The 116,567-nt window shown below is 42.3% G+C and overlaps 6 protein-coding genes and 8 non-coding genes across 23 annotated transcripts; 6 read left to right on the top strand and 8 right to left on the bottom strand.

The window, feature by feature from the left end:
- Window positions 1-7,076: 7,076 nt before the first annotated feature.
- lfng (LFNG O-fucosylpeptide 3-beta-N-acetylglucosaminyltransferase) lies at window positions 7,077-14,893 on the bottom strand. Its single transcript, XM_053443251.1, has 8 exons — window positions 14,401-14,893; window positions 10,265-10,313; window positions 9,947-10,049; window positions 9,700-9,853; window positions 9,509-9,594; window positions 9,024-9,189; window positions 8,830-8,915; window positions 7,077-8,739 (listed from the first exon to the last, which is right to left on the bottom strand). Exons 1-8 carry the CDS (start codon window positions 14,755-14,757, stop codon window positions 8,673-8,675), a joined length of 1,068 nt encoding a protein of 355 aa, XP_053299226.1. The 5' UTR covers window positions 14,758-14,893; the 3' UTR covers window positions 7,077-8,672.
- A 3,361-nt stretch (window positions 14,894-18,254) lies between these two features.
- Window positions 18,255-18,326, bottom strand: trnac-gca (transfer RNA cysteine (anticodon GCA)). The gene has a single exon. It is a non-coding gene; the product is annotated as a tRNA-Cys (tRNA).
- A 4,380-nt stretch (window positions 18,327-22,706) lies between these two features.
- Window positions 22,707-22,778, top strand: trnac-gca (transfer RNA cysteine (anticodon GCA)). Its single transcript has one exon. It is a non-coding gene; the product is annotated as a tRNA-Cys (tRNA).
- Window positions 22,779-23,032: 254 nt separating this feature from the next.
- trnac-gca (transfer RNA cysteine (anticodon GCA)) lies at window positions 23,033-23,104 on the top strand. The gene has a single exon. It is a non-coding gene; the product is annotated as a tRNA-Cys (tRNA).
- A 3,832-nt stretch (window positions 23,105-26,936) lies between these two features.
- trnac-gca (transfer RNA cysteine (anticodon GCA)) lies at window positions 26,937-27,008 on the top strand. The gene has a single exon. It is a non-coding gene; the product is annotated as a tRNA-Cys (tRNA).
- A 4,704-nt stretch (window positions 27,009-31,712) lies between these two features.
- trnac-gca (transfer RNA cysteine (anticodon GCA)) lies at window positions 31,713-31,784 on the top strand. The gene has a single exon. It is a non-coding gene; the product is annotated as a tRNA-Cys (tRNA).
- Window positions 31,785-50,744: 18,960 nt separating this feature from the next.
- Window positions 50,745-53,275, bottom strand: rps11 (ribosomal protein S11). The gene is made up of 5 exons (XM_053442562.1): window positions 53,119-53,275; window positions 52,476-52,616; window positions 52,183-52,258; window positions 51,307-51,436; window positions 50,745-50,938 (listed from the first exon to the last, which is right to left on the bottom strand). The coding sequence occupies exons 1-5, from the start codon at window positions 53,131-53,133 to the stop codon at window positions 50,815-50,817; spliced, it is 486 nt and encodes a 161-aa protein (XP_053298537.1). The 5' UTR covers window positions 53,134-53,275; the 3' UTR covers window positions 50,745-50,814.
- Window positions 51,019-51,099, bottom strand: LOC128459334 (small nucleolar RNA SNORD35). The gene has a single exon (XR_008342128.1). It is a non-coding gene; the product is annotated as a small nucleolar RNA SNORD35 (small nucleolar RNA).
- On the bottom strand, window positions 51,907-51,989 carry LOC128459333 (small nucleolar RNA SNORD35). The gene has a single exon (XR_008342127.1). It is a non-coding gene; the product is annotated as a small nucleolar RNA SNORD35 (small nucleolar RNA).
- Window positions 52,327-52,409, bottom strand: LOC128459352 (small nucleolar RNA SNORD35). The gene has a single exon (XR_008342144.1). It is a non-coding gene; the product is annotated as a small nucleolar RNA SNORD35 (small nucleolar RNA).
- A 112-nt stretch (window positions 53,276-53,387) lies between the features above and the next one.
- On the top strand, window positions 53,388-57,123 carry LOC128457986 (apoptosis regulator BAX). The gene is made up of 6 exons (XM_053442561.1): window positions 53,388-53,590; window positions 54,619-54,667; window positions 54,763-54,921; window positions 55,036-55,171; window positions 55,292-55,396; window positions 55,504-57,123. The coding sequence occupies exons 1-6, from the start codon at window positions 53,560-53,562 to the stop codon at window positions 55,600-55,602; spliced, it is 579 nt and encodes a 192-aa protein (XP_053298536.1). The 5' UTR covers window positions 53,388-53,559; the 3' UTR covers window positions 55,603-57,123.
- Window positions 57,124-57,677: 554 nt separating this feature from the next.
- Window positions 57,678-73,225, bottom strand: map3k14a (mitogen-activated protein kinase kinase kinase 14a). 2 transcript variants are annotated; one of them, XM_053442560.1, is made up of 16 exons: window positions 73,058-73,225; window positions 64,258-64,527; window positions 64,098-64,170; window positions 63,779-64,001; window positions 63,162-63,548; window positions 62,934-63,068; window positions 62,722-62,851; window positions 61,790-61,918; window positions 60,167-60,271; window positions 59,909-60,066; window positions 59,650-59,800; window positions 58,968-59,285; window positions 58,776-58,885; window positions 58,417-58,555; window positions 58,216-58,316; window positions 57,678-58,118 (listed from the first exon to the last, which is right to left on the bottom strand). In XM_053442560.1, exons 2-16 carry the CDS (start codon window positions 64,511-64,513, stop codon window positions 57,957-57,959), a joined length of 2,577 nt encoding a protein of 858 aa, XP_053298535.1. In that variant the 5' UTR covers window positions 64,514-64,527; window positions 73,058-73,225; the 3' UTR covers window positions 57,678-57,956. The 2 variants fall into 2 exon arrangements, with proteins under 2 accessions (XP_053298535.1, XP_053298534.1); XM_053442559.1 differs by lacking the exon at window positions 73,058-73,225 and adding an exon at window positions 66,854-67,030.
- A 2,518-nt stretch (window positions 73,226-75,743) lies between these two features.
- Window positions 75,744-104,459, top strand: gpatch8 (G patch domain containing 8). Of its 9 annotated transcripts, none has more exons than XM_053442959.1 (11): window positions 75,985-76,044; window positions 81,871-81,948; window positions 83,927-83,989; window positions 86,184-86,202; window positions 89,296-89,368; window positions 95,591-95,632; window positions 97,954-98,021; window positions 98,520-98,606; window positions 98,757-98,900; window positions 99,021-99,151; window positions 99,406-104,459. In XM_053442959.1, the coding sequence occupies exons 7-11, from the start codon at window positions 97,995-97,997 to the stop codon at window positions 103,307-103,309; spliced, it is 4,293 nt and encodes a 1,430-aa protein (XP_053298934.1). In that variant the 5' UTR covers window positions 75,985-76,044; window positions 81,871-81,948; window positions 83,927-83,989; window positions 86,184-86,202; window positions 89,296-89,368; window positions 95,591-95,632; window positions 97,954-97,994; the 3' UTR covers window positions 103,310-104,459. The 9 variants fall into 9 exon arrangements, with proteins under 9 accessions (XP_053298930.1, XP_053298933.1, XP_053298931.1 ...); XM_053442960.1 differs by lacking the exon at window positions 83,927-83,989 and adding an exon at window positions 82,848-82,883 and having other exon boundaries at window positions 75,987-76,044; XM_053442958.1 differs by lacking the exon at window positions 83,927-83,989 and having other exon boundaries at window positions 75,981-76,044.
- A 696-nt stretch (window positions 104,460-105,155) lies between these two features.
- Window positions 105,156-110,931, bottom strand: gosr2 (golgi SNAP receptor complex member 2). Its single transcript, XM_053442964.1, has 6 exons — window positions 110,731-110,931; window positions 110,482-110,546; window positions 108,202-108,310; window positions 107,251-107,383; window positions 106,983-107,123; window positions 105,156-106,501 (listed from the first exon to the last, which is right to left on the bottom strand). The coding sequence occupies exons 1-6, from the start codon at window positions 110,757-110,759 to the stop codon at window positions 106,340-106,342; spliced, it is 639 nt and encodes a 212-aa protein (XP_053298939.1). The 5' UTR covers window positions 110,760-110,931; the 3' UTR covers window positions 105,156-106,339.
- Window positions 110,932-116,567: the final 5,636 nt, after the last annotated feature.

The raw sequence follows: 116,567 nt of genomic DNA, 5'->3' as shown, positions 1-116,567 counted from the left end.
CACTTTTACACCCTCAGATATTTGTTTTTTTTCCAGTTTCCGAGCTGCTCAGAAACTTGGTCGACTCTCTCACTCCAGTGCTCTGATTTCAGGAAATGTGACTGGAGGTTCAGTGCACGTCTGAAAGAAGCATAATAAACATCTGAAATGTGAGAAGGGCCCAAACTCAGCACTGCTTTGTTGTCGATTTCCTTTTCTTATGGGGACTTTGTATAATTTGAACAGCTGTCAAATTATACAAACTGGAGCAGCAACACAATTTCCCTCTGAAGCACTAAGTAGACGCTCTGCTACTTGCATCCCCTCCCTCATGTCCACTGTCACCCCCTTGTTTCTCTCATCGTGTGGCTGCAGGACGGATGAGGCAGTCTTCCTGCTTTCCGGAGGGGATCCGGCTTCTTTGTCGCTCTCCAGTTAAAGGGAGTCGAAGGAAACAGGGTCCCTGGTTTGTCTCTATTGTGGCTCCGAGGGAGGCAGCTGTGTGTCCTGGGAGCCAGCGCTTGCGTTATTCACACCTCACCTCCTCCTTTGTACACGTCACCCGGACCAGTCAGAGGGAGCACGTAGGCAGAGGAGGATTTAAGGAGCTGTCTGGTCCCCCCCCCCCCCCCCACACACACACACCCCTGCTCACTGAGATGCTTCGTGACTTTTCTAAAAGCACTTCCCCTTCCTCCCTGTTCTTTCAGCGTTGTCTAAAGTCGTCTGAGGGAAGAACCTTTTCACAATCCGGTGCTTCACTGCCATCTTTAAAATGAACCAACAATGCAGCTTCTACCACATGATCTCAGCTCCGAGCCAGGAGACGTGTGCCTCCTTATCACTGAGGTCACGTTAAATGATCCTCAGGCGGCCTCAAGGGAACAGAAGTTATGATTCATCCCTTTCTGACGTTGCTCAGCATCATTTGCATCCTGATTTGCATTTGCTCCCTGACTCAGTTATCGCAGCTGAAGTGTCAATTTTAGTCACAGTTATCTGACTGTTTAAATCACTGAAACCACTTTTCATGTCGTCAATCTAAACCGTCTTTGGCTTTTTCTTTGGCCTGTTTGACAGTTGGTGTCTCCTTGTCGGTGTAATAATAAGACAACTGACTCCTTTTTAAAAGTGTATTACACTGTTGAAATCTTTGTGTTCTTGGCTGCAGGTCATATTTCCGTGGTGCTTTGTTTTGAAAGGCAGTTTTACGTCGTTTGAACATTGACAGACTGAAATGATCAATAACGTTTTTTTCATTTTACGAGTTGGAGCATGAGGAACATTACACAACAGATTGTGGAGTTTCTATCGGTGAAATTATCTTCGAATGACTTGAATGTACAATTGGAAACAAATCTGTTTATGTATAATGCAAGTGTTGATATAAAAGAACAAATGTTGGACTCCTGACACCCCTGTTTATAATTTAAATGCAGAGTAAAATAATTAAATGGTTTATAGGTTTCAGCTCTAATTTTAAATTCATTCTGTTGATTTTAGAAACTCCTCCTGTGAGTGATCCATAATTGGATGCTTCTATATTAACAGATAATTTATGACAATTAATATAACACATCTTTAATTATCTAAATACAATATGTGTTTATAGGAATAATTGTGGCTGTAAGTTATTAAAAACCCCAAAATGCTCTTAAGACTGTTCTGTTCATTCATTGCAGATGTGAAACAGATGTGGATATTTGAATGAAAACTAATTTACAGTAATAAAACGAATGATGTAATAAAATTTGGATGATGAAATATTGGAATAATTGCATTAGTCAAAGACGAATTGATTGTCCTTAAGAAAAACAACCAGTGCATCTTTTAACGAAGGAGCAAAATGAAAAAACGTCGTCCTCCTCCAAACTCCTCAGGTCCACCACTGAAGTGCTGCTTACAACAAAGTTCAAGTCCTTTTCTTCAGAGGGGTTATGTGATACCTGGATTATGTTAAACTTCCACTTGGCGTGTTCTCAGAGCACACGTACAGGAGGATTAAGGCCTGTGCCAGTTGCTGTCAGATCTCTCTGCAGGCCAGCGGAGCCTGTCCCGCCGCCGCTAATCCTGCAGACAATGCGGCCTGTTAATTGGAGACTGACTGATATAGCAGAGGAGGGTCATGAAGACAATGTGCGAGTGGCCAGCGTCTCTGTAATCCCCTGCACTCCGAGGAATGTTCCTCTGTGGCAGCCGTCCACTCTGCACCACATCCGCTCCCAGTCTTCTTCTCCCACTCCTCTGCTCCCACTCCCCTGCTCCCTCTCCTCTGCTCCCTCTCCTCTGCTCCCAGTCCTCTGCTCCCACTCCTCTGCTCCCTCTCCCCTGCTCCCACTCCTCTGCTCCCTCTCTGGGGTGTGACGGTCGGACGTGCTGCTGTGTTGCTGAGACAAACACAAAAGAGTGATTTTACAAGTGTTGTGAAATGTCACATCTCCCACTCAGAGCTGTGATGGCAGGTGTGAGAACGCTCACCCCGGTGTTTGTGTTTTAATCAGCAGGGATCAAACCATCAACAGATTTACAAGTGTGTCCTGTCAGTCCAGCTTCAGACGGGGACGAGGCTTTAATCATGTTGTTGTTGAAAACCTCGATATCCCATGTTTGTGAGATGTTCTTTTACTAGATAAGAAATACAACAATCCACTTTTTATGCATTTAAATGGAAAGTATTGAGCTCCTGAAAGTTGTGAATGAAAAAAAAGTTCAAGAAGTTATTCACAATTTACGTTCAGGTCAGAAAAAAAATAAAACAACTAATTGTTTGCATCTTTGTGGTCGTTTTCTGTCTCTTTGGAAAATCACAATAATGTTTTTTGTCCTGTTTTGCAGCTCGTTGTTCTGATTTTGTGTCGGGGTTTGTTGTCATGCATCTCGTTGTGGTTGTTAAGCAGGACTGTGGCTCATTTTGTGCGTCTTTGTGGTCTTTTTATGCTTGTTTGTAATAATTTTGCATATCTTTGATGATGTTTTGTCACTCTCTGATTATTTAGCTTTTCCTTTTAGTCATTTCCGCATGTGACTCTGCGTGTCTTTGTCATCATTGTGTGTCTCTTTGTTGTCATGCATCTCTTTGTGGCCGTTGAGCAGGTCTGTGGCTCATGTTGTCATCGTTTTACGCCTCCTCTGGCATTTTAAGTAATTTTGCAGCTCTTTGTGATCTCTTTCCATCTTTTTTATGTCTTTCTTTGGTCATTTTCATTTCTCCTTTCAGTCACTTTCATATCTCTGTAGTTGTTCTGCATCTTTTTGTCACTTTGTTGTAATCTGGCGTCTCTTCATGGTTGTTCAATCGACTTCTCATACACAGGCTCTGGTCAGGTAAACCACTTCAGTAATCCACATACCATAAACACAAGTCTCATCTTTCGACTCCATTTTCCTGTGTTTACATAAACGACAGATGTTGCACTGACCACATGATACACAGATTATCCTGAAAATTTAAAGTTGAACTCCTGGAAGAGAAGCGGGTTCAGCGATCATACTTCTGACTGATGCCGGATCATTTCATGTGAGACAGACGAGACGCCTCATGTTCATGTGTTTTGTTTCTGCCTGGGGCGGAAAAAAAAAAAAGAGCAATCAGGCCGCATCTCTTGTCAACTATGACTCAAACTGAGACGGACTCAAGTCATGCCGGCGCTTCATGTTATGTAAACAGAGCACGATGACATTTTGGAAGCCGGATCTTTTATCAGTGGCAGATAATCATCCGCAGCCCCAGCCTGCAGTCATGTTTCACCGCGGTGGGGATGACAGGCAGGTGGTCGGGCGGCGGTGGACGGCTGCAGTTGGATGTTTGTTTTTCTTGTTATCTGTTGCCACATCACACTCACTGTGCTCTATATGCAAAACAGCTGAAATCACACGAGCGCTCAAACGTTAGAGTCACACACCTGAGTTACACTTCCAGTCACGATACGGACTTTTTAACACCCTGTGTAATGGCAGGGTGTTGTTCCCAGTGTGTGAGTGTATGTAAGTGTACAATTCAGCAAAGAATGGAGGAATTTCAACCAAACTGAGTGGGAAAGATACTTGAGAGGGTATCTCCAGATAAATAAATAGATATGATCTGAGAAACACTTTTTCCAAGGTATCTCTTCATATGATAGGAATAGAGAGAGAATCCACAGCTTATATTGATCAAACGATTAATCACCGTCATATTCATCATGGAGAAGTCACAATGAAGTCAGAAAATGAAAACATGCATATAAAAAAAAAAATAGACACAACTTAAAGCTTTTATAGATCCAAAATGAATGTATGATCTAACGGTGGGTATGACATGACATCACTCTGAAGTCAGAAAATGGCATCTTAGAGTGAGGTAATACATTCACGTTTGCAACAATTTAGAACACTTTATCTGCACGAGCCATATGTCATCATATGGTAGGTATTACTTTCTGTGCATGAATTGCATTGCCCCTGTGATATATATCATATCTTCTTGTGATGTTGACATGCTGCCAGTTTAACATAGCCCAACTGAAAACATTGAAAACAGGGTGGGGTAATTACCCTGGCAACGTTTCAATGCTTCATAAAACCCACTTCCCAGCACCATAAAAAACTTATTTTACACCAAAATGAGCAGGTGCTGTATATGCAGGTTAAAAAAAAAGGTAATTAACACCTTTCCCATTGCCAGTAGCAGTTTGTTCCCTGCTACTTTATGTCTGCAACGTTCCATCCCACCTTGGAGCTCGGAGATCGGCCCTCGGAATGAAGTCTCACCTGAATACCCGGGTTGATAGTGTTTGAGTTGCACAGGAACAATTTCTACGTTAGCCAGTTGTTTAGCCATTGTTAGCAAAAACTGTTCATACCAACACATTATACTAACACCGTAGTAAAATGTCCAGAGACAGTAGTTGGACAGTAATACATGAACGACACATTTATTGACAGAAGTGCTGATAAACAGTATAAACTACAGCTTTCACAGCTGTCCATCTTGGATTTCAAGTTCAGCGGTGGTGAGGTTCAGTAATTCTGAACTCTGAGGTACAATGGTGCCATGAGTGTCCTCCTTTCTGTCCAATCTGTCCCTCTGTGTGGCGCTGAAAACGTTTGGCCTCAGCTCGCGGCGCTAACTGAGCGGCTAATCCCGCACACTTAAAACCCGCTGTATTTATTATGCTGCATCTGCTGGTATGGGAACAAACAGGACTACAATAGCAAATGCTCGGGGAAGATAAACAGCGGAGAAAGCTCTCGCATGCAACAACTGCCATTCTTCCAGAGTTACTCACAGATGTGGCAAGCTGGTATGTTTGAAGGATCACCGATTCAGAGAGATTACAAACGAGCCGAGGGAAATGGTCCGGGAAACAAATGTAAAAGTCTTTTTTTACATTTGCAGATCCACACGTCTTTGTGAAGTAGAGTTGCTGTTCGGTGAACACAAACACTCTTTGGATGGGACAGGTTAAATAAAAGTGCTAGTTTTGAGAGTCTGAGCTTAGAACGATTAGGGGCAGATTAGACCAACACTCATCTGATTTTGTTATTTATGTAACAACTTTTCTCTTTTGTAGCAACAGATCAAACCGGTGCTGATCCGATTACTGTTTGCACATTCACAGCTTGCCAGTTTAATAATACGAGAGTTTTATGCTTAATCCTCGGGACCTCTTTTCCCATGGGTGCAGTGCCAGAGGAGGGATCTGTCTCTTCCTCTTGTTAGCGAGCCGGGAGAAGCCGATTTGACACTGAATGAAGCTACAAATCAAACTGTTTCTTATTTTACCCAACGGATGAATTGAAACCTCTGTGCAGATTCAGTGGAAACATTTTACGAGTCAATGTAGAGAAGAAAGCAGGCGCAGATGACTGATGTTGAACACAACGTTTAGACACATTAAACACTGCAGTTTTTCCCACTGTACATAACTGGAAGGCAAGGCTGTGATTATGGTTTGTGGTGAGGATGTCGCTCTGGGTGATTTGTCTCCCATGTGACGCTCTGGTGATGGATCTACAGGCCTGCCGGGGTTCAGCCAGTGTGTGCTGGAGGCTGGGAGCATAACTTTAACTGAGTCAGTAAGTACGTCATCTGTCTTTTTGTCAGAATGGAGTGAAATATCTCATGAGGCTTTTTTCTATTGTCGAAGTTGGGAAAACGTTGAATGGGACCATTCATCACGATCACTGGTGTAAGTATTCACATCGCTAACTTAAAGATAGCAACAGGAAACTGATGCATTAGCATTCAAGCAACATTTGGATGTTGTAGCTAGCTACCATGACACTGTTTCTAATTGGCAGCCCAACATTTTCTGATTTGTCTCACTGTGGTTTCATATTAAACCAAAAATATGTTTCACACTTTTCATAGTACTTGTAAGTAAGTACTGGTTTTGCACCCCCATTACCGCCAGACTGTGGGAAATGGTTCAAATTTACTAATATCATAAAAAAGTTGATTGCCTGAATATATATAACAATGCATTTTTTATTACATGCTCATAAAGGTTTTTTCAGATTCCAGTATTGATCAACCAGTAACAGACAATAAACTGTACATTACATAACCCTTACTCTTTAGAATAACAAAAGTAGAGTACTCTACTCTGTAACTATAATCTACATAATTAAATAGTTCATTATATTGTGGGGTGTGGTTTAAGATTGGTTTTAGGTATTGGCCTCTAACAAGTGGTTCCTCAGGTGTAAACGTTTTTTTACAAGAAAAAGCACAAAGTTCTGCTCCAATAATGTGCATTGACTTTAGTTCAGTTATTTGTGTGAAATATTTGATGATTCTGACTTCTTAGTGGTCAAGAAACTTGTTTGGTGTACTCTGTGGAATTTAACTGGAATTAACTAAATATAAACATCTGTAAAGAATTGAATTGCATTGAAATGTATGTATTCTTACAGATTGGATTAAGTTTTGTTTATGCAGCCTATATGAAATAGAAATCTTCAAAGTAAATTACCAAGTTTCCTTGCCATCAGTTTGTGCATTTGACAAAAGCTTATGTGTCATTTAAGTGTTCAACAAGTTAAGACGGATTGTTTTGAACATTACGTGTACAACGGTGAACTCGCAAATACAAACATGACCAAATACAAAAAGATTCTCAGTGGTTATGCTCTTTTATTCAAAGTTTCAGGTCCCACTGTGGGTCCCTTCAGGCAGCAGACGCCACCATCAAGCTCATAATTCCTGAGAAGCCGGTATTGGGAATAAACAATTTGAACCCCTCCAGATACTGGAGAATAAAAACCACAGTTGTTTAGTCACACAGTTCAAAGCTGTACAACAATCATGTCCAGGTCATTAACAGCATATGTAAACCGCAAAAGGGGGGAATTACATTCTAAACATTTATATTAACTACGCATTTAAACACATGGCACAGTACACAATACTGTAAACAAGATGTACAGCGAAACCCAATATGGGTGAGAGAATACACAGAGGGAATAAACGCCTCCATGTGGAAACACGGGTGTTGCTCCTGCTAAGTTTTCGCCTAACAGGCCTCAACAGTAACCAGCCAATATTATGTGTAAATAAAGAACATTCATGTTAATAATAATAATAATAATAATAATAACAGAGAGGCTCATCAGTCTTTTGTGCAAACTATTATAGACTGAGGCTGGGATTACACATGTGCTTATTACTTAGATGACATGGTTATTTTGGGTTCTCTGTCTTGAGCTTAAGCTTCTGCGCTGTTGAACCTCTGGAGTTGAACGTCTTCTCAGGAGCAAACACCAGTCATTTGAAATTCAGCTGTGCAATATTCAAACAAAGATCAACATCTTGTATCAAAAGCTGATTGTAACCCCCTCCCAATCAAAATCTCTTCCTCTCGTTATTCTTCCCTGATTGCAAGGAGTGTTATTAAATACATAAAAATCAAATAGAAGCTGAGATTTCGAGGGGGTTATTTTCTCTTTTCGTTCATTGGGACACAAATCTGAGGAATGTCAAGGATGTAACTTAGGTCGGTTCACCCGAAAAATATCAAAAACTTAAAAGTGCTTTGTCCTGATGAACCTCAGATTAGGTCACAAGCAAAGGATGCTTTTGGAAATCTGCCTATTGCCAGCTCAGGTTAGTGGGAGTAACAACACTGTAAACTTAAAAAGCACAGTAACATCTTCATAATAGAGCGTTTGTCCGGAGTCATCTGGATAAAAAGGTCGGAACCAAAATTCCTGGAAAAGCCAATCATATATATACATATTCATTTGTGTATATGTGTATATATATATACATACACACATATATATATATACACAAATACCATGGACCTAAATGGCATTTTTAAAAGCTTAAACAAAAGAAGAAATTCATGTAAAGCTGGCAAAAAGGCTCAAATATATGACAATACATTCTATGAGAATTGCAAACATTTACAAGCAACATATACATCACAAAGCTCAAATGATTGCCTGCAAAGTGTAGCGTTGAAAGCTACTTCCTGCCAGAAGCTGGAGCCCTCCACCCCCCAGCATCATGGGGAGCAGGGGGGAGTTCCTGGATCCGGACAGGAAGGAATAGTCCCGATGCGGGCCGCACAGCAGCCCAGTTAAACTATTAAAGACCGCGCACCACTGCAGTAACAGCAGCCGCGCGGTCAAATACCAAACACTGGTCCCCTCGAGCCTTTCAGATACCGAGGCACGAGGGAGACGAGGATGAGAAAGGAGCGGTCGCCCTAATAGGCAACCTGAGGAGGACACCACGGGGTGTCTGGGTACAGGAGACAGTGCACAGACCTGAACCTGGACGAAACAGAAAAGGTGAGAGTTAGACAAGTGAAGAGGGGTCGATGGAATCTGAGTCACGTCATTAAATACAGACAGATCTCTCACCTCGATGGATCCTCCTCCACAGAAAACGCCCCTTTCAAATTGATAATATTGCTCTTGTTTTCAAACATCCCATAACTGAGGGTGATCTGGAGGAAAAGTTATTAGAGAACCGTGAGTGACACACAAAAAAGAAACCACCTTCTGGAGCTCTAAGAATCCTGTTTGATATTAAATGATAATCTTGAGTTTCTCACCTGTTTGTGAATCTCAGATCGCGACACCAGTTGCAGGTTCTCCAGGTGGGAGTGGAACAGGTTGCTGCGGGTCAGCGGAACCCCGAGAACCGACTCGATGATGTAGCCAACGGTGCAGTCGTCGGGCAGACGGATTTTCTCCGCTGTGTTCATGAAGTGCCCGCCACTGAAGAGACATGAAGATATAGAGATACCTGGTCAGTGCTGGTGCCACACACCCACTGGAGGTCGTTGTAATCCAATATTTCAAAATGTAATTATTATGTTGTCCTCCAACTTAAGTGAAAGACAGCAACATAGTTTTGTAATGATTTTAAAGGAATGTGGAATGTTTCCCCCCCTTGTCAATAAACACTTAACACAATATTAATCAATATTCGGTGGATGTCTGACTGACATTTTTCCTCCTAAGACTTATTCACAAATGTATGGTCTCTGCAGTAAAGGGACAAGACGCAGTGTTTGTAAATGTATCTGAATCCTACCTGGCCCATGGGCTCATCTTCAGCGCCAGACCCCGGCTCACGCAGAAACCGGCTCCTCCAGTCGCAAACCAGAAGTTGACTGGTTTCTTTAAGAGGAGACAGAAGAGATTATTTAATTTTCAGTATTCTCGGGCCAGTGTTTTGACCTTGAAATATCATGTTCATGGAACAAATAGTTTGTGGATGCATACCATCTTGTTGTCGCCAAGCCTCTCTGTAGCCTCGATGGGCCGGTCCAGACTGGGTTTGCCAATGTACATGTCCTGGGTGTGGGGGTACTGGGACAGCTGCTTCACAAGAGTCCGAACATTCACGTAGTTGTCATCATCGACATGACAGAACCATCTAAGAAGCAGAAACAGAGGAATATTTAGATCCAGAGATTCATGCGTCGTCAACATTTATGAGATATAAACGTGGCGTGTACGTGTTACTTACTTCTTCCCGGACTCTATGAACTTATCATATTCCACCGCCATCTTGCAAGACAGGGCTTGTCGGCTGTGAGCGGCGGAGCAGTTGGTGTTGACTGCATGACTCCCTGTGGCAACAGAGAAAAAAAACATATGAGTGGACAACATCAATGGAGGCTCTATGTATTTGAATGCCATCTTCCCCAGAAGCACAAAGGTCAAAGCCAAATTGTTATGCCCTTTAGAATTTTTTTTATTCCTCATAAATCCACAGTTGATCCCTTATCCAATAAAACAATGTGCATATCTGTTCCCCAGATGAAATCCCCCACATGAAACTCACCCATTTTCTTTTTTAGCTCCTCGTCTTCTCCGTCTGTGAAGATGTACGTCTGTAAACCAAACAGAGGACATCACAGATTAGTGGACTTGCTCATTAAACCCACAACATCAGGACGGCTCGGGTTTGGTCGATCATGTGAGGCGGTCACGTGATCAGATTTAACAGTGTGCCCAAAGTCCCTCGTCCTCCTATGAAACCCGGGTGTGATTAGCATCAATCATCGTGTCCTTTATGCAGTGGAAAACACACCGGGTTAAACAACCCCCTGCTCTAATAAAGACCTTTTGTCCTGCGTTTCACTCTCTCCATGGCAACTATGCAGCCTCCTGAAGCATCCCAGACATAGAACAAAGGCGGAGGCAGACTGTCCGCCCCCACACACATCCCCATTCATGTATCCCATCCCCCGGCCGAGCCCCTGCACCCTGCTGGACGTGCTGCCCGAGCTCAAACGTGTTGAATGCGGCTAAAACTGTAGCACGTAAAAAAGTCAACACAATCAACACACATCTGATTAACCAGCACCACCGTCCTCTTTCTCCCCGCCGCTCTACGCCCGACAGACTCCACAGGTTAAAGGAATCAGACCGTGAACCTGCAGGCTCTTGTTAAATGTAGCAGTTAGTCATAAAAGGAGTTAACAACAAAGAGCACCTTTACAGGAACACGCTTTTAAAAAAGGCCAGGGGGGGGGAGATTAGAGTCCTCTTTGTGGCAGCTCACGCCGAGCAGGTGCGAGCCGGTGAATGGCGATGATGAAAAGGCCGCCGGTTTCTGTAACTGCCGGTGGCCTGTTTACTCTTCATCTGAGGTGTGGCAGCACCTGCCGCACATCACGCCGCCTTATCTACGCCACGTGTCTCTACATGCCAGGTCGTGCAGCCTGATGCCTCGACTGACAGAGGCCGTTTTTTATCAGTTTTAACTCACATTCCTGCAAGAATGCAAGCCGGCTGCCGAGCAACCGCGACCAACTGGGGCCGTCTATAAACAGGCCGCTGATTTCAGAATAAAACGACATCTTTCAGCACTATTTTTTCCTCTGAACGGAAAACACAGCTCAGAGCGTTTATGGATCAAACTCGGCACAGATGTTACCCAGGGCCGGAGCCTTGATCCTGTATTTGTTTAAGAAAGGATGGTGGTTTCACTGGTAACGGGATCAGAGGCTGGCGCTGTTTGCTTTAAAGGCCGCTGAATAGACGGCCTAATCACTGAGGCAGCTGCCAGGGCTGCCAGGGCACTGACAGAGAGGGAGGGAGGGAGGGGAGGGGTGGAGGGTGTGGGGAGGAATCCCACTGCTGATTAGTAAATCGAAAACCGTGTGTGGCCATTCACCCCCTTGTCACCCCCTCATCCTGCGTCCTCCCTCTCCCCCCCTCCCCTCCCCTCTGGGCCACATACGCGGCCTGAGCCCCTTGAATAGAACAATGCTGTGAGTTTTCATGCTGGGTAAAGTCTCCACTGGGTAAATTCTAAATATGTTTGCCGGCATTTGCATACAGCTGCAGGAGTTAACTAAAGAGAAAGTTCCCGGGGAAGGGTTTTCTCTGCTCTTTCTCTCTTTGTTTCTGAACTGAAACTCATAGGAACAGTTACTTTCATGGAATACTAATTCCAACATGAACAATAAAAAAAAGATTAAATAAAAAAAACGGGCCGTGTGAAGCAGAGATAAGAAGCGAGAGGTGAGAAGGGGGGTGAGGACAAGAGAGCAAAGAGAAAGGATGAGGTTGGGGTCCGGGGGGGGGGGGTTGGCTCCCGACCACAGGAAGGCCTGGCGCGGCCCTGTCTGAGCTGGACGTGGTGCCTGCCTGGCTGGCTGGCTGGCTGTCTCCAGCTCCACCGGAAGGAAGGGGATCACGGCTCCCCCGGCCACCACCTCCACCCTGACTCCATCCCGCTCCTGTCCCAGACATTAAAGCCCTTTCAGCACTTTTCCCCCCCTCAGCACTAATGATTTGGAAAACAATTCGCGGTGCGACGACAGAAGGAAGACAAATAATATGCAGAGTGGGGTTCTGCACATAAACTCGTCCTGTACTCGAACCAGGCTCTCAACTTGAATGACGCCCACCATCTTTCTGACCACTTCTGCTGTTCCACCTCAGTGTGCAGCCATTCAACTCACTCACATACAGCGTCGAGTGTGTCTCTTTTTTCTTCTAGATGCTAAAAGCGCTCATTGTTGCAGCGCTGGCTGATTACCATACTCTTAGGAGCAGGATGCAGGGAGCGTCGCCACGAAGATGTGGACACCAGCTGTCGAGACGTTTGCAAAAAAAAAATGAATGAAGGCTTTGACAAAAGTTGCTACTGAGCATTCTGCAGTTTTACAAATCAGTTCAGTATAGGGAGCTTAAGGGTCGGAACTTTGAGTTTTTGATTGCATGGCGGGGAAACTTTGTGATCCATTCTGTGCCCCCCCCCCCCTCAGTATGATTGTTCCCGGTGTGGAGAACGGGGAGCTGCTAGAAATCATGAAAGGGTGCTACATGTTTTATAAAAGGCCAAGTTGAGATTCCAAATTGATTTACAGAAACTTCTTGGGTTTGACCTTTCTGAGCCACAAAGGGAGCCATTTACCCAGATTCTTACTGATTGGTTTTACCCCCAAAAAAGTCCTGTTTGTGCTTTGAATGGGCTCAAACATCCAGAAGGCCACAGGCATTATTATGTCAGCAGAGGCATCACAGAGATAATCTGCCCTCCCCTTTCTTCATGAATACAGCTGCCGAGAGCAAAGAAGTCTTCTCTCTCATGTACTCGCTTCTGCATCTGTAATATTTCGGTCCCCTGTGCCACAAAAGTGGTCCAGACACGACAGATGTTCATCAGCTGAGCGTGAGAATCAAACCTGAACCCGGAGGATGGCCATATGCACACGGTGGGAAGCTCAGAGCATCATATGGCTGGCATTAAGGCCGCCCTTTGTTCCGTCTCTCTCGGCCACCTGGCACCCTTCTATCCGGGAACTCCCACCCAGCATTGTGGTGCTCGCCCTGTCCTTTTTGTCCGCCCAGTCGCCCACCAGCTGCCTGCCCTGTGAGCCCTGCTGTTAACTCTGTGCGATGGGTTAACAACAACATCCAGCACAGTAATTACAAGCATTTAGCACAATCACTTTGCAAATAGGTAGATGATAAGGGTCTGTTTATTATTTTGGGGGGGGGGTTATTGACTTGAATCAGATGCAGATATTTCTGTGTGATCTGACACAATTTCCCTGACATCACAAACACCTCAAGAGGAGAAATATCTCCCCAAACTTTCCCAGTGCTTGCAAGAAAAGGGAGGGTTTGCAAAAGATGTGTGTGACAGCGTCTGAGGCCAATCAAAAAGACTTATGAATCTGACACCTCTGGGTGCAGGATAAAATCACTTTGACTGGCCCCTGTTATCTTCACGCTGCAGCCGTGCGTGCACCCCCTGCAGACGCTTGGTTCTCAGGGCCACACATTCATACCCGGCGTTCCACTTCCCAGCACCACCCTGCCTATAGATGCACCCCTTTTGTCCCCATGCGTCCCCTTCACGAAGCCCCCAGTTTGTTCCCATCCCTTCAGCGAGTGACCCAGACTCAGCTCTCCCACGTTCCCATGGAGAGAGGGGAGACAAGGGGCTGGGGGAAAAGCTTTTCTTCCCCCCTTCAGAAAGACGCTTTGTTAGATCCTGGAAGGGGGACAGCGCTGGACTCGGTGCTGTGAGGCATCCATTGCACCGGGGGCATTCACAGGGACACCCACAGAAGAGGAGGGATAATAGGGAGTGGGGAGCAGAGGGGGGCTGAGAGAGGGAGAAGAGGGAGTCCTGAAACTGCTCCCTGCGTTCTCAGGGACATCACTCAGAGGAGAATAAAAAGTGACAGAGCCGGGGAGGACATTCAGCACGGTTAACGGGGGCTGGGAGGTTATTCCAGTGAGTCATCTGGTGACATGTTTGGAACAATACTGCAGTGAATGCGGCCAGCAGGCATCCCCTCCATGTGTGCACTGGGTCATTGTTCAGCGGTGCAGCCCAGAAACAATGACACAAACAGATTGCGCCCCTTTAAATTTGCATGCACAGTGCAGGAGTGGATGAAAGCGTGCGGATTGATTCATGGACAACATTAAAAGTTTACATGCGCCCTTTACCTGTTGCTTGTTCCTGGAGATCCACGTGTCCAGCAGCAGGCTCAGTCTGGAGCGGTGGAACTTCTTGGTGGTCTTCACCGCGATGAACACGTCGTCGGCGGTGATGTCCTCGGCAGGTGGCGGAGGCGCGGACCCGGCGGAGCGCGCGGGCCTCACCGCCTCCCGCCGGCCGCGCGTCAGTTTGGTGAAGTACGCGGAGAAGCCGGTCTTCCCCTGCGCGCTCGCGGGCTCCTCCACGCGCGTCACCTCGTCCACCTGGACGCGGCGCAGCTGCACGGTGAGCACGAGCAGCAGCAGACCCAGGGATGCTGCGCTGGCCGCGGTGATCGCTGCCTTCTTCGCATTGTTCTTCAGCATGATGAGAGCCAATTAAACAATTAAAAACACAACTCGAGACTATGACGCGGCGCGGGTCTCCGATACAAAGTCCATATGGTGGGTTTAAACCTAAGAAAACACAGGAGCAGAGATGTAAGGTCCGGCTGGCTGCATAGCTGGGGAAGAATAAGAGAATCGATAGGAGGAGAAATATATAAGCTCTTGTGCCGGCCACGCCCCCCGGAGGAGAGGGGCTCAGTGAATGCAGCGTGCCATTCAGTGACGATACAATGGGGCGTGGCTATCTCTCTCTCTATTTGAGTTTGTGTGTGTGTTGGACCCACGTTTATTGTGCTGTTACTAGGGTTAGAATTAGGTCAGGGTTAGGGTTGGGTTGGGGTTAGGTTTAGCTTTGGGTAAGGTAAGGCATAGGGTTAGGGTTCGACATATAGTTTGGATGATTAATGTTAGGGTAAAGCTGTGTGTGTGTTGCTGTGTGTGGTCCAGGTATAAGTGATGTTGCGGGGACCTAAAAATCTGTTTACACATTCAAACGATAGGGACTTGTCTTCCTTATGGGGACAAAAAGCAAGTCCCCATAACATAGAGGTAAGGTTGAATTTGGGGCAAGTAGAATAGAAAAAGTCTTCATGAAATCAATGAGAATCTATGTTATGTCCTCTTTACTCATGGAAACATGACTGTTTGTGTGTATGTGTCATAGAATACTATAGGGGACACATCATATTTTGCATACAATATAAAGGAAAAGATTGAGTTTAGGGTCAGTAGGGTTAAGTATGGGTTTTGCCAGTAGGGGTTATTGTGAGGGTATCTCAAGGAAATGGATGTAGGTCTGTGTGTGTGTGTGTGTGTGTGTGTGTGTGTGTGTGTGTGTGTGTGTGTGTGTGTGTGTGTGTGTGTGTGTGTGTGTGTGTGTGTGTGTGTGTCTGTGTGTGTGTGTGTGTGTGTGTGTGTGAGAGAGAGAGTGAGAGAGAGAGAGATAATACAAGTAAAAGATTGACCCAAAGACAACACAGCTGCAGGTGGTCACATGAAAAGGTGTGTTTCAAACTGCACCTGGAGAAAAACTCACACAACACTCAACACGTATTTTCCAAATAAGACTCACTTCTCTCCTCTCCTTTTTCAAGGTGACGTTCTGTTAAACTCAGCCGGGTGTGAGCTGGGTGTTCACCAGAGGAACGGCCCCTATTGTTCTTCGCTGACCTTGTGAGGACTCTGAACAGTTGGCCATTCCTGAACACTTGTTATTCAAATTCTGGCTCTGGCAACCGAGTGCCGTCTGGCGCTGGCCCGACCGAAAGACGCGAGTTCCATTTAGACCAACGCGCAGCTGCTGGAGCCTCAGAAACACCCACCGACTGCCAGCAATCACCATACTGAGACCGGTTACAGTCTAGCAAATGTCAAGTTCTGCTTTGGTGCAAGCACATGACCTCTCTGTACACACATAAGGTTTTCCTGAATGCAAATCCCAAAATTCTGCGTTGTACTTAAAGTTGTCTGCAGGAACAGCTCAGTCACACCCTTGGCTGTACTACATTTCCTCAGTTAAATCCTCTGGCTTTGCTCGCGGCACCACAAAAGGGCCTTTCCAACGCATTTGCATGGGAAAAACGTATTTTCCACTGCAGGTGTTTTATTCATTTTAATTCTGGGACAAACAGAACATGAGTTACCTCTTTTCTTTGTGGCTTCTGACAAGGCCTTTTGTTCACCTTTTAAAAGTGAGGACAGAAAGGCATTTTAAAAGGCGAGTTTCAGAAACCAGGCAGAGGGGGTGTTCTCTGTGTCCTTCATTCCTTCTCGATTAACCGCCTCTTTTTGCCGGGCTTAGATTCATTACAGACTGCTGTAAACCTTTTCTTTCATACAATCTGCTTAGAAACCCGGATGATGGAAAGTTGAATGTTGCCATGTTTTATTATTTCAACCTAAAAAAGTTGATCTGAATGAATTAACCATTGAACGTTTACTCAACAAGATTGGCTTATTAACAGACATCCCAGCATGCAAAGGTAAAATGTCCCACAGCACGTATGTAATATGAGAAAGGTAAGAGGTCACGACCCCCCAATGACAATATGAAATATCAAAGTCTTTGTGGTTGTTATGCATCTCATTAAGATAATTTTTTTGTGGATAGCCATTTTTCAGACGTGACTTTTTGCCTTTCAAAAACAGGAAAATCTCTGGAGCAACTGACTCAGAGATTTACGTTTTCACCTACAGCCCCTCTGGAAAATTCCAAGAAGATCTCCAGAGTTCAGTGCATGTCTGAAAGCCGTGGCTGCTGTGAATAAGAGCTGTAAAAAAGTCCATAAGGAAATAAGGAAATGAGCTGCCTCTTTCTACTGGGCTGGCAGGCAATTTGTAGGCCTTTGGACTCATAAAAACAATATGAGTCATTAAAATGGCCGCTGAAAAAGAGAAGGGCTCCGTTTGTATTGGCTCTAACCTCCCTTTCCGTTCACACTTTATTTCATCTTTGTGCTTCCTCTCAAAGAAAAATACAAAACATGTTTCGCCCCCTTTGAAATCAACCCAGAAACTCCGCTCTATCTGACATTACCACCGAATACCAGAGATTAAATCCAGTTTTTCCAGACAAGCCCACTTCCTCACCATAGTGCCCACAAACCCACAAGTAACCGCCACAGTGTGTTTGATTCCCTCCCCCCCCCCCCCCCCAAACCGTATCAGCGCCATGGGGGATCTGAGCGACCACAGAAGCCTCAGCGGGATGGTAAAATTACAGGCCTGCTATTTATAGTTTGTGGTTTTACAACAATGATTCAATATGAAGCACATATAACAGAGCAGGTAAAGAATCCCAGTTACTCTATCCACATGTATCTAAGACATAAAGCCATGTCCATCATCTCTGTGACTATCCCTCAACTGTCCAAAATGTCTCATTACAGCACGGAGCATCTCCTTTATGTTCCCCGTGTGCACACAATAAAAAACTGAAAACACATGTGCACGCTGAGCTCGGGAACATGTCGTCTATAAACTTGATATTCTACATGATGCATGTAGAGGGGACATGGAAGACATTAGCTCAAAGCCACATCATTCCACTCAACTCATCGTGTTTCCATTTGTTTGATTCTTCAGTTTGTTTGATATTCCTCTGGACGGTTCCCTGGATGGTTCTGATTCTCAAAGCTTTGAAGCGTTCACGTGATGATCTAAGTTGCTGATCTGAAACCGTTTTGAGATCTGCTGCACACTAAAACATCAGGAACAACGTTAATATTGATTTAAATCCACACGGTAAATGTATATATACTGGACTCTCCTAAGCTTTATGGCGAGTTTACTCTCTTTACACTGCATTTATTTGACACTGTCTTTCACTAGTACAGTATCTATCTATCACAAACACTAGTATCTATCTATCACAAACACTGGTAGCACATGGTTGGTTCTGTGTCTCGTCCAGGGACACTTCAACCTGTTGAAACTACCAGTTTAGTCATTGACCTGTTCAACCTCTCTAAAAGGGAAGGGGGCATCCGGATTTGAACCAGAGACCTCTTGATCTGCAGTCAAATGTTCTACCACTGAGCTATACCCCCTACACAGAAACCTCAATGAAGCATCAACTAGATTGTAACAGATCGGGCAAGGATTTATTTGGGATCAGCTCCTTTTTACACGTCATTTAAATATAAATTTACATGATAATGAAAACATTAACCATGATGACGATTAGTATTGACAATAGCCCGACCAATTTATCAGTTGGTCTTTAAAAATTAGAAAATGGCAGCCTTTCACCGATTCATTGGTATTAGCGTAGAAGTTTGCCGATATTAAAACATTTATTTGACAAAGTAAGCAATAGAGCAAATAGGTGCATTTGTGTTAATACATAAAAATATGTTTATTTTCTTTGTATTTGGTTGTTTCCATGTTTTCTTTTAATGCTTAATAACGCTTATGGTTAACCTGAAAAATATCAAGCTTCAATTAAAGTTGAAAGATTTGATACCAACTTTTTTGCTGATTGTTTTCTTTCAACATATAAATTACCTGATATATCTGAAATGTTTTTGTACATATTATTTGTATCTATTATCTGCAACCATAGATCCACATTAGTCATGCTCTGGAATTAACAACTACTTTTATAATATGAACAAGAGCTGGATATTAAAAAGTGCATAGGCTCAATTTGGAACAACACTACACTGACTCTGAGAATCGGTGGGTGAGAGCCGGGCGGTGGGATCAGTCCTCGGTTGTGTTTATTTTTTCGATCGTAGACACACTAACTCTGTCGGGATTACAGGTCACACCAGAAGTGAGAGCCAGAGCTCGGCTTCAGTTTCCCTCCTCGTGCAACGTTAGAGGAAACTCTCCGAGGACCACGGCTGAGAATGCTACAGCTGCTCCAGAGATAAAACAAACACGACCCATTTTTATTGATCTCCAGGGAGTGTTCTCATAGGTCTGAATGGACGTCTTTCAGGTAAATGTAATATACAGATGTAATAGGGTATAAGACCAGATGTGTAGATACAGGTCATAGCATTTCTATAATGCAAGGGACAGATAACGATAATGCAAAAGGCTGCATAAATCATCTTTTGTCTCTCTGAAATATCAATATAAGTTACGTCCTACTATGAAGGAGGAGGTATTCATATCTGTAAATAAAAGTTGTTGTACTGCAACTAATAATTATTTCAGAATGACATTTGTTTAATAGGATGTAGCAATGATCAGTCAAATGTATCAACTAGAAAGTGTCATGATAATAGGAAAAATACTATAAATATGAATATAGTGTATTATACACAGTTTTAACAATTCTATTGTTGTATATATACAGTTTTTACTGTTTTTATTTGCTGTGGCGAGTTCTATTTGCCTTGTTTTTTTCCAGAGCAGTTCAATTTGTCCGGGCTTGCAGGGTCACGCCTTGGCATGCCCCAACATGTCGAACACAATCATCCCTTCTGTGAAACAAACCACTCAGAAATATCAATTGTTGTTACTGGAAACTGGACATTCACTTGAGACCCTTCAGGTTTATGCCTCTACTGAAGAGCTCAATAAACTCATGGGATAAACATTCAACTCAAGAGACCTTGAAAAGCTGTTGACATCTCAGAGTTATCTCCATATCATGATGTAAATGTTAGGAGGGAGGAAAGTGTTGGTTAGATGACAAAAGTGTGTAAAGGTCCCTTCTGTTGAGGTAAAAGGCCGTTTCCTCACTCATGGCTACCTTGCTGGGACGTCCAGTTCGAGGCCGAGCAGACAAGGAAAAAGACATTTAATGACCTTTAGTGTCCTTTCATCACAGTCTTTCTTTTTTAACTATGTCAGGTGGGTGACCCATCGCCGAGATGATTTGCATAATCTCAGCTGTTGGTTTGGATGTTTGCTTGTAGGCAGGATCACGCAAAAACTCCTGAACAGATTTCAATGAAACTTGTTTGAAAGATTGGATGTAGATTATTTTTGTCACTTTGTTTGCCTTGCTTGATAGTTTTTTGCATTTGCATTATTTTCTCAGCAAATAATCAATGTGTTTGATGAGAAAATAGCATATTTAGGAGGAATTAAACTATGACTGGAGCAAAATCTTAAATATGTTTTCATTTATTGTTTTGTCTGTAAGCATGGTTATGGAAACAATAATTGACGGATACCCACAAAACTTGGTAGAAGGATTTGAAAATTGAGATATATATATATATAGGGGGATGCTATGAGTGCAATTTTGTGCGACTCCCAATGACAATCTGGATCTAGTGGATTTAAATAGTGTATGGTAACAAATAAGGCTATCGTCAATGTGTAGATGAGAAACGTAATGAGGCCTTGGCTATTGGGCTTGGTTTAATTTAAGGTTCATTATTTGACATTTCACATAAAGAGGAGGTTGAAAGAGTTGTTTCACTTTTGATTGTTTTGGAGGACAAATTGCTCACTGTAAAGTTTATTTCCTACTTTCTTAACTAAATAAACAAAATCAGCGCTCTGAGGCGAGGGACATTTTCCGCTGCAGAGAAAGAAACGACACAGCAGATCCAATGAAAACAGGAAACTCACGGCCGGTGGTTGATGTCCTATTTTAACGTCCCCCCCCCCCCCCTCTGTTATAATTGTTCCCTTTCACTCTCCTCTTCATAACCAGGCAAACTCATGCTATTTGCATAACTGTTCAGACCTGCTCTTCACCCCCTGCCACTGGCCTACTTCCACTCTGTCAGCCTAATGCTTCCCAGCACTGTCTCTTTGTGCCGTGTCTCTCATTGTTGTGGGAACTTCAAATGACTGATACATTAAATTGGGAGGACTCCAGTCTAGTCTAGTCTGGTCTTTACAGCCTCACTACTGTGTCTCCAAACGGGAGAGAAATATACACTGAGTATTAAATGATGGGGGACAATGGCCCCGTTTCCTTATTTGTTGTCTCCTCTCTCCGCAGTGTCACAGGGACGGCTCTCTGTTGTGGAACATGAAGAGGTGCCGAGATATGATCCATGTGTGTATTATGGTGGAAGAATAGGACTGTGGGATCTGATACTGTGAAAATGACAGGGCGGCCTGATGTGTCAGACTCTCATGGGACGGCAGGCAGAGAGGAGCTGCAGCGAGCGAGGCTCTGGTGGGAAACTGCTGAGGTCACACTCAGGCAGTGCGATGTGGGTGTTACACAGAGGTGTAAAGTAACGAATTACATTTACTCACGTTACTGTAATTGAGTAGTTTTTTTGTGTACTTTGTAATTTTTTGAGTAGCTTTTGAAATGGGTAATTTTACTTTTACTTAAGTAGATTTTGACTGAAGTATTGTACTTCGCTACATTGGAAATGACATCCGTTACGGAGTAAAAAAACAAACAGTTCAAGGCGCAAGGCAATTCTCACTGCAGTGGTAGATGCTGCATAGAGTGGATGACGTTCCCTCACGTGCACGTTCAACATATGAAAACTGATCGTAAAGTTCACTGTAAAGTCACCCCCCAAGACTGCATTTATTTTCAAATAAACACAACAAAGATCGCAACGACATGGTGCAAGCATTCGATTTAGACAGCGTCTCTCCTCAGGAGAAGGAAAACATTCCGTAACGTATTAGCTAGACTTCAGATAATATGAACGTGTTCACCGTTCAAATTCATTATCTGTCATTAAGTTGCGTTCAGTTCAACGTTCTCATAAAAATGAACGTCTTCAATGAACGCGTTCTTTTGAACTCGTTCATGAACAATACTGCCTGAAACTCAACACTGGCCTACCTGCCCCTGCCGCCTGCCAGCTACTCTTCAGCTGTGCTGGATTGCTGTTCACTGCAAAGCGAGCCTGGATGAGCTCTACTCACCTTGAAAATCAGCTGCTGCTCAAACTCAACAAGAAGTTTGTAGACTAGTGCTCTAAAGGTGGGCCAAAGTTTAACCAAAATTTTAAATATACAGTGGGACAGTGGCATTTTAACTTTTTATTTTAACTATCATGTGGTTCATGTCTTGACATGTCCTCCCAAAAGTTCTTAAATGTTGTGTGGACATGTTAAATGTTTAATGTTTGACATGTTTAATGTCATTGCACTTGAAGTCTTGATTCTCCTTTAATTAAAAATAACTGTTTTTGGATTGGATTTATGACCCCTTGTCCTTTTTTGCACTGTATAGGAACAGCCCCCATCAAGTTGTTGGAAGTAACTAAGTAACTTTTACTAAAAGTACATTTTAAATGAACTACTTTTTACTTGAGTAGATTTTTAGATGGGTACTTTTACTTGAGTAAAATTTCATCAAAGTAAAGGTACTTTTACTTGAGTACAATATTTCCGAACTTTTTACACCTCTGGTGTTACAGAGTGTGACTTTTCTTTTTTTATCTAGAAGAATATCAGTGGAAGGCTTATCCTGCCTGTAATGGAAAAAAGACGTCATGGTTTATCAATTTTAAAGTTTTTGAAGGTTACTTTTGATGTATGGGGGTATAGCTCAGTGGTAGAGCATTTGACTGCAGATCAAGAGGTCTCTGGTTCAATTCCGGATGCCCCCTTAACTTAAGAAGCTGTTAAATATTTATACAGTCCCAATTTATAAAGATCTAAATGTAGCTATTTTAGTCATCACTATTATTCGATAAGGTCAAATTAGAATGTTTTTGACTTTCTTTCTCCGGACGTTTTCACTGATCAAGCGCAAAAATGGCTTGAGTTAAATTGAGGAATACGTACTAATGATCTGAAATACAGAAAGCTAAGCATCACCATGCATTGCAATAATGGTGAGGCTTCTCATTAGCTCATAAGAGGGGGTATAGCTCAGTGGTAGAGCATTTGACTGCAGATCAAGAGGTCTCCGGTTCAAATCCGGATGCCCCCTTTCCATCCTTTATGTACAGAGTCAACTTCATCATACACCTGATAAAAAAATGTAATTGGCAGCACTGTAATGAAGAATAAACACTGAAAACAACTGTTATGATATTTGTTCACATAACTAAAGGACATCAAAGTGCATGAAAATACATTATTACAGATGGAGATTAAAAGACATTTGCACTAAAAATGAATGAGAAACAAGAGAATCTAATGAAGAAACATTTCCGTGCAGTTCATTTGTGTGCAGTTCACCACACATATCCATGATTAGTGTTTCTATCCACTGTGAATTACAGTAGTTGCTGCTGAGTCATCCAGATATTTAGCCTTTGATAAATGGTCGAAAAATATAGATATAATAATGAATTAGAATAGCACTAAAAAAAACTTACAAAGTTAAAGAAAGTGATGAACAATTCCCCAGCCCATACCACATCCTTACTCCAAGATTCGTGGAGATTTGTCTGATAGTTTTTGGGTTATCTTGCTAACAAACCTACGAACTTACCAACACACAAAGAGTTCAATATTTACAGAAATTCCTTCCTAGATGGGAAGTTTACTAGCAAGACTCATTGAACAGTGGAGTAAAAGAAGAGCGGTGAAGTTCCCGATGATGCACAAAACCTCCATATAAAGGCAAACAGACGGAAACACTAGTTAAAGCTTTGAAATTAAAAACCCGCACCTTGGTTCTACAATTCTTGTCGAATAAAAGTTTATTATTAATCCAAAATGACTGAAACAAGCTGCGGCGGGAAAGACTTAAGTGAATCCTCTAAATGTTGATGTCATCCGCCATCTGGCAGAAATGAAACTACCACAAACATTCCTCGACACAAAAGGATAGAAAATATCTCAGATAATTTGGCCCCGAGCTTTGTCACAAATTCTACTCAATGCGTCCCCACAGTATACATGCAATACTACATCTCATATGTTACTATTTAAGATTTTAATGAATGTTTACTCTGCACCCAGAGGCTCATTACCAAGCAGAATGATTAATCGCCCCTGCCTCAGTTCAACAGTCTACAGCATTTCGACCTTTGTTGTTTTTACGACTCGTGAGGATCTTTTAGTTCTTGTTTTTGTAATGCGGAGCGGTACAGTTCAGTCATGGTTTATTGTTTACAAAGAGTTGGCTCGGCAGGGAGTCGGGGGATGCACAGCAACACGAGAGGCCAGACAAATTACGGAGCCATGACAATGGAAAGCAGATGTGACTGTGGCAGATGTTGTAGCTAACTTATTTTCTCCCAGCTGAAAACAGTCAGAGACAATAGTTAATCCTGACTAATTGTCAAAGACACTGGTTGAACATACAGTGGTTAATGTGTGGGTTATAAATAATTTTCCCCCATTTCCATGTAAATGTAATAGAGTTTTATTAGCCTCAAATTCAATGAGTGTTGTCCTTAAACCAATTACTTGACATATTGAGAGATTCACTCATTCACTTTCTTGCAACGTCAGACGAGAAAATCAGCAACTCTCTAATCTCCATATGAAGCTACCACTAACAATAGCTTAGGATGAGCTCTACAAACAGAGGCTAGGTGTTTCTCCCTGATTCCAGTCTTGGTGCTGTGTTAAGCTAACTAGCACTGCTAACATATAGACGCAGATGGCCAGAATGAATAAGTTCTTCCCCAAAATGTTGAACTAAATTGATTTAAAATCACAAACCTATCTTGCCTTAAATTTGCTCTGCCCCAATTCAGAGGTTACATCATTGGAGACCTATAGACCGTAAAGTCCAAACTTAAATGTTGGTTAAATCACGAGCTTGTCCCGCCCTTAACATTCGGTCATTAGCAACTGCACTTAAGATAGCTCGGCAGCTTACATAGTTAGCTTGTTAGCTTCGTCACCAGGATCCCCACTTGACCATTTGTCACATGGGAATGAAGCCATGCAATTGTAGGCTTTATTTATGGAAACCTTGGAAATGGTAGAGCATAGTCACACGTGACACCATCAGGCTTCAAAGGCTGTCTCCGATGGATGTGGCCCCTGAATTTTGGCACAGATGTTTGACATTTTTCTGTGATTTTCCCACATCTTAGAAGCTACTATTTATTTTCATGATCCGTTAAATCCATGATCCTTTAATTGCAATTAAAATCAGGGAAACATTAAATGATGTTAAATGATAGCAGGGGGACGCATATAGGACAAATTAACGGATAAGCCCAAGGGGTTACCACATGGCTTATACTCAACATACCACCTGTCAGAAAATCGTGCATCATTACAGAGTCCACAAACACAAACACACACAGTCACACACCTTCTCCCCAGACTGTCCAACCTGGCCAGCTGAGGGAATCCGCTCTGTGTGTTTCTGGGATTAATTTCTGGCAGCGGCCCTGGCCCAGCTCCAGCCGGGGGGAACAAGAGCAGCTTCCATCCCACAGAGCTGCAGTTTATCCCCTGTGGTGGGTCCAACCAGGCTGATCCTCTCATATTAAATGGATTAGCAGAGTCCTTATTCTACTGTCAGGAGCTTGTGAAAAGAATAGGGATTTTGCATGTTGGCATAGTCTTCTGACGACATTTCATAGTGTAAACTGGAAAATCATGTGTGCTCCTGCCTTGTTCACACCAGGACTTTGAAACTGGGCGAATCAAGGGTATATTTCTTCAAAGTATTTGTGAGCAGCGGTGCCAGAAACATGATTCTGTAGCTGCTCTCTGAGAGCATTAGCCCCTTTTAGCTCTTGTTGTGTCCGTGGGAAACTCTAGCATTAGCACTGGTTACAAGCCTTATGATTTCCCATGGGAAACATGCATGACAGGAGCAGGTTAGGTTGGGATCCAAACGTTGCATGGCATGATTAGGATGGAGGAGATCAGGTTGCAGATATCAAGAAAACTCACATGAAGAGTGTGAGGTTGCACACTGACCGCATGCCAGACTGCATTTATTCTCAGACACATCTAAATGGTGATTCCCTCTCCTTGTTTGATGTAAACCACGAGCATGAAAGTGATTATATAACTATTCCACTTCTGGAAGACTGCACTTGAAAGACAGTTAGTGTTAGATCTCATGCCCTGCCGGTCTTTGAACAGACGGATGGCAGGTGCTCCTCCCTGCCTGCACTCCTCTCTTAATCTCCTTCAGAAGGCAGACGACCCCTCATCCTCACAGGCTTCCATACAGGCGCCACGCTAATCACTACGTTTAATTGAAGGCCGTCTGTGGCCGAGCCCTCACACCACAGACAGATGTGCTGAGATCAGGCAAACAGCGTTGACCATGGATCAGCCCCCTGTCCCTGTTCCAGGACCATTGTGTCGTCTATTTCTGGCCACCAGACAAAGATTGCATCTCCGCGGTGATGATGCAGAGTCAGTCAGGAATATGTGTAGACATAAATCCATCTCGGCCTGTGATTAAGATCATTGTTATCTTATTTACTTTTTAGATTGCTAATGAGGAAACACAAGTCTCGCGTTGCAGTGTGGACAAGTAGAGCAGAGTCCTTATCTAAGGACGGATAAGTCCCAAGAAATCTTTAGGAATTTTCATGGTTTCAAATTTTGGAAACATAAGAAAAAAATCGAAATTAGCTATTTTAGTAATCATTTTCATTTGATAAGGTAAAATGAGAAAAAGTTTGTCTCATAGCTTTTACTTTCTCGCTCTGAATGTGGACATTTTAGTGCAAAGTTTTCACTAATCATTCCCAAAAATTACTTGAGTTACATTGAGGAATACGTACTAATGATCTGAAATAAAGAAAGTTAACAAGAAAACTAAATGATGTTAAATGATATGGCACCATGTATTGTCATATCCGTGAAGCTTCTCAAAACTTGTATGAGGGGGTATAGCTCAGTGGTAGAGCATTTGACTGCAGATCAAGAGGTCTCCGGTTCAAATCCGGATGCCCCCTTTATGAGTAACCAACATTTACAGAGTCAACTACAACAGAAATATAATAAACAGCACTGTTTTAAAATATACTCACTCAGTTCCTCAAAATAACTCTTATGAGATTAATTGACAACATACAAGATCAAAGTGGAATGGAATTACATCAGTAGAGATTGTTGTTAAAGACATTTCCACTAAAAACTATTTCCAGACGTCCAACCTGCGACAGATCAGTGGTGATTAAATTCTGTTAAATAAGTCAACAATAAACTATTACAGTCAAGCTCATTGAAAAGTTCAACACATAAACAGATCCATTTGTGCGATTTCTGTATATGTGCATGTACATTGATGTGAGTGTGTCTTTCTGGTTGGGCTCTGTATTTAGCTTATCTCTTTAAAAACACACAGACATATACACAGACACACACACACACTTGGTTTGAGTCAGTCAAAAGATGTTTCGGATAGTTGTGGTCATGTGATCTACAGTAAGGACCCCCTCCATCCCCATCGCCCCCCTCCCGGCTCAGCTGGACTCAGCCCTTCCACTGAGGCCTGCCTCAGTGAGGCCACACCCACTCACTGGCCCTTTCCCACAACCTCCAGGCACCTTGGAGGAAGTCATCCATGCATAACCCTGCTCCTTAATCAAAGGCTGAATGTGGAGTTTGTCCACTGCAAGTGCGGCATTAGCAAAGCACATGCTCTCCTTTCACAGAGAAACAATGCTGCCCATTGTGTCCGGCCACAAGTGTCTATTTTGATGTAAAAGGGATCTCACAAGCTGATGGACAATGAAGAGGGCATTCCAGGAATAACACATTGAGGACTGCACAGCACCGGAGGATTATTGGGCCCTGCAGCGTGTCAGCATCATTCCCGAGATCGACACACTCCATGTTTTACAGCGGCATTAAAAACAACAGACTCCACCACAGCTGATATGGTCGAAGTTAAGAAACCATCAGCTGCCTGAGCTGCAGAGTATTTCAGTGTCTGCTTTGACAGGCTGAGTTTTATCTCGGTTTCGAACTGATGTAACTGGGCCTCTTGGACATGTCAAAATAACAGCTTAGTGTGACAAATGGAGCAGACCTCCGGGTCCTTACTCTGATAACAGCATTAGTCGTCAGCAGGCTAGGGCCTGACACACAAAGCATCCGTGCAGGCAACATGCCACCAATTTACCTGAGTATAGAGATGAGTGTACAAGAATAAATTTAGACGCATCCTGAGCAGACAACATGAGACATTGTCTTCATTCTCCATCCCACCTCCTCTGACCCTTGCTCTGGTTTATAAATAGCAGTGACCCATCTCTAAATAGGACATTGTTTTGTCTATTGTCTTTCCATCCATGTGCTGTCCTGATCACTGATGCTGAAACACTGCGGTAAACATCCTCTGAGTGACCCTCCTCACCCTCCACTCCCATGGATGAAACGTAATCCTCCTTTACACTGTCCAGGCCTCGCTGTTTTAAACATCTGGCCGAAAATCTTCGCTTTCCCACATTAAATATTGGAACCAGAAGTCCAGAGTGGCTTTACCTCCACCAAGGAGGTTATGTTTATACCCCTCTCCGTTTGTTGCATTGTGAGAGGGTGTTTTTTCCAAATGTAATTAATGAATCTTGATGAAAATAAGTATTTTGGAAACCAATATGTATGAGTGTATAAAATTTTGGACAGCTTGATTGAATGGAAGGCCACTTTTGGCGGAGGTGTATGCACTAATGAGTAACATTCTTCTTTTTTTGGGGTTAGTTAGTTGGTTGGTTGGTTGGTTGGTTGCTTTGATGGTTGGTTGGTTAGTTAGTCAGTTTGCTTGTTGGTTGGTTACATTGTCACTTTCTTCAGTATTTCAAGAAAGGGCCCTTGGTGGAGGCATATGCTCAACTGGGTGCCAGTCTAGTTTTTAAATCCTTTTTTTTAGTTTGATGTTTGCTCCTACTGCTAATATTAACAGAAGAGAAAAGTGGATACATCCATTTTCTTTTTCCATGTTTAAGGAAAGAGCGGGAATCCAAATTTGCCTGGACATGGTTCATGGCTCAATTCAACATGATTAGGCTCAGCATCAGCCTGTTTAAGAGGAGCCCTTTAAAAGGATGTTTAGGGGCTTGGGGCAGGGGGTGTGCTGGAGTGTTGCCTCCCCATTCTTCCCATTATAAGGCTTTCTACTTTCTTTGGGACGCAGGCCATCTATCAGGAGCCCCTATAGGTCCTTTCAGAGCCAAATAAAAGGATCAGTGTGAGCAGACCTGTCTGTGGGTTGCTCAGACATGGGAGACAACAGATGTGTTAAACATAGCCAGCGTACTCACAAAAAACTCAGAGAGCCGGGGCTGCATGCTCTCTAATGGACAGGCAGCTTAATGTTAATTGCTGAATGGAGTCAGTCAAAGCTGCAGCGAGCTTTCACCGAGCACGTTCAAGGAATCCCACATCATAAAGGAGACCTCACTTCCCTCCACTTTTAAGAAAAGGAAGAGCGATGCAAAGAATGGCCATAAAATTGTTACAAGACCTTTTAAACAAACTGCACCTTCAAATCCCACAAAGACGCGTGGGTAACTTCATCCGGATGTAAAAGTACAACTGAGCTCTGTTTCCGAAAGGTTTGGATGATTGTGACCTCAAACGAGAGGTGGACATGATAGAATCAATACTACTGATACTAACTCTTGTTTTGAGTATTGCTACTGAATGTCCATAGGATCAATACCTAAAACATTGATCTAATTTACATCACTTAAACATACAAACTATCTTCCTATAGTTCATGCATTGGTTTTCCAATCACCTCAAGGGTTCACACAGCATTCAGATGATAAACATTTATTATGATTCATTCATAATATTAAGTAATAATAATAATATAGTTCAAGATTAAAACACTAAAGTAAATTACCGATATCTCAGATTTGTACTTAAGAATGCTATAGATGTTTTAGTTACTTTCTACCAATGGAATCAGCTTGTCGATGTTGCATTCAGCTCAAAAACCATGACACATTTTTTCTTCCCTACATTATATCACATTGATGTTAATAATAATGAAAACAGAAGATAGTTTCAAAATATATTTTTATTTGTTTCTTGAAAATTCCTGTATTTTGACAAAGGTTCTCTTATTTGTTGACAACAAAATAAACCATAGTGGCTGGCTTTAATACCAAACTGTGAAACCCTGTTGCTGGTTGGCTGCTGGGGCCCAGCTTACCTCATGAACTCCTGTGGGAATCAGGCTAATCCAGTGAGATCACAGCTTTTTTGCCCAAGCGCAGATATTGTTTCATTTACTGACTCTATTTTACACTGTATTCCATGTTCTTATATATTTAAGTGCATGGAGTGCAGCTTAATTAAAAGCAACCAGTACATATTACATAATCTGTAAGTTTCACCAGATTTAGAGAGGCTGAATTCAACTTCTGCTCCCCAGTATCCTCCAGTGACACTGAAGGAGGAGGAGCAAAGGTCCCTGCATCAAACCCCAGAGCCTAAACAATGGACGCTTGGCGTGGACAGCCCGAGGCGAGGCCATCTGCCGCTGAGAGAGTGGAGTCCCTTTGTCAGCTATTGTGGAATGTCGAAGCAGATTGATGAGGGCCGGGTGATTCCTTTAGGGCCCCGGCGAGGCAGCAGGCAGCACAGTGTGACGAATAGACACTACAGGGAACTCCTCCGTCTACTTCTGTCTCCACGTCCAGTAGTCACATGGTGCAGTAGCCAAACGCTAACCTGGGAAAATACTGGGAAACCGTTTTGGTAGACCGATTTTATGTTTGAAGTATTCAGATCCCTTGAGTTCTCAGCAGACATTTTAATTAATAAAGCCTTTTTTGAAAAATAGCTCAAAGCAGGATTGGAGGCATTATTCTCCTCTCCCCCTTGTCCTTCAGAGAAAGTATAAGAATGTGTTGTATGGGAGTCCAATGCAGGCTGGAGGCCACACTAGTGTGCCTCTGTTTGGACGATGACCTCTAACCTCTCAGCAGGTGTGTGTGGACGGCCTTTTGTCGAGGGGAGCCCGTCCAGAAGCTCTCTGGCTTTTGGAGTGGGTGGGTCAGGAGGAGGGTGGTGGTGCGGGGAGAAAGGGCAGATGTTGTATGTGAAATCCCCGGGGGAAAGTGTGCCGCCACAGAGGAAAGGGGTCAGAGCAAGAGGGCGGATCTCTGACACGACCAACACAACAGACAACTCTGGTTTCCATGGCAGCTTGCTGCATCACTAAGCCGTCTGTTCTCTGAGAAGAAGAAATAAATCTTCAGGCTCCGGGATCTCTGACAAAACCTGGCTTTATTCAGCTTCACTTGGCAACAACAAAATCTGGTTCTGAGTCAGGCATCAGATTTAATTTAGTAGGCTGTATTTGAATTCGTATCTTGGGAATCACTTGACTAAATTACTAGTATTTGTGTAATATATTATAATGTATGAGTCAAGAGCCCACACAAATACTTTAACTAATGACGCCTTATTCACTTCTGTACTAACACACATGCAGGATTTTAAATACCAAGCTTTACTTGTAATAGCTTATTTTGATATTGTTGCAGTGGTACTTTTATGTAAGTGAATGATCTCAATATTTCTCCCAACTCTGTGAAGCATAGAAATTAAACTGGAAAGTTAACAAGAAAAAATTATATGATGTTAAATGATATGGCACCATGTGTTGTCATGTACGTGAAGCTTCTTAAAAATGTATATGAGGGGGTATAGCTCAGTGGTAGAGCATTTGACTGCAGATCAAGAGGTCTCCGGTTCAAATCCGGATGCCCCCTTTATGAGTAACCAACATTTACAGAGTCAACTACAACAGAAATATAATAAACAGCACAGTTTTAAAATATACTCAGTTCCTCAAAATAACTGTTATGAGATTAATTGACAACATACAAGATCAAAGTGGAATGGAAATACATCACTACAGATTGTGGTTAAAGACATTTGCACTAAAAACTATTTCCAGACGTCCAACCTGCGACAGACCAGTGGTGGTTAAATAAGTCAACATAAACTATTGCAGTCAAAGCTCATTGAAAAGTTCAACACATAAACAGATCCATTTGTGCGATTTCTGTATATGTGCATGTACATTGATGTGAGTGTGTCTTTCGGGTTGGGCTCTGTATTTAGCTTATCTCTTTAAAAACACACAGACATATACACAGACACACACACACACACTTGGTTTGAGTCAGTTAACAGACCTTTTTTTCCAAGTTCAGTCTACTATCATATTTTGTTTGGATTTTGTGGCAATGTCCGATGCCACCGGGGCTTCCCACACACAGCCAGAGACTAAACTGTTGCTTTTCAGCATTTTATGAACACAAACAAACTCACAAAACTCTCTCAACCAAAACCAAACTAAAACCTTGGCTTCGCAGCTCGGTTCTGTCCGTGTGTCTCAATCCTTCTGTGTCTTTCCCCTTCGGCAGCTCTGCTTCTGCCTTTTGTCCCAGAGGACCGATCAGCTAACAGCCCTCAGCCGATCGATCGTGGAGGTGCTCTCCGAGCCACCTCTGTGTCCACAGATATAAAATACATGTGTGTTAAAGTACCTTGTGATGGATGAGGTACTGAGATACTTAAAGAACCAAGATTTACTCCATTACAAGTATCAGTCATGTATTAGCAGTATATATTTAAGTAAAAGTACTGCAGGAAAAGGGCCCCTGTGAGTGTAAATTTATTCTTTACTCACTTGAACAATTCTATTATTTTGTTGATATATTAATATATAAGTATCATTCAATGTTTGTAACTGGTTGAACATGAGTTTGTTTAACTGTTGATACTGTGGTTGCAAGTTTTATATTTTATAAACTTGTTACGCGTTTTTCATGTAAAATCTCAATCTGCAAAGTGGGTAGAAACTATAATAAAGCAATTGTGGTAAAAGTTTCTCAAGTACTGGCATAATGATGAATGTAGTTTCATTCCACAACTGACAGTTCCTTGTCTATTTTAAAGAGCAGTATTTCATTATTTTCATAATTCCTTCCTTCCTCGAATTGTTTTTCTGGTTTACATTTCTGCAGACAAACACAATCCTAAATCTTGACCGATACACAGCGACTATAATGAGACTCTTTAATGTTATGGGGCCGGTTTTGTCTGCGGAGCCTCGAAGCCACAGGGTGCAGCAGAAATAAAACAGAGATAAAAGGCACAGCTTGTTGTCCTGATTGTTTTTACTGTAGCTGGACTATGACTCATTTCCTTTGAGGCGACGGCTGCGGAGGAATGTGACTTTGATCAAACCCTGGTTTCATCAGGTTATCTCAGCCTCTGCAGTAAATAGGCTATAAACATTGACACCAGTCTGCAGGAAGACTCTGTGGTAAGTTGATCACATCCTTGTTGCATCATTATACGGTCGGACCCTGAATATCAAAGCTCACACTAGGAGAATTGTTTGTGATAAATATTCAAACTCTAAATGTTATAATTAATAAACGACAATGCAGCACACATTTCTTGATCCTCAGAAGTTGTAATCCATAAATAGCTTTAGGGAAACAACAGATATTGGGAAACATCCTGCAAAAGAACTTTTAAGCTGAATTTGCGAGCAGATAAATTGTCTCACACTCCTGGTGTTTTTTTTCTGCCCGACCTTGTCCGCAAAGCACCATTGTTCCTTTTGCCAGGGGTCTCTGTGCGTCCACAAAAGGGCCATCTGACAATGCTCACAGGCCAAGTACTCGCTTCTTATACGTGAGCCGTCAGTCCGGTGATGTATGGCATTTGTATAACATTACCCGGGGTCACAGCCCTATGGTCAAGAAGATCAGGAGGGAATGCAAGAAAGCGGGGGTCAGGGCCCTGGACAAATTGTGAACTTCAACACAGGTCAAAAGATACTTAGATATGCATCTTCAGCCATAACGTTTGAAAGGAACCCTTCACAGCTCCCGATCAAATCTCTATGGAGCCATTGTTGAAGAAACTGAAGGAGCAGCTCAAGAGAACAAAAAGAGTTTCACATCGTACCAGAGTAGACGATCCATCAAAGGATTCAAAAGGCCACGAGCATGTTTTCATGAATACAGGATGAATTTGTATAAAACTTTTTTTCTTTTTGTGCCTTGGAAACACTAGCTGGGTTTGAACATCTCATTCAAAATCTCTTTTGTCTGATTTCTGACACTTTGAAGGTTTACAACTGAGTGTGACACTATTAAAGACGTTCTGAACAGGTTACTAACACGTTTGGACTTTGAAGAGGTAAGGTTAAAATGTCATAATCATCATGCTGACATTTTGCAGATATGATAACATGCAATTTCTAGTATAAAATGGGCTTTTTGTGAAACTTAATTTTAATCTGATTTATTAAAGATTTATTAAAGACAATATATATAATTTAACTAATCTAATGACAGTCTACACATTGTTTTCTCCTGTTTATGATTTGGAACTATATAAGGTGGCATATCTCACATGCATGTGGTGTGAGTGATGAATAAGATTGATGTAGTAATATGATGTAAGATATGTCGTTTTTGTTGCTGGCACACAAAAGTTGTCCCCATGCTTTTGTTTTGGATTAAAGTCCAGGGGATAAGGGCAGTAACAATATAAACACCCAGGGGGAAAAAAGAATCATGGGCAACAGATGAATAAACAAAACCGGTAATTTATTAACAATGAACTGAAAACAACTTTTTAAAAAGGAAAGCGACACTGACTCGCAGCGAACTCAAAACCACAACTTAAAACAATCTAAATGGTCATGCTAACAAAACCAGCACACACAACTCAAGCAGAGGAGATCACCAAATCCAACACACACACATACAGCTTGAATGCTGCCACTTGGCCCACTGGGGCTCACTGAGGCCAACTGGATGCTTCTCTCGGCCTTTTAAACACCATGGCCTTGATTGGAGATTGAGCCCATCCTTGCACACTCACACACTGCATCTGCGGGGAAGAGGGTGGTACCTGAATGGACACCAGGAGAGATAGAGCAGAGAGAGAGCAGAGAGAGAGAGCACAGAGCACAGAGAAAACAGAACAAGGCACAAAACACAGCCCTACAGTAACTTTATTTTAAGGCTGAGGCTGAATTCCATTAGTTCTGCAGATACCGAGTCACCGAAGCTGGTACAAATCTTCCTGAAGTGATCCATGAATGTCTGTACACAATGTAATATCAATCCATTCAGTAGCTGTTGAGGTATTTTGGTTTGGGTGAGACCAACACTGCCGTCACTACAGCAATGTAATGATAAATGTAAAGGTAAAGTAAATGAGATGGAAACAGGTAGAAGAGCTTATCTGAGAATGAATGATTACAGTGCTCCACTTAAGCCCTGAACAAGTTTAACATCATCAATGAAAAGGAAATGGACTCAAAACAAACTTGACCGACGAAGCTTTCCAGTTTGTCTTTTCCATCCTGTCTTCTGCCAGAAAGGATACAGGTACCTCATGCTGTCACAGGCCAACACAAACATGGAAAGCGCATCACTGCCTGAGCAGAGGTGGAGGGAGTAGTCCTTTCCTCTCCGAGGATCTGCCTCTGATTTGCAGGAAAGGGTCATTTTCCTCTGACATCTCTTTGTCTCTGTAGTATTGACGGAAAAGCTCCTGATTTCCCAGGTCATCGCACCGCTGCGTCGCTGCTCGCTGCCAAAGTTTGCCTGACCTGCTCGACGTGACCTCTACGTGAACATAGTCACATCTCCAGGAAAAATCCTTGTGGCTTTGACTGTGTATTTTGATATCTGCACAGATATATTTAACATCTGAGAATGGTATTACCCTGGTCAGGCCATGAAAAACATTACATCAGCCAGCTTTAGCTTCTGCAAGCCAAATCCAGCAGCAGTCTGGAAATAACATAATAAAAGCCCTGCAAATAAATCGCAGAGGGACATCGTATATGGGAATAATGAACATCCTGCAGTTGAAGGCTCTTCAAAGTCTTCGAGGACCTTAAAGTTGCCAATTCAAGCTGCAATGTAGCATCTGGCATCCTTTGTAGATGTCAAATTACAGTTTAGAACAAAAAAAATGCTCTAATACTTTAAAGCTCTGTGAGCCTTTTAGAAGAATTTCATGACAAGTTCATTTTAAAACTCTTCTTGAAATCCTGCAGATAACTAAGCGTCAATTCATGCTCTCATGTTCATGATTGGATTGTGTTACTGTAAGAATCTCTTGTGGAACAGAGGTTTCAAAATGGTTCTTTTTCATGCTGATTCCCTGAACACTGGCCCTAATCAGGATCCTCTCTGTGTGTTGGCGGAGATTGGAATAACAGGACAAATACCGAGTAGGATGTGAGCCACCCAACTCTGACCTCCATCTGCAGAGCTTCCTCTCCAGCCTCCCTGGGTGGGACGCTCCCCAGGCCGCTAGAGCTCACACACACTGTATCTGCTGTTCCCCAATTGCCTCCAATTACGCAGCGCTACAGCTCAGGGTGCCGATGTTAGGGACGCTCATACTCGGGGGTTTATTGCAATTGGGCTGTTGCCACAGGAGATATTAATCTGCAGCCATGGAGCAGGAAATCAAAAGTAAGCTGTTGAACACACTGAATTATAGGGGAAACAGTTAATCCACTTCCTCCACAACAATAAAGTAACAGACATGTTTCTCAGAAAACATCTTAATGCTGAGATCTACAAGAGAGGAATATAATCCGAATACAAGACATTGTGGGAAAGGGAGCCATGTTTCGTTGTTTGCTTGATTTCAGGTTGAGAACGAAAATTTCCCAAGACAGTATGATATTTGAGTAAGTGTGTTGCCATGCGACTTTGGCACAGGGGTGTGTTGAGCTGTTAACAATGACTGGCCACTCAAATGTATGTGTTGCTGTAGAGCTTGACTTAGTCGTTACAGGTGCTTGGTGCCAACGAAAACAACCAACAGTTAATGCTCGGGGACAAACAACAAAGCCAACCTTTGTCCTAGTGTTGCATATCTAGCTGGCCATGAAACACTAAAGTGAAGTACGCAGGTAATAAACTCCACACATGAAGGTTCACCAACATTTTGTTGTTTGTTGTCAGACAGGACCTTTGCATTAATTTGATTGGTTAGCGTTGCGCTTGTGTATTTGTCTGAACTTTGATCTGATTGGTTGGTGCCTGCGCTACTTGAACATTTTTGTTTTCCTCAACTTCTACTCCATGCAGAACAAGCAAATCACTGAAACAGCACCCCCATGCAGTACAGCAACATATTAAAAAGATAGTTCACCCAAGGATAATAATTCACTCATTTATATTCACCACTATGCCGATGGAGGGATAAACAGCATCGCAGCCAAATCCAATACAACTGAAGTAAATGGCGACCACGTCTTTATAACTGCAGCCGTTGCGAGTTCTCGCAATACTCACAAATTATCATGAGGACTGCAGAAGTAACAAGAATGAGGATAACAGCGGATATTTTAGATAAAATATCTTGAACTCCTCCATCGGCAGGGATGTTACCATCCTAATAATCTTAGTTTAGTGTAGAGCTAACATTAGCTAACATTTGCTTATTAGCATATGTGCAGCAGAAGTTCAGGGGTTGCCAACGTTGTTAGTACGATACCTCATCTGTGAACTAAGAGTATTTAATCAACGTTTTGCACTAATCCTTCAAATAAATGTGGAGGTATTTCACTGAGTAAGAAAAGATATTGAACTGTTGGTCGTTCTAGAGGAAAAGGATTATTAATCCTCCATGGGTTTTGAATATCTGCACCAGATTTCATGGCGGTCCATCTGGTAGTTGTTGAGTGGACCACAGTGGTTGACTGACCAACTGACAAACCGGCACTGTCTTGTCGGTAACACAATCTTTTTGTTATTCAAAGAATGAAGCTGGAAATCCTGAACACACTCTCAGGAACCTTGCAACATAAAAACTCGCCTTCACCTAGAGCCTCATGAGAACCGGGAGACAAGGGCCATCACCATGTGGCTTGAATTTGCTCGGTTGAACCGTTTGCCCGCCGGGTGAAACACTTCCAGCCTTTTGTGGGGAACGGGGTTGAGACTGATGCATCGCTCAATCCCCTCAGGAAGTGTGTGCACCAGTGCAAGCAGAGGAAGTTTACTCTGCTGCTCAACAGATCACTGTTTATGTTGGGGCCACTCGGTGAGGACGCAGAGCAGCTTTGATTTTTTTCTTTATTCTTTTTTTTCTGTCCGTGTCATTAAATGAGTCACGTTTTTCCACATGATAAGTGAAAAGCAAACAAATCGATGGTGTTGTTGCTGATGGAGCGCAGGATGTTGCTCTTGGATAAACCGCTAAGAGAGGTTTGATGGAGTCTAATCCTCCTCTGTTACTTCAGCACTGCCACTATACCGGTTGATGCAATTTGTTGTCATTGCTGCAGTGACACGCTGAGTCTGGACATGTTGGTCAGCTTATTTAACAAGGGGACTGTCACTGAATTTCCAGTGTGCATGCTAAACCATTAGCAAACAGGCTGCATGCTATTTGGGATTAGAGAGAGGGAGCAGAACAGCTTGAACTAGTTTTTGTCACAGTTCATTCAGTTTGTCGTTGAGTCTGTTGCTGCTTTGCCATCTCTGATCGCTTCAGACCCTGTTACGACCACCTGCTCGCCAATAGTCCCGGCCCTTCCCGCCTTTCTGACTCCCCCCATGCTGTACCCCATTCCCTCATTAGTTCCCTAGTATGGTATGTACTGGTCCAACAGATTCTCTATTGTGTCATCCAAGCTGTAGCAGTCCAGCTTTTTTTGCACTTTTGGTTTGTGTGTTGTTGGACTTCTTTTTGACTTGCGTCCCTGCCTACATCTTTACTGATCACCACCTGCTTGTTGCCTCTCAGTCATTGCCTGCTCTCACCTCCACAACCTTTTAATGAAGGTGAACTGTGTGAACTTTGTTTGGTGTCTGTGAGTCGTGCATTTCATTTCACTTTTGTCAGGTGGAGGCTCAGGAAGTTAAAGGAGTGTTGTACATTTGTTTGTTTGTTGGTCGGTTGGTCGGTTTGTTGATTGGTTTGTCAGCAGGATTACACAAAACCTTCTTGACATCTTTTAACACAACTTGGGACAAGAAAGAATCCTCAATTATTTTTATCTGGACAAAGATATGAGTGTGTTCGTATTCGTGACACTTGATTGAAGGTAAGGCTTCAAGTGTTGGGGCCTTGGTGGAGGTATAAACTCTACTGAGGGGTTGTTCTGTTGGTTTCATTTCCATTTGTCTGTCTCTCAGCAGGTTTATTGTCAGGAGGAAGAACTTATAACATTGTGGGTCCATTTTTTCAAATGTCGCAAGATAGGATGTTAGCCTTGGTGATTTCGAGCTTTGTGAGCTGTGTCAACCGACATAAGCCGTTTTCAGACATGACCTGTGGGTAAAATCTGTCACGTGGGTAAAATCTGTCACGTGGGGATTTGAGTTCTCCTGAATTTCTATGGACGTTGTACCAGGAGGCCAGGCGGAGAAAACCTCTCACTCTGACATTTACGTTCACACATTCACACGTTCCTCCGGAGAAAACTCCAGACTATCTATCGAGATCAGTGCCCGTCTGAAAGCAGCTTTAAATTCAGTGTTTTCTTTCGCTGAGAGACAATAAACTTTGTCAGTCCCTGCTTGGTGTACGGCAGATAAAAAGGAGAAAATAACTCTATGTCGCACCGGAAGATTAATCATCAGTTTAGTACAAACTTTCCCTGTAAACACACCAATTAGTCGGCTTTCTCCTCTAGCAAAGTCTGTTTTCATATACGTTGCAAAATGCCATTTTGTCCCTAGAGGCATAACATTACAAAGAGTTTCCTCTCTTTGAATTGTGGTGGTCTGACAGATGCAATCTATCTTGAGATAAGAAATATTTTGTGTTTGTATTAGTGGAAGACAAATGTCGGATTTGTTTTTTCTGCGGGGGAATGCATGGGATTCGCTGTTATTGCCGTCGTGTTTTACACACCGCAGTGCAACAGAAGATGCTCCGGCAGCAGGCACACCATGGCACAGGGTTATCGGCCGAGTCATTTTAACTTTCTGCTGCAGTCAACCCCTGCTCTGTTTCTCAGGGAGGGCGTCTCACTCCACAGTTTGTTTTGCCTGCAGAAAAAGTCTTGTCCACCGGGGCCATAAATTCCACCGAGGACAGAGAGGTGATGATCTCTGCATGTTTTTGAACAGAAACTTTATTTATCCTTTTTCACACAAAGACACCATTGACCGATTGGATCTTCAAGTCACCTTATGTGAACTGGATAACGCTTCAATACAGAAAAGTCCATGCTATCCACAGATTAGTGAACTGAAATATGATCTCACTTCCATTGAGAATGTCACAAAGCATAAAATCCAGCTTTGTATGATGTCTGTCAGACTCTGACTTCAGACAGGAACTCTGCAAAATGTCTGAAATAATGTATACTTTTATATAAATTGCACATGCGCTACAGAACGCAGCAGGAGACTGTTCAGGTCAGACGAATTCACAACAATAGAAAAATGCCTGAAACATTCCAGGGGGGGACGCCTGTTTAGAATATGGAGGGTTAGGGTTGTATTTGTGTCCAGCACATCGACACCTGGCGTGTGCCTTCATTCCCAATGCCACTCAAATCTCATTGTCTGTCCAATTTAACATCTTTGTTGACGTCTTCTACATGATCTCGGCTCTTTTTTATCCTGGGATATTTGTATTACTTTAGTTTTCTTCTCAGTATTGTTTTCCATCGTGTGTTAGAAAAGTCCGCAGAACACCCAATCACTCGTTTTGAATTTTTCAGACATTTTCCTGCCGTTTCCTCACATGAACTCAATCTGACATTTTTCAGGGAGGCTGCTGCCGAAAGTGTCAGGAGGAACTGACTTTGACATTTGCTCTCTCTCAGGAGAGAGCTCAGTTCATGTCTGAAAGTAGTTTAAATGTCATACTTTAACATTACATATAACATAGATCTGTTTAACATTACATATAACATAGATCTGTTGCTCTGCCAGAATAGAAAGTCACAAGATATCTTCCAGTTTCATACATTGAAACCGAAAGTTTTCCATGTTGTTAAGCCATGTTGGATTTAAGGGGGTTTCACTTCACCAGGGCTCATATCCTCCTTAAAGCTGCCTGAAGTGGAAGACATGACTGTGAAATGACCTTTAATGACACCGTATCTATAGGAGACCTCATGTGAAAACACACACACTTCTCTGTTGGCTCCTCTCTGCATTGTCCGGGACCTAAAGAACTCAGCCTGACTCTTGGTTACATATTGATCGTGCGACAACAAAGGTGACACAGTGTGAGTTGCTCACACAGTAATTGGGTGTGCTCTCTCCATTTGATCTCTTTTGTTCTATCCTCTAGCCGCAGTTTTCTGAGGAAACCAGATACTTTTTATTCCTGTTCGTATAGAAACTGGTGATGAAAAACCTCATTGTGAAACTCCCCTCACTTCCTTCCCTTCATGGGTGCACCACACAACCACAGGAGCAGTTGAAATGCAGGATCATTACACTAGAATGTCAGGAGAGTAAAGCTACGTGTGACATTCATAACCGTATCCTATTTTCTACCATCACATTCTAACCTTAAATTGAACAAACCCTGGAGAACATTTCGCTAACAACAACCATTGTACACAAGTTCAGTTGTGTGTTCATGAAAAAGCTTTTCTCAGCTGGTTAAAATAGGTTTCATATCTTCACTGCACTGAAAGACTGTTAACAAAGTTTGACAAAATCTCAGTGTGGACCTCAGACTCACAAGCTTTAGTCGGGGGTTTGACAGATGTGAGTATTTTAGTCGCAGTGGGGATAATTACATTACATTACATTACATATCATTCAGCTGACGCTTTAATCCAAGTGCATTCAACCATGAGGGTACAAACCCAGGACAGCAAGAATCATGTGCATTAGCTTCAACTGCAAAGTGCTACATGTAAGTAGAATACATAAGTGCAACTAACAGAGTTGACGATTGTTGTTAGACCATCATCTTCTTAATATTTACAGTCACTGAGCTGTTATTGCAAATTTAGGGTCCACTGTCTTTGGAGCCGTTTCTCTTTCTTGTGAGTTCCCCAATTTTGTGGAAGTGCAACATCTAATCTTTCTAACTAATGACAGGTCTAATGATACAACACATCCGATGTGTTTAGGTCAAAATCATCCTGTTGCCTTAAATACTCAGTAGCACAGCAAAACAGTTTGAGCTCCACACAAAGTTCCACTGAGTTGCATAAAGAGTGAAACTCCTGTTGACATGGAGTATATATATTATATAAGTATATATATTTCTGAAACAACAGGTTTTTCAGACACTTTCTCGTCCAGTGTGTGATGCTGCTTTATGCTCAAAAGGCAAAATAAAGCAATGTGAGTCCAATAATGATCCAGCAAAGCTCAGTGAGAACTGGGCCCCTGTGCCAGTATCTGACTGAGACGGTGGGAACCGAGGTCACGCCATAGCTGCGTGGTGATTTCTCAGTGAGAATTTTAAACGGTGGAGAGCGAGAATAAAGGCAGCAGCGACAACAACAACAAGATTCTCCACAACACTGTGGTTTGGTTAAGTGCGTTGCGAGACTCGAAGATTTCAAAACGCAACCAACTGTGGTTAACCGAAGGCCATAAATTTATGGACTGGCCGTTTATGAACTCGCAGTGTAAGAGGGGAAATGTTCTCCCATTGTGATGCAGAATGGCGAGACAGGAGAACATGAAAAAACTAATTAAAGGTCATTGTTTATAGAAGACATTTGAGCCGGATTTAATGATACACAGCTTTTCCTCCTCACTAAGAAAAATATCCCCTCTGAAGTAAAGGATCTAATACACAAAAGTACAAAGGGCAATTAGGGATCAACCATATCTCATTTATAATAAAATATAAAAATAACACGAAGAAATCTGTGCCGTAGACAAGGCAGTAGCTGTCCACAGGTCTCGATAAGAAACCAGATCCACCAGGGGAGTCAAGATGGAGAGATCGATTACTCTGAGGTTTCCCATGATCCCGAGTCTCTCCAGGGAGGACGAGCCTCTGCTCCGGCGCTGCCTGGGTCTCTCCACTGCCATTATCACCGATGGGAGCCGCAATAGGTCAGAGAGATGAGATAACATTGTGAGCGTCGGAGCAGCAGGTGAGAGGCTCAACAGGGCGCGATTAGATATCCGGGTCCCAGGGTGTAGCATTGCCTGGGGCCTCAGGGGCCTCGGCCCCGCCATCTGCCAGGGTGAATTCCTCCCTGCTGCAGGGGAAGCACTCTGTGGCTGCACAAAACTGTTGCTGTGGGGCGTTGCTTTGAGTTTCTCCTGTTACCTTTTTGTACAGAGAGAAGTGTTACACTTTACAGTTCTTTTGTTACAACCTCAAACATGAGCTGGAAGAATGCAAGAAGCTGCTGCAAGCAAAGGACAGAAACCTCCGGTATTTGAGGAGTAATTCTCTGTTGTCGTTTTTTTTCCTTCATTAACCAAAAACTGGCATGCGTTGTAAATTGGGCATATACATGTAGTCCATCTGCAGACCCTGGACACCTGGCATCAAACACGAGGCAGCAGTGGTAGTACTTGTTAGATATGCAGTCCAGATCTTCTCTGGACTGCAGGTTTCGGGGCTCCAGTGTGAGGCCATCACTCAGCGAGAGCACACCCCGGGGAACCTCCGATGACAGCCGTGCTGGATGGTTCACACATGACCCGGGAGCGTTTCTGCACGCAACACCCTGTCCCGTGACCCGCCGGCACCAGCCCTCACTTTGATCTGACGACTTGCTGTAAAATTGGAGAAGCCCGCCGCAATCGCACATGCCAGACACGCAGTCTGCCTTGAAACACAGGGCACGGACGTGGGCCGAACATGAGCATATTGAATTAGGAGCTGTCGAGCAAATCTCGGATGCGGTTGCATGGCTCTTAAATTACCAGACAGGGCCAGGTGAGCGACGATCAATCAAGGTTATGTATTTGATCCCGATGGAGCTCCGCAGGGAGTCCGCCGGCCCGACTGAAACCTTACCCATCAGATCATTTTCGCTCACATGTGAATAACAAGCAGCAGCGTAAATGAGCAGTGTTTACACAAAGCCAAGGCAGACGCATTCTTCAGAGACACGACTCAGACGTCTCGATGAGATAGGAGAAGTGAAGCGAGCCACATCTGTTAGATCACTTCAAATCAGTTAAGAGGCTCAGGGTGCTGTAGGAGATATCAGACACTGATAACCGTGACCGGAACCTCTAACCTGAAGGTAGTAGATCTCGACATGCTCATTATCCAACCTACCTACTTTCACTGACACAAAACCCCAGTAAACACCATCCCAGCACAGCTTTTATACGGCAAAATGCAGTTTGTGGCCCATACGCCATTTTTATTGTTGAATACGATTCATATTTTTAGCAACAAGATGCTGTCAGACACAGGATGTGTGTTTGCTATCAGAACACTGGCGTCTCTGTGCAGATCTGGAGATGCTGATGATATATCCAGATGTGGAGGGGGACCCCGGGCTGACCCTGTGCAAAGCCCACCATGCTCTGGGCACCCCAGTGGTGAGCTGCTGGACCCTGATGGGTTTATATACTGCAGCAACAAGTATGTAAAGGAATACAATAGCTTTACTCCAAAACAGTAACAGATTCACATTTATTGGTTCTGCAGTCATAGTTTACCTTTGTCCACCACTTCTAACATTCAATAAATTGCACATAAAATTCTACTGAATCAGCAGCTCTATAGAGCCGCTTAATTTGGGGTTAGGATTTGTAAGGATATGCATTAAATAAGAGCTACCATATCTAATTTTCCATTATCAAGGATTAGTTGTGTAGTAAATACATAACTAACAGTATGAGCACATAAGAATACAATTTGATGTACTTGTACTTGAGTATTTCCATTAAGTGTTAGATTACAAAATGTTACCTTTTTGTAGCCCTTTGTATTATATATTCTAATTATTAATACAATATTTAATCAACAGAGGATTTAGAGATTGAAGGTGTGTAACATTCAAGTGACATTGGATTAAATTAAATTATATTTTTATGTGTTAAATACAACAACAGAGAAAGCAAATAACATAAAAGTATGAATGATCAAAATGATAAAAGTATAATTTCACCACCTTCAGGCAATTATTTAATGAGCTCGCTTAATTACAGAAACTGACACAAAGAGAAAGTAACATGTAGAATTTTAAAGCAGATGAATACAAAAGCCCCGTTCTGTGTCAAGCTCAGACTGACGTGAGGCTGCTGTTCTGCCCGTTGACAGAACAGACCGGAGGAGGAAGGGATGAGGGTCTTTATCTGTTACAGCCCAGACTCCATCACATAAAATGGTCTCCATCTGTTCTGGCCATCAGGTCTGAGCCACTGCTGCTGTTTCGGCTGCAAAATAGTCCGGGTGCTGTTGACAACCTCCGAACAGACCCTGAACAAGAGAGGACCCCCCCTTCCCAGTCCCCCTGCCCCGTCCCCCTGCCCAAACCTCCTGCCGGGCCACCAGAAGGCCTCTGTTTTCATAGTGGCCATTACCCACATTGGGCCGGCCCCCTGAGCTAACATCCCTGCCATTAGATACACAAGTAAGCACGACTGCCAGTGCGCTCCATGACACTGGGTAAACATGTTGGCAAACTGGGGGAATGTGAAGTGAGGCAGTTCAAAAGAGTGTGTGTCTGCATGTGTGTGCGTGTGTGTGTCTGCCGCCTCACAGTAGATCATTCTTGTCAATGTTTAACGACTGTTGTCGAACAGAAAAACATGTAAGGATTAAAACTCCTGCAAAACATGGTGCCTGCCTCTGGATTCATTCTTTTTTGAGGAAGCTGTTAAGCCCTATGAGGAAAATTGTGATTATGAATATGGGCTAAACGTATACAATTTGATTGGTTGGTTGATTTCTTGGTTGAATACATCTGCTCTGGTGGACACACAGAGGGTTATCTGCTCTGACCCTGGGTCACCCGGCCTCTGAAGGCTGTGGCACTAAATCTCAATCTTGACAAGTTCACCCTCACCTTTTGGCAACGCCTCCAAATGGAAAACTGGAAGCACAACACGGGACAAGACTGGATTCTCCATCACTGAAAATCACATCACCAGCTGGAACACCACATGCATTAGTCTCTCATTATGTGAGGAGGGGAAACGTTCTGTTTTGAAACGCTTTCACCTTCATTGATTTGTTTTCAGATTCAACGAAAAACGTGGGGAAAAATACAAGACGTGTTCCACCATCCTGTGTTTATCCGCTGGTTCTGAAGTCCAAAATACATCGAAGAAAATCTTATAAAACACAACAGCAAATTAAAAAAGCTTGCCAACAAATAAGCAAACACAGCGGTATTAACTTCTCATGGAAAAATTAGGGGCCTGCTATTGACGAGGCTTGTTGCTGATCGGACAGATCCGTGTTTTTTAACAGAAAGAAAATTCTGGCAAAAGCAAATTTCACAAATTGTTGTTTTGCTGTTCCCCCCCAGGGATTTCAAATATATGTAATTATCATGTAACATATGTTATATGCACTTGAACCAAGAATCTTTTCCAAGTTCGAGACATAGGAAAGTCAAAAGGATAAAAAATAGAATGACGACCAAATAAAGTGATTTATGAAAGAAGGTGGATAACAAGACCACTGTATCACAAAAGTCCAACTTTTCTTTTATTGCTCGTTTCTGACTCTGAGCTTCTGTCCCACGTTGAATTTGTATCTTTGGGATCGTGAGTTTCTGACTAATGGACATTTAAAAACACACACAGCTCAGCTTTAGCAGTCGCCTGTGACAGCACATATCCATCACAGTTTAACATTGTCAGCCCGGGTTTATTATGCTCGCTCGGATCCTTTCAGGGATCAGACCTCTGCCCCCAGACAAACACTCTGTGGGTGCATGTACGTACTCATGTGGGCTCGTCAGCCTGCTGGGCCCTCGTGCTCCCTGGGGTGTCTGCTCATGAGAGGGCCTGTTATTCAGAGAACGTCCCGGGGCCCTCCCACCCTCCTGGAGTGTCTGTGCCTGTGGAGGAGCTGGGAAACCCCCCATCACAAGGGAGGACAATTTGTGGTTTGCAGCTGAGATGTTGCTGTTTAGGTAAATATTGTAGCGTGGGTGGAGAGGCTGGGACTTTTGTCAGCACAAGGAAAACAAAAGTGATAACAGTCATTGAGGGAAATGTTTGTTTTCTCCAAAGCAAACCCCCTCGGATTGACGAATGCTTTCTCTGCTAATCATGGGACCGCTCTCACACGGCTCAGCTCACATTCAGCACTTTCTCCTCGTTTACGTCATCGCCATATGGTCCACATTCACTGCAGCGTTGGGAAAGACACATGTACGGCATCATTATGTTAATACTGATGCTTCTGCTGTGGCACAAAGCAGACAGAAGGGATGAGTGCAGGGTGGAGGAAGGGGGGGCTGCTCACTGATTCCCGTACAGAAAATCTGTCACGTTCTCAGAAACAAGGACACATGCAAATGACTCAGCTGATGCAGATGAATACACTGTGATCTGTGTCTCGTTGCGTTAACAAGTGTTTATCCTGATCTCAGACCCTGTCGAGCATCATCTGTACAAAGGAAGGAGGTCATGTTAAAGCTGCAGCGTCATTCAGGGATGCTGAGGCCATCGGATAACTGCGACTGGTCAACTTAAACACAATGTGGATTAATCGAAGGGGACCTTTGAAAATAAACAAACCACAAACGTAAAGCACCGTATTGCTGTGATAATTGTTCTTCCCACAAGACACCAACTGTGATGTAGGTCGTTTAAGCGACCTCAGTCAAAAATGAGGACATTCACAAGAGATGATTCGTACATTGCCTCTGGATAATGCAGATCCTTCGAGGGTCTACAGTATATCTATATATATAACTGCAGATAATACCGTTAATTCCAGGGGGTGCACACACATCATGGTTTAGCCAAAAGCCTGCTTATGTATATTTAATTAACCCATTCAATTAATTTCACAGAAAACACGTTCACATTCAATCATTTAACTACATATTCTGAACAATTATGAATCAAAACATTGTAAGTTAATTAGACGCATAATTACTTGGGGAAATTGTGTAATTTTTTGTTTTGGGTTGATTGCGTTCTATACCATTGTGAAAACATAGAATTCTAGTTTGAAGACAAAAACTGAAAATGAATAAATAGCCAAAGTGGCTCCTTTATGAATTCAGCAATCTGTTGGGTTGTACATCAATATAAAATTGGTATATGTTGCCCTCTGCTGGCCACATTGGTCAATAACATGTTGAAAACGTATGAGCCAATGGGGGCGCTGCACTTTGCAGAAATATTTATTCCTTATTAAAATCTTAATAAATATCAAGGTTTACCAGTACACACTTTGACAAATAAAATATTTTACTTAAACAGTGTACTCTGATATTGGTGCATCCTATCTAATATATATAAATACAATATATGTCCTATACAGTAATGTGCATGAAAGAACGCAAAAGAACGCGTTCATTGAACACGTTCACTTTTATGAGAACGATGAACTGAACGCACCTCAATAACAAATAATGAATTTGAACGGTGAACACGTTCATATTTCAGCGTCCTCGCTTATAGACGACAGGAAACTTCTCTCTTTATGTGTAACTTTATTAAAGTACAGCGAACACGACACAGTACTTGTTCGTAACTCCGACACTCCTGTCATCCACTACTGTGTTCTTCACTCCCCTTCCTCATTCACCCTTGACATGCCAACTCATCAGCCAATGAGAGCCTGTCATGCCAGGTAACTCTCCAGCCATTGGTCTAGAACTGTCACTTGCCCCACCCCGACTGGTTCACTGACCCTCTGGAAATCCCAATACTTATTGACATGGTGTAGTTAGCTGAACATAAGTCATAACAAACACATAGCAGTCAAACAGAACATAAACCTAACTACCAGTCCGTTACAATATTATCTGAGGTCTAGCTAAAACGTTACGGAATGTCTTCCTTCTCCTGAGGAGAGACGCTGTCTAAATCGAATGCTTGCACAATGTAGTTGCTCAGTGCCCGTGAAATGTCCACGATGTAGCCTAACCTGAACCAAGTAACTCGACTTCGCACTACGTTACCCACGATTCATCGCACACACACGTGCACACCAAACAAGCAACGTATTCCAAGTGTTTTCTTCTCTGGCCAGTGTCTCGGCTCCGAGCCGTAGTCTGGAGCTCGGCTCACGGGTTATCTTGGCTCGCTGTCCAGACCGCTCCGTGAAGAAGGAGGAGGAGTGATGATTTGGGGAGCCTCGTCATCTGCTGGTGTTGGTCCACTGTGTTTAATCAAGTCCAAAGTCAACGCAGCCATCTACCAGGATATTTCAGAGCACTTCATTCTACCTTCCTCTGTAAAGGTTTATGGAGATGCTGATTTCATTTTCCAGCAGGACTTGGCACCGGCCCACACTGCCAAAAGTACCAATACCTGGTTTAATGACCATGGTATCACTGTGCTTGATTGGCCAGCAAACTCGCCGGACCTGAACACCATGGAGAATCTATGGGTTATTGTCATGAGGAAGATGAGAGACACCAGAATCAACCTGGGCTTCCATGACACCTCAGCAGTGCCACTGGCTGATCGCCTCCATGCCACCCTGCATTGATGCAGGGATTCATGCAAGAGGGGCCCGACCAAGTATTGTGTATATATATATATATATATATATATACATATATATATATATATATATATACATATATATATATATATATATATATAAATGTTTTATTTGTCTGGTGTAATATTCTAATTTTCTGAGATACTGAATTTGGGGTTTCCATTAGCTGTAAGCCATAATCGTCAAATTAAAAGAAATAAACGCTTGAAATATTTCAGTGTGTGTAATGAATCTATATAATGAATTTCACTTTTTGAATTCTAATATCGAAATGAATGAACTTTTCCATGATATTCTAATTTATTGAGATGCACCTGTATGTGCACCTGGTTCCTCCATAATATTCCCACACGCCACCTGTTATTCTTTATATATTCTTTTTAAAATGTTAAATGTTTATCACAATGAATTGAATGAGCAGTTCTTAATCACTTGTGAATTGCACATATTTTCAACCAAGTACTTCCTCACTGGTGTTTGTTTTGACTTTAATCATAGATAATATATTTTCTATTTCTTTCTGATTCGTACCCACAGACGCACACAGGGTCTGTTTTTCTTCACTATGTAAACTAACAAACACTATGCTCTGTATTTGTGGCAAAAGAGGCTCATTTTCAGCCCATTATAAATATCACCTGGCTCTTGTCAGAATATACACAAATGACTGTTTTATAGAAACCATTAAAACACATCCACTCTATTGTTCTTGGATATTGTTAAGCCACCAAGAGATAAATTTCTTCTGAGTAAATAAAAACTAAACATTTCTACTTTAACACATGTAGATAGCCTGTAAGTATACTCATCCTGTAGTACTGAATTCAAGCAACAGAATTTTGAATAAAGTCCCTCAAGTGCCCACTACAATAAAAGTTCTCATTCACTCCAACCTAAGAGCAGATTTGAGGATTTCCTTTATCGTCTAGGATTAAATTGATGAGGCCCTTTATAATTCTTACTACACATGAACCTGTAATCTACATTGTAACATCACATCTGTTTCTTAAGCACCAGCCAAACACTGAATAAAAACGGGAGGTCAGAGTATGTCAATATATTATTTAGTTGAACATTTAAAAAAAACAGAAATAAACAGTAATGACAGGCCATTTAAACAAGGTTCTTTATTTGACAATGAGACAAGTTAGCCAACAGCAGCTTTCCTGTTCATAGTCACGCCTAAAACTTCTGGAACTGCTTCTTGGCTCCAGCAGCCTTGGTCACTTTGAGGACGTTGAATCTCACGGTCTTGCTGAGTGGTCGGCACTCTCCGACGGTGACGTTGTCTCCGACTGAGACGTCTCTGCAGAAACGAAAAACAATCCAGACATTAACAGGCAGTTGAGGTTTATCTGTCCAGAGTCGAGCAGAATAAGATTTAGCTAAGCTGCATCAGTGTTTGCCAAAGGCAAGTATCATCAGAGCGTGAGCTTAGAAGACCATCGTGAGAAAACATCATTTGCAGCTAAATTGTATCATTGAACGAACTGACTACATTGATTTACTTCTGAGCTGCAGGAAATATAAACAGCTCTTCAAGGAGTAAGTCAACTTTACACCTTTCGATAAAGTTATACAAAATTAAGTCAGATAAAAATTTGGCTGAGGGAAATCATTACTATACCATTTCAATAACGATCTGTAATTGATCACATGTGAGAGGTGGCATACCTGAAGCAAGGTGACAGATGGACAGAGAGGTTCTTGTGCCTCTTCTCAAATCGGTTGTACTTGCGGATGTAATGCAGGTAGTCTCGTCTGATAACAATGGTCCTCTGCATCTTCATTTTGGTCACTACACCTTTGAAAAGAGGCATTAGAGTTGTGTTTAACAGCCTCCCCCAAGACAGATCAAACAAAAGTAGTAATGGGAAACGACTCATACCTCTATTATTAAAGGTTCAGTGTGTCATATTTACTGACATCTAGTGGTGAAGTTGCATGTTGCAGCTCAAAACCTCTCTTCACCCTTCAAAACATGAAGAGAAGCTGTGGTAGGTTGTCATAAACTCAAAAAGGTGTTTAGTTTGTCTAGTATGGGCTTCTGTAAAAAACAAGGCAGCCTCCGTAGAGAAGACAGACCCCTGTTGTAATTTTAGATTTAAATATAAAAAGGGCCCAGTCGAGAGTTAAGAAAACAACCATTTGTACAATTTAAATGAAACACTAGTGAAAACATCGCTATGGTTTATTTCATATTAAATTTCTGCCAATAGATACCCTTTCACTTAAATCTTACACACTGAACCTTTAGCTTCAGTATACTGTCACTAGAATACATCAGTGTTGCCATAAGGCGATATCGTCACAACCCAGAGGGCTTGGAAGACCATCGTGAGAAAACATCATTTGTAGGACAGTGATACAAATACCTATAATTAGCAGTTTATATTAAGTTAGCCAGCTGGTTCTGGCTTGGATTGCTTCACTGATCAAAAATCGTCAAAAAAATAACCACTTTTATATTCTCATACCAGACGATACTATAGCAAACCAAACCAGGACCATTAGGCCAGTGTTGAAGATTGTGATGAGTATTGAACTGACCAGAGAGGATACGACCACGGATGGAGACATTTCCAGTGAAGGGGCATTTCTTGTCAATGTAAGTGCCATCAATAGCCTAAAGAAAACAAAGAGAATTAGAATGATCACTCTGAATATTTCAAGAAATTAAAAATAAAGTCTTAACCAAGTGCATCAGTTTTGCCATAAGGCGATGTCGTCAACACCCAGAGGGCTTGGAAGACCATCGTGAGAAAACATCACTTGCAGCAAACATTAAACAACTTAACTGCAGTATAATGCTATGAGGAACGTTCTGGACAACGATGCGGTACCTCTCTTGGGGTCTTGAAGCCCAGTCCGACGCTCTTGTGGTAGCGAGGGAGCTTCTCCTTGGCCTCCTTGCCACCATCTGCGACCAGAACACGCTTCTTGTTCTGGAAGATGGTGGGCTGCTTCTGATAAGCTTTCTCGGTCTGCGGAGAAACACAAATCAAGGTTAGTCGGATCCAGAAACACCAAGGAAATCTCAACTCTTGCTCCCCGGCTCCTCATGCACAGAGCGGCTCGTTTCACAAACCATCGGCCTGCCTCGTTAACTCATTAAAAACTCACTTCCTCTTACGAAGGATTACATTTGCCGATTTGACACATTGTCAGGTAAACGACGAGTTAACAATCAGGCAAAAGTCGTTGCCACCAGAGTATAAAATACACAAAGCTGGAGTCAACTGGAAGGGTTAACAGGAGCGGGCTAGGCTAGTGAAGCTAACACCCCAAGCTAGCTCATCGTTACACGCGGGTATGCAGCTCGGCACCAACAAATATCGTCTATTCAAGCTTAAATGTGGTTAAAATTTACAGAAGGTCGTGTTTAAACACCTAAAAAATACATGTTCTTAAGATAGCCTGAGTTTTAACTTGATTAAAACGTGTTTATTTCGATTAAAAGCCAGCATGCCGCTTTCCCGGACCTACTTGTACATCCGCCATCTTTGCCTGCCGAGTTGTAAAGAGGCCTTTGCATGCGCGCGACGGGCGGAAGACCACGAGGCACGGGAAGTGACGTCAAACGGCGAGGATATAAAAATGATCCAGACAATTTATAAAATTGCTCCACAAACTTATTTAACTGGTCCACGTCAGATTTATATTAGATAAAAAAGTTTTTTAAATTATTTGTCTTTTATTTGTAAGTCTCCGAACTCCCTCGACTACACTGAGCAGATCTACAAAAAAACGGCGACAGGGAACTTCCCCGCCCTTGTTGTGGATGCAGCGCTGCGGACACACACGTCAATCCCATCAGCCTCGGTGGAGACTCGTAGATCTAACAAACAAACAAAAATAAAACGTTGTCACGTGACTGTACGGAAGCAGAGGGACGAACTCCAATACAAGATCTAAACAGACGACAAGATGGCATCTCATCCAGGAGGAGACGACCATGGTACGAGCCAACATCGGCAACGTTTTAACATTAAAAGTGACTGTGACAGCGTCGCCGATAGTTCGCTGCACGGAGACAATGTGGCGGCCGGTCGAGTTACTCGTGTTCTGTGGCCGTAGCTTGTTTGCTTGCTAGCGCTTACATCAGCTGAACTCAGGTTAGCTCGAGGTTAGCTAACACGACAACGCCGCGTTAGCTTGATTAGCCACAACAGTGAGTTAGCAGATATGTGTGAAGGAAAGTGAAACATAGACATCAACAGGCTTCTCGTCTGCTTAGGACATGTCGGCGTGTCTCGGGCTCGGCACATCGCGAACGTCATGGCCACGGTTCAGTCTAACTTGGGCCAATTAACAGAAGCTAATTCATTTAGCCAAGAAGCAGCACTGTGGGTATTTGCTGCGCATGTTTGCATACAGTTATATTGCATACAAACAAAAAGTAGCGCTATATATGAATGGTTAAATGGTGAACACGATTTCCTTATATTTATAATTATTGTTTTAACGTGGCTGATCATTAAGTGAACTCACAAACCACACTGATCATAAACATGCAGTTCTCTAATTCCTCACATTGATCATGTCTTGAAAGAAGGTAACATTTGGTGTTGATGATTTTGTATCGCTCCAGTTTGACATATGATGTTCGAAAGATACTTTTCCTAAGCTTTTTAATACCCGTTTTCATTTAGCTTATTTACAATGTTTAAAAGCGTTACTGTTCCATGATTTCTTCTATTTCCTTTATTCTGTATTTAGTTATTGATGGATACTTTTTCCTCTTTTGATTATGTCAAGGCAAGGGTTGTAACTTTTGTTCTTTCTCTCCTTAATTTGTTTCCTGTTGGTTGTTTCTTTTGTTACTGTTGTGTTCCATATCACTGTTGGAGTTTGCGCCCACTGTTGCGATGACACATCTCAACAGGTTTATTCTATAACTATAAATTAATATCTCTCTATCGCTGTTTAGTATGCAGTGATGTGACTGTGGTTGTATGACTTAACACTGACCTTTCGTTTTCACAGGAATTGCCAAAGATCGAACTCTGGAAGTGGGAACTGAATTGCTCAAGGAGTAAGTATATCCTGCACATCCTACCTTCTATTTACTAACCGAGGCAAAAGGTCAAATCATACATATGCGTGTGTATCTGTCTTCCCCTTATCTAGTTTCATTTACCAGCGGGTTCAGAGACAGAGAGACGGCCAGACTTCAGTGACCAGGGCACAGCTGGGTGGAGGAGAGCTGTGTGACCCCAGACACAAGAAGCTCGCCATGTGTCTGCAGCAGATCGGAGACGAGCTGGATGGAAATGTAGAGCTCAACAAGTAGGCTCCCTGTCTGTGCATCTGTTCAGGAATAAAATATTATGAATTGCAATGTTTTACCATTTACAACTGCATAATTAACCTGTCCTAATGGCTTAATGTTGTCTTTTCTAGTATGATAAATAGCTCTGCACTCAGTCCCACCAAAGAAATATTTCTGAAAGTTGCCATCGAGATCTTTTCGGATGGAAAATTCAACTGGGGCAGGGTGGTCGCACTCTTCTACTTTGCCTGTCGACTTGTCATGAAAGTAAGTGCGGTAGCTGAGTTGTGTCTCACTTTATTTATGAAAACAAAATAAATTGAGACGCATCTGTTATATGAAAACATGATTGAATAACAAAGCCTTTTCCCTTCACACCTGTGTCAGGCTGTTGTGAACCAAGTTCCAGATGTCATTAGAACCATCATCAGCTGGACCACGGATTACCTCCGTGAAAATGTGATCAACTGGATCAGGGAGCAAGGTGGCTGGGTAAGCAGCTCCAACTCATCATTGATTGGTATTTGATCTATTGCGCTTGATTCCTCATGAGACATTTGTTAATATTCATGGGTGTTAATAATCTTTTCTTTTTTCAGGAAGGTATTGGTTCCCACTTTGGCACTCCTACATGGCAGACGGTGGGAGTTTTCTTGGCTGGGGTTCTCGCCACTGCTCTGGTCCTTCGAAAGATGTGAGGTGTATATGGAGAGCAGACGGGAGAAAGACAGGGGGGACTACGACTTTGGGAAATGTGGACAGGAACAAAAACACAAAAGAACATTGGAATGACCACAGAAGGAAATGTTGGCAGAGCTGTACAGGAATAACCTGTTGGACACGGAGAACCATCTCTGCCGCCCTTTCATGTCTAAGGATGTCTTTGAGTTTGACTTAAAGCAGTCTCTTACCCATGATTCCTATGCCACTGAGGAAGTGAGCTCGGCATAATCACATGCACAAAATGTGGTGGGTGGAGAGTTTGTCAGACCTAAACAGGGAATGCGATTTTAGGTAATTTATTTTTTATTTGGTACATAGATGAAAAGTCACTGCATTCTGTGTCCTGACCGAACAGTTATATGGTCTGAAATTTTCTCAATAATCAAAGGATTTTCCTTTCTCCATTATTTTTCATGGTTTTATTTTTGTTCCGTTCAACTTGCTTTTCTGATAATCCAGCTCTCTCCATCCATCTCATTCCTCATAGTGTCTGTAGCTTCTGAGTCCTGCCAATCTTCTCATGTATTTTTGAGTGTTTACTGGTGTAAATCTGTAGTGATCTGCTGGCAATGAAAGTGTTAGATGGCGGTCGCATTCCAATCAAGACAATGAGATATTTTTGCAAACAACCATCAGATACCTCCCCCATTGATAATTGTTAATTATATATAGCAACACCAAATTGCAAAATATGTTATATAATCCCAACTATGCTTGATTTTTTTTCCCCCTCAAGATCAATGAATTTTCCTCAGATATTGGTGAATAATCCTGGATTCGCCCCGTTGTCTGGATCCTCGCTAAAATGTAATCAGTTCTTTCTTTGCCAATGTCTCACCCTTCCATCAGGTTCAGTGGAAACCTGTTCAATAGTTTTTGAATAATCCTGCAGACAGGAGTTAAAACATAACCTCCTTGGAGGAGGAGACAATTGGGTTGAAACAACCTTGAATAGTTTCCCCCATTTCTACCAGTGAAGGCACAGCCTAGCCTTATTTCAGTGAATAAGAAAAGTACCACAACAAAAGGGATATTACATTGTGACAATTCAATTCCTACTGTGTTACCTATTGTCTAAGGCCATTTCAACCAGTGTTGTGATGACTGTCTCCCAGTAAGATGAAATTCTATATCCATGCCTCATGAACGGATGTTTCATGAACTCAATGGAAGACGTTGCACTGCAGCCACAGAAAGCACTGGATCGCTCATAGATACTTACCTCACTTTATACATATTCAGAGTACTGTATTGTTATCTGAGTTCTTAGATCTCCAATCTTCTCGACATAGCAACAGGCTTTTTATACATTATTCTTGTTTGTCAGTGCCTTGGTGTTTTCTTTTTTTTCTAATCTCTGGAATCAATTTTGATAATCTCAAATTTTCACGTTTTTCTATCACGTTTGTAAACGCTGAAATTAGTTTAAAGTCTCCCTGATAATCTTTTTGCAGTGACGTATGTTACAATACTGAAAATAAATCTTTTAACTCTTACTGTCGATGATGATCAAGAGGCTCACAGCAGCACCACGAAAAAAAAATCTCACATTTATATACTTTAACGATGTCTGGGCATAAACATGAACTTACCTCGAGGAAGGATTTTAGAAGATCGGTCATTATTATTTATATGAAAAGTTTACTCCTGGGAATGTTAATTAGTGCATCTTCTGTGATATTTTGTGAGATGTTCTGGCCTATAGATAGCATGGGAGGAAAGTATTTGTGGAGCACGGAGATAGGGTGATGTGGAATGTTTTCTGAGAAATTACACAGAAAAAGCTCATAAGATTTAGTTCTGCACTTGTAGGTTTGGCTCGATAATTGTGGTAGAAGACCAGATTCAACCCATGGTAGTGATCACTCATTGTAAATTTCATGGAAATCCAGTTTTTACAATAATTTCCAAGAAACATTCTAAGCCTCTTAAAACAGGGAGCAAATTGCAAAGGTCACAATGTTATTGCTGGTTTTACCAAATGAATCCCAGATATAGTCATTAGAATACAACAGGAAATGTCACATGAATGAGTTAGATCAATAATGTATCATAGGTCAATGTACTGTTTATTGACTCCATGTAAACGTGTTATAGAAACAAGCAACATGTAAACATCACAGTATTCTCAGCGCTTCGATACAGAAAAGACAAAAAGCTACAACGCACATTATGGCTTCGAATCATGAGGCAGTTCAGTCGGATTTTTGTTCACACGGACGTTATGTCCTTGTACCACAAGACTAAAAAAGGGCACATGTTAAAAGTAATTCAACACAAGGCGATGTGACTGAGATATGATGACACTGTGGCCGATCGGGGGAGGGAGTTATCTAGACTCCAGCACTCCGTCTCTGATCCTCCACGTCCAGATGGTGCTGAAGTCAGGAGCGGGAACGCAGCAGAGCTCCAGACCGGACTCATGCACCTCCTCGTCGTGAGCGACCTGCTGCCCCTCCTGGGTCTCCAGAGTGAAAACTCTCGCAGAGATCTAAAACAGAAAAACAAGGATTCCAACATGTGTAACTTTTTCCTTGACAAAGACTGAAACGGACCGACATACAGAGGGTTATGTTCTTAGTCCTCACCTGATCACTAATTCCTGTGGCGATGTGGCCCACCTTCACCCGGCGTGTCTCTCTGATCCGGATGCTTCTCTTGTTGAAGTCTCTAATGCAGACGTCCACCCCTGAGCCATTCACAAAGCAGAGAGACACATGATGTAAGGGGACAATTATATCACATTTTACAAATAAAACAAGAGAATTGCTCATGTTTTAGGATCTCGCCTTCAAAGCAACAGGGTGGTGGCAGGTGGGTGTTGCCCAGCAAATCCAAACTGAAGACCTGCACATCTGGCTGACTGTTATAGGAGAAGACACCAGAGCTGAAGTCGTCTCCCGGGCTCAGGGACCAGCGGCCAGAGTCCTGGGATACGTTAAAAAAAGAGGAGCACAAGCCAAAAGTTCAGTCTGTGTTAATACTGTCACCAAATGGATGAACACTTAAGAAAGTCTTTGTTAACATGGCCCCAAACTTTAGAGTAATTATACGTTAATTTACACATAATTTAGTTGTTATGTGTAGCAAGATAATGACAACTCAGATAATCATCTGCAAACTGTTCACTATATGCTGGTTGCGTTACCTTTTTGTCCCAAGGTTCCCAGTTTGAATAAGCGTCACTGCTTAGACAAGACAAGAGCTGCACCTGCATCTCGGCAGACTGAGGCTGGGACAGACTGCTCAGGTAGAAATCTAAAGAGAAAACCATGAGCAGGGTTTCAAATAAACACAAGACTAGTGGGCAAGAGACGCAGCCAACCGAAAGGAACCTCACCTCGCTCCAGTTTACGAAGCTCGAGTTCAGACACTGTGGTTAACTTGTTGCTCCTCTTGTGGTTCGGCTCGTAGATCAGTGATCGTGGAGAGCATTGCAAGCCTGGCTTTAACTCATCTTCATCAGCCTCCTCTTCTTCCTCATCAAGTTCCTTCATCTTCCTCCCTGTTGTGACTACGTTCTGGACAGTCTCTCGATGTTCCTCCACCTCGTCATGGTCAACATTTATACTAACGAGTGGCAGGGAGACAGGGGGTTTGTTGTCGATGTACAGGGGCTCGGTGTAGGGTCCATTCACTGGGCTGGTGAGTCCTCCAACTGCAGTCACAAAAACACATCACATTAACTCATTAACTTACTGACGCGTTCAACGACATCATTATTATAGAAAGCCCAGAAACCAATATATTCAGAATGTATTGTTTTCTCTTTGTTGTCCTTCTGAAACCAAACCTTTACTGTAGGTTTATTTGTCACTTGCTAAGTGACTTGATAAGAACAGGTATGGGTACAATACCAAGGCTTTCATTCGACAAGCATATAATGCACAGGTTATATTAATTTAATCCCAAATCATTGTTTTCTCAATCGATTAAAAGATATGATATTATTGCCTTGTTATCCTTCTGCAACTAAACCTTTAGTCTAGGATTATGCACCATTGGAGTTCAAGTGTCATTACCTTCTTTCAGAGCTCTGTCAGTTTTCTCTCTCAGGTCAAAGGCTGACGCCCTCTTTACCGGATCCTTCTGGAGTCCCGCCTTCAGAACGTCAGCCGTGAGAGGGCTACAGTCGGGTGGGATCTCTCTCAGAGGCGGTGGCTCATTAGCAATCTGTAACGTCATAAAACAGTGGCCCGGGTCAAAGGTTTGATGGGAATAGAGGCGACTAATATAAGAAACACCTGGGATGAAGCAGCTGCGTGTGGCTGTGAAAGCTACCTTCAGAAACAGTACACAGGTGTAGTATCTTGTCCAGGGTTGACACCCGTTGAGCATGTGCAGTAACACACAGCAGCTGCTCCACACATCTGCTTTGGCTCCGCGGGGTTCCACTTTAACAATCTCAGGGGCCATGTGGGTCACGGTGCCCTTCAGATCTGCATCGAATTACATTGGGGGAAAACAGTGGATTAAGACGCCGAAGTGGATACATTACACACCTGCTTGACTGAATGGCTGAAGTTCCGAGGTATTTACCTTTCGACCCACAGAGGCTCTGTCCCTGACTGTCGATTCTCTCCGCGTGTCCGAAGTCGCACAGGAAGGTCTCGGTACCATCGTCCGACAGCAGCACGTTGTCAGCTGTGGCGAGACAATGATCCGCTGCATTAATCTGCTTGGAGCACGCAGGTTGTTTTCAAATGTGCTCTTTAAATAAACCGACTTGAAATGACTGGACTGATCTCGACACCGCTCGGCGCTTGCAGTGGCACTTTTTTCCATAACTTGTGCAGTTGACAGCACGGACGACATAATTAGAAACAGTGCAGCTGCGCAAACATGAAACAGCCCACAGACAAAGGAGCGAAGTGGAGGGGAAATATGAAGTCACCGGAGTACAGCTGCTGGAGAAAACCCTAATGTGGAATGAATGTGGAAACTAATAAACAGGCAGCAGATAAAAGCCATTTCTTGTCACTGCCTTGTTTTTCCTGTGGCCTTACAGACACCAGGGGGCGCCTGAGCTGCAACAGCACAATGATGTTTTTTAACCTTCCGCTCAGGCTTTTCTCTGTGTATCCTCTTACACAGTTTCCTTTTTTAGTTTCTCTTTCCTTCTTTTTTTATTTCAATCATTCATTTTTCATCCCCTGTCCTCTTTTGCCCGTCGTTCTCTCTTTCTAACTTCTTCCGGCGCCTTGTCTCACGCCCCCACCTCCCCTGTTTCGTTTCTCCTTTTTTTTTTCTTGCTCTCCTGATTCTGTGCACATGCGCCATTTCTAAAGAGCAGTGAGTCACACTGTGGGAAATTCCCAGCTCGACATTTTTTTTCTCTCTCTCTGTGGTTGTCTGGTTTCACAACACAGGTGCCGAAGATCAAATCTAGACTGTGGGACACTTGTGTTCCACACAACAGCTGCATAAAGACACAAAATCCTCTTGATGAGAACTAATAAGGCATCTGACTTAGTCTCTCTGCGTGTTTCCATCTTTTACTGGGAACCGCAAGAACTTTGTTTTTCTCAGTTTGTGTTTGTGTTACTACTAAGATGGAAAATGTTTATGTGAGGATATCTGTTTCTTTGTTTAATCATTGTTGTTACTTTAGTGGTAATGTCTTAAAGGACATGGGGATGTTATTATGGAGACAATAAAGAGATACAGATTTAGTTTCCCCACGTTTTAAGGGAAAATGTAGATGTATAACATAAACCTTCAAAAGATCTAATCATAATTTCCCAGTCAAGGGGGTTATGTTTTCTCCTCTGTCTGTTTGTTTGTTTGTAATGAGGATAACACAAAAACAAGTGAACAGTTTTCCACACATGGATGTGGAAAGTGAGGCAACCCATTAAAATTTGGTTGTGGATGCAGATTAGGTCCAGGATTTTTTTTCTTTAACATTGTGAGTTAAAGAGATAAAGTGTATTTCAACATTTCACTGATTTCCAGGGGAAGACTTCATGGAAAAATCGGGCACATTTAGGGAAATGATGAATGTGTTAAGTTTGATTCAGCTTAATTCAATTTAAGGGGACTGTTGGGCCCTGGCGGAGGTAAGCGCTCTACTGAGTGCCATTCTAGTTTCACTATGGCATCACTATTTATGTTTGTCAGATGATATGTGAACATTTGTACGCATTTGTACACACAACATACCTTTAATGTCGAGGTGCACCACTTTTTTCTTCACCAAGTACTCCAGTGCTGTTAAGACTTGTGAGTGGTAGTGGAGACTTAAATCCTCTGGCAGCCGGCCACGCTCTGCGATCAGCTGGCCCAGAGAGCCTGGAGCCACAGATAAGGTCAGAGCAAGAGAAAGGCGAGATGTTGTTAATATTTCCCAATACACAGCATCCGATTCAACTCATCCTCCTGCTATCATGACCCATGGAGAAGAGTTTCAGCCAGAGACTGACTTTGATGACAAAGGGGGAAAAAAGTATGAGGTTGTTTATCAAGCAGGAATCTCCCGTTACAGACGTTTGGTGTGATTTGGCTTCAAGGAGGCTCAACATTTCAAGCCTCCCAGAACCACCCACTTCCTTGACATCAATCTCATCCGTATTTCTTAGACACTTGGACTCCTCACGCTGCACCTGGTGCACATGCTTTTACGCTTAACTTTTTTCTATACTCAAAACACAGCAGTTAGGGTTCTTACAAGAACAGCCTGTGGTTTTTACCTTTACTATACCTAGTTTTAAGTCATTGAATGGCCTTGCACCACTTTACTTAGCTGGACTACTCATCCCTTATACCCCTGCTCATACACTTCGATCTGCTGACCAGCTGTTACTCTCAGTACCCAGGGCAAGAACTGTGACTGTGTCGTTAAAAATGTTTTACTTTCAATTACATGTTTTGTCTATTGTCTCCCAGATTAACATGTTTCAACTTACAACTTTTCTATGTATTTAGTTGTTTTTATTCCTGTGAAGGCTTTAACCTGGTTTTTGAAAATAACTATATAGATAAGGTTTATTATTATTATCACCACTATTAATTCTGATTCTTATATTTTCATTTCTATCTGAGGAGCAGCGGTAAGTCAGAATGTGTCTTGTCAATAAAAGGGAAGACATGTTTACCAGATTTGTGGTCCATGAAGAGGACAACATTCGTCCCCTCCCTGATCACTCCGAAGAGCTCCACCACACGAGGAGATCTGAGGGCACTCCACGCACCGACCTCCTCACTGCTGAACCTCTCCAAGGTGATCTGCGAGACACCGATGGAACAAACGATTAATCACTCACAGAAAATAGGAAAAAAATTAAAAGAAGATTATGCTCTGTTTTACCTTTTTCACAGCAAATCTGAAGCCTGTGTTGACGTCTTGAGCACCGTGAACTTCACCGTAGGAACCTTCCTTGATAAAATGTGTGAGGACAAACTCCCTCCCCTCCTTGTACTCGGAGTCAACAGGCTGAATTTTCTATCAGGGGAAGAGGAAAAACAAATCAGTTTGTTGAGCTACATTTTTAACAGACAGAAAACCGGATGTAAACTGAAGTAAAGCACAACGTACATCATTATAAAAGATTATTCCCTCGTTGCCGATGGAATCGGCTGCAGAGAACTCGTCTTCTCCTTCTCTTGCATCCCTCTCCACAGCTTTGAAAAAGGGCCCAGCATAGCATGGGTCCCCCTGACTGACGCTGCCCCTGAGGCCAGCGAGGGCCAGCGAGCAGTCTCCGCAGCTGCTGAGGGAGTCAGAGTCCTGCCCGAAGGAACGGAGACTGGAGAGGGAGCCGCACACCTGGGGCCTCCAGTTCAGAGGAGAGCAGCCGGAGTTGCCTGTGTTGTAAATCTTTCGGCTGTAGAGAGGAGGCCCTCTGTCCTGCTCCACTGAGCTTTCAACGCTGCTGCAGCAGGAGCCACTGAGGCTGCTTCTCCCTCCAAGAGACGACTCTTCCTACAGGAGACAAACAAAAACCATGATACTACATGTTCTTTATATTGTCATGTGAATTTGTTCAGTGATCCACCTCACAGGTAAGCTAATGTTTGTATGGGCATGTCTGCAGGTCGAGCCTCAGACTGCCAAAGAATGTTTCCATTAATCCTAGAAGAGGATTCACAAGGAAACAACAAAAGTACGATACGCTTTCTCAACAAGATGTGAAGAGCCACCAAATTTCTCACCCGAATCTGGAACAGAGAACTTCCACTCTCCTGTTCGGGGACTCCAGAATGCGTTCGCTGTCTGCGTAGCTGCTTCTTGTTCTTCTCCGACTCTCTTTTCTTCACCTTACGCTTCTGTCTCTTCCTGGTCTTTTTCCTGGATTTGAATTGTTCTGAGGAGCTGCCCGGCTCCTGCACGGAGGCTGTTGTTGGGCATGCCACATTGTTATGGTCTGAGGAAAGACTGATGCAAACAAAAAAGGAAAAATATGAATCCTACACGCGGCATTGATTAATGACTTACTGAATAAGTGGCAGTGCTGTCAATGTCACGTCATACCTGAAGTAGCAGTTGGGGGAGGGAACAAAGCGTGTGCAAGATGGGATAAACTCCTGTGAGTCCTGGGTTTCACCTGAGGAGAGCGGAGAGCCGATGTTAAATCCTGTCCAGGCACAGTTATTTGATGTGTTGTATTAATTAAATAAACATATATATTTACATTCAGCCTGTGCAATGAAGGTTGAGGTCTTCAATGGCATTTCGCCCACTTGCTCTGCAGTTCCATGCATTAAGACTTTATTTAGTAAAGGGCTTAGATGTGGGGGGAAGTCCATTTTGCTGTCCTTCCCGTCCTCTTCCTCCTCCTCGGTCTCCTGGTCAGCAGCTGAGCATGATGGGTAAGACCCCTTCAGCTCGGCTTGGGGGGACCCGGAGAACGGCGCCGTCGAGTTGAAAATCCTCTGCCTCACCGCCATTTCATCGGCTGGATCTGGAAAGTGAAGCGATCAAACGCAACTTGTGAGTTAGGGCTTTCCCCACAATTTTTTTTTTTATTATTAACGGATATATAGAGACGTCAAACAATAAATAATTACTATAATAACTGATCGTATATCCTTAGAACCTTTGAGTGGTACTTTTATGAAACTTTGGTGTCATTTTTTCCATTAACACAAATATACTGCCTCTATTAGAATAAACATATTGTACACCTTTATGGGATTTAATTTGAGGTATTGGTACCCTAAAATGATATATCAGTGGATTAAATAAAAAAAACTGCTGCAATGTGTATTACCATGTCCGCTCTGCTGCCTCTCTCTGGAGATGCAGACAGAACAGGCTGTTTTCACCTGCCTCTTGAGGCCCTCCTCTGATTGGCTGACTGCGCTTTGAGTGACACATGACCAGGCCTATCGCCGGTCTCATTCTGGCGCATTGACGATCTCTCTGGTAAACCCAGCTGTTTGTACAAGTTTTGTAGGCAATGTAGGAGTAATGTCCAGAGTTACAGTACGGAGTTTCAATACGAAGTAACGTAGACGTTACCGACACGGCATGTCATAGGAAATAAAGTGTAACCGCTGGTCTTGAACAGTAACATTCTTAGCAGGAATGTGCACGGACACATTCTCTTCCTCGCATCCCTCCAGGCTGCATTGTTTCTTCAGTGCTGTTTGTTGTGGGAGCTAACAAGCTGCTAGCTTAGCAACATGTCTGCTTCGTGTCGACTTTGGTGTGGAGGGGTGGTGGTGGGTTCGGAGGCTGGACTAGTATTGGCTGGGTGGGGCTGAGAGACGAGTGCGACCTTGAATGACATCACACAGGGGAGGAAGCACGAAACAAGTCGTTTCGATAACATATTTCTTAAAATTGACGGAGCGAAAAAGTCTGCAGAGTGACTGTTTTCATACTTTGAGGGTCTCTACTGACCCCTTCAAGTAATTACAGATTGTTACACAATCTGGCCCCTTTAACTGAAGATATATTGTGTTTGATGAGACAAATGCCTGAGTTTGTTATCATTTAACAACAAGAAAATTACCAGAAAACCTGAAACCAGCATCTTTGTTATTTTATTGGATCTAATGCATTATTGAATGGATTGATCAACTAATGACTGCAGGCTCGAGTTTGTGATATTTTTCCATTTGTAATAAAAAGAAAGGGCATTTGTCTGCTCCAATAAGCACACTTCCAATAGATTTTTGCAATTACGTGTCTCTATCACATTTTCTCTGCCTGTTCTCAATAGAGAAACATAAATTAAATTACTTCTTCCTGTTAGTAGTATAGTAGAGCCTAGAAGAGAGACACTGAGTGACCTAAATATAAATATTTAGCTCCTTTTCAAGTTAAAAGCTCCACTAAATTAAATTTGTCTTCTTGCTTTTATAGGATTCTTAATTTAGTTCTTAGTGTGTCTTTTTTCATTTCGAAGAGGCACCACAAGGCTCAACACACAAGATCTTTACTCTTCTGGGAAGAACAGAAATATGCAACAATGACTTGTACTGTGGCTGCTGAGTACATATAAATCTGCTGGTTTACAGCTCTTTTTTTTAAATGAATACATTCAGCTGGACCCTGTCAGTGCAGGAGCATGATGATCACTTGATCTTGAACTGAAACTTTGAAAGTGTTGCAGTGAGCATATGAGACAGGAAACTCAAACCCTGGCCTTGTTTTGACAGTTGCAGCCCCAAATGTCGAAGGCACCTACTCTCTTTCAGAAGGAAGAAGTAAAAGGCTGCATGTTAGCCACGGCCGCACTGAATTTCCAATAGAAATCTGCATTATTACCTGCCTTTGAAGTTATAATCAACAAAGAATCAGTGTGAAATCAAGACACTCAGACACACTGATTTCATCTCAACACTGCTGTAAAGCATTAAATACTGTGCGAAAGGCACAAACGGAGAGCATTTGACTCTTTCTGCACATTAAAAAAAAAAAGTTCTTTACAGAGGTCATACGAGGATGAATCCTGACATCTTCCATAAAGCAATCGATTGGCTCCTTAAGCAAATGACCCTGGTTCTAACATCAGGCTGTGCTCAAATTTCATCTAACTCTGTCTAAGTTTCGTAACGTCATTAACTTGTGTGCCGACCTCATAATGCACTGCAAGATTATCTAGAGCCCAGCAATTTCAACTTCCTTCTGAAGACGCTGCACTGGTGCTGTGAAAGCACGGTTTGACACCACACCCCAGTGAAATTACGTGGAAAGGAAATAGAGAAGATCCTGTGCAATAAACACAAAAACAGCTCTGTGGATACGTGTGTGTGAGGCCGAGCTGCGTGTGGACGTACCGCCCGATGCCAGTCTGAGCCGCGATCCTCTCTCCTCTCTCTCTGAGTAACCTGTCATCTACATGAGCAAAACTAGGTGCTCTGTTTGTCTTCGTCGTCGTTCATGGTATGATTCCCAGCAAGAGGTTGGCTCTGTCCCTGTAACTCAGCTCTCTGTGCTGTGTGATGCTGGCTGACAGCCAACACAAGGGGGAGGAGCCGGCTGACAATGACTTATGGGAAATGCATCTCCACTTCCCCATATTCCCCCCCTCCCTCCGGTCCCTCCACCAGGGCAGGCTCACTAGCTCTTCCCTCAGAATAGATTAAAAGGATAGCATGTGGTGGTTGTTTTTGATGATTGCTGTGAACTGAGCAATGTGAAAAAACCTGAATGTCAGCTTTCGGCAGCCCGCGCCCATTAAGATAATGTTGATGTTCTTACGTTTAGAAGAACCGATGGACATGATCACTACAGCCTCGGCTCAAAGTCAAATTTAAGGTGGATAATTGATTATAAAGCTCTTGTTAAACCAAAACTCCTACATGATTTTCACACTATTCTGTGTATATTCTTACTAAAGACAGCAAGTAGGGATTTCCTGTGCACAACCCCACAACACTCAATGAAACATTAGGATTTTGGTGACCTTCTATAGGTTCTGACCATAGACTGTTTATAAAGATTGGACAATCCACTCCCTCATACTATCTAGAAAAGCTCAAATATCCCAGATATAAACGCTGTCATTTGGAGCCAGAGTTTGAACATACGCTCAACCAGTACTGAATCAGTCTCAACTGTCAATCAGGACATTTCACCCAGTTTTTGTAGCCTCAAATAACTAATTAAAACCAAACTTAACACTTTAGTTGGGATAACAACTACCTAGCTGGATAGAAACCATTTTTGAGCAAATATATTTGATGTGAACTTTAACTGTTTAACTTGGTCAGTGTCCCATTAAGGACCTCTACTGAAGCCAGCCACCAAGTTGTCCTTGTTTTCGTACGGTCTGTGGCTCTGACATGCTAAAGAGCGTGAAGGCTAATCACATGTCAGACAAATGCACAGCAGCCACTATGTCATGTTAACCAAAACTAACAACAACAATACAGAGTTTCCATGAAACCTCTAACTACCCACTTATATGTCCAAAAAAATGTGATATCTGATGTTATGACGTTCTTCTCATGGAAGATTTGCCACCATGAGACTTTGGTGAAAGTGTTTGAAGCTTTCTGAAACAGTCTCACTTGCTTTGATGTTCTGCAGCAAAACCTTAAACTGCTACAGAACAGGAACCTCTGAATGCCTCACGACAGGCTCTGCTATAAGCCATGACCGAGAAAGATGAAAAACAAGTTGCTCACTGCTTCCTTTGTGATAAGCAAAATGTTTATTGTCATAGCAACAATGTCAATGTTACACTGCAGACAATGTCACAGCCGGTTAGGATTTGATAATGCTTCTCTTATTAGGCACAGACTGATTCTAAAAGTTGACAGAGCTTTGAGGGGAAAAAAGTCTTGATCATATCGTGTCCAGCAGCAGCGATTTTGAATCAACATGAGAAGTAGAAATTAGCAGCAGTCAGCATGGCTGATCACAATGCATCAGCATTTTTAAAATAGTGATAAACACCTGAAAACATCTCTTGATAAATTGATTGATCAACTAGGATGATTTCCATGGCACATTGAAGTGTTTTTTTTAGGTTTAATCCTCTGAAATTTGTGTTTTTTTGGTTTTCTGCTATGACAGTATATTACATATCTTTGTGTTTTGGACTATTGGTAAATTACCAAAGATACTGGGAAAATGTGATGTGTTGTTTTTTTGCTCATCAATTGATTAAGTTGGAAAATAAAGGTTATATTCAAAAACTTTAAAAATTAGATGTAGTCCAAGTTTGATCTATAAAATATCAACAAATACATTCACTAAGGCCAGGATAATATCTACAAATTGCACATTTTCACCAACCAACAGCCCAAACCGACAAATGCTACGTTTACAGTTCATCCCTTGAGAAACTGTAACCAGGGAAAGTTTGACACACAGATAATAGAATAATCAAACTAGTATATCCTTTTCTGACGGTCGAGTACAAACCAATAGAACATGACCACCAACTACCGCCTTCAAATGTGAAACCAAGATGAACCAACACCGCTCTGACAGTGACAACAAAAACCAAACACCACGAGCTTCACAGAGATAAGGGATGAAAGTTATGACAGGGCTTTTGCATTGGTTTACATCAGCACAGCCAATAATTACCTGGCAACTGAGAGTAAACACCCAATAACATTGAGCCTCGAATACAATCAGGACTAATGAATAATGATCTAGTTTTCCTGAGAAGTTCTGAGTTTACCGCCCCATGCAGTCGGTGGCCATAATGAGCCAACTCCGGCTGTACACCCACACGGTTTAATAAAATTCCAAAGCCTTTAGTAAGAGAAGTGAAAAGGGACAGAACCTGAAGTTGACACACAAAAGCCGAGCATTCCTTGAGCAAAAACACCGGCTGCCTCTCAAGAAAATGTTCTAATATGCACCACACGAGACACGTCTAGTGAGTTTTGGAAACATGCACACTTCGCATGTACAGCTTCAAGTGCCCTTTGTGCTATTCAGTCATAACTGTCTGTTTGCATTAACTTCCCTTTTCCTCGTCAATGTTTACTACAATGGTCTTTTCTCCTTTTCACTTCTCTTTAGGCATTTCGTTATTTTATCTTCATTTGCATGCCTGCTTTTGGTGTTTCCTCATTTCAAATATGAGCTTTACGCTGGTGTTTCCTCATTTCCGGTTAATACTGTTTTACTCTCTGCATGTATTGAGGGGGGTGGAGGGGTAGGGATACTGTTTTTATTGCTTGTATTCTGTAAACTATTACATGTGTTTGTATTAAAGTGCTTTACAAATAAAGTCGGAAGGCTGCAATAAAGGACCTAAATCTCACCTCCTCCATGTTAGTGAGTGGGGCATGAGCAAGATGGTTGCGGTCAGTTTAGTTGGTTCTTATCACACCGATACATGTTCAGGAGCCCATGCTTCTGGCAAGACTGGTTTTAATTTGTTACTTGATGCTATAAAAAAAGGGTGAAACATCATCATTGACAGCTGAGCCTGACTCGTGATTGGTCGAGCCCTGTGTTTGCGGGACCTCATTACAGCGGCACCTTCCTTCAATCAGTACTGCGCAGACTCTGGCTCTGAATGTGCAAGATGGCAGCTTTCATATCCAAGCAGCGGGAGGCAGGGTTCCCACGCTTGCCTTGAAAAAAAATTCCATGCTACCTCCTGATTTTCCAGGTACCATATTAAGTAATGATCTATAGGCCCCTGAAGCTTTCCGCGCCCCCCTCCCCTCACAAACACAACCCCCTAGGACACCTGACTACTAACTTGATTTAAAAGATGTGCCAGTCAAGTCTACATTGTAAATGCTTAGAGATTATGTCTTATTGATATATCAATGCATGAAATAATGCAACAATCTGTAGATGACCAACAATTTATTGAACGGGAACTTTGAGACACATAAGCACTGGGATTGATATTTGTTCTCTCTTCCACTCCTCTCCTATCTTATCCTGTCCTCTTCTCTCCACACCTCCCCTCTCGTATCCGCTCCTGTCTTCTCTTCCTACTCTTCTCAACTCCTCTCCACTCTTCTCCCTTTTCCTCTGTCATCCTCTACTCTTGTATCCTCCTCTTTCATCTTCTCCCCTCTTCTCTTCCTCATCCTGAATCTACAGCATGTCATTGTCACAAACTCCTGTAATGCATCACACATTTGAGATTAAGAGTCTTACGTAGAAGAGGTAATATGCCTACCCTTACTCTGTAAAAGCTTTTGTAAATCAAACTAATGAACCTAAAAGGAAAAACATAAGGCTGGTTCCCCTGTGGTTCCTCAGTACAGCAACCTCAAAAATGTCTCACCCCAAATGTTCCTATTTCGTAGTATCATTTTTTTAAAGTAAAAACGAAAAATCACAAAATAGCTAAAAGTAGATATAAGAATGAATGTTACAAAATTGATCAAGACTAGACTGGTCATGTCAACTAGTATAGAAGTAATGTCACAGCCTAATGTGAAAATGTATTGGTAGTTAGCTAGCAACGCAAGCTAGCAAGATTGCACTGCATGTGCTTGCTAACCATCATTAATGAATCCAAATTCAAAACAAACTCCCCTAAATGTGGTGAATAACACGGTTTTAGGAAAAGTCAATGAGTGAAATACATATGGGGATCGAACATAGTTCTAGTATTTTAAAAGCAAGGTAAAAATTACGTCAACAATTCTACTGTAAGCTGAAGCTAGCAAGTTGCAGCTTGCTAGCTAGCAAGATTGCACAGGTTACTAACTAACGTTGATAAACCCAGGTTTATCACACAGTTGAAACACAGCTTCTTACATTTGAGGATAAACTTGCATAAGAAGTTTCACTGTAGATGTCAAGGCTCCCGTGTTGGCTGGGAAATGCATGTATTTGACCCTTCTATTGAGATCCAGATCGCGAGTAATGTTTCTCGGTTATTATTCCCGAAGTCCACCAATCCGAAACTATACTTTTAAAGTCCATATCACCAGGTTGCCTCATCAAATTCCAACATCCAATACACCAGATAGAATGCCAAGAGCATGTTCTACAACATGGGATCATCCATTTCTATCTACAGTAAGAGCTGTTCACATGTAAAGGGTTTTTATAAACTTATCTTAATTCTGTGCTCAATAGTTTCATTTTATTACTATTTTACACATCATCCAATACAATTTTCCAGGATAACTGTTTCAATTTCCATGTAAGTGTTCACTTTTGCTCAGTTTCCATGACTTTTCCAAACCTGGAAAATGAAAAAATAAATTCCATGTTTTCCATGGTTTCCAGGTACCGTGGGAACCCTGGGAGGAAGTAGAGATAAGCAGTCCATCTTTATTTACAGTCTTCGCATCAGTCTGGAAGGTGTGACAACCCGAAACTCTGGGATTCCTTTCAGCTTTTATTGCTTTTTGACAGTAAAGGGTGACGTAATGAATCCAGAAACCAATATGATAATGGTATGATGAAAATAAGGTTGCCGATGCCACCCCAAATTAACCATACATAATTTGTAGAATTTGTATAAACATGCATTTCCACCTTCATTTTTAACACATTCACACACACACACACACACACACACACACACACACACACACACACACACACACACACACACACACACACACACACACACAAGAGCATACGTAAACTTTTTGCAGCTGAAAAGGGAATAAGACGTCTGCACTAACAGGACACCACATGTTTCTCTATGAAGAATGGACCCAGGCCAGAGCTGCTTAGCTGTAAATGCAGACCAGGAGTTTGAGTCTGGGCCAACACAGGTCTGGTATGTGCTGTATGTGCCATGCAAAGAAGCAGCAGAAGTCGCTTTCAATGATAAACCTGTGGTAAACAATTACATCTGACCTGAGCTTATAATGGTTTAATGAAGGGGTTAATAACTGATGATAACGTGACATTAAGCAGACGATGACATAACAACTGCTCTTGTGGGAACGCCTGGGTCCAGTTAGTAACTTAAACTTGAATTTTTAATGAATCAAGACTTTTCCACTCGTTTTTTCTTATGTATTAAATGTGCATCCTGGTTGTTTGCACACTTGTGTTTATTTTAGATTATGATACGCCTGATACTTTGTCCTCAAGGTTAATGTAACTAGATCCTATCATAAGGATTCTTTGTAAGAACAAAAGCACGACTGAGGAAACTACAAGCAGGAAAACAACAGTTGTTTTAATCAGAGACATCTGGATTCAAGAGGCGTACGTGCAGTTTTGCAATGGTGACCTGTACATCCAGACCTATCCAGATTTACAGTAACAGCAGCCTGACTCTCAAAATCTCTCTACTGACGATTTTATTTGCAACAACCGCACAAATAAACCTGCTCTCTCCAGTCGCGTGTTAACTTCTTCTTGACTGTACTGTCAGAGAACTGAGGTCTGAACTTCCCCCCTCGACACTTTTCCGCCATTCCACGCAAAGCGTCGCCCGAGATGTTTCTGCTTCCTCGTTCACAAGTCAAAGATTTAAAAATAAGAAATAGATGTGTAGAGATAGAGTATGCGAGTCTTGAGTCAGATCGCTCGGTTCAACGACTTCATTTGATGTTTTATGCTTGTTTTGTACTCACCGAGCTTCCAGTTCTGAGAGAAGGCGTCGGCCGATGGCGATAATCAAGTCCCAGTCTAGCTGGCGAGAAGGGCTTCCGGTTGAATTTCAAAATAACGATATTGATCCCTTAATTACGCACGTATCGACTAAGATGAAATGATGAAAGGCATCAACATATTTTAACTGCTGCTCGGAGTCTAAGTGATGTTATCTAAATTTATTTTGGAAGTGGCTGTTGTGCTTTTATTTTGAGGCAGAATCCTCAGTACTTCCTGTAAGCGCCTATTTGTAATGTTTGTAACACTTCCTGGAGAAAGAAAGCAGGAAGTGGCGATTTATTTATTTAATTGTTTGTTTGTTTTTTATTACAGTATACGTTTTACAACAATATATGGCATACATGCTATATATGATAAATAAGGTGTATAAATAGTTTTAATAATAATAATATGATAAATAAAAATGTAATTAATAGAAATAAAAAAGCTGGTTACATTAAATCCCCTGGAAATTTAAAAAAACAACAAGTCCATAGTTGATGAAAAGAGCTTTCTTGATTAAAGGAGGCCGATAATTATGATTAACGATTAATTGATTGCCATCTTTCAATAATTAAAGCAAAAAGAAATGCCAGACATTTGCTGGTATTCAAATGTGAAAATGATTTTCTTCCATTTTCCCATGACAGTTTGCAATGGGTTTTAGACTGTAGGTCTGAAAAATTTAAACGATTGGTGAATGTTAAATTGGGATTCAGGGAATAGTGATTGGCATTTTTCACTGTTTTCTGAATTTCTATAGCTACACTGAGCAGTCAATTGATTATTAAAGAGGGTAATTACTTTATATATGGATGAGGAACATAATTTATGGTGGCTGTCTCAAAGTTATCCATAATGAAGGCCTATTCATCCGAGGTTTCAGGGTGTCAATTAATGAGACACATAAAAAACAAATGAAGTAGCTTGTTAAAATGCAACCTAACAAGGACCATAGCTAAATACAAACCCCAAAAAATTAGATATAGATATTAAAAATTGATGATAAACTTATCAAATAATGCATATTCCTGTTTCCAACAGTAAAAAAAGATTCCTTGAAGTTAGACTGTGCCAAAAGTTTTACCATTCTATGGAGCATACCCAATCTGAATAGGGTTACTTGTATTGACACAAAAGTGCCACAAGATGGAGTCATAAACTATGGACTTAAGGCAAAAACATTATTTCTTAGATTTTCATTTACTATCTTATCCATCTGATGTGCAATCTAATGTCATGATATAGATTACATTAATAAATATCTGTATTCAATTTTAATCATTCTAATCAGCATGGTTTCTCTCATATGCATCAATCTTGTAAATATCTACCCTAGCTTTGCACCTAGCAGTGGAACATTTTTTGGTAAAAGTACAATGTTTTTCATGATAAAATCAATTATTCAATGCTGAATATATGTCACAATTACAATTGTTTTAAACCGCTTGGTTTATTTACTTGATTAGAACTAAATGAACAGTGGTGAATTGTAGACTAAAGTAGATCCTTGTTTTTTTTTGTCAACATGGAAAAACGGTAAATCGCTTGCAGCTTTATCCAGAGACCTGCTGGAAGTTCTGTGTCTGTGACATGTGCCAAAAAGGATATTGATGATCTGGTAATATCCTCTTTTTCAAAAACAAGAAACATCCCTGGATATCTTCTTGTTGTGACACTTGTGTGAAGAAAGGCCAAAAGATTCTGGAGGCAAACCATGGATATATATTTTTTGAACAGAACAAGCAGCTGGGGAGATTTAATGGCAAAACGTATTAAAGGCATTTGATGGGAACAAAAAATATGAAAGCAAAAAAAAATGTAAGTCTGGAAATTGGATGAACCCTTAAACAAATCTATCATCCTAACAGAGATCACAATAATGCATTATGTTACAAGGTAAGAAAACGGACAGGTGCCCTGCTAATCATAAGAGTGATACCTTTTTAAGAGTTAGGGTATATTTTTTTAGGAGGTGTGAAAATGTTATGGATAGATTGTCACGTTAGTATTCTACATCAGGACTGTTACTTATACATCTATAACTGATTCTGATTCGGAAAGGGAGTCATTAGCTTGTAGTTATATCATCACTTACTAATAGTGTGATCCTTCAGGCAGACCAAAAGGTAAAATGTGGCTCATGTTTTGAGGTACATTACAACCCATTTAGAAAATATCAGTACAGGTTTGTTGTTAAAGGGAGAACACAAACCAAAATGTAAATGTTCCTGACAGCAACCCAACATGTTAAATTTAATTGCTAACTTTAGTTGATGAATCAGAGTCAGAGTTGATTACCAATTATAGTTGATTCACTGTTTAAGTCATTTCTAAAGCCATATAAAGACATATTGATATTAGTATTGGAACATGAGCTTCAGGGAATAGCACTATCTTCATACATTATATATATTTAACTCCAAACAACTAGTCTTTACCAAACCTATAAATAACGAACAATGGGTTGATAATAGCATTATAGTTCTCCTATGATGAAAAAAAGCATTACAAACGTAAATAATAGCATCAAACTAGGAGGACAAATTTACGTAATAGTGCAGGAATAATACATTTGCTGACACGTTACTTAACTTTGGGCAGGTTTCTATATTAAATCTGTAATTTATCAAGGCACCTCTGCGGGCCCCTTTATTTCAGGGACCACAGGACACTTGCCTCTGGTAATGTCAACCACAGCCATGAACGCATTGATATGTCTGAGCTGAATTCCCACAGGTGACACCGTAACATTCTGCTGGAGACGGTTTAGAGAGAAGTCAGTTGAGTGAATCGGTTGTGAAGTGCGCAGCAGCATAATCTTCATCATCATCATCATCTTCATCACCACCACCGCCACAGAGCTGGTGTCTAGGACGCGGACGGGAGCAGGCAGCGGAGAAGCTGCTGCTGTGTTCAGAAAATGGCCGACAGATTTTCTAGGTTCAACGAACAGCGTGATTTCCAGGTAATGTGCGGTGCAACGTCGAGCATGTACATGGGTCCTCGGCGCGTGCGGGTGTTTCTTCACACGGACTCAGGCGTGACCTCAAACGCCGTCGTGCAATTCGGTGTGGATGTCGCTCGCTAGCACCTGCAAGCTAACGAAGCTAACGCAAGTGCGCTGCGCCTCTGCTGAATTTAACTGCCCTCACGTCTCCGCTGCGTGGTTCATTTCGCTCACACCGCGGGTTATTAACCATAACGCCAGTCCACGTTAACCCGCACATCCATGCGACAGTAAAATACACCCCCGAGACTAATTTGCTTGTTAGTGACCTTGGGAAGCCTGGTTATTTATCAACATATGCTAACGATGGATAGCTAGCTAGCAGGTAGCTAACTTGACTGCATGTTGGGTGATTGCAATGCTAGCCAGAAACGGCTGTATCATGTTGACAACTGGGGCACAGCCACTACGTCTAGTTAGCACGTTTAAATGGACCCAGTTAGCTTCTTGTTGTCATTTTATGTGGTGGTATGATATTATAGTACTTCTAATATCTGGGTTAATAGATATAAAGGACATTTGAGAAAATGTAATTCAGATATCCAAACATGTTCTACGTCACACAATGCCGTTTGTCTCTCTATTGGTGTCAAACTTGTTTGTCGTTTGCTCTCTCTGTTGTTTCGATTTTGAGTTAATAAGCCATCATTGTTTATTTTTTTATGATGCATGTGAAATGATAGGTTCGTAATTTTTAAGCCTCAAAACAATAGTCAGGTGCAGCATAATCCCTGAAAGGGTTTTTAGCTGCTCTGGTCTAAAGCTGTGATGGTCGATAAGTCGATTAAGCGATAATCAAACTGGAATATTTTGATCATGAAATGAAAATGTGCTTTTCTAAAAAAGTGTTTCACTGGATCAATTTAAGTGTTTGTCCTACATGATAACATCTCTGGATGTTGGACTGTTTGTCATACCAAACAGGACATTTGAAGATGTCAACCTAAACTGTAGGAAGGTTTTACTGCCATGACGCACCATGTCGCACCTTATGAATAACCATTGATCGTGATAATGATCGGCGGATTGATCGACAAAGAAAATGATCAATAATTGACACCCTCCTATTACCATTCCACCTGTCACGCTGGCTCTTTTGAATGTACCTTTAAGGGCATGAGAAAACAGAATCCACCATTGAAGCTCTGCAAAATGTAGTGCAGACTCAATGTGAAGCTGATATACGGCTTCAGCAGGTTGAGTTAATCAAATCAAGTGGATATCTTGCAAAGTAACGGTTGTTTCTCAGCCCTATTTGTTTCCCTGGACAGTGTTTCACTGTTGAGCTGCGGGGCACTGACAGTAACACAAAGAGGGGGATTTATTCTAAAAGGACGAACCCTGGAAGATATCCTCTTGAGTTTTTTTAGAGTTAAGCTGGTGCTGTATAGTTGCTACTCATTAACTTTAAATTATGTTTGATGATTTTTGTCCCCCTTCATTTTTAACAATAAAATATTGGCAAGGGCCGCTAGATGGCCACAATGAACAAGAAGGATGATATAAGTTACAAATGCCTTTTTCAGTACATATGTTCATCTTTATGTTGTTTTAGGACAGACTTGGATATTGACCATATGCCTTTAAAAGTACCATCCAGTGGAAACAAAGAAGGCTTCATGATGTAGGATGCTAACACGGTATACTTATTTTGCTAGCTCTTTCAATAAATATGTCACTACTGCAAATTCATTACACTATTTTTGGCAAAACACATTATTTACGGTTATATATTTACAATATGAGTGCCAGAGTTGAATTTAAAGATCCCGCTATGAGCTCTACCACTCTTATCTGTCAACTGAGACCACACCCAGTAAAAGCAAAAAACAACACTACTGGTTAGATGACAAAAGAACCACAAACCCTATTTGAAATTGGTTATTGGGTCATTATGTTTTAATCTGAATAATTTCTAAATCCTGCATATGATGTTTTGAAACAGCCATGCATTACCTGGCAACAGCAATATTTGTTTTATTCATCCGCCTAACAGGATTTGAATTTTTGGGATTTGAATTTGTTGGAGCTTCCCACGTTATTAGCTAACACTCCATCTGGCAGCACAAGTGAGTCACATTGAGTAACAGTTTTACCATCCATGTCTGTATTTTTGATTTATTGTCTTGCTCATTGACATTTCCGTAGAGTGGATTTAATGCCAATACACAAACTTGAACCCCAGGAACTTTAGTGGCCCTGAATGACTGCTTTTTCCCAGTGATCTGTGCAAAAATGTAGATATGTTGTATGAACAGTGACGTTCAGGCTGGGTCATACTAAGGGCTCAGATGACTTATTTGAATAAAAAACACAGATAGGAATGTCTGTCTCCTTCTGTTTTTCTGTTCCCCTATTTTGATAATGACACCAACTTCTATAATTTATGTCGCCACTTATAATATGGGAAGTGTTTCTGAACAAAGAAAGTGAAGCTCTGGTCGGGTTTGAACATTTGTTTGGTTTATAAAATCTTGGGTAGTCGTATGAGATATTTTGGTCACAGATAGCAGTGTAGTATAAAATTTGTACTGAAAATATATTACATTTCCTATATTTGTAGAACTATTACTGTAGCTGTTGGTAAAGATAGCTTATCAGACATGCTGTGAAACTGATGACAAGTTTAGAAATGGGTATAAGGAGCGGTTTGTGTAGTTGTTTTTTCCTCTACGCCCACTGTGTTGATATCCAGTTAGAACTCGGTATTCTGCTGTTTTGTCAGAGAGGGGAATTGCTGTGTGGTCTGAATGAGACTGTTGATGGCAGCTCCAGCACAGTGAAGCTCTGTGAGATCTGATGTGAAGGCATTCATATGCTCAGTATTCAGAAAGTTGCTCTCTTGACTCCATGGACTCAAGCTCGCTGCCAAGCAACAAGGCGTGGGAAACTCCCACAGATGGTCTACCTAATATCCATTGCACAACCAGTCCGACAACTCTGTTGATTTACATTGTTGTTGGAGCTTTAGCATGTGGCTAATCTCGAGCTGCAGACACACACGAGGCAATTTAGGAGCAACCGAACAGTTGGCCAGCAGTGACTCTCTCATTTCCTAATGTGGGGTGTAATGGAGCATCCACTTCCCTGCCGTAGCGTGAAAATCGACTGTGTTGATGCCCAGGAGAGGTCAGAGGGGAGATACTTTTTATGCAGCCTAGATGTGGTGTTTCTGCACCAGAGTCGGGGAGCTGAGGAGGCGAGTAGTAGGGCTGTGCTAAAAAAATCGATATGGCGATATATCGTGACGTCGTCATGCCGATGCACGCATCGATGCAGATGCTACTGTATCGATACGGCATCAAATGCTTTGACGGCCGTCTTGAAAACGAAACTTCACCTATGGTGCAGTGCACAATAATGCCAAAGGGGGCAGCATAGGCAAAAACAGCACACACCTCAACTCAAAACAAGCAAGGAAGAAACACCGGAAAAACTGGCGGAGTTATTGCACGTGAAATGCTTTGCTCGCAGTCTGAATTTGGCCGCTCAACGTGCGCTCGAGACGCCCACTCTTTCTTACTTATTCTCCACTGAGGTGTGGAAGAATGCCAAGGAGCTGTGGACCTTAACTGAAGCGGACCTGGCCTGTGCTGAAGATGAGGCTAAAGCCCTGAAGCCGCTAAAAGCTACAACACTCGTAATGTCCGAAGAACATTATAGCACCGCTGAATGCCCAGATGTGCAACTGCGCTCATGTTCAAGCAACAGACTCGGCACTTACGAGGGAAATTAAAAACACTGTATCCGGGGATCTTGGGAGGAGCTGCGTGAGCGACAGATCCTTTCTGTGCATTGGCTTTTTTTTTTTTTATTGGGATTAGAATGATAATTATTTTATTTTACTTTTAAGATATTTTAATGGCCAGAATTTTAAGTATTTTGAGTGGTGCGATCCCTAAGACTTTGCCCTTGCTGTTATATGGAATAATAAAGAACAACTGTTGTAGTCAATTATGTGCAGGACATGGTCATTATTCAAAAGCAACGTTTATCGTGATAGTATCGTATCGTGGCCTCTGTATCGTGATACGTATCGTATCGTATCGTGAGGTTGTAGGCAATACCCAGCCCTAGCGAGCAGCAGAGAGAATAAGAAGTCATGTGAGGGGGACTGGGCTGATAGCAGTGGTCTAAGCAGAAAGCCAGAAGGAGGACACATGGGAGGAGGGGAGCAGGGCGCCATCGATTTGTTCATAAATAAATTCTTTGTTCTACCCCAGAATCTTCTCCTCTTCTAATCCCTGGCTTTAGTCATACTGACGCAGGGTCCTGTTTCATTTGAATTAATGATGGCCAGTTTGGCATCAAATCACATCATTTTTGTGGGCTGATTTGAGCAGTTGCTTATCTCTGCAAAGCCAGTTTCCCAAGAGAATGTGGCGGGTAAAGCCTCCTGCATGGCCCAGCCCTTATACACATAGTCTTTTCTATCATTTTAAGCTGCATGTTCCCTCCCTTAAGAAAACATAAATACATCTCAATATGTCATAATGATTGTTACATTAAATTAAGCTGCCTGCACTTGTGTGATGGCCAGTTGCTACAAGCAGTAATTTAATAATAGTAATAAAACAGCACAGATGTTTTTTTTAACTTACATTTTTGTGCTTGTGTGAATGTCAGGAGAAAACAAGACTTGCATACATGACCTTCATGTCTCCTTCAGTGCATTAGAGAGGAAGCCATCTGTCTCAGAGCAGAAACAGCTCTATAAACACACTTCTTTTAGTCAGGGGAGCAAGCCCATTACTCACTCTATATCCCACCCAGGGCACAGATTTCACCATAAAGGCTCAGTTACTACAAGTAAAGTTGTGCTTCCGATTCAGACGCCATACAGCCCGGGGAAGTCTTCCTTCTCTGCTGTCACAGCTAGAATAAATTTGCCAAGAAATAAAGTAACTGAAAAACAAAACATGTCAAGTACATTTCCGGTTGTGTCTGTGAAGAAACCAAAACTCTCCAAGACTAAATTTTTATTTTATCAGGAAAACTGAATAAAAGGTAATAATAAGCAAGAAGGGGACACATGGTTCCAGTCAGAGTAATGTATAGGGATGGGCATTCGATTAAATTGTCTTAATCGATCGTCGGGAGAAGTAACGATCGATTTTCGATAAATCATTTGTTTTTTATATTAAAATTCGCACAAACGCTGTGAAAATAGAAAAAACACAGCGTGTTTCCTCAATGAGATCTTTATTACAAGATGGACAACTTTTGTGGCAGTTAAACTTGAAAATATGCGCTGCTGTACTCTTAAGCCCCGATGAGAGGGCAGCAGCTAGATGCTGGGAGCTAGCTGGATTTGACGGTTCTCGACGTCTCAGTCCGGTTGTTGTCACGTCCTCACTCCCGAAACCCCTCACCCAGGCCCGGGTCTGTCCGGGTTCCCTTCCCCGTGGACTGAGGGGCCGAGTGCGGATTAATTCTTAATGATCAATAATCGATCGTCGATTAATTATGCCCATCCCTAGTACTGTATATCTGTTGTATGTACCTTTTGGAGCTTAGCAGCTATGCTGGATTTTATTAGGATATTTCTCTACATATTTGGTATATGTTATGATATAATGTTCATTATATCTTCATATATATATATATATATATATATATATATATATATATATAGATAAAACTGATTGTCTTGCTTGAAAAATCATTGATAAGTGATGCATCAGTCATCCAAATAGGTCCAGATTTTGTGTTTGTTGACCTGCCATTCAAACCAGACTATCTCCCTGTTTTGATTCTAAAATAAGCTTGTGATGTGTCCCTCAGGGTGGAAATCACTTTGACCAGTATGAAGAGGGCCAGCTGGAGCTGGAGCAGGCATCCCTGGACAAGCCCATCGAATCGGTAAGGCTACATCCATCATCCTGAACCATTGGACCAGCTGTGAGAGTGGATATGATTGGTCCAGGGAGGAATAAAAACCACATCTTTTATTTTAGCCCATTCATTCTGTCCATGTAGATGCATCCAGTGTTTTCTTGAACACACTTACCATGTAACCTGTAGAATCACTTGTCTCATGTCTATTAATTCCCTTTTAAAAGTCCCTCCCAATTCCCATGTCCTCTGCCTACTCCATTTCCTGTGTGACAGTTAAAATGATTGTGTATATATGCTAGATCTTAACGTTTTTTTATGTAGAGTTTACAGATATAAATTTTGATATTTTTTTTTCTTTTTGTGTATTAGTCCCATTAGTCATTGTTAGTCATCTTAGCACTGAGATGAGATGACTCTGAAAGCATGACGTGGATAAAGCACTGTCATTAATGGCTGCCATCTAAATACTGGAGCTGGAACAAACTCAAAAAATCCATATTTGATAATGAACAGATTTTATTCTGAATTATTGATACAGCGGCTTTGAGTGAGGTTCAGCATAACAGCCCTCCAGTTTTGTCCTTTTATGGTATGATCCATTACTGCTCTAACTTTTCAACTAAAGATTCATTCCTAGAAATGCATCATAAATAAGAATAAACACATTTGGATTGGAAGTCCGATTGGGTAGAGTTTACAATGTTAGATCTGTTTTGCTTCGGCTCAAATATAAAATCCATGCAGTGCTTATTCCACACCATTCCAGCAAACGACAGCACATATCAGATGGTGTGAATGGCTACATTTGTGTTAGAGTGAGTGTGTGTCTATGTAGCTTTAGAATTCATGTGTTAGTGTTTGTGTCTATAGGACAGTTATCTTATTGTACACAACTTGGGGTGTTCGACATTTCTCTCCTGCAGCGAATCGGCCCCTATTAGCTAAGCAGCAATGACCCGGTTTGTATTTGCACGCTCTGCTTTCTTACTCCCATCTTTAGGGTCCTTGTAACGCTTCTCTTACTATCTTCTCTCTCGCTGTTTCACAACTGTCTCTCTACATCTTTTCTCTCTCTCAAGCTCTTATTTCTCTCTCGCTCCCTCCCTACTACACAGTGATTCGGTGTACAGTACCCTCTGTCATTCTGTGCTGGCATGGTGCTTGTGCAACTGGGACTGCATTTTTCGCTGAAGAGGCACATCAATAATAGCGCAGGCAGCTCTTTTCTTTCTGTCCCTCCAAACTCTCCATCCCCTCTTCTGTCTCTGAAGCACTGTGGTGAGCAGGCCCTAACTCCTTGTACCTCCACAGTGTCGGATTAACCTTTCCTCAACATCAGTCAGTGTGCTCAGTTAGCCAATTGGATACCATCAGTGACCAGGTTTAGATCCAAATATATAGATCCAGTTTTGAACATAAATGTATTAATAATACAGGTTTCTTAATAATTGTCTGTCCAGTCAAGGATCAATAAATTATCAATCATTAAAAACTTGCACGAATAAACAATAACCGTCCTTGACGTTTTGAGATTCTAGAGAACATTTGAGATGATTCTAAACATGAAATTCAATGAAAAGAGCTATAGGCTATGAATCAGTGCAACTGCTGTTTTGGAACGATGAAGTGATTTCCGGTAAAAGAAAATTAAAATTATCTGGATGAAACTTGAATACTCTCAAGATGTGATATCTAATCTGTACATAGATTTGTATATTCACTGTTGCCTGACCATCATCCTCTGCAGTATCTGAGGCATTTCCAATGCTGGTATCAGAACCTTTTTATTACAAACCCTGTATATTGTTTAGTGTTGAATTTCTGTGGCACAACAATTGGGAATTGCTGACCTTGGTCATTTTCCTATTAATTACAGATATATGCTTTTTTTTCATTTTTTATTCTACCACAAGATCATATCTGTAGCCTGAGCATGTGTTTTTCATTGCTAGAATCCAGTGAACCAAGAGCATTAACATTTTATATCCTGGTCGAGTTTTAGGTATGACTCACATGCACACAAGCCTCCAGCCTTGAGTGGGTGGTGGAGAGTGAGAAGAGAAAGGTAGAGATGTGGCCTGCTCAACCGGCTTGAGTGGCTCTTTAACTCCTGCGCTATTATTTGTGGAGGGGCGCTGAGGGCTGCGCTACAGCATCACACAGTTCTTCATCCATCCGGGGTGGAAAAACAGCCAAATCAGAGGTCCTGTCACCTGTTAATTAAACACAGATAGTAATACCTGCACGCCAGATGTTTTCCCCTTGGAAAGCGTAAATTTTATCCTCAAGCAACTAAATGTGAAAATTTGCCCTAAATTATCATTATTAATTTTGGTGAATGCGACACATTCTGTCAGAGAGGTGAATTATGGATATAATCATATCACTAGAAACACAGGACCGTATCTGCCACCTTAGTTTGACCCTAAGGTGGTAGGACTAGTTGCAGTTGTTCACAAGCAACGCATCTCGGAGCTGCTGGTAAATGCTTTTGCCCGGCTTCTCGGAGCCCCTCCTCTGCCAATTATTGTGTGTGATCTATAGGCAGCTAGAGGTCTGTGGTACTTTATTGGGATCTTGTCTCTTTCTCTCTTCCCCCTTTTGGTCTTTGCTCTTTCTCTCTAACATTTTTTTTGCATTGCATGTTTTAACTTGGTAGCATTCAGTTCTCTTTCCTCTCAACACTCTTGTCCTAAATCACTACTACAGTTTTCCCTTCCAAAAGTCATTCCTCCCACGTCTTCTGCCCCCCTTCAAGTCCCCCAAACCCCCGCCCCTTCTCCTCCCTCCTCTTACCTGACCGTGTCTCAGAGCGATATGCAGCGGGCAGCCTCAGAGCCACAGAATGCACACATACACTAATCTAACAAACGTGTATACAGGCCACAGGAAGATTTATTTTTTGGTAGGTTCATCCAAGTTGTGGTAATAACTATTTCTCTCTTATACAGTTAGCGAGGCCAAAAATGTCTTGTTTATCTTAAGTGTATCCGCTGTTACTACATCATGAAGTTTATAGGCTTTAGCATGATAGCCAGACCTTTGACACAGCTGTTAAATGTTAGACTTCTGTCAGCTATTAGTTTAAAAGAAGAACACATTGAAAAGGTCAAACCATCTTGTAAAGGCTTGACCTCTGGATTAAGCACCAGTCCTAATCCAGTGAGCAGCTGGGGTGACAGGTTCAAGGTCATTGTTCAGGACGCTCCAATAAAAACACTAAACAAACCCAAAAAATAACCTCAAGTATTTGTATATAAACCAGTCTGATTGGCTTTAAATTCAGTTAAAACGTACTATCAATGTCTCTCTTTAAAGAAACAGGACACCCCTCAAATTTGGGCTTTTGGGGTCTTTATTTAACTTTGCCAAGCTATCGCTTGAAAATTGGGTCCCCAGCTTTATGAGGTAAGTATGATCTTTAAATTATGTGTAAACTTAACATTAATCCGACTTAAATGCTTCTGTCATTTTACCCAACACTGAGGGCAATCTTTACTCCCCTCACAGGGAAGTAGGAGCTTTCTGTTTTAGAGGTTTGTCATCTGCAAAGAGACAATTGTTTTCATTTAGTCACATCTACAGTGGATGAGACAGTGAAGGAACGTACAACACTGCATGAGTTTATAAGGAGCAGCGGACAGCAGAGCTTGTCCACAACCAGCTCAAGCCAGAAGACATTCCTCAGGGACACGAGAAAGCATGATGAGTAACTGCAGCGGCCCACTTCTTGCAAGACAGATCCCTAAAGAGTCTGTCTCAGTCTTTTCTTTTGTGAAAATCTCATATCTGTTTTGGAGCAACCATCAAGAACAAATACAAAAAAGGTCTGGTTTAGGGTAGTTTAGATTTAGAAAGCTGAACCAGAGAAATTTCAAACACAAATGCCCTTACTTTACACATATAAATGGCTCTATACTCTGAGGTCTCTAGGTGGTGTCCCCTGCATATCCCTTCGTTTACCCATATCTTTTACAGTGCACTGTGCCTATGAAGGCACAATGCACACTTTAAAAACACCTCTTATAGATCTCTTTTGTTTGGATAACATTTTCTATTTTTTTCTTTCTCCTGTATTAACTCTCCATTGGTGGATTTATTGACATGCCTACATTTTCTGTTTGTATACAGTATTATGTTTGTTTAAAAGCAGAGAGAGAGATTTGCATTTTTAAGTAATAGAGAAGCTAGCAGAATTGCAGTTGAAAGCGTTTGGCCGGTTTCTTACGTTGTGTCACGTGTGACTGTTTTTTTGACAGCCCAGTATTTTAAAGCCAGGTTCGTATGGAAATGCCTTCACTCCACTTGCACTGCTGTTGGACTCGCCGTCGTTGCTTTCATCCGTCTGTCTGTCAATTCTTTTGGTGCACTCATCTGTTGTTCAACATGCAGTCTGCGCCTCATCTCCGCCCCCTGACCTTTCCTGAGCCCTTTTGGTCTAATCTATTTATCCAACCTGCCCTTCCTGTTTTTATATTCTTTTTTTAAATCTGTGATAAAATAGATAACATGTAAGCTATTTGGAAGGAGAAACATGTTAAATTTAAGAAAGGGATAATATTCTGAACTTGCAGAGGCTCAGCTTTCACCAATTATTTTGAAGGGGCTGAGCAGGACTACGACTTAGGTTGTGTTTTATTTCCCTCCTTACTCCAAGCTTCATACACCAGCCAATGCTACAAATTAATATAAATGTTCATGTGCAGTGTTGTTGCACCATAATCCTGCAGTAAGGGACAGAGGCATGCCCATTGTCGGTGGGAGGGGAGGCATTCACTGCAGCAAATTCTGCAGTGTTTCGCCACAATGAAGTCAGGGGAAAACACACTTATCCAGCCACAGCCTCTTAATTCTGTATATCTTATGGCATGACCAGAAACTGACAGGCAGGGACAAGTCATAGAGTGATAGCATGATAGTGTAGCTTTCTGTGTCCTAGTTATGGGCTGAGACAGGCTGGCTGTCTCTAGGTCTCTACCCACCATGTCAGCCCCAGCACAGATCCCTCTCTTATCTCGTCCTGCAGAGGAAAGGATCTGACAGCCGCACAGCAAACAATCATGAACTGGAGGGAAAAAATACCAAACCCTAACAGAAACAGGAAGTGAGTCAGTGTAGTCCTTCTCTAGGGTATTAGAGGCAAGCATCAGCTAGATGTTTTGAACCTATTTATTTGAGGCATGATGGTGAAGAATTGCCATTTCATGGTTGTTAAAACTGACATGTTATTTTTCTACCGAATATCTTATATATAATAAGTCAAAGGAAGGCAACAGTTTCCTCTGAAACGCCAAAGGTTCAATCAAACTTTTCCCATCTGAGACCTTGTGGGCGGAGATGCAGTGTGTGCTGTGTGTGTGACAACCACTCCCCTTCACAAGCACTAACCCATACAAGCCCAGCTCACCTTCACCATCCTAGAAACTTACCTTCACTATGGCTCAGCCTGCTCTGTTCTGCCCCATTTTCTGACCTCCTCTTTTGTCAAAGAGAACTAATTAAGCCCTGTTGAGCCATCACCTTCCTCTCTGTGCCTGATCCACCTGAGACTAACAAAGTTGTTTGGTTAGTTTTTTTTTTTAATCCATCCACCGCCCCCAGCCCGCCCCACCCCTCTCTGTGTACCATTCACAGTGCTCTACTAACACCGACGATGCTTTTTGTTAAAACTCTTAACAAAAAGCTGCATGCTGTTTTTTTTTCTGTTTTGTTCCAACCCCCTCACTTGCTGTTTGTGAAAGTGGATGTCAATCTCTTTGTGATTATAAATATCCTTTTTGTTTTGTTTGTATGTTTTTCGTAGAATGCCGCACTCTGGTGAATGTTAGCCAAGCTTGGAATAGTTATAATCACAACAGAAAAAACACTGCTTATTAAGAAATCTCATAGTTTCCTGTTTATTAATGCTTGAGGATGTACTGTAGTGTGTAGTGGTGGGACGGTCTTGCATTTCACATAATGTTTTTTTCTTATTTTTTTGCTGAACCACACTAGTGATATAACAGTCTCAGACATGCACATTGGGCCCCACAGTGTGCTAGGAATTCCTGTTGTGGATGTTCCAACCCTCAAGCCTCTCTGATTCGTTATCAGTTGCCTGGTCTTGTCCTCATTGATAGTGTAGAGTTTGCCCTAACAATCATTAGTATTGTCAGTAAATCAGAACATCTGTGCAGTGGCACACTCTGGGTCCTCTAAAGAACTTGATTTAAAGCTACTGTGAGTGTGCTGCAATTTGTAAAAGCCGACTAGCCTTTAAAATATAGATATTCTGACACCATTTCCCATCCAAATACCAATTCTGCATATCTGGTTATACAGAGTAACAATAAGACACCATTGTATTTACAAAAAACTTTTAGTACATATATATACATTTGCTATTGGAAGGATATCTTTGTGAGTGGTCAAATTAGAAGCTTGCTAACGACATATTTTCTTGATAAGACAGTGTGAACAGGATTGGGAAGAGAATACTGATAACAGACCAGACATGCTGGAGGTGTCCAAGAACATAAACAGCATCTATCTCTAGTACATCTAGTGGGGTTACATGCTCACAATGTCTCCCTAACTTCACCTGCACACCCACATATCCCCCTCACGCGTGCATATTCTATCCACCCTGGGCCTTGTAATGGTAATCCAAGGCCCACTAGCTCCACGTCTGTCTCTTCCTCTTGCTGTATTGTTTTTTTGTGACAGCTGCCTATGTTTCATCGTGCTCCCCTTGTCATGGTTGCGGAATCACAGCAAGCTTGGAATTTCTGGTCTTTGTTTTTGTTAATGCAAGATTTCCATACCTGTTTTGTGTCACTTTTCTTTGTGTACTAAGATCTTGCTCTGTAGTGGTTCATATATGTATGCGTGTGATACATATATTACCCTCTCCTTCCTCCTCCTCTTAACTTCTCAGCTAGTGAATGTGACTTGATGTTTTATCTTTATCATCCCCAAATATAACAGAAATGCTCCCACCCAACTCCTTTGCCTTAAAAAGATTTACAATTAACTGTACTTCCACGGTAGGAGGGTATCCTGTAGTTTACAGGCCACACATAGCCTCATGTATTTATCATAGTGGAAAAACTACTCTTCCTCTCAGTACCCCCCCCTCTCTTATCTCCCTCCCCCACCCACCCCAACTACCACTCCTTGTGCTGGAAGAAACTGATGTTACACGCTGTAGGTGATGTGGATGATGATAATGATGATGGTGATGGTGGTGGTGGTGGTTGTGCTGATGATGATAGCGTGATCTGAGTGTTTTATTTTGTTTTGTGTGTTTGTGTTTTTGACCCGTGCCCACGGGGAAAGCTCATCTTATTATTGGAATATTTTTGGTTTTTTTCCCTCTGTTCTCTCTGCTAGGATAACATTGGACACCGGCTGCTTGAGAAACATGGCTGGAAGTTGGGGCAAGGACTTGGCAAAAGCATGCAGGGTAAGAAATCACTCTTCTGCACACCTATTTTCAAAGTATGCTGGTGGCACTGGGCCACTATGTTATGCAATTCCCCCCCCCCCCCCCCCCCCTCATATTTCCAGGGTTTGTTTTGTACTAGCAACTTTTCTTTTCTCTTTCACATCCTTCCTCTGACCTCTTCCTTTGTGTCTGTTACTGGGTAAAATGGATTATTATTTAAACGAACGTCATTTCAGTTGTTTCTGTTCTGCTCTCGTGCTGCTGTTTTGGAGCTCTGGACGTTTATAAAGGAATAAGCATGGGTAATGGAACCCTGGGGATTGGGAAATGGAAGCAAGGTGTTTATTTATCTTCCTATCATTCACTTAGCTTTCAGCATTTTTTTCTGTAGTGTGTTTTTTTCACTTTTAAATTACAAAATAGTTGTTTAACCAATTTGCGTTGAGAAACAATGGTTCTGAACTTCAATCTGCTCTTGTGCTAGTTTGTTTTCTGGTCTCTTACCTTATCCAGAAATAGAAAGCTGCTTTGAAGCCATTTACTCATTGTAGGTAACTGTGACTGAATGGTCGAGTTGATATTTAGTCGCTGTAAGAGTAAGCAGGCTCAACAGAGCTTTGTGTGTGGGTTTGTCTTGGCTAACGTCAGCACCTCATTAGCTCAACCCTGCTGCGCTCATGGCTCATTGGCTCACAGGCAGTGGTGCAGAGGCCTAGCATGTTTCCACTGAGCTACTTCCTGTATGTTCACTCACTTTCCTTTCATCTATATCTTCATTCCTTTGTCTTTCAATTTTTTTTAACGCACACTCATAGCCTCACCCTTGCCTGTACTCCAGGCTCTAGAGAGGATGATGTATAGCATTGTCAATGCACTGGGTAGGAGTGATATCATCTCTGAAAAGCTCATGAATCCTTGCAGTCTGCTCTGAAGCTTGTTTTTCAACATAATTTCTGGCATTTAGTCTCGTATACCTCATCCAGCATGTCCTTATCTGTCTTCTTGGTCCAACCCATTTTAACAGCAGATCCACCAGTTCCATTTATATAACTCTTACACACTTGTCTCTGACCTCTTCTTCTCTCATGGTGGCGCATTTGCAACTCCTACCCAGTGCATTGTTCTCCATGTAAACCCAGCAGTGACAGCTGTGCTCAATATCAGCATTTTAATGTGAAACAACCACTCAATCTGGAGTCTCCAGTACACACCCAAACTGTAGTCATAGCCTTCAATTTAACACATAGAAGCCCGTGCAGAGCTAGCAAAATAAGTTGCTTGTAGTGGATGGGCAGAGGGGGACATTTAATTATGTGATTGGGGAAATTAATACTCCAGGACAACATAAGGGGAATACAAAGTATGGGATGCATATTTGATCATTTATATCATGTAAAATATGTCATTAATATTGTTTAAATCATTTCCCAGTGTGTTTCCTGGCGCGATACGCTAAAAAAAATTGACCGTGGTATAATTCAATGTCATTCACAACAGTTGATTGACATTTAGGTTTAGCTAATAGGAAGCCCCTATGTTGGTATGTTGCGGACCAACAGGATGAGGCAATGAATGTGGTGGGCGGGGTCAGACACGGAAGTGAGGACCCGAATAATGATGTCAACATTAGTACACAGTTTGTCTCAAAGACATTATTAAGCGAACTCCATAGACTCGACGACGAAACCATCGGTGCAGGGCGTGAAGCGCATCGCAGCCCATGTGAACCGCACAAAGGTTTAACAGGGGAGTGGATAGGAGGTGCCTGGCTTTCCTTGGCGCTTCGGAAATGAAATGAAAGTGTCAATTTGATTTTTTTTTTTTGGAGGGAAATTAATCGTTTAGAATAATCTACGAATCGGTAAAATAGTCTACAGATTAATCGATAGAAAAATAGTTGTTAATGGCAGCCCTACTACAAAATGAGGTTTTCAATTTAAAATATCAGACTACAGTCAACAGTCGGCCTATAAAAGTGGTCAGTGCTCTCCACATTGATTTGACATTCATTTAGTTTACACTTGTGTGCTGCATCTTTGGTCTTTATGTATCTGGTTTGTCCCTTCTGGCGTCCCTAGGCAGCATCGAGGCACATTACTCTGCTGGTCAACAAGAGATTCTGCTCCTCTGCTCTTGTCAAATCACTCACACTTAGAGCTGATCTTTATAAGAACCTGCTGAATTCATATTTATGTTCCTGGATACACAGGGCAACGCTTCTACTGCGACAAAGATTGTGGTTAAAAATTATGCAGCAGTGGGACATCGCTAAAAGAACATGCGTCAGAGAAAATATGAATTGATTATGATCTGTCTCTGCATCGATTCAGAGTCATGCATGTCCGCATTGCGCTGCATCCCAAAAATCTATTAATTTGCCCAAATCTACTAGTCTATATTGCATCATACAATAATATAGATGGTCTTTCAGAGCATTTGGTCCTAATATCTCCTTAATTTAACAGATAAATCTGCACGGTTTTGTTTTACAGTGGTGTGAGTAAATGGCGAATCATAAAATCTGATTTATTTACCACAGTTTGGACATGGTCGTTCAGTTGGGCATTGCTGTAAACCGCTCGTATCTATACTGCTCATATTTGAACCCCACATTTAGACACTAAAATGTTGATTATGTATTGGTGAGCTTCCAGAGACGCACAGATCCGATGACTGGCTGTTAAACTGTGTCGTTGCTGCTCCCGCACCTCTCCCTCATGTGCATATATGGCCTTGCTTCCTTGTGTCATCTCCGAGGTATTCTCAGCTTGACCGTGGCCGGGGACCAGAGTAGACCAGGAAGCTGCTTCATTTGGGCAGTGTGCATGGAGGCTAACAGCACTGCAGAAATTTCTGAGCGTAGCATTCAGTGTCCATCGTTGTTTATTTCCATGTGGCCTTGGACAGCTGAATAGCAATCTGTTTGATGTGATACGAATGTGTGCTTTGTGTGGCTGAGAGAACAAGTTGCAGGAGCTGACTGTGCTTGTTTTTGCCGCTGGCACCACTGACGTGGTTATATAAGCATACTGCTTTGTGGGCAGATGAGACTGCGGCAAAGTGTCCAGTTGTTGTGTAGGAATTAATGACCCGGTGTTGGAACCCACTATCTCTGTTCAAATTTACTAAGGAGATGGCTTGTAGCACAGTTGCACCCTTAAATCTCACTACGTCTGCTGGATAATAATTATCTTGCTTTCCTGTCCTCTTGCCAGAAGAGAAGGTTTTTGAAATCTGAAGTGAAAGCATTGTGTCCCCTTTTTAAGTTTTTCACTGTATTGACTTTGTTCTTATTCTTCTTTTGTCCTTTTTTGCCCCTTTTTTAGGTAAGGTTTGTTGGATCCCTTCTGTATGTCATTATGTGTGTGTGGGTGCGTTTTCTTTCTCCCACTCTGCCGTTGACCTCAATGTAACACCCTTTTACAGTGTACTGTAGGCTATTGGCCTCTGTCAGCTTCTTCCTCTTTGCTGCATAATCACTAAACCTTTATTTCAATCTGTTCGAGAGTAAAATGCTTCGATTTAAACCAAGAACAAAAATCTCTTTTGAATCGAGGTAGATGTAGGAACCCATGATTCCATCAAATCCCTTAGAATCATCATCTCCACGTATTTTAGATTTGTTTTTCCTCTTTGAGTTTCCGTGGCTGCTGTCGGGTATCTGATTGGCTGTAACCACGGCTCAGACTTTGAATGGCTTGCAGAGTAGACACGTTTTTCCCCTGTCTGCTTGTTTGCCTGTTTCTATCACCAAACCTGTTAAACTTGTGTGAATGTGTGTGGTCATTATGTGGGACTGAGACACATATGTGTTTGTGGATGTGTGTGTTTGTTACTGACCGGGCAATAGATTCAACTTACAGGGAAAACCTCACCACCCTCCTACACCCGAAGTCTCTGTCCCCATGGTTACACTCCCATCCTCCCCCTGTTTATTTGCTCCTCCTGCACAGCATGTTTGTCCCAGAGGTGCACAATTGCCTGCCCCAGACTGTCACTCACCTGGGTCTTTAAGCAGTGGTGGAGGTAATGCACTGAACTCCCACTTTCACAGTCCAAACGGCTGCACAGTTCACATTTTTAAGTGTATTTTGGTTAAATATTGCAATGCAGAAACTGCTCTCAGCACTGCTTAAATCTTTGCTTGCTACTTCCTCAGATACATTTTATATGTGTGTTATATGTCCACTTTTTGTGGGGTTAAGCACATCCCCAAACAAGCTTTGTGGCTTTAGGCTAGGTTGGAAATGAAGGTATCTCAGGCAGAATTACTAACTGGTTTGACAAGCGTTTGCAAAGCAAAGAGCTCAAAGCGGGAAAATGGTGGTTGTCCCTAGAGGCACTTATCTTCTCATCTCAATATATTTGACCAAGTTTAAAAAGGCTCAAATGTTTCCCTGTACCACGCACTGTAAAGGTAGAGGTTAGCTTTGATTCACATTTTTTGTTTAATTATGCAACTCCTGTCTTTCGTTATCTGTACGACTTGAAGTACCATCAGTTTTTTTTATCACTCCCTCACCCAGTACAGCTCCTCCAAAAGTTTTTACTTTGCTTTTTTTGGCTCGGCTAAGGTAAAGGGGAAAAAAAAGTAATTAGTAGTGTAACGGACCACGGTTGATCAGTTCGGAATGCATGTGAATTGCAGATTAATGGCAAAGTTTACATATTGTTTTAAAGTACAGTTTGTCACATGTATGGGAGCCTTTAGGCTTCCCAGATACATCTACAGGGACCGGCCCTTAAAAACAGTGTCTTCCACTAAATTGATTCAGTCAGTGGGGGTAGCGCTGGTGCACCTGCACTGCTCACAGTTTGCGCTCTTGTGCAACAGAGGACAAATGACAGTGTACAGACTAGAGAGTAAAAAGAATAGTTCTCTTGTGTGAGAGAACGAAAGTGTATGCCATTTGTGGTTATGCAAACAGCTACAGCTATGACGTCTCACTGCTGGCTGGGCGATATGGGAAAAAATCGTATCATGCTAAATTTTTTCCGCATCACTTGATTTCGATATATATTACGATATAGATCAAATCACTATTTCTGCCATAGCTATTTCAGATGGTAAAAAAGATAAGTGGTATAACCTCTTTGCGGAAACCTTCAACACAATTTCGCAGTGCTTGCTTCTCTGCTTCATGTCGGACTTTAAATACCCAAAATATCTCCACATCACTGAATTCTTCTGACCCTTATTTTCAGCAATGTCGTCGTCTTTTGAGCCTTTGGCTGTGTACGTTAGGGAGTGTTCTTCGGTAACACTGTCGCTCAAGTTTTGGTAAACATTTTCTGTCGGCATTTTCTCTTTTAGCTCACGCCAACTCCGGGCGTGCTGTTGTGCACAGCAGCTGTAGCCAAAACAGTAGCATGTGTGCTGCTGCCAGCTGCTACTCCTACGCTCTATGTTCTGTGCGTTGCGCGGCGCTATTCTCATTATCATTGGCGCTTCGTGTTTTTTGTCAAAACATACATGGAATGAGTTATACCGACGTTGTATCGACCATGTCTTGTTTTTCTATCGAGGAATTGTTATTTCGATAAATATATAACTATTTTTATCGTCTTATCGCCCAGCCCTATGTAGCGATATAAATTGGAAGTTGGCGGACCACCACAGTCTAGATTATAAATGGGGAAATACTGAAGACAAAACAATAATAGGTTATTTTTTATTTACTGTCCTGTTGCAATTTAATATTAAGTATTTTGTTTTAAAACTTGATTTAAACATTGACGCCTTGAGAGTATAACAGTTCTTAAATAAATAAATCAATTTATATTTGTCTCCCTTTTTCTTCCATTAGCAAAAGAAAAAGATCCGATCCTTGACTAAAAACCATGATCTGATCCGAACTGTGAGTTTTGAGCTCTGTTGCACTGCTACTAGTTAAATACATCTGTATTTTGCTTTACTACTACAAGGATATATGACGTTTGGTATACTTTGTAAGGGGTGGTTGTTTGGTTTCCTGGGAGTATACTGTGGTTGAGAGAGAAAGATGATGCCAGGTTTAGGGGCCTGGGCACTGGGACCAGTGGTTGGAAGAGAGTGGTGAGAGGAAATCCCTGTAAGCACTTAGCCCTGAGTAAGGAGATGAGGGGGGTGGGGGGGTGACACACTGAAGCCCCTCTGGTAATAAACGCCCCTTAACCCCACAATCACACTCCCAACCCTACCCTCCCTTCTCTATGTGCCTCAATCTTCCTGCTTAACCAATTGGTGTTTCTTTTTTACAGCGATTTGATCCTGCCCATGTTGTGCTGATGGTAAACTTAGTGGTAAATGTTATTTTATCCCCCAATTGAATTTTCTTTTTCAAATTTCTTTTAATTTCTCCCATTTTCGTTTTTTGTTTTCCTCTCATCAGACCACCAATGCTACATAGGCTTTCAATTCTTTCTGTATTAGTCCTCATTCTGCTGCTTGTATATTATCATGCATATGTATTACTCTTAGAACATTGTCATTTTGTTTGTTTTCAGTTTTTTTTTAAACCTTGTGATTCACACCCTGTGATTTAGATGCACATTGTTTTTGTCTGGTCCCTTTGTTTTCCACTGGAATGGGTAATGTGGAAGTTTTGTCACTGTGTTTTAAAAATTGGTGATAGTTTGGGATGAGTGTAATCGTTCATTAATCTTTTATTATTGGCCTGACTTGTGACTCCTTTCAGGCAGACCGCTGCAGTGGCTGACTAACAGACCAAACCCTGTTTTTGGTCTCACTTCTCTACTGCTGTGAGGCAAATCACATGAACACACATGTCTATCAGTAGATGGTCTTGTGATCTACAAATCACACATCTCCTCACTTCCTTTGAGGAATAAGGCCTCCACAATCATGCAGTCAGTTAGTAAGTGTTAAGCCATAGCAGCTGCCAGACACTGCAGTGGGACTGAGAGTCCAGGCAGGCCACTATATGTTCCAATGCCCATGCATCTATGATTTCAGAATTGGTATGTCATTGGGCTGTGATGACTAAATTATTCAATGAAACCACAGATATTTACCTTAAGTAACATTCTTACCCTTCTCTGTCCAGGAAGGCAAGAATGTGCCTGATAGTGCCCTCATTTGAAGTAATAAATTAAAAGTTTGAAAGCCTTCAAATGCATAAATATTTAATACATTATGCATTTTGTCTCAGGACGTGTTTTGCCTCAAAATATTACTTTGACAGGACAATGAAACATAAAGCCTTAATTGTTAATTTCTAATCACAGCTATTCCATATGCCCAATGGTATACATCGAAAATTGATTCATGGAGAAAAAAAACACCCTAACTTGAATATGTGGAAGGAAAAAAAAACTGAAACCAAACTGAATTGATAATCACTATCAGTAAGATGGATTATTGTATCTGGCTGGCAACAGGAGCAGCAGACTAGTCCAAATTCTTCTTTTATGCCTTTTTGTTTTGAGATTCCCGTGTCTGTCTGTCTGTCCTTCCCTTCCTTCTCCTCCTACCCATATCCATGTTTTACCAGGTAAGTATCCCCCATCCCTTGCACTGTCACCATGGCGATACCTGGCCTGTGACGTCACTCTGCTGTAGTTCAGTGCTTGTGTCCTTTTTTAATTTTACACTTGTCTTTATCTCTGCTTTGTTTGGCTGATTATGAGTGGATTAAGCAGTTCTGTGTCAATCTCCAAAGTAGTTTTGATTTTTTATATATATTTTAATGTTTCATTCTGTTTTTTGTTTTTTTTTGGTTGTCTTTGGTTTGTTTTATTTTCTACAGTTAATTTCCTTCTGATCTAGCTCTTTTCACAGCTTACATAACATAGCTTAAGCAAACAAAGGGAAAAAATCTTAAAGCTCCAGTCTTGATGAGGAAGGGGCTCTGGGACAAGGGGTAACGGATTTGAACCTTGGGACAGTTAAACGGTCTTTCAGGGGTCAGCCAGCCCGCACACAGTGCAGAAAGAGATGATGCAATAGGCCTTAGATAATATTAGGAGGCTTTGTTCCCCCTCACAGAGGATGTCGCAGTGGCACTCGGTGAGCTCAGCTGTGCTGGCAGCTGCTGCCACTGCAACTCCCTTCAGACACACACACACACATGCAAACACACACCACCCACTGCAGTCCTTCAAGCTGTATCGTCCTTGATAAACTTGGCGTTCTGGTTTAACAGGACTGCTGCAATGAACGGGTGGAGGAGGGGTATTGGGCAGAGTAATTATACTGAAAAGATCTACAAACAGATCGGTTTGTAGCTGAATAGCTTATTTCAAGTGAAATTTAACTTTTTCCTGTAAGACATGCAGCCAAACCACCCTGATGCCCTTGACCTCATTTATTTCAACAAGACTACAGTAAAGTGCAGCTAATTTGAATTATTCAAATGCTAATCAGAATCCAGGACGAAACGAGAATGAAACGCATAGGGTAAATTGTTATGTACTTGGTAGCTCCAGTAAGCTGTGAGAATAGCTGGTGTTTGGTTCACTGTAGCTTTCTGGTCTCTTTGCACTTCAAGGCAAAATTCTCTAACCCCAGCACCCTATGCTCTAAAAGCAGGCTGTCTCCGAGCTGACCCTCCGTACCAGCCTCAAAAACTCACGTCGTCCTTTCTCTGTCTCTTCTCCCTCAGGACGCACCGACCCTGTGCCCATTACCCTCAAATATGATGTCATGGGGATGGGACGGATGGAGATGGAGGTGAGATTGCAATATTTTTTAATATGAAAATTTATTCATATTGGTATTAAAGTCTTGAAATTTAAATTGTTTAGACTTGGAGACAAATATTTTGATTGCAGTGTGTGGAGCCTTGACCTTAAAACGCTATTTGAGATAAACAGGATTTGAAACAGAAAACACAGTATGAAAAATGATATAGTAAATATGCATATTGCTCATATCTGTTGCCTCTGAGGTTTCTGGAAGTTCCAGCTCTTGCTTTCAATTAAATAACATTCAAGGGTTTGAACTTCAATGACCAGATGCTCCTACAATCCTTCACACCTTAACTATCATCTATCTGTGTACATCTGAAACTTGAACAATAACTCAAGCAAGACAAACTGGTATTTCGACAGCTACACGTGTTAAAGTTCAGGAAAGACTCACACCATGAGTAAGATGAATGAAGACTGCTGCCGTTAATTGAGAAGGGTTTTGTGTAATGTGTAGTAATTACTCCGTTTGTCCTTTTAGCTGGACTATGCAGAGGACGCCACAGAGAAGAGAAGAGTCCTGGAAGTTGAGAAGGAGGATACAGAGGAGCTGCGGCAAAAATACAAGGTGAGGCCGTTCAGCCTTTTGTCATTCAAGTACAATGCTTGTATGTAAATGTGGAAGGTGACCACTGCAAAGTGACAGTATTCTTTTTTTTTTTTAACTCATTTCAATATTTATTTACTTAATCCCCCCTTTATTTTCCACCTACTTTAGGACCAGGTGGAAAAGGAGAAAGCCATTGCAAAGGCTCTGGAAGACCTGAGAGCCAACTTCTACTGTGAGCTATGTGACAAACAGTACACCAAGCACCAGGAATTTGACAACCACATTAACTCTTATGACCACGCTCACAAGCAGGTACTGTCGACTGTCAATTTGTGTGCTTTTAATGCATCTCTTTTACTCTGAAACATGGTGAGATTCTGACACGCTTTGTTTCTACCTGTCTTGTCTTTGTCTTGCTTTTATGTATTGCAGAGGCTTAAAGAGCTGAAGCAAAGAGAATTTGCTCGTAATGTGTCCTCACGTTCACGAAAGGGTGGAAAGAAGCAAGAAAAGATGCTACGCCGATTACACGAGCTGGCTGAGCAGAGGAAACTCCAGGATCGGTAAGAACTTATTTTTGCAGTGCCCTCTGCTGGCTGGATAATGGCACAGTCTGTTAAGCTTATGAGACCACATATTAAGACAAAAGATAAAGATGTATTTATTATTTTAACAAATGTTAATCACTGTAGGTCAAACCTGTATGTGTGGTAGACATGTTTCCCTAAATAGAAACAAATATTTGTCAGAGCCCCTTATCTCTTTAGTTAGAAACATTGATCCCACATCTCATTGTATACATGCTTCTGTGTTTCAGTACTCCAGGAAGTGGGCCCATGTTCAAACCGACCACAGTGGTTGTGGATGGAGAGAATGCAGAAGATGGTGATAACATGATGCCCGAGAACCCTGCTTTGACAGAAGGGGCCCTTGAAGAATCATTGACAGAAAAAAGTGGGCAAACCTCCCCGAAGCCTGGCCCAGCCATCAGCTTCTCTCTAGGAAAGAACAGCTCCTCATCCCCGACCCCAAGTGGTTCGTCAAAAGTCAGTGTTTCCTTCTGTTTTGCCAAGAAAGCTCCAGTAAAGCTGGACACGGCGGCTGCAGTGTTCGCTGATCATGGTGAGGAGGCTATGGAGGAAGACGAGAACCAGGAAGGGGAAAAGACAGCAGAACAAGAGGAGATGACTGGCTGCGGAGCAGAAAGCCCGAAAGAAATATCAATAGGGGTTGAAGTAGCCGAGGTTGGTGATCCAGCAGGGATGGAAGAGGTGGAGCAGCCTGACGATGGAGGCTCTCTAGCCTCCACACTCAACAAACTGAAGATGATGATGAAAAAAGAGGAAGGATATGCTGGACAGGAGCCTCAGTACTATCACTATGTACCTCCAGCTCACTGCCGGGTAAAACCTCACTTTCAGTTTTTGCTGTTCATGAAAGCCACTGATCAGTCTCTGATCAAAGAAGAAGAAGAAGAAGAAGACGATGATGATGATGATGACGATGATGATGATGATGAGGAAGAGGGGCCAGAGGAAAAAAAGGGTGAAGATTGTCCTGAACAGACAGAATCCAATGCAGATTGTAAGACTGATCAAGAACAAGATCATGAACTAAATCAAGAACCAGGAGATGCCCCTCCAGCTCCTGTCCCAGACCAAACTCCTCTTTCGCCTAACGTGCAGACAGAGGAGGTTTCTTCATGCGCAGTAGACACAGCTTCTATGGTACCTACTTCACCTATACAAAAACCAGAGAGCACACAGGAAATTCCAGATTCAAATTCAGGCCCTAAAATCCCCACTGGACCCTTCTTCCCAGTTCTTAGCAAAGATGAAAGCACGACCCTGCAGTGGCCCTCTGAGCTCCTCGAATTCACAAAAGCTCAGCCTTCCCTGTCTTACAGTTGTAATCCTCTCTACTTTGACTTCAAGCTATCCCGCAACAAAGGAGCGCGTGGTGGTAAAGCAGCAAAGTCCACAAAGCCTGAAGAATCTGATGACAAGGGACAAGAGGTAGCGACCTCAACAGCGGAAGTAGATTCAACAACCAAACCTGGGACCAGCACTGGTAAAGATAAGCCATTGACTAAGGGAGAACCTGGTAAATCAGAAGGTGATCAGCCAAAGCCTGCAACTGACAGCAGTAGTGTCAAGAAAAAAAAGAAAAAGAAGAAGCATAAGAAGTCTGCGAAGCACTCAAAACACAAAGAAAAAGCAGCAGCAGCAGCAGAAGGTGCTGAAGGAGTGACGGAGGCAACACAAGAAAAGCCCAAAAAGAAAAAAAAACACAAACGGAAGAAAAGCAAAAACAAAGCTCCTGATCAGGATGAGGCAACAGGTGATGAAAAAGATAAAACAAAACCAAAGTCAGAAGATAAAGCTGTTTCCTCCTCCGTTCAGCTGACACCTGCAGGGGGAGGAGCTACAGGAAATACAGGAGTTGAGCTGGGGAAGAGGAAACGTGCTACTAAGGAAGTGCCTTCCAAGTCTGGAGCTGAGGAGGGAGTAACCAGAAAAGGTACCGATAAGGCCAATGCTTCAGAGGAGCACAGTGGCCCCAAGAGACAAAAGACCGACTCCAGTGCATCGCAAAGTGCCTCCTGCTCCACCTCAGCCAAGAAGAGTCCTGGTCCAGGTAGACCCCCTAGCAGTGAGAGTGAAGAAGAAGGCGGCTCAAACACTCAGCGCTCTCGTCATCACAGGTCAAGTCCCCGGGAACAACGCCGCCACCGTAGTGAGGAATCAGGGCGGTCCCGTAGTCGTTCATCAAGACGAGGGGATAGACGTGGCAACAGTCGTCGGCGCCATCGTGGCCAAACCTCCCACAGTCACTCAGACTCCAGCAGCTCGGAGCGCTCCTCAGCAGGCAGCAGTGCCTACAGCCACCGTAGCCGCAGCTACTCTGACAGCTACAGTGACTACAGCAAAGAGGGGCGCAGACGGCGGCGCAAGCGTTCGTCAGAGTCAGAGTACGAGCGGAGAGGTAGCCGAGGGCGCAGACGATCTAGGAGACACCAGCACTCCTCTTCTTCCTCAGATGACTCTCGCTCACGTTCACGCAGCTACAGCCGCAGAAAAAGGCACCGACGGCACCATCGGAGCAGTTCAAGAAGCTCCAGCAGCTGGAGCCGCAGCACCAGCGCAAGATCCCGGAGGCGCAGCTACAGCCGAAGCCACAGCTCAGCCAGCCGCTCATCCAGCTCCGCCAAAGTCTCCCCTCAACGACGAGGCCCTAGGGGTCGAGGTGACAGTGACGCACAACGCAGAGACTTTAACCGCTCAAACATCTACCGCTCCCAGTCTCCACGTTCATCTTCATCAAGAGGCCTTAACCGCAAGACCCATTCATCCAGCTCACAGGCTCTGAGGCCTGGAGGATCCAGAGATGCAGGAGAACAGAAAAACTCCCTGACAGCACGGCAACTTCTGGAGAAGATTCAGTCCAAAAAAAGTTCAAATGATTCTGGCACTGGAACAAAAACTGGTCTCAAGATTAAAGACCCTCCTCAGGGCTACTTTGGTCCAAAACTACCCCCGATCCTGGGAAGTAAAGCACTGCTTCCACTTTTTGGTAAACTGCAGGCAGGGAAGAAACCAGTGATTCCTTTAACCAGACCAGATGAGGGACAGAAATCAGGAACGGGGAAGGGCTCTGAGGCTGAGAGAGAAGTTATCCTGGTAGAGCCTATAAGAGAGTTCCCTCCTCCACCACCACCTCCAGCTCCACCAGTCCTAAAGGTTGAAGAGGCTCCACAGAGCACAGTGGTACCTGAGGAGACGCAGCAGCCCACTACAGAAGTCCAAGTGCACCAAGAACCCCTGCCATTGTTCGAACAGGAGCCTTCCATAATGATGCCTCAGTACCAAGCAGATTCAGGACAGGACCCCTCACAGAACCCCATGATGGAGTCCCTCATGCCAGAAATGCAGCAGCAGCCCCCAATGCACGCCTACCCTGCTTATCCACCACCCAACCTGGAGGAGGACTGCATGGAGGCAGAGGAGGACGGACTGGCTCCTCTAGAGAGTCAGCCCATCACGTTCACACCGGAGGAGATGGAGAAATACAGCAAGCTACAGCAGGCTGCACAACAACATATCCAGCAGCAGCTTTTAGCCAAGCAGGTCAAGACGTTTCCCTCTGCAGCAGCAGCTGCAGCCGCCGCTGCAGCAGCAGCTGCCAACATGGCCCCGGCTCACCCTCCACAAGCTCTGCAGCAGATCCACATTCAGCAGCCAACTATGTCCTTAGCCTCCGGCACATCAATCACCACAATGCAACACGCCATCTTGCAGCACCATGCTGCCGCCATGGGCTTACACCCAGGACATCATCACCACCACCACCACCAACACCCGGCACATGCCCAGTTGGCACAGGTACATCACATTCCTCAGCACCACCTCACCCCCATCTCCCTCTCTCAATTCGGCCACTCCCTGGGTCACACTCTGGGACACCAACTGCAACACGCTGGGCTGATTCCTGCACACCCAACAGCCTTCCTCTCTGGTCAGCCCATACATATTATCCCTGCTTCTGCACTTCATCACTCCCCTTTTGCTCTGCATCACGTCCCAAACGCAGCCCTCTACCCCACACTCTTCTCACCTCGGCCCTCACAGGCCGCTGCAGCAGCAGCTCTCCAGCTCCACCCACTGCTACACCCAATCTTTTCTGGGCAGGACCTCCAGCACCCACCTAACCATGGCTCATGAAATTGAAGGAGTTAAGTCACATCTCTGGTGAAAAGACTTTTTTTTTCTGATGAAGTCAGACTTGCAGTCAGTGTAACGAGATGCTCGTCAAACCACCGTTTTACAGGCCCACACAGTGCAGTAAGTTGTAGCCACAAAGTGGTGCTGCTTGTGTTGGCTTCAAAATGGACACTAAGACTTTTCTCATGGTTTGCCCTGTACTTTTAAAGGCAGGAGGTCAATTTGAAGCGATATTCCATGTAGGGGGAATATTAACACGAACCAATTTGTTTGAATGACGGAACAGAGAAACCACTGGAGTTTTGTTATTTGTTTTCCATATAAACATATTATGATCACAGTTTTTGCTTATATTGGTAGCCAAAGAGAGATGTAATGGCTGAAGCTATAAGCAGGATAGGTCAGAGGAGGAAGTGGCGGAGGAGGTCAAACAGCTTAGTCTGTAATGTAATTTTCATAGTGATGATGCTTTTTTTGTTCTCATACGACTACTCGCTTTCTATTGGATCCCTGGTCTCTAAATAATTTGTAATGCAGTAACTTGTACATATATCAGTGTGTAATGTGAAGAATCCCACCAATGATGACCATATGTGATTATAGCTACGATGTCCAAATAAGCATGACATTGTCATTTAGGACCCCCCCCTCTGTCTCTCTCTCCAGGGGAAAAGTAACGCAGGGGTTTTTAATATCCCTAATGCTCGGAGGTAAAGATCATGTTCTCTGTTGTGAGGGTACACCTGAATTAATTGCACTGAAACCTGTACATCAAAATGGTGCTTTTGCATCGTGTAACAATAAGATTGTAGTATTCTGCAATAACTGTATTTTTCTGTTTTTAAATTATTTTCCAAAATGCTCTTCAAAAGAAGGGCTGTGTTATTTTCTCTTCCTTTGGTGTAATTTTGTAAATAAAACTGCTGTAGATTAACCTATTAACATTCTAGAGGTTTGAAACTGCTGTGGGGATGGGGGGGGGGGGGGGCAGGATGACAAGTTGGATGGAAAATAGACTCATGTCTTTTTCCAAGGTTATTTCTAAATTACCCCCCGGCTGGGATGGAAAAGGATAATGATCTGTCAAACAGTAGCAACGCTGTATTTTATAAAGACTTACTCTGTTTCAGCAAATAAAACATTGAGTTCATGTGTTGTTTTTCCATGTTGTAGATAAATGAAATACACACTTGATCTAAACACTGTTTACATGATCCAGCTACCGACCTTATTCTGAATGAGACGATTTGATGATATTTATGCGAGTTGCTAGTACAATACCCCATTCTTATTCCTGTCTATAATGCCACTTGTTTACACTGGAACCCAGAGTGTGTGTTGTCAAGCAGTTGGTAACTGCTCTATGTTGAAAAATGATTTGAAAACTCCTAAAGGAATTTTATGATTAAGATGTATTCATGTCTATATAATGCGACTAAAGTGTAGATAACTCCACAATTCTTGATTAGACGAATATCTATTCAGAGAATACTGTTTGAATGGCAGTGTCTTATCCAGCATGTTGTTCATGGGGTTAATATCTAAATATTGGTTTCCATGTAAATGTGTCTCCAGTCTCAAAACTGGGAGTAAGAGATGAGACATTTGTCACATTTAACTCAGAACTCATCTGGGTCATAGTCCCTGCATAGGTCAGTGTTGAATATGAAACACTAGATGGTGCCCTAGTTTCCTGGAATAGACGTGTGAAAGCAGTAAATCCACAGCACTTGCGTACACTGGTGTTCACACCCCCTGGTTTCCTATAATGTCGCTTACACTGAAAAGAAAACGCTGCTGTAAATAACTGATGTTAATGTTAATAACACATTAATTAGATACGAAGGAAATGGAACATGTTTTATTCTAGTAAGGGAATTAAATGACTCACATAGTGAGCCTAGACAGGCATGAATCAATGAGAGGGTACATAACAATTATAAATTAATGGCTGCTTCCATCGCTTTTCTCAACAGATGTTTGTGACAATCTGGTGCTTAAGATACAGTTGCCACTTGATCAGGTTCACTTAGCTCAAATTAATACAGTCTGATGAATCAGTCCTGCAGGGAATCTTAACTTCATGAAGGTTATAATGTTAACGTTGTGTTACCTCTGCCAAGGACATTATGTTTCCATTGCTGTTTATGTCTTTGTCAGCAGGATGACTCTTAAAAAAAAACTAAACCTATTTCCATTAAAATGTGGACGGGTAGGGAATGACGCAAAGGAACAACCCATTCAATTCTGGATCAGATCCAGAAACCTGTCTTTAATGGATCCACTGAACGTTCTAGTTGAAACTGTTTTGTTGGTTATACTGTGTGATCATTTTGGAGGCTGTAGATTGAACTGTGTTGTGTAACAGAGATTTGCTCTTTTCATGTTAATGAGGGAAGGCTTAATAACACAAACACCTCTGGGATGCAATACTGTTCAGAAACCACATCCTAAAAATGGTCATACAGCCCAATCAACACATTTAAAAGCCTATTTCAACATTACAACCATCATTTCAGAAGAATTTACTGCAGGATTGTTGCATTCGACTTCATTACTGAGACATTAAAACAGAAAAGATTCTCCAGGGAATTTCTGAAATGTAAAGAAATATGGATCATTACGAGTGTTTCCACAGTAATATTCCTATTTCTCTATTGAACTTTGTGTTCCATGGCAGAATGACACGGACAATGTTAGGATTAAAACAACAAACAGCTTTTCATTTTCACTTTGAAATATCTGGTTGAAGTATTTTTAAGAAACCTTTGCTGTACAGTCACAAGTGATTTAGTTTCAGAGTGGTTTTGATAAAAAATTAAATAAAAGATTATGGTCGTGTGCCAGTAATCTGAGGAAAGCAGCAGAAAGTCCAATGTCCTCTTGGAATTTCACGTGGAATAAAATACTGTTGTAATGGCAACATTTATTAAAAAAAATGACTTTATTTTAATCGCTAAAAATTTGCACTGCCACGCTTCATATCACATGGGGCAATGCGCTGCAGAAATGTCCACAACCGATGGACGGTCAGCCCAGGTATCTGATCACCAGGAACATGAAGATGCAGGTCAGCAGCATTCCTCCGATCATGATTAACTTATCTTGGGTGGCTCGCCTTTCTATGAGTCTCATCACTGTGTTTGACAGCCCTAACATGTTGGCCACGTCCAGCATCTTCTTATGGGTCCCCTGTGTGGAGACGGAACGGCAACGATCACGTGTTAGATTTCAGATACAGCAGCCAGAAACACACACACACACATTGTTTTGGAAGACAAAGGCATTACATGGCGACACGGTAATTATCTTCGCCAATTCATCGGATTAAGAGAGACGTCGCGGGGCCAACGCCTTCCCTGACGCGCCGCTCCGTCAGTTTCTCATGGCTAGACAACCGGGCCGTGAGTGCTGATCAGCAGACACACCCTGATAAGACGAGGCCTGAAGCAAAACCAGGAAGACCATCTCCTCCCTGGAAACAAGGACTCACCCTCCAGCTGAGCGTACGCACACCAACAATGAGACTATTGTGATCAGTGTAGACACCAGAAACTATCACTGTCAATATCATTAAATCTTGAATCGTGCGTGCTTACTTAAGGAAACAAAAAAGAAAAGTCCTCAGCTCTACAGATCTTATCAAATAAAAAATAAAATCATAGGAACGCACCTTCAACGTGGATCTCTGATCTCTGATACCGTTGAGGATGCTGCTGCCGCTGCCCAGGAGGTCGTCCATGCCTCTGTGTGCGTTGTGCAAATTGGAGTTATGTTGTAGGGTCTCGTCTATGGGGATGGAGGTATCTGCGTCCTATTGAGAAGGAACAATGACATTTTAATTCCACATTATTCAGCTCGAGACATTTGTACCCAGTGTTTGTGATTGTGTTTCTAACTTCTCAAGCCACAATCTGAGCGTCTTCAGTTTATTGACTTACGTTGGTTGTGAAGGTCCGGGTCATGAGCTCCTCCCTCTCTCGGTCCTGGGCCTCTCTGGCGTAGCGTCGGTGCTGAAAGTTTTGCAGAGCAGTGCGGAGGTGTTGAACATCATATTTGAGCTGGTCCACTCGCCTGAGAAATAGAAAGGAATACAGCCCAGATCGTTGAGTCTTACAAAGCAAATACTTCAGTTCCTTTTAAAATAGCCTGAAAGGGTATTTCAATTTTTTTAAGGTTCCACTTACACACATCTCAAATTAGTTCTGATGGTTTTTGTATTTGATTACATGCCTTTGGGAGATGTTACACACATATAAAGTAACAATAAGCTTGTTTTCAACAGTAGACTGCACTGCAGGTAGATTATTGGTCTTTAGCTACAGTAGATAGGAAGATTTTAGCAAAAACTTAACCCAATTATTATTGACTCCATCAATTTTGTTGTTTTCTGAGTGGTGATAAAAAAAAGGTATTTTAAACTCAGCAGGACCCGTGACAAGCGCTCCCCCGTCCGCTCCATGACACTACTCATTGCGCCACATCTTAATTCTCACTGTTCACGATTGCTCTGGTTGAAGAGAACATTTATTTTCCCTTAAACCACTTGCAGCTGGTGTGAAGGGTCTCCCACAGTCTCCCCCATCTCCTGAGCTTCACTCAGGCCCCTCTACAGCGCCGCTGAGATCAGAGAGGAGCTGCAGGATGGGACGGTCTGTGTCCCCTTAGGCCTGTTTACCCAGCTCAGAAATGAATCTTTGCCCAATGCAGCAGGAATGCTGGTGATGACGGGACTTCTGAGGAGATGTTTTCGTAGAGCCACGTCGCCACAGGGCAGGACCGGGGCTGCCTGTCTCATCCTCTACACCCTCCCTGTGCCTTTATGAGATATGGCTCGCCCTGCCAGCTCTGGGGCTTTAAGGTCACCATCAATTGACTCGCTCCAAACTCACAATTTGGCGTTCTGACGGCGGTTTGGTGGCTCCTTGCTGGCCAGGATCTCGAGGCGTTCTAAATGGTTGAAGATCTGGTCAGTTCGAGCCTGCAGGTCATTCTCCAACACTTGAAAAAAAGAGAGGATCGGGAAAAAAATGGCAATTAGGGAAGGAACACACTAAATCATATTAGAGGTGAAGCTGATTATTAACAGCCATAACTTAAAATTCTGACATTTGAGATGTTGTAGGCAGCAAATAAATGAACAAAGATGATGAATCACTTTTTTTTATTGATTGACTAATGAATTACCTGACTAATAATCTTCATCGGATTTTCTTACACGTCCCTTTTGGACTTTCTGCTTTCCCACTTTCATTCAGTGGTTTTATTGCTGAGACTCTAGGTTTCATTCCTGCACATCTTGCCATGTTAAGATCCTTGCCTTTCACCACTGGAATTACCCTCTTTCATTAGTAGGTGTATGACGTAAGCATGCTGCATCCCCCCCTGGCGCTAAAATTCAAGTCAATGTCATATTCTGAAGAAGGAGAAGAGAGAGGGGGGGGGGTTGTCTACTGCCTGGCTCCCACCATTATCTGGAAGACGCCCTCCCAGCCTCTGTCACTGCACCCACCCCACCGCTTCCTGTCCTGGCACCAGACTCGCCCAGAACCGATCAGGCAGGAACCAACCACAGAAAACAATCAACCAGGGAGACACCGGCCCCTCCTGCAGTCCTTCTGTCACAGTGGGTAACAGGCAGCCATAACAACGAGCGAGTAGGGAGCAGAAATTAGGATTTTGAAGGAAGTGGAGTGGAAGTGGTGCCTTCAACACTGAGAGAAGTGGGGAGGGGGGTTGAATGTGAGACTCATGAACTTGTTTGTTTTTCCCCTCGTCATTTCCCTTTTTTGTAACAAATAACAGCAACAACAAATAAAGCTGGAGTTTGAGAAACAAAACACAACAATGACATCACAGCAGACGGGAAACTAGTAGATAAAAATATAAATTTAAGAACAGGTACAGTTTAGTTAGTTAATTTGGATATACTGTGTGTAATCTATTTCAGATACTAACTAGCTAGGCACTCAGTATAGCGCCAGCTCTCTACTGTCAATCAGTCACCTTATGACACCATATTTAAATTCACTAAATATCAGTCCCCTAAATGCATTATTTCACAATGTTAAAGAAAGTAGGAACGTATTCCTGGCTCCATCCCTTGATCCAGACCTCCACCCAAATTGAATGGGTTCTTTCCTGACCTTGGTTGAAAGATGAGTCAGAGGTCAGGGAAGGGGAGAAGGATCAGGAGCTGATTTATTTTCACTTTCTTTAACATTGTGAGACAAGGCGTTTTTCAACATTGTCATAATTTTATGGATAATAATTCATGGATCTTGATGAAGTTAACTTTTTTTTTCTAAAGTCACTGGTACCAGCTTCTCTGGTGGGCTCTGTGAATCTTTCTTACTTTTCCTAAGATATTAAACCGATCATCTTTCTGTTGTTGCGTTGCTCAAACAAACCAGTAGTTTGAGTTTTCTGTTAGTTAAATCCCTTTTCACACAGACACTACAGAGAAATAAGATTAAACACAAGTTAACTCCAAATGAGAAAAATGTACTAAGTTTCTAACAAATCATTTTTTATCAGCTTATACAGAACCACTTGATAAAGAGTGAACCTGGAGCTTTATCTGTTTATAGTTTGTTGGTGATCAGCAAAACGTACGTTAGAAGTTCTCATTATAAGTACTGACAAGCTTCAAGTAGTCTATAATAATGTGTATTTTAGAAACTGATCAGGTTTAAATTTATAATCTTGATTTGAAAAGGAACCAATCTCTCAAAAAAAAATGTTTTGAAGAACAACTTTTCAATCTGGGATGCAGTGGTGTTGGCGTATAACCCATCATGAGTTGAAGATACTCACGTAAAGTACCTCAAACATTTACTCAGGTACTATAATTGAGTAAAAACCTTTAGTTACTTTCTGGCTCTTCAGCTCAAGTCTTTTCTTTAAATGAAAAAGACACATATAGTGGCATGTCTTTTTTTTAATGCCGACCTGGAATCAATGCAGAAAATGATTTCGAATTTTTGGACAATCCTAAGGTCCTCTTAGAAGTATTTACAGTCATGGTAGACACTGTATTTCAGTGGTGAAGGTTCCTAACAACTGTGTTTTCATCAGTTCATACAGAAGCACGTGATGTAGAGTGAACCTGGGGCTTTAGCTGTCAGTTAGGTTTTATTTCAGGGGAAATAACGGCAGCTCTGACTACTCACAGTGCACCGACTGACGGTCTGTCCTCTCCAGGTTTCCCATCAGAGACTGAACCTCCTGGATGTGCCTGGTTCACAACAGACAAACACCAACACGTGACGCATGAACATTAATGATCATCAGTGAACAACAGCAGCAGCACCAACAATTCCTCATTTTGAGTTTGTTACAGTTAAACCACTCAGCTAATTTCCTTTTTAGCTAGCTGCCACTAGCTTCTGACATGGTTCCACGGCAGCAGACGCACTCACTTGTTTGTCTGGTGGTAAAGTGTCTCCATTTTCCCGAGCTGTTGAAACGCTCCGCTTACTCTCTTACTTTGTGTCGTGGTTTTTTTTACAGCAGCTTTATTCTGACAGGTGGCTAGGCTAGCTTGCTAGCTGCTAGCTAACGGTTCAGGATGGTACACGTCATCAGCTGAGCGTTTGTGTACGGAAGTAGGAAAGCGGAAGCTGCAATGCGTCACAGGACAGAGCAGAGAAGAAAGGTGAAGAGTTCTCACTCCGCCTGGATTTATTTTGGGGGAAACTGAGTATGTGGAGTCTGTTTCTTTAGCTTGTTTCGAAGCCGGTAAGTGTTTATGTGTAAAGTGTTTACATCTTACACAACCTGATCAAAAGCCCTTTTTTAAATGAATATATGTTGATTCGATGTTTTGTCTGCTAATGATCTTTTTCTGAAGATACACCACCTAGTGTCATTACAGCTCAGTAGCACACAGACAGGAAGCCTGATACGAATTTCCTAGTTTGTATAATTTGATTGAACATTCTTGGTTTTAAATCCTAAATGCTGTGATGCACAAGGTACAGTAAGGTACACAACTGAAGACATATGACTAACACTCACTAACATCAACTGGTAGTAGGCATTAATTAGTGCGGTAGAACATACAAGGGATATACACCATCTTGATCTATATTCTAAAATGTATTTTTTGTATAATCCTGATCTTGTAAAGGGACCCTGTTTAAAAGTTCAGTTTATATAGAACTCATTTGTTTTTTAGCGAAGATCTTAATTTTATTTTCTGTTTGTTATCGATTAACACACAGAAAACCTCGGGAATGGTTGTATCCTATCATTAGAAGGGCACTGTCAGTCTTTATCAAACAATTATTTTTATTTTTATTATTATTTTTATTTTATTGACACATTATTGATGTCAGCACATAGTGAATAATGCCCATAATTAATGCTTAATGCCAAAATTGTCTTAGCAACAACAGTGTTTGAAATGAAAAGTTGCAAATATTCATATTTGAGTTGCTCGAACCCGGTGAATTATTTTTAATTGAAATGATGGGAAATTAATAAATGATTACAGCTGAAATGTGCATGATGGATTTCTGGATACCATGGCGATCAGTAGAGGTCTAAAAATAAATTTCCGCTCTTTTGTCCACTGGAAGTTTAATCAGTCCCATAATCAGACCCATAATGGACACGTCGACATTTCCTTCAGTTCATTGAACTCATACTAACCGTCACAAATTTTAATCCATGCTTCGGGCTACATTTTCCATTGTATTTGATATTCTCTAAAACGTAATAGCTGACAAGTATAAGTTCCGTTCCCCTACTAAAACAAGCTCTGAGAGCATAGAGCATAATCTGTTGACATGTAGACATGTGACAGGAAAGACTCTGTGAAACATGTCCCGGGGGGATCTTTTGTCAGCTAGTCCTGACTCAGTCTAATTAGTCCATCCTCTTTTTTCTCTCCAAAGATAGGTGTCGGAATATCGCTGCCGTCCATCCAGAGGCTTCCTACCTGCCTGAGGTCACAGACGCCACAAGTAATGATATCAAACTTTTCATAGTGAGCCGAGATTACACGTCACAGCGTCTGAGGAAGGAGACAGGTTGATTGTGAAGTAGCCCGTCACAGACAATACCCTGTCACGGAGTACTGTGTGAAAGTGCCGTGATTGGATTTCCCAGAAGAAGCTGTGGAAATTTCACAATAGTTAAATGGTGATTTAAGGGGAGGAAAATCCTCCCGAGGCGACGCCTGGCACCTAAACAAAACCACATCTCAATCACTTCTCACTAACCCTCCATCACCGTCCGGTTTACGGCAAATTGATGAGACCAGGAATGGGCAATTGCAGAATCATGCATCCTTTCACCATTATCAGTGCCGTGAGCTGTTAGGAGCTCCTGTTTGCCAGTGATTGTATTTGTTTACCTCATACAACCAGCTCAGTGAGCAGAAGTCTGCCCAGACAGTTCTCCATGGCTGCCTGACGGTACTTGAGTTGATGGTTGTATCTTCGGGCTAGACACTTCTCAACAGAGGTCCTTTTCACCCACCCCCACATGTCAGGAACCTTGAGGTCTGTTCATGCCACTTCTTGCTCTCGCTGTTCACCGTTTTTCGGTTGTCATAACACATCCCCAGGGCAGTGGTTGGATGTGCACGGCTTTAACCTGTGTGCTCAGCAGAGAGAAGAAGCCGAGGACGTCAAACCCCTCTCCGAGCGGGCTACATGAGGCACGTTTTCCTCCCTCTCTCTCTCTCTCTCTCTCTCTCTCTCTCTCTCTCTCTCTCTCTCTCTCTCTCTCTCTCTCTCTCTCTCTCTCTCTCTCTCTCTCTCTCTCTCTCAAGGTCGTGGGGTTCTTTGCGTCTGTCCTTTATCTTTCAGCCCTCGGGAGAGGATGAGATGAGCTTACTGGTTTTTCCTCCACACCTGAGCACCACGGGCACAAACTGGAATCCAGACTCCAGGTGTGGAGCACAATCACGCCACTCCGACTGACCAAGGGATCACCTAGTTCCATGTCACAGTGTTTATAACACAGAATTATGGCTCTCTTCGGTTATTAATCTGTAGAGGAAGAGGACTTAGGTTCCTATGTTTATGTTTCTGGTTTAATTAATATACTTCTAATGGTTTTAATGGAAATTTGTTAGACTTAGATTTCTCTTTTTTTTTTATACAGATCTTTAGTCATCTTTTACTTATAACAAAACCAAAAGCTGTGAAACTACTTTTGAGAGATAAAAGTCCTGCAAACAAAATGCTAAACTACAGAGTAAAACTACTGAAGTATCAGCTAAATGTTTGTGTAGATAACGTTTATAGACAAAATCTTCATCTGAAATGTACCTAAACCCTGAACTGAAATAAATGCAATGCAGTACAACTTTCCTTCCCGAACTGTAGTGGGGCTGAAGTACCATAAAATGAAATTACTCAAATAAAGTACATAAATATATACTTGGGTACTTTTATTCAGTAAATTCCTTTCATTAGTTTGTGTGTACGTGTGTGGCCACCTTGCTGCGTCGACTAAAGAATGTTATGTTCTGATGCTTTGGCTGCTCCTGCTGGAACCAAACAAAATTTAGCGCTGGATCAGCCTCCCCGTCCTGGTTAGACAACACGGCAGCAGCAGTTATTTTTTCGGTAGCGCTCACTGAACTCTGTGATTACCTCCTCCCTCCCCTCCCTTGTTCATCCAGGGAAAATGATATGTTACTGAATCACTTCTAAACAACACACTTAATGATGTTTTCCTGGCAATATAATACATCGTAACTCTGCAATGATTGCCCAAGACAGACAGTTTGGAGAAGCCAATTATGAGGAGCAGCGTTGCCTCAGGTCAACAATTTTTGGATACCAGTCTTTTTTTTTTTAAGGCACACTGATGTTCTCACTACCCCCCGAGCAAGATGATCCACTCGTCTTTGAAGCCGTGATGAGAAGCTGAATGAAAGCAAATGAGGGCCTGTCAGAGTTGACAGGAGAAACTCATAAGCTTCCAGTGTCTCGGTGGGTTATGGTGGGAAAAGTGTGACGGCGGGGCGGACGATGGTGTTGGTGTTGGGTTGTTAAACTAAGAACATGTGTATGATGAGGCTGCAACATATTTGTTGGAAGGTCAATCAAACAACCACAGAGAAACTGAAAATTACCACAAAATAACACTAAACAACAGAGACACGCAAAATGACCCCAAAGTGATCCAAAGCAACCATGAAATGATGCAAAACCACCACAAAGACACACAAAGTCAATACAAGTAGATGGGAAATGACCAGACAATTCAGGTGTTTAGTTTTAGTGCAAGGTGGTGCAGTGGTGCAGCACGACCGCTTCACAGTTGAGCTCTCTCAGTCAGCTGGGATTGGCTCCAGTCCCCCTGTGTCCCTCAAAGAATAAGCAGGATTGATGGATGGATGGATGGATGGATAGAGGAATTGATGTTGGATGGACAGAAGGCTTGATGGATAGAGGAATTGATGGATGGATGGACAGAAGGCTTGATGGATAGAGGAATTGATGGATGGATGGACGGATGGATGCAAGGACAGACGGATGGATGAATGAATGAAAGGCTGAATGGATGGATGGACAGACGGATTGATGGATAGAGGAATGATGGACGGATAGATGGATGGGTTGATGAATTGTTAGATGGTTGCTAGTAAGGGGAGGGGCCTTTCACATGTTTTGCCCAAGGGTCCTCCTTGTCCATGGCTTATATAAATTAAAGCATCTTATCACTGATATTATTTCATATTATAATATTTTAAGTTCAGAGTAGCATTAATGTATTACACTGCATTAACTATTATAAGCCAACTGAATAGTGGGCTGTAACTTGTGGCCCCCTCTAACTTCCTCTGACCTCAGGGGGCCCACACAGCTGTCAGACACGCTGAGTGCAGCCCTGTGGCCACACCACCTGTGACACCCACACCTCTGAGGAGGAGAGACGCTGTCCACCCCTGTGGTCGCATGACGCCTCAGCCGGCATGGAGACGCAAACAGCACCGTGGCACGGAGGGATGCGCCGGGCTTCCCCCCCGCCCGAGAGCTTCCTCCCCACAGTCACGCACCCACTTTTAACCACAGCCTCATGATTAAGTCGAAAGTGGTTCACGGAGCTCAACAGATGATAGACTTTGATGTTGCTTTATTGTGCATTTGAATCCTTAAATGACAGTGACGATTTAATCAGTGTAAGCTCTGCAGCCAACAGACGGCTTCATTGTGTGGCTGTGCAAAATAAAAATAATCATAAGATGACATTCCAGACTTTTTTTTTTTTCCAGAAGTGTTGCCGGTTGAGAGAACACACAGCTCTGCTCTTTATCTGTGTTTTCCTCTCTCGGACGTAGCTGACCTGGGAAAGTTTTGTTTCAGTTGTAATGGAGGTCAGAGTGTTTGCGAGGCTGTGTGTTTCCTTGTGGGAGAAAAGCAGAGGAGTACCATACATTGAGAACAGGGGGGAGTCAGTTATGAAGTTGCATGAGGCCTTATCACGTCCTATCACAACGGCTGCAATGTAAACCCCGCTGCTGGTGCTGCAGGTGTTTCTGTGGAGCAGCATGGGAACAACCTTCCCAACGAGTTTCCCAGTTGGAGGAGGAAGGGGGTGGGCAGTGGACTGGTCAACGTGGGGGTTAGCTACCAGTGGACATTACAGGGCATCTTGAAGCATGAAATCACTTCTCAAGCACCTTTAAGAGAAATGTAACCTTTTGATCATACACAATGTAATCATGTTCATTTGTATATATCATTTAGCCTGATTGCCTAAACAGAAGTATTGTCGCCCAACTTGAAGTCATCAGAAGATCCTGACAACAACCTCAACCAGAGGGGGAGGAACCAGCCAAAGGTATAAAGAGAAAGAACAGCTTCCCATTTGAGTGCACATATTACAAACCAACCTTTGTCTTGTGCACCGGGCTCTGAGCATTTAGGCGTGACAATACTGTAAGAGGTTTGTGTCTTGTTCCTTGTTGTCAGAGTGGGATTGCAAAATTGCCACGACACGCGGCCCTGCCTTATCTGCTGCTGCTGCTGCCCTCAAGCACCAGCTCCCTGTTTACCGTTCTCTGTGTTTGTCTGTGCTTTGCTGGGGCAGTTTGTTACTTCAAAATGTCTTTAGAGACAGTCCAAAACCCAATATTTTGATACAAAAAAAGAAATTGAATAAATACACTCTGCTTTATTGCTGCGGAAATAATAATAAAAAAGCCTTTATTAGTGTGGCTACTGCATGGCAAAGAAGGTTATTGGTCGATGGACAGTCCCGTGCCTCTGCGGCTCCCTCCCCTGACCACTGT

Source organism: Pleuronectes platessa, chromosome 16 (genome assembly GCF_947347685.1).
Source record: "Pleuronectes platessa chromosome 16, fPlePla1.1, whole genome shotgun sequence".
In the NCBI taxonomy this organism is placed as follows: Eukaryota; Metazoa; Chordata; class Actinopteri; order Pleuronectiformes; family Pleuronectidae; genus Pleuronectes; species Pleuronectes platessa.
This window is presented reverse-complemented; position numbering and strand designations above follow the sequence as displayed.

Coding starts and splice junctions, on each gene's coding strand:
- LOC128457986 (XM_053442561.1), top strand. CDS start 53,560: ATGGCATCTCATCCAGGAGGAGACGACCATG. Junction 54,922..55,035: donor GGAAATGTAGAGCTCAACAA/GTAGGCTCCCTG, acceptor TGTCTTTTCTAG/TATGATAAATAGCTCTGCAC. Junction 55,397..55,503: donor TCAGGGAGCAAGGTGGCTGG/GTAAGCAGCTCC, acceptor TTCTTTTTTCAG/GAAGGTATTGGTTCCCACTT.
- rps11 (XM_053442562.1), bottom strand. Junction 52,259..52,475: donor GCTTCAAGACCCCAAGAGAG/GTACCGCATCGT, acceptor TGTTTTCTTTAG/GCTATTGATGGCACTTACAT. Junction 51,437..52,182: donor CCGTGGTCGTATCCTCTCTG/GTCAGTTCAATA, acceptor CTCTTTTCAAAG/GTGTAGTGACCAAAATGAAG.
- lfng (XM_053443251.1), bottom strand. CDS start 14,757: ATGCTGAAGAACAATGCGAAGAAGGCAGCGATCACCGCGGCCAGCGCA. Junction 10,050..10,264: donor GGAGCTAAAAAAGAAAATGG/GTGAGTTTCATG, acceptor CTGTTGCCACAG/GGAGTCATGCAGTCAACACC. Junction 8,740..8,829: donor GTGGAGGAGGATCCATCGAG/GTGAGAGATCTG, acceptor TGTTTCGTCCAG/GTTCAGGTCTGTGCACTGTC.
- gpatch8 (XM_053442955.1), top strand. CDS start 76,000: ATGGCCGACAGATTTTCTAGGTTCAACGAACAGCGTGATTTCCAG. Junction 81,949..89,295: donor TGGACAAGCCCATCGAATCG/GTAAGGCTACAT, acceptor TCTCTCTGCTAG/GATAACATTGGACACCGGCT. Junction 99,152..99,405: donor CAGAGGAAACTCCAGGATCG/GTAAGAACTTAT, acceptor TCTGTGTTTCAG/TACTCCAGGAAGTGGGCCCA.
- map3k14a (XM_053442559.1), bottom strand. CDS start 66,911: ATGACAGGTTACTCAGAGAGAGAGGAGAGAGGATCGCGGCTCAGACTG. Junction 59,286..59,649: donor TGACAGAGCTCTGAAAGAAG/GTAATGACACTT, acceptor TTGTGACTGCAG/TTGGAGGACTCACCAGCCCA. Junction 58,317..58,416: donor ACCACCCTGTTGCTTTGAAG/GCGAGATCCTAA, acceptor TGAATGGCTCAG/GGGTGGACGTCTGCATTAGA.
- gosr2 (XM_053442964.1), bottom strand. CDS start 110,759: ATGGAGACACTTTACCACCAGACAAACAA. Junction 108,311..110,481: donor AGACCGTCAGTCGGTGCACT/GTGAGTAGTCAG, acceptor CTTTTTTTCAAG/TGTTGGAGAATGACCTGCAG. Junction 107,384..108,201: donor CGCCGTCAGAACGCCAAATT/GTGAGTTTGGAG, acceptor TCTATTTCTCAG/GCGAGTGGACCAGCTCAAAT.